Below are 104,593 nucleotides of genomic sequence, written 5' to 3'. Positions count from 1 at the left end.
ACAAAAGGTTTAGGAAGAGAAACAAATCAATCCCTCCCTCTCGCTGTCAGAATTCCCAAATGCAAGGAAGCTCTTTTTGTTGGATTAAAAACAAAATGATTTTGATAAAAAAAAGTATAATGTAAAATTAGCCTTTGCTACTTCTAGAAGCTTGAGGGAGAGCGAGGAGACTGTTTAGTGGGCAGCACCTTGTATTGTGTGGGATGAATTGCATACCTCTGACTGAGATTAAGCCTTGTGACCACTATGAGTATTATATCATTACGCGGCCGCTAGAGACAACGATGTGGGTTCGGCTCAAGACTCCTCCAACTGTTTCCACGTGCTCCAAGTCACATGTGTGGACTGCGGCTGCTAATAATATGTCAGACTGTTTTTTAAGTCCTAAAGATGAAGTACACAGTCACACAATGGCACATGAGGGGTCCTCTCATCCCAGCTCATGAATCCCGCGTCCTCCATAACAAGCACTGAATGACACAGAGAGCATTGTCTTCCTTCTTGGATCCCCTTTTTCTCAGAATTCCCTTTGAATTTGCATGAGGAACCCCCCTTTGCTTTTCAAAGCAACAAAGAGTTCAATCGGACATACAGCAGTCGTTTGGCAGGCCTCTCATCTTCTCAACACAGCCTCCACGTTTGGCTAAATTCACTCAACTCGCTTTAAACCAGGATATAGTAACTCTAAATTGCCTGTTATTTCCCTTTCAGATGCATTCGTCTCTATCCTCAAATAATAAGAACGCATTAGAGGCTTTAACGCAACACAATGAGTCATAAATATTGATTTTTATGGTAAGCAGTAGTCCCATTAGGACGGTGAACTAAAACATGGGTATATTTTAATTGAATATTCAGATGCTCTTTGCACAATTGTGGGCTGCTAGGTTGTAAGGCTCTACCTGACGCTATTTACCGGGCTGTGTTGTGTTTTAAGCAGGTTGATGCCTTTTGATGGCTCCGCCGCAGTGAGTGCTAACGCCAACCCCCCCCACCCCCACTCCCATAGCGAAGCCTTGTTCTCAACCAGTGCCAGCCTCCAATATCTGAGCTCATCCCACCCGCTCCGCAGGATCTAGCGCCAGCGCCGCCGTGCACTGCACTCGAAAGTGGGTGGTATCACGCGGCCTTTCAGCCCGCCGTCTGGGGCTTGGCATGGAGGCTGAGGGACGTGCACACACACAAACACACAGGCCTCTGTGTGACTGAGACCACTACTGCTACTGCTGCCACTGCTGACCCCCCCCCCCCCCCCCTCTCCGGTTCTGTGGATTAATTCCACTGAGTTTCAAAGCCAGCAATGCCCACACACACCTCAGTGGAGCACAGAGACCCTTTCCAGCCCACCAGGCCTCCCACGCGCTAGACTTTGAGTGTGTCTAGGTTTGGTACACCGGATAACTACCATACACCCACCTTATCATCCTCGTCCTCTCACACAAAGTACTTTTCCTCGGACAATTCATCCGAAATAACTCATGGCTGAGTTTTTCTGCGTGCGAAATGGAGATCGCTCAGGAGTTTATAATCCCAAGAAAAGGTGAGTGAGTGAAGAGTTAAATCCGACAAACTGAAACCAACCCTCCTCCCACATCCTGTCTGCAGGTTGATACCAGCTGAGATGGCTTTCACTGCCTGTGTGTACTTTGCTCCTCTTCTGCTGTAATATAACACACTACGAGGGAGGAAATGTGTAATCTGCAGAATGAACACGCGATTGAAGACGTGCAACCCAGAGAGTGACCCGGCCACACAACCACCGAAATCTTTCTTCTATTTCAACAATATGGTCTTCGGAGCGTCCAGAGGCTCCATTTTCAAAAACGTCCCATTTTACTTGACAAGCCTACGACAATGAAACATAAAAATGAGTTAAATATTAACACGTGAAAACGAGCGACGTTGAATTCCTTTCATGTTGCCACATAACATGTGAAGCAAGCGAGCTCTGGGAACATGCCGGCTGTGATGGCAAACCGACTTGTGTGGTGGTGCCAGGGGTGGCAGCTTGTCTGTTTGTGTAGCGTGGTGTGCGTTGCTTCGACCTGCCGGCAGATAGGAGGAGCACCGATTGAGCACAGAGAGAACACCCGGCTTCTCGTCGGAAAATGTCAACGGGTTTGTTTTTCTCTTCCTTCCCGTCTCGTTGCACATGGCGTGATTCTTCATGGAGCGGCAGAGGACGCACCTGAAGTCTCTGCATGGTGTTGGTGGGAGCACTTGGCTGAGGGGGAGGGATACATGTATGATGGATGTGATTTTGCCAAGCTGCACAGATGGAGTAAGAAACTGCTTTTTGTGAGGCGCGGGGGTTTTAAAAGTGCACTTTGCTGGCCGGGAAGCTACATTTGGTCGTCAATCAACCATTTGTCTGTGTTTGCAAGTGCACTGGGTTTACACAGGAAACCTCACACAATTTATCAGTTTATCTGGTCTGAAATACAATAGGGAAGGAAGGACTCCCCAGCATTTGGTGCCCTGCCCATTGTTGATACCCTGGCAGTTACTGTAAATATTTGCATGGGTGAAATGAGGGAACACGGTGTACTTCCTGTTACAAGAATAATTCTAAAGCACGTGGCACACTATCTGAGTTATGTTACCCCACCCATTTATAAAGTATTCTGCTGTAACTCTGCTCTAATGTTTATTGCACTTTCGGTCATATACAGGGAACCTTCCGGAAGGGGTCTGATACAAATATGGCATTAAATAGACGAACACCGGAGCTAACAAAATCAGCCTACCAACACCTCTGAAGTTCACCGATTCATATTTTGCATCTTATTTATATCATTTGTAGGAAATGTTTGAATTACTTCTCTCTCCTTGCACTAAAAGGCTGACTCGGCATTAACCATTATCCCAAAAGTTAAGCAAACCTTACTGTGTCTCTTCAACAGAAAAGGAAATGAGTACAAAAATTTTAGATGCTTATTTTATGAATTTATTTCCAAATGTAAACTTCACTATATCATGCATACAAGTTATGACAACATACATTATTCAACAATCTGTTATTTTTCATATTTGCATAGGACATGGTCACAATATATTGTCTAACATGTAGAAAATAATGCCATAAAAAGGTACAGCAGAGCAGCTAAGACCAGCACATTAGATGTGTGTAGAATCCGAGGAACTGTACAACTGTAATACTTGAATGTAGTGATTTTGGTTTGCTGAGAGAGAAAACATACATGACACCTGAAGGTTAGAGTGAGGTCATAAGTAAATGTACTGGCCATAGCTGAGTCGAGAGTTATTTACAGATTAGATTATACCGATGCTAAAAGGGGAAGCAGCACCATGGAGTCACTACAACAGGCAACTGATGGTGATGGGCAGAGGACAAACACACAGAGGTATCAAGAGAGCAACATTACACCGAGGACCTACGCCGAGGACAAACAGGTACAGGACACCGTAACCAGAAGGCCGGCGGGTGGCTCTCTCTTTGCAATTAAAGGGAGGTCATTCACAGCGCTGTGTGCTGCATAACCTGGAACCGACTAATCCTTTAAGGGCAACAACATCCGAAGCTTGAGCAGGAGACGTTTCTGTCAGCATGGGCGTCGACAGTAAAGAACAGATGATGCACAGTGTCAGTTTGGGCAGACAAGCAAGACCACATGCTCAGTGAAGGGTACAAGCAGATGTGGTTTACTGCTCAGCACGTTTCTACTCTACGTTTCTAGCTCAACCAGAATTACCTTTCTCATAAGATTTAACAGGTTCCGTTCATTCAGGTGACTTTTAAAAGTATTTTTTTTTTTAAAGAAAGAAAACAAAGTTTTTGATTTGAGATGTAGAAAAAGGTCCATATCAAGCACAACATCCATAAATCGACACTTACAGCATGTAACGTTGAAATGTCCAAGCCGGGTTGGGTTCAAAGTTACTGCCACATTCATCTTTCCCTTCATAGCCTTTGGTAACAACTTGTAACGGTGGAGCCTCTGATGCGCTGTGAGAACTAAAAGCTCCTTCTTACTGGGAAGAACTGCTCTCTCTCTCTTATCATGGCTTCCTCCTAAAACTTTACTCCCCAAGCCTTGGCGTTTTGTTACAAGGGAGGACAGGACGTGCATCGGTTTGTCCTGGTCTTTTAAATATGACATATTATAATACTTAACTAAAATATTGCATGTATGTTGTTCATTCAAATTGGCTTAGCCTACAGAGCCCACAGAGGAGAAAGGAGAGATTAAACCTGGGAAATGTTTACAATGAGAAACGTACCTTGTGCACAACTCACAATGTGTAAAACCTCAGTCAAGACAGACTTTGATTCATAACCTACAAAAATGCATCGGGTCCACGAAAGCAGCACATTTATAGCAAATGCAATTTTCAATCCTTTGGAATGGTCGGGCGTTCTTCATCACTAAGATTGTTTATGTCAAAAAATACCGGCAACAAGCCATTATTCATTGCTACAATATTGTACAGCAAAAAAAAGACGCAAAAATTAAATAACAAGAACCAAATGAAAACAAAGCTACACAATCAAATTGTTTACATAAAGCCAAAATAATTATTTAACAGAGAGCACTTGCATATCAAATATGCAGAGTTGCTTCTGTAATTCCTGTACATTACATAAGAACATTTCACACTTTTAAAAAACTGTACAAGTTTGTTAAATGTCTCATAGTATCTAGATGTTTTTACCTTTTGAATCTTTATGAAGTTACCATTTTAGTTTTGGCACACAATTGCATAAATCATGCTTGTACACTGACACCAGTGATAAAGATGAGACGATCTGATTCATGTAACTAATATGATTTTAAAAAATAAGATTTATGTTAGTTCTTTACATACTTTGCTGCAACCAATTCACTTTATACATTTACAATAAGGAGAAAAAATATTAACTGGTAAACCTTGTATTTCCATTTTGTTGTTGTTTAAAAAAATTTTTTCTTTGTCAGATGTCAGAATCTGTCATTTTACTGGGATTACAATCATTCAGTTTGATGACAAGATGCTGAAGTAGAGTTTCAAAATAATTTCCAGCCGACATCATCCCTCATGTAGATAATGTTTAAATATATGGAGCTGAGAAGAGGAGAGGTGTTTTAAATATCTGTGTAACATAAAATAATAAGAACACGGTTTTATTATTTCCTGGAAAGATTACATGTGGTATCTATGAGGATGTGCAAGACCCTGACAACATGGGATGATTATATAAAATTTAGCCCAGTGTTTCTTTGTTTTCCAAAAAAACCCTTTAAATTCTTTCTGTCTTCTTTTCTGCCTTTCTTTCTTCATTCAAGTTGGGACAAATAAAACCACCAATTATTTGTGCTACTCTTAAAGCAAACGTAGGCTACATGATGGATGTTTTGAAAAGATATGAAGCTACAACAAAAGTCGAATATTTCAAGAGGTATGATTTTGGAAAAATGTACAAGCATTTTTATATGAGACAAAAAAACAATAATACAAAATGAAGACTACATTGCAAATTCACAATGCTGTGGTCTCTATTCTTATGGAAACACCTTTAAAATAATCTAAATAAGAAAAAAAAGAATCACTCTATCTGAAATTTGTTGAACATAAAAGTCAGGAAATTCATCAACCCAAACAGTGCTTTCATTTTCTGACTTGGAGGAACTTTTGGATAACAGGCTAACTGGAATAACCCGTATCCCGACATCAAGAGTATAACATGTTTCTGATAAAAAGGGGTTGAACCCCTTTTACAGGGATAAATGTATTATTTTTAACAAAATATTGGGTCTTTAAACAGCTCGGGAAAAAAAGATTCAACCTTATGCTGTATATACAAAAGAGATGCTGAAATTACCTGAAGACAATGGAAACCAAAATAAATCTGACCATACACCCTTCTAAATAATTATTTGACAACAAAAGCAAGTACAGTAAAAATGGACATGTACAAAACTGTGTTCAATGGCCTTTTGTGTTGAATTATTCAAGTAGATTTTGTACAGTGAGAATAAAAGTTATGAGACACTCGTGCCTGCGGAGGCCTGTATGTCACTGCGTCAGTCTGGATGGATGGATAGACTGGGATGTTTACACTGTCACAGTCGGCTTGTTTTCAGATGGTAGGAGCTTCCTGCCTGCTGCAAGTCCACTGACACCAAAGGGTCAAAGGTGTTTAAAGGGGCGTTTCACTGAAAAGAGCGCCAGAGTGCCCGGTGCTTACCAAGGCACATGTCAGGACTGTAGTAGGCGTTCCTGTGTTTCCAATGTGGTCACACACCGACCAGCAGTGAGCACCAAGCCCCTGGGAACACTGGGAACACTGGTGGGGGGAGCCTGGCAGAATTGTCTGTGCAGCGACTGTTACAACAGCGTCCACAAACTGTCCCATATCTGCTTTGTGGATGTCAACCCTGAGGTAAATGTACAGATTATGGATTAAGAAAGTGATTCATGAAACCTGCTTGACGGTGAGATACTCAGAGTATTTTTTTTTTTTTTGCAAGAGAAAGTTACACTAAAAACCATGTCAGAAATTGACTATAACAAAGAAAAGAAAATTCATCGATAGATACCACAAAAGCTGCTCAACAGCCAGTTGAAGAGTTTGTTTGTGAAAATCAAAGGTTTTCTTTCCAGAAATGGTGAACGTAAAACCCTCTCAGTGCTGATTTTACAAATAGCTGCTGATCAGTGGCATTCAAAGTGTCATCTCACAACCTGGAAACTATTTGAACATTACAGGGTTTTTTTCTTTCATTTTAAAACGAGGTGTTTTGAGGAAACTACTGCATTTGATCCAAATAAGGGATGTTTTCTTTCTGGAGGATGTGACAGAGCTTATTCTTCTTCTGCTGTGGAGAACGAAGGACAAGGCCAGCCATTCATGCACTTACACCTGCCAGATCGCCTCAAAAACCCTCTGTGATTCCAAGGCCCAGTTGTTAACATGCATATAGTGTGAAGCACTGGATTGCAGGGCAGAAGTTCCTGTTCGAATGAAGCCGGCACATGCCATTCATGAGGACAACAGTCTGGAGGGGTCCGACGGGGACAAACACACGGATGCAACCATTTCCGGCCATAATGCCGAAGCATTCAAAGAAAATGTTTGCATAACACAGACGGGCCGGGCTGCAGCCGTTTTGATAGTGGTTCCCACTTTCATGGAAGGTTCACTGCGCCTTTTGCCTGACTTATTGAGGCGTGTACGTCTAGAAACACAACTCCTCTTTCTCACGGGACATCTGAGATCACAGGGAGGACGACGTGAGGCCGGGGAGCACTGCACTTTGCTGATATGTTGGTTTTGGTTCAAATGTTTTTACAACAGTTTAAAAGCCCCCTTGTTACAAGTTTCAAAGCAGCTGTTTTAGAGCTGTGGTTCATCGCTGAATTTGGAGCAACGTTTTCCTTGGCATTGTGAAATTGGACTCCCCAGCACTAGAGGATTTCCCCCTGTGCATAGGAGGGAGTTTGGTACGTCGCACTCACACTGCTACCGTTGTTCAGGTAGTAATGTTGATCATACACTTCTCCTCGTACTCTTTTACTACAAGTTGTAAGAAACCCGCTAATTAAAGCCATGTTTCACTCATGGCATCTACAGTTGGAGGGAGGGAGGAGGAGGAGATGGGGGTCTCTGCAGTCTCTGCAACTGGGTGTCTTCTCCTCTGTGATAAACTTTGCCTCTCTCTGGCAGGGCAGGTAGAGCCAGATGGGCGGGGGGTGGAAAAACGTATGGACGCTCTCTGTGAATAGTTTCTTGAGGGATACAGCCGTTACCTCAAGGGAGGCAACAAAAGAGCCACTAGGAGGGAAGCAAGCACGCCGTCTGGTTCTACCTTTGATACAACCAACCACCAGCTCAATAAAGGGCAGCTTACAAGACTGAATAGAAAGCTTTCATTCACTCTTGTCTTTGGTCCTTTTCCCAATGTGCTTTAGACAGGATGAACGTTGATTTATCTAAAGTCGCCTTTGCGTCTATTTTGATATAGACGTTAGAGAAAGCACAAACAGCTGCTTTACAACTGTCTCTATTTAGAGGCTGTAAAGTTTGTTAAACTGAGTAAAACTGTGAACGCAATACAACCCGGATCCTCTCAGCATGCAGATTTACACAGTACGCACTGTTTAATTAAATACATATTCAACCCAGTGTCATGGCAACAACGTTGCAATGGAGGAACAGATGTATTTTTGTTTACTGAGGTGTAGGTTTGGGGATCGTCTTGTTAACACACAGCAATTGCATTACGTATGAACCCTCCAGAGCACGAGGACATACGTTCTGTGCACGATTGACTGAAATAGGGCTAGTTTTCTCGACAAAAAAAAAAAAAAACAGAGTGCAAAATTGTGTTGAGTGTAAGGCTGCTATATATGTACTGTATGTTTTCTCTTTACCGTGTTCATTCTTTCAAGCTAACAAGGCCATCCCTGAGCAGGGCGTAAAATTCAACCCCTGTTGAAATTAAGCGTAAAGTGATGAGTATATTGTGCAGTCGATGTGAGTACTGTGAAGTACTGTGGTATTACAGAAATGTCTTCAATCCTGAGGTGTGTGTGTACCCCTTCTCCAAACGAAAACCCCCATCTCGATATGCCTTGTCTCTGTTTTTTTTTCTTCTAAACCTTGTTCAGCTGACTGAGAACATACATTGGACAACTAGCCATGATCAGAAGCTAAAAAAATACAGACATATGGTACAGACTGTAAATATCGCCATCTGGGAAAGGCATTACCTTCTTTTAGGATCACACGAGTAATTGCACTACAATAAGCAGTTATGTACAGTATGGTACACCACAGCAAGCGCAGGAATAGCAAAGGGTGGTTGCCGACAACTGTGCAACACAAGTGTTAGGACAAAAAACGCAGGCCTCGTGGGTCAGAGGCAGAAAGTGCGACTGGGTATCAGTTTAAGGCGAGTTGGCGGGGCTGATGGCGGGGCTGAGGGCGGGGCTGAGGGTGGGGCTGGAGGCGTCCGAGCGGCTGTAGTCGCTGAGGGAGCTGGGGCGCGTGATGCTTCCGCCGTGGGGCCTCTTCAGCATGCCGGGCTGGAAATCTGAGTGGCGGCGCGCGTGCTTCATGAGGTGGTCGCTGCGCATGAAGCGCTTGTCGCAAAGCGGGCAGCCGAACTTCTTCTCCCCCGTGTGGGTGCGGTAGTGGCGGGCCAGCTCGTCCGACCGGGCGAACTTCTTACTGCAGTCGGGCCAAGTACATGGGAAAGGCCGTTCTCCTGTAACACACACATGGAAAGGGGAGACTTCAGTGTTGAATCACACAAGAAGGTAGCAACATGGAAATATGAACAACAACCCTAATTTGGTTTTATCATTTAGTCTGCTTCTTTAACTACAACACACTTCTGTCACATCCCATGCAGTCATCGTTTTGTTGGGATGTTTAAGTGATTCCTTCTACGCTTTGAAATGGAAAAGTAACAGTGACATTGGTGTAACAAAAGTGACATTGTAACGTCACAATAAATAAAAGTTGACACAACGTCCACTTGCTAGGTAATTATGTTGAATTAACTATGAGTCCCGGCAAGCTGACCTCAACAAAGTACTGTGATGAAGGAGAGAAAAGTTGGAATGAAACAGCCAAAACGGAAACTGAAAATCTAAAAATCAACTATTCCTGGAGGAATGGTACGCAAGAATGTAAAGTAGGAGTGATTTGAAGTAGATGGGCCAGAACATGTGTACAATACGCCAAGAACAAAATATTGATAGTGTAAGTGAGCGTAACATGGAACAAAGGAATCTCTGTGATGCACCCTGGTGCTCACCATGATCCAAAATGCTCCCCAAAGTGAAAGCAGTCTGTCAATCAATCAAACCTTTATTTTAAAACAAGAAAATACACAATCATTACGAATTCTTTACACGTTAACAAGTCAAGAAGAACGTTGTTGCTTTCTGTGCAGAGTAGACTGAGTCATTAAAGGATATTGGTAACAAGGTCAGTAAAGCAAAGGCTAATAATAAAACCACCCGAGAGATTAAAAGAAGGCTGTACTGAGACATGAAACTTCAAATCAACAAAAAAATGGAATTGTGCTGTAGGAGCTGACGCAGTATAATTATCTAAGCTCCAGATGCTAATCACCCTCACGATGGTAACCCAGCCCATTTTTAAACGTGCAACTATCTGTGACTCGACACATGGGAAATTACACCCTTCCCCGCTCAATCAGGCAGTAAAAGTGGGCTTTGATACAAATCTACTTAAAGCCAGATGGTACTATATATCTTGTGGTTTTCTTCCATGCTGAAACAGTATGCATGGAGCATGAACGCAGCCTCTGGACCAACTGGCCAACATGAATAATACTGTATTCCATTTAGTTCCATTTCAGTGAGTTTCTGCCTGACAATAGCAACATCCAGCATTCTAATTTTACCGGCGTGACCTTGCAGTACTATATTGAAGGGTGGCGCTTTTAATGTTATGGCACTTTCCTGAGAATAAGGATAGTCAATCATCGAGTGCACGCCCATGCCGGGGATTTGAGGTATGAAAAAGAAAAGACTCTGAGAAGCGTGCATGTTTATAAGAGGCACGACAAGTACAAAAGACCACGCCTGCAAAACACTTCTTTTGTTCTGTGGTTTCCTTCATCGCGACAATGGAAACAGTGCTGCTCTGCATCAAACAGTCACAGTACCTGATGCCTGTGAGTCTCAAAAACAAGAACTCGGCGTACAACTTGTCCCTCTCCACCCCACCGCACTCCAACCCCCACCACACACACTGCATGGTTACAAAACAGACAGAGCAGGTCCAGACAAAACAGTCTGTGCTCCTGCCGCTGACGCCTCAGTGCCAGACAAACTGCGCTGGCCCCGCCCACTACACATTGTGCGGGCTAAATGTATGTAAACTCTGTAACTGACATAAAGACATTTGCATACACACACATTGCACGCAGCCCTGCCCCCTTTTCCCCCCTCGACAGCCACGATGTTCTCTATCTGCTTCACACGCCAACACACAAAGAACAAATCCATCTAAGCAGCACGAGTTATAACTCATAACAACAAAGGAGGCGGTAGTTGTTTGATCCTGTTTTCAATTCCTGGAGTGAACCCTAAAGTAAAGGATGCAATTTATGTTTTAAGACACTAATCTTATTAAAGGGCCTCATGATAGTTGGATTTCATACCTTATTAGCGCTGCAAAATGAGTTATTGGCTAAAAGTGGAGCTAAGCTCTGCGGGCTGCTCAAGGCTCAATAACCAGTGTAACGGATCCAACTACATTAATATTTAACCAGACACCAGAGAGCTAGGCTGAGATATCCAGCCCAACTGCCCTGATACAGTAACGCAGTCATAGTGAAAGCATCAGGTATCAAAGAGAAACTCACCGAGACGCATCAAATTATTTAGAGCTCAGTGACTTCTTAGAAAATGCAGAATTAACTGACACAGTGACCTTTTTACCTCCCACCAATTTGTGGCATTTAGGTCACTAATATGAATATGTATCAAAAATCATGCTGCTTTAATGTCAACCTTGTCAAAGATTCACTGACAAAACATGTAATGACCCCAAAAAATAGTGTTTTTTTAATTCTATGACAGCAGTAAAAACAATGTTAACAATGAGGAGGTTTAGGAATAATAGTAGAGTAGAGTAGAAATGATCATGGGGGTTATTACCCTCAGTGGTAGAAGGATGTATCTCTCTAAGGTATTTTAATACATTGCAGATCTTCTCTGTTGAAAGACAAAGATGAACTGCTCCCCCTACCCTGCTCGTGTTCCCATCATGTATTGTCACAGTAGGACACAGTGGCGACCGTGATGCCAGGCTTGGTCGGTTATGTCGTCTCTGGCAGCGTCCACATCCAGGTAGTTTTTTGTTTTTCTCCGAATACGTCAGTTGCAGGGAGCGAGGGGTGGGGAGGTAATGAAGGAAGTCGTTCCCTAACGAACACAGTGTCCCAGTTACCCATAAAGTCAGTTACATCATGCACCCAAACTGTATCTCTACTAAGCACTAGTGTCCCCTCTCCAACGCGATGCGCTTATGTCACAGGTACTCTTATATAACAAGCGTACCTGTGGCATAAGCAGCACCCTGTGACTGCTCTCTCCAAGGCCACTGGCTCAGTAAATAAACATCTCATTCATCTCTGCTCCTCTCTCATCCTTCATGTCATTCATACCTTACATTTTTTTTGTCTCCTTGGTTTCTGCACAAACGGTTTGGAGAAATGAAATCCGAGGTTTGTAAGGGATGCTTTCTGCAGAAGGGAGATCAAATCTCTCTTTGACGTGAGCAGGAACTCTACTCGGTCACCTGCTCCAACAAGAGCAACCGGCATTTCAAACCAGAGCAGATAACATTCCTGTTTTGTCCACAGGCACGGGCCAAACTCACACAGAGTACAGGGGAAACTTCATGTGAGCCTGCCATACGAGAGCTAGAGTCAATAAGGTGAGGAGGGGAACAAATACAGTTCTTGTGGGTACATACGAGATCACCTTGAAGTTGACTTCATGGTGAGAACCAGAGAAGGAAATATCTCTTACAGAGGGCCAAGCTTAACCGGTAGAGACGTTTGCAAGGACACCGCTGGAGCAGGGAAAGTAAAACTGGAGACTGACTTTAGATCACAACTTGTTAGAGTTGGAGTTACCCCAGTTCAGCGCCAGCCACAGTCAGCTTGGCAGCATGAGGTAGAGCTCCGCATATGGTTGCATAGCAGACTATATGACCTGTAAGCAACCAGAAGCCAGCACCATTCACGGGATTCTGAGTAATACTAACATGAGGGCATCCCTCATCAGCATAAACCATGATGTACATTATGGCTTTTTGCAGCTCATCTTTTCGCAGTTCATGCAGTAACGTATGCAGGCTTTGCTTGTGCTAAACTAACGACAAGCTTTCCAAAGTCGTGTGGTCCGTGGAGATGAAAAACACTGCAGGATTAATAGAGGATCCTGAGTTGGTTCAGGTGCTCGTGATAGAGAAGGTAAAACTTGATCTATTATCACCCTTTGTCTTCATTGAGGGACCTTGCTTTCCCTTGAATAGCGTGCTGCCCTTTGTGTTTCCGTGGCTATAAGACCGTGAACAATAACTGACGTTACCTACCTCCCAGCAAGAAAAGGCACTCCCGTAATGCATTTCAATCAGACAGGCTGAGCGTACTAAACGTAACTCACTCCTCTCGGTCTGCACTGCACAGGACTATTGACATTTGCCCGGAGACGCGCAGCTGGGTCGGGCGTGACCGTCTGATTCTTGCGCACACTTAAGCATCACTTCATCCCCTTAAGTCTTTATGGGAAAGGTCGGGGTACCCCGACTATATCGACAAGCTCATCACGTTTGCCTCAATTAGCGGTAGTGGTCCCGCTCTTCCAGCCTTGAGTGCGTGCTAAAACAACCTGCAACCTTGACGTGTAACAGGTAGTCACCTTGTCCTTTAAACCCTGGTTAATCAAGGACGCGCAGCAGCCATTAATGGCTGTTTACAGTTGGAGGAGAGATGCCCTATCATCCGTGACTCTCGGTTCAAGCTCATTCCACTGATGGTGTCTGACACCATAGCTCAAACGTGATAGATAGACATCAACCAGCATCAAACAAAGAGCCATCGCCCCGGTAGATCGCAAGAGGCCTCACCACACTGCGAAAGGACGAGATAGCAGGTAGAGCTGGCGCCAGCTATCCGATGTTATATGCATTAAGTGGGAGAGATATTTCCATGTCTAACAGAAAAAAATGATTATGCCCTCCTTCCCCCACAGAATACTCCTCATCTCGTGCAAAGGGCTACACCTTTTTGTCATGGTGTGCCATAGTCCTATTAATCCCGCAGAGAAAGGGGACACACCTCACGTACCATTGGGAGCATAACATGCCCAACTGGAGACAAAACACTCCCTCCGACATTAGCTCCACAGCCACTCGTGTCTCATTCCAGATGAGCGGAGCACAGTGGTTACAGTCAGAGACTAGCGCTCAGATGGGACTCTGTGAGTGCCGGGTTGACAGGGTGTTCTCTGCCGCAGAGGTCCCAGCCTTTCCAACGTTAATCAGATTAGCTGCAAATGCAGCTGAATAAATGACCTACATCAATGGAGGGCATTGACAGTGAATAACCGGGTATCTTACCCCACCCCCACCCTGCCACACTGTATACTCTCCATCTTTGTGCTGCGGATCCCTGCCTTGCATGTGAGATGCGGTCGGGGAACAGGACACGTGAAAAAATCCACAGTGTTCCACAGGTCTGTATCCCTCTTATCCTGCCACTGGTAATCGACACCTCGCTGCAAGCCGTGGCTCAGCCTCACAACACAAAAGCCTTCTGCACCTATTTCGCTATGCAGCATGGGAAATAGACAGAGCAGTTGGTATGGAACTTCTGCAAAGCTGACGTAAGAATACATGAGCCTTGTGGGCCACTGAAAGCGACAACGCCGGCTAACTGCTTGGTAGAGGCCTATTAGTATTAGGATTAACCCCCATGCACGCTTCACTGTTAAATCTGTTATATTAGATTTACATTCCAACATTACTGAGGAACTGTCCTACTGTGAGCGTTATGAGCCTTTATAGGAAAGCATATGGAAAGCATGTGCACCAGCACAAGCCTCAGAGATGTCTTCATGGAGCAGGAACGCTGCAGTAAAAGATTAAAGCAGGCAAGATGGGGGCTCCAGTTTGGTTTATTTACATCCCAAGGATAAAGTAGATTTAACTAATACCTTTTTGGCATTGGTAACATACTGTACTGCTAAACGTTGCCTTCATGGGCCAACCAGACTTAATTCACATGGAACACTTCTTATCTTACTGCAGAAACAAATTAATAAGAAAACTACATGGATGCAGAAGCAGCTCGGTGGGAATGTTATTATACTAAATTGAAAAATGAGCTAAATGTTCATTTCAGCACTCTAACACGACGACAATGTTGACATGATGGTTTTTAGCAGGTAAAACTTGCCAGAGTTAGTAGAAGTTGTTAGACTGGTATCATTTACTAATTAGCGCTAATCAAAAAGATGATTAAGCTTAATTGGAGCAGTGTGGGTTTTTGCAAGTATTTGGTAATAACCCAAAGTACTGGAACAAATTCTAATTTTTACCTCAACCAAAAATGTCATACCTCAACCTCATAATGGAATAAAATACTCGGGGATCACGAAAGTCCTTAGGATTCCTCATGAAGGAACTATATGGGTCTATACCCAGTTTTGGAAAGAATGGCCAGTAAAAACTGTCTTGCTAGCAGGTGATGAGAAAATCTCCAAAGTCGGTGAGGTTCATCCTCTGTGGACCATGAATGTCTGTACAAAAAGCATTGCACTTCATTAAATAGATGTTAAGATACATACGCCTAGACCCCAGTGGTGGATAAAACTGCTAAGTCATCAGAATGTGGATAAATGGAAACAGTGAGCATATCCTGATGGAGGGGTCGTCGTTTTATCACACATCAGGAGAAATCGTGCTCGAGTGGGTGGGATGGTGGAAATCCTGCCGTGTGGCAGGTAGACAGACTGACCTCTTGTGCCTCAGTAGACTCTGCACCCATTGCCAAGGTCAAGCAAGAGCAGGAAAACCCCATCTCCGCCCTACTACCTCATCAGTGCCACCAGCCACACAGGAACACTGTGCGCTCTGTGTAGCAGTGCAGCCAAATATAAAACATCTGGCAGAGATGCAGTATATATAATCAGAGAGACCCGCTTCTTTTTTTTTCGTGTGGAATTTTGGATAATTTCACGTTTTGAAAAAAGTGTGATTAACCACAGTTATTTGGCTGAAAATAAAGTGCATGGATGAATAACTGGGTCTACATGGCAGTGGAACCGGGCTGCCAGGTGGTGCCGCTTATTTTCTTTCAGGACAGAGGAGGGATTTACAGAGATCTCGTAGTATTATAGGTACCCCCCAGCTGAACACAAAAGAGGTCCAGACAAAATGGCAAACCAACTGTAAAATATGTCATTAAGGCTCTTTGTCTCTGTGAGATATTGTACCCTTTTCGTCCCGGTGATTCAAATAGATTTCAAATAGGTCCCGGACACTGACAAGATGGGCTTTTGTCAGGCCCAGCTGTGGGGGGAGGGGGGGGGGGCTTGTAATGAGTGTGTCAGGGGCCATCGCTCCTTTGGAGACCAGGGCAGAGTAATGAGGCTTCACACAGAACGCCATGTACTTGGTGACCACAGAACAACTCTTGAAAAAGTGGGTCTTTGTCGTTAGGAGTCGGTTGCGCTTCTTATGACAAAAAGTTGCCAAAGAATGATTGAGAAGAATCCAGTTCGTGCTGAGAAATGTCTTCAGGAACATTAAATGTAATTGTGTCTGTGTTAAATTGGCCCTTCATTTTTTTCAATTTAAAACCGAGATGATCTGCATTTAATGACGTCATTATGCATCCTGGAAGATAAGTGTCCACCCCACCCTCCCACACTAGGAGACCAGACAAAAGCTGTCTGGTAGCCTTAGAGGCCCAAACTGTGGACATTCCATGTCATCAACTCAATGCAGTATAATGAGCGGTTTAAATTCAGCGTGTTCCCTCATGTCTGCTGAATCCTCTTACACTGTGAGGGAACTTTAATGAAAATTGTTGACAACAAGGTCTGTGGGCTGAACAGTATGATCATTCCTAAAGAACACATTGCTGTTGAGTTTATTTTTAAGCACTTTTATATTGGAGCAGCAGGGAAATTAAGTTACAACTATCTTCCTGGCTAATGTAATTGAGGAGCGCTGACCCTTAGTTCACAAATGATTATATGCAATAGACTGATTCTGGATCAGGAAACAAACATCTTCCTTCATAGCATCATTATGAAATGGAAAAGGATACTTCTAATATAGCTTGAAAAAAAAGATAGGTATTAGAACCACAATATAAGTTACACTGCAAGTGAGTAAAGTCTTTAATTAGATGGATTTTCTGATGTGCTGTAGACGTTGCATAAGAAATACAATAGCTCATGTTTTGGCTCCTCTTGCACTCAACACACACACACAAAAGGCTTTGAGCGCTAAAGAAGTTGGGTGAGGACGCCTTATCCCTGGCTCTTTGTTTGGAGTCAATAACAGTGTTTCCCCCCCTCAATTAGATAGCTGTGTTTGTCCGGCACTGACTGGGCTGCAATCCATTCTCTCCTGACTCTGCTAGTCGGGCTTAAAGGAAGCTCCCTGCGAGAGTCTGGCTGTGCGAAAGCACTGCGAGATTGGCTAAGGAAGGCCGGGTGAACTCAGATGACCACGTCCTCGGACTGGCCAATCAAATGAGCAGAAGGAGCCATTATTGTCAGATTTTATGGAAGACAAACCAATCCCGATGCCAGGCGTCAGAGCACATCCAAGCGGAAAGGAAGGCGAAAAGGAAAGGCTTTAATAGGCAAAGGGACATGGGCTGGGCTTATAGGGGGGGGGGGGGGGGGGCTGCTCTAAAAACACGTGGTGGAGGCTGAAAGGGAGCACACTGAGCACCGGAGGCTGGCTCTCTGTGGGTGCTGCTGCAAGTTTGGCTGAGATGAGGAAGCTAAACTGAGATGACTCACATTCTCTCGCCACCCAATAAAATGAGCAAAAACCGTATCTGAAAATGATACACAGACCCGTCATGAAGCAGAAGCATCGTGAGGGTTTCAACACTGACTATACACCACTGTACGATGTGGTGATACTGTTATTAATACGAATTAATGACATTGGACTAATCTACAAAAACAATCACCATATAACAGACGTGTCTTAGGATATTCTAATACAAAGGCAGACAAGGAGAGAGGAACAGGCAATGAGGCAAGAAGGATCCCATGTAAGGAGGGGTCACTGATTTCTAACATGGAGACAAACTAGAGGTGGATTTGTGCACAAAAAAGAGGGTCAATATCAAGAAGCTCTCAGAATATTGTAATGATTTGCTATTATTGCACATATTGCTTCAGAATAAAACGTATATAAAAGAGTCAAACGTGGGTGTTCTTCACACGAGGGATGTGTTTTTTTTGGGGGGGGGGCTGACAGGCGTGTGTGCGTGTGTGAGGGAGGAGAACGGGGCAGAGTGGTGGGAGGGCGAGCAGCAGAGGGAAGGAGAGGCTCCTCAGTCGAGGCTCAGCTAGCTGAGTCTGTTGCTGGCCAGATCAGCTGGCAGCCTGTCTGGCGGGGGTGTGGCGCATCACAACAAAGGGCGTTTGGGGCAGACGGGCGACTGCACCGCTCTCGTCAACCCCCTCTCTTTCTCTCTCTCAACCCCCCCCGTCCCCCATCTCTGTAGCCCATCCGTCGGAATGCAAAGCGCAAATATGGAGGTACGCTCGCTCCTTCAGCAAAGTCCTGCGCAGCGCAGCGCCGACGGGCAGCGCCCCGCTCTGCGGGGGGGGGGGGGGCGGGGGGCACGCTGCACCCGCTGGATCGCTGTCGAAAACTTTTTCTCGCCTGCATGCTTGTGCACACTTGGCGTGTTCTGTGGCCGGTTTTTTTCTTTTCTTTATTGTTGTATCTTTGTAGTTGGCTTTAATGAATGCGCGCGGAAGAAAAACGGGAAACCTGATCCGCGTCATTTAGAGGAGCGTTTGCACTGCAGGCTCGGTTTGTACATAGTGTCCAACGCGGGAGGGAGGGAGGGGGAGGTAGTGTGTGTGTGGGGGGGTTGTAAGAGGAAAGCGGTGACAAAGCTCAGGGACTTGAGTGGGAGTGGCACTGTTTTGACTACCTCCCTCTGCCGAAATTAAAAGACATTACGCAAAGTTCACACAACTTAAAGAGACACAATGCGAAATCACATCTCGTATCATTGGCTCAATGATCCATTCTCACGTGGATCATTGAGCCGAGGGAGCTACAATAAGTCAATAGGCAAATAATTGCATTCAGTGGAACTGACCTGTGTGGGTCCTTAGATGAGCTTTGAGGTGGGATGATTTGCCATAAACTTTTTCGCAACCTGAATAGTGGCATTTGTGCTTTTTCTGAGGCGAGTCTTCCTCAATCCGACCTCGCGATCGTTTGCCTCTTTGTTTGAGCGAAGGCTCGGAGATGGTGGAAGGTGTGGCAGAGATTCCATCATCTGTGAGGTTCGCCATGCTCTCATCCTTTATTTTTGCCTGCTCGGCAACATTGTTGGGAGTCTGCTGGTTAAAATCCGCCAGAATCCGCGCCACCACAAACAGAGAGGAGTTGTCTCTCACCAAAGGCTCTTTAATGTCCTCTCCGATCCGAGAGGAGGACGCGGCTTCTGGTCTTATCTCTCTATTCCCTTTAGGAGCGTGAACAATTGCACGGCTGGACATCGAAACAAGGCACTCTGCTGCAAAGTGATCCATTTTGTCTTTGAAACAGCCCCCTCTGCTTCTTAGTGACATTCAAAAAAAACAAAAAACGAAAGAAAACTTGTTCCGTGGTTCCCCTTTGTGTGCCGCTGGTGGCGTTGCGTGGAGGAGAGAGCTGACTTTATGATCGCACCCGGCTTTCCAACGGTGCCGACATCCTGTAGAGAGACACGTCACGGGCAAAAAAAAAACGCAGACAAGCCCCCCCTTAGGAGGAAACAACAACAACAACAAAAACACAGAAACCCCCCCAGAAGTCTTTGTCTAGTAGTGCAACGACGGTGGTGACAGGACCTCGGCAAACTTGGATGCGTTCACTCCCATCGCGCCTCCCAACGCTGCCCGGCAGAGTGATCGTGTCTCCGGAGCGCGCCGCTCCTGCGCGTTGTACCCACGCTGGGGGCGTGTCGAGCGGCACCGCTCAGCCAGCACCGTCAGCACCGGCCGCTCCTTCATTGGGCGCCGCGCGTCCCCAAGTGCACCGGGCAGAGCGCACGGGTTACTTGGAAGTTTTTTCACCAAGGGTGCGGCCCCGTGCATTCAGAGGACGAATGTCACGGGCGACGCACGTCGATGCACTGCGGAGACCTTTTAGGAAGAGGATCGTGTCCCCACCCTGTCCACGCGTGCACGCAGATATTTTGTAATGTGTGAATGCAACTAATACACTCTGCCCATTAAGAACCCTTTTTTAGAACCTACTATAAGTTAAAAAACAAATAAAGATCTAAAGGTCTTATTGGACAGAAAAGTCAGTGAGGAAGTATTACGCATTTGCTCTTTATGATCTTATAATCTTTGTAATCTGTGTGGAGGTGAAGCTCAATATAATGAATTGCATGTTTCAAGTCACAAATGAGGAAATCATGAAGAAAAGCACACAAGTCACTAACAAGCTTTCCTCTGAGGCAAGTCAGTAGATATTTTTGCAGCGAGATGTCCCTTATAGTTTAAATTATATTGTGTTACCTTTTTTGCGTGCTGAGGCAACTGGCCAACGAGTCAATGCACAAACAAAAAGCTTGAATGCTTCCAATTGACAAAGTATTGGTTCAGCCTGCTGAAGTTTCGTACAAGCAAAATAACCCTACCTCACAGCCACTCAAAGACTGTTATTTGAAGTAGTGTGTGTGTGTTTAAAACGCAACTCAAAGTCCTTCCATGCATGTTAATTAAAGCCATACCTTTCACTGTATTGCAGTCTTGCCCAAATGCGTTTTGTAATACTCGACTATTTTGAATGTATAAATGCATGTAGGACAGAAATTTGGAAGATGGCAGCTTCAATTCACCTCAAAACCTTCCTCCGAGCAACAATGTGGTGTCTGCCAACACGGGCCGTGTCTTCTTCAATGGATCCTCCGGCCAGAGACAAGTGAACCATTGTGGGGAGGAAATAGTCAAAGCTGCATGATATGCTGGTTTTGTCATTACTAGACAATTATTCATTTCAAGGTGCGAGTCTTACAGCTGCTCCGTGTAGACACATCATCAGACAGCTGGATTCAAAGCCATCCAATGTGTTGTCTTCACTGTTCTCTCAACTTTGAGGTTTCACAAGACAGAAGCGAGCCTGGTTTGTATAGTAGCAAGTAACCAGCTACAAAGTCCTCGTGGAAAACAAGCCAGCGGATTCTATTGATTAGTAGCTCAGGACACGCTTGAATGTCACTGTTAACCCCATGCAACTAAATTGACCGCACTGTTTCCGGGAAATAAACAGCACCCATGTTATGTATTATCTCAGAACAGGAACACAACAAGTTACATGTTACAAATGTACACAATGTTTCTTGTGATCTGCACTACATTTAGTCTCTTTCTTTGTTTCATTCAGCTTGAAGGCAAATTAACAAAAAAAAAGCAACTTTCATGAAGAATAAAAATAAACATGCACTGTGCCGATACATGATCAGATCTGCTTTCCTGCAGCAGCTGATGTTCGGCTGTGAGAATGAATGCACACTTTCAGCACTGTGCACAAAAGCCCACGCTAGAAAGTTCCCAGTGTTCAGTGTGAGCAAGGCGACATTCAGAAGGCCATCTGGCTGTATTATTTTACATATTCTTTCACTACAAAAACGTGGTGTTCTTGTATTTCATGGGGTGCTTTGGCGATCTTTTCTAACAAGAGCCCGACAAGAGGGCACGGTTCCTCTTTCACAGGGTTGTTTCCCAGAGTGTTTGTCCACTCCCACTGCACGTCAAGCACAAGGAGGCAGAAACAGACTGGAAGGAAATCAAATCTAAAACTCTAAGAAGCTGTAGAAGGGATATTTTAAAAAAAAGAAGAAGAAGAAAATCTCACTCAGAAAGGAACTGTGAAATATCTCCCTATGTGGCTGCAGCAGCAATGTGATGATTCAAGAGACCTTTTGTATGTTCCCAAATCCCGGCACCAACCCCCAGTGCACAGTGTCCAAACAGCAAACCGTCTGACCCTGGCACGACGTACTCAGGCAGGAACGGCGCTGTGATTGGCTTCCTCGCTTCTGTTTGTAATTGGAGAGATCCTCTTTAAGCACAGGACAGTCTGACCACTGTTGCAATCTGGTGGTGCTGCCGTGTCGAGACCCGGCTCCTAAGGCAGAGAGAGAGAGACAAACAAACAGAGAACCATAAAAGCATGAAACACCATGAGTGGATTTAAATTGTTGGAAGAGTGTTCTCTTCCCCTGGGGAAGGTGGTGATGGTCAGTGGAGGGCACTGACCTCTGGCTTATGACCCAAGGTTGATCCTCACATTTCGCTAAAACATTGAGTCAGAACAGTTTATCGCTGCCGTTTACTCCCAGGATCATACTTACTTTTATAATCAAAACAGAAACTTTGTTTGAGTTCTTTTTTTTTAGTTCAAAAGTAAAAAAGAGAGACCCATTTAGTACATTCAACAAGACTTGACCTGCTTTTTTGAAGTGGTGCTTTGAGCTAAACGCTAACATCAGCATGCTAATATCTTCACAGGGAGGAAGCTAACATGCTGCTGACGACCTGTAACGTTTACCCCGTCTATCATCTTGGTTTAGCATGTTAACATCTGCCATCGGCCTTTTTTCATGGATAGTGTTTATTAATTTAAATATGTTGTTTTTAGCCATTTCTTTTCACGTCTTTGTCACTTGTGTCAATTGATTTTACCTGTTTAAATAAAGGTACAAAAAAAAAAACATGTCCTGAATTGAACTCGACACAAAGTACATTTGAGTTTGATAAATGATTAGTCTTTCAAGGTCAAATTAGATTGGAGATTAGTGTTATTTGAGGTGTCGGTAGGGTGATTTACTGTGACCCACCTTTGGTCGTTGCTACGACTAAAAATGTAGCCGCTGTTTAAAAAACACTCATTTTAAAGAGATGCTAGCATCTGGTGAGCCTTTGTTTAAGCAAAATGGTGCTTTGAGCTAAATGTTAACATGGTCCTGAAAGCAAGTTAGAAGTTTACTACAGTCATCCATTTAGTTTAACATTAGTCTAACATTTGCCAAACTAAGAATAGTCCGACAGCTAAGTTGGAAAGGAGAAGGTTTTGCACGCCATTCCCCGTACACTTTGGTCACATTTAAGTGACAATGGCTGTAGATTTTAATTTCATTTATTACTTTTATTGTGGCTGAAAGAAATGCATCAGCACTAATGGAGCCAGCATTTATTGACTTCCTTCTGGGATTCCTTCAATCTAGTGCTGACATAGCAAGGGCACTCTGACTTCCCCTGAAACGAAAACAAACATACCCCTATCATGATAGTAGAAGGTATAAACCTCCTTGGGGTGTTTTACTGCAAATATAATGTGTCTTAACTGTTTTTTAATTTGAGAACAACATTGATTGAACTTGTGATTTAATGTACTGTATACATTTATTCACTAATCAGACCAAAGGTAAGTTGTGTAAGTGGTACGAACTGAACCAAAATAAAAGGTTCCATAGCGTACTTATATAACAATGGCGTAGCTTACTCATCCTCAGTGACACAACAGTTTGGCGCCATGACTAACAATGACAAAGTAGGCTGTAATTTCACCTGTATGGAAAAAAAGAGGATTAGTCAGAGAGAAGACGTTGTACAGGTGTTAAAAAAACAAACATGCAAGTCATTAGTGGACACTACACTGTGCACTGACTTTCTTTAATAATGTGGCTGGCATGTGCTGGTGTTTCAATAGGCCACGGGTTAAATATTGTTCTTTCTGTCTTTGCTTTGACCGAAAAGAACAGCACGTATGAATGTAGTAATCACATGAGGTCCAATGAGTCAGTCAGGCGTAGCTCAGACGGGTAAACAAGTCCAAACTACCTGTTATTGTAACAAAGTGTGATCTGGCTGCTGTCTAGCAGGATATACTTGCTGCAGTGGTATTGGGTCCTTATCATCAACACTGCGTGCGAGTGGAAGCCAAATAATTTCCTGACACATGTACGGATAAGATCACATGTCTCTGCCCGTTTCATACCATTCTGAGAAATCCTTTGGCTTTATTTTGATCTGGATTCTGAAGAGGTGTTTGGCTTTAAAGTGTTCTGTTTATTATTTGGCGTTAGCCCAAAAAGGACAGCGTGTTCTTTTGTAGGTGTCTGGCAGTCATGATTTTGTAATTCATAACTTCCCCATGGGAATTTGATACCTTAAAGAAGTGATGTTTGCTGATCAGTTTATTGTTGAGTTCATCCACATATGAGTGGAGAGGGAAAAAAACACAATGTATCTCTTGCTGTGAGTTAGATAATAAAGTTGTCAAGAAGCACAACCTGAGCTCATCAATTTGCACGCTATATATTTTGTCTGATTCATCTATACGACAAAAGCATTTAAAAAACTAAAACGTATCCTCTAACAAGGGATTATTTGCAAATGGGATAAATTTCACACGGCCAATAAAGAAAAATGGGCCAAAACTCCCCGTAAAAACCACCTTGTGTTTAACCAATCTAGCGTATTAATTAATGAGCGTGGATTAGCAGGTACACACATCCTCTAACCAGAATGTGTGTGGGAATGAGTGAATGTACATTAAGCATATACTGTAAAGTGCTGTTAGGGGTTGGAAGAACAAGTCCAATTGCTGAATTCAGGTATGTAGACATCAAGAACGAAACACTGTACATTGGGCCAACCAGACTAGCAATTAGTGGGGCAGAGATAGAAAAATGTACCTTGGAGCAAAAGTTCAACAAGAATTATAGAACCCCAAGGCTATTTGTAAAATTAAAAAAGGCTTAGCAGGGAATTGTGTGCAGATTTAAACAGGGTCGCGTTCCTCTTTCAGTGGAGAAAAATGTGACTCCAATAACAAGCTGGAATTAACTGGCGTGTTGAATTAACAAAGATTTTCCTCAAACTTTACATTAGCATGGAAGGCTGGTTTGGGGTTCACACTAATGGAACTGGATCAGGTAATGTTAGTATAACCATCATGGACTGACAAAACACAGTCTAATCTTTTCAATTCAGTTGCCCTGTCGATGGTCAATAATGATCGAGGCCCAGGGTCACTTTTTTTTGTTCTGACCTAGAAATAAAGTCAAAATCGAATGGTAATTATGAGGGGAAAATGATTACAATATTTCTCTCCTCTGTCATTCTACACTATTGGGACGTCGACTAAATAGAAGCTAAATTACTCAAATAATTTCCCGATCATTATTTTGGCGCCAAAATGTTATATGATTAATCACCTTTGGTGTCTCAATTATACTGTATTTTAAAAAATATATGTTGACAGGCTTGAATAAAGAAATGTAACCCACGAAAGCAGTGCAGGAGAGTTTGTTTACACGGTGCCGTGCAGATGACGTTCCTCAGCAACAAGGACTAGAAGGAAGAGGTATGGTAAATTCTGATGGCACAGACGAGCCCTCCGAAGGTGCTCTGTGGGGCACGCCGCAGGAAGTAGGTGGAGGCTGAAAAGGGGGGAAAGCAACGCTGCAATAGTTCACACAAGGGTGAGATGTGTTGTTTAAGCCAGAGTTCAATTTGTTCGTCATCCTCCCTCTGCCTCCAGGCTGTCCATGTTCAGCCATATAACAGAGGCCGCCTTTTTCGCCAGTATGTTAATCCTGCCCGCCTCCTCCGTCTCGGTGCTGCCTCCCCTGCACACAACCACAGAATGGACTGCTGCCCCAAACTCATTGAAGGAACGCATTGAATTGCTGCATTATTTGAAAGCATCAGAGCCCTCTCAAGACTGCGACTCCACCCTGTGACGTGAAAGTGACGACTGGCATGCTTGCAGAGTTGAATATGTGATCGCATGCTGAAAATAAACGTCACTCACTTGACCCTATGGGCCGACACTGGGGCCATGTCTATGTGCTGCCATCATTGTTCCTACACATCACAGCGTGGTGTCTTTGTCCGCTCAACACAATAAAGCTCAAAAGAGCAGAGCGAAGCGGACGCGGCTTTGTTGCGCCCATTTGCTGGTCAGTCCTGGCCCTATTCAGGCTGCATTGATCGGCGGAGTGGCTGGGGAGGGATGTGCCTCGCAGGCGAGGGGACCTGATTCTGAAACACACCATTCAGCGGAGTGGCGAGTCCGCAGGCGCTGCATTAACTCGCCATGCTGATGCTATAGAGATGGGGGTCTCTTTTCTATGGCCATTCAACAGGGGCACTTATATGGCGTGTTATCCACAAGGGATGGAGCGCCTTCATGCTCGAGTCTAAAGGCAAGACTGCACCGGGTCACATGGAAAACACATTGATACATATATTAAATGATGCTAAACAGATTTGTGTGAGACATTGTTTTGTCAATAAAATATCAAGAAATAGTGTGAGATGCTTTTTATGAGCCACAGCCAATGTCTCAAAATATTTTATTTTATTTCAATCCAAAAAATATATATTCAATGTAAAACACTATAAAACAGAGAAACAGCAAGTGACACGTAGAAATGACTAAAACGATGAATTGATTATAGTCATTGACAATTAATTGTTTGGGATCAATAAAACATGCCATTGGCCATATAGATACAAATCCAATTTTCAATCTGACCTCCTTTGCACCATGAATGTTTGCATCCGTACTCAATCAACGTTTTCAAGAAAGGGGTTTCCATGGCTTGTGCATTTCCTGTAGATATTTAGTCTAATCCTAACTATTCCCTTGTTTTCTTTGACTTGGTAACAATCGATTCAACTTTGGCTTTTGAGTCCTCTGTAATTTGGACGGAGCAGTCTGGATAATCGGCCCGTCTGCGGTTCAGAGCGAGTTCAAAAAGAAAAAACAGCCAGGTTGGGTTTCAAAACACACAAATTCTGGTACACATGCATCACGTGGCTGTTTTTCACCGCCTGGACACCAGCGCGCTCTCGTGTCAGCGGGTTCACACGTGGGCGCGGCTCCGCGCGGACCGACCCCCAGCTCGGTGCCTGCGCGAGGCTGACCCCGGGGATGAGCCCGACGCGACCGGGGGGATTGGAGAGTGTGTGTGTGTGTGTGTGTTGGGGGGTGTTGAATTGAAATGCAAGAAGTTGTAGCGCCAACCCCTCATTAAAACGTGTCCGCGTGCGAGCGTCGTCACGTCGCGTCCCCACGTTTCCGGAAGGCAGCGCGCGCGGTGTTTATCCTCGAATGACCCCAACGCTGAAGCGAGAACATCCCGTACTCTTGAGATATTAATAGCTTCCCTTGCGTCACCAAAGTGTGGTGCGCCGCTTTGCTAGACACGCAATGAAGCCACAAAGTCAGTGGCAGGCAACACATTTTCCTTCAGAGTAAACGTGGTTATAAAACCGCTCGTCATCGTTCTCCCTCGGCTGTCTGCGGCTCCTCCGAAAACAATCTGCGATTACCGCTCGCGAGGGTTGCGCACCTTGTTATTGAGGAGCCGAGTCTGTCTGTTTAGTGTCACACCGAAGAGCGACTCGTTGCATTGAAAACGGAATATGGGTCAGTGTACCAGGTATAATAAAAAAACACATAGATGCAGCGTGAAAGGTGTAAAGCACAAACGTCTGCAGACGAACAACCACACGCAGTTTGGCGCCGTAATGGGAGCTGTTTTTTTTTTGTGGACGAGCTGAAAAGCATAAGCGCACAATGCACAATAAGCCATATGCTAACTCAGTCCCCTTCCCCCTATCCTGGAGCCCTGTAAGACCGGAGCTACTGAGCTTGGCCTGCACAGCTCCAGAGGGAGGGAGGGAGGGGAGTTTCTGTTGCTATGTTCCCGGGGAGTATCCCGTGTGGAGGATCTATGGGCTGGCCCATTTGGAGGGCTGACATGGCAGTGCCTTATGTAGGTCAGCAACGCTCGCCCCTAAAGCACGCTGAGGGGAAAGCATCCTCACACAAGGCCCATACTGTGCCGTGAGTCTTTACATTTGACTGGTGACCAGAGACCTGATGTCGCAACCGCTCTGTGTTATTTCATCGTCTCCATGCAACGTGCTAACTGCTCCACAAACAAGTGAGCCCGGCCTGTTGTGTCATCTGCTGTTTCCAAGGCCAAGAAAAAAAGGAAGATTCAACTGTGTTCTGCAACTCGATATAACAGTTCTTGCTGTAAAACAGTTCAGTTCAGTTCAGTTTGAGTAGCTACCTTAAGTCTATTTAATGGAAGTTTATTCTATTATGAAGTTTTTAGTGCTTCATAACCATCGAGGTGCATGCTTCGCTGCAGGGAGTTTCTGTATTACATCAGCTATACCCCACTTCCTGTGAGTGTCAGGCAATTGTTTGTGGGAAATTATTTAATTTGAGCAGACAACAAAGCCTCAGCAGAAACACAGAGCAAAAGTATCATGTGTATACTTGGCAAGTGAGCAGCTTGTACATGCAGCTCAGGAAGGAGCTTTTATTCAGAACTCAGAATGAAGGTCTTGAATAACACTTGGAACATGTGCTTGAACGATGTCCGAGTTTGGTAAAGTTAATGATTAGTGCAATGACTTTCTGTAATTCAATAATTATTGGCCGTGTTCTGGATTTGACATCCTCAAATGTCACACATTCATAGGTCTGGCTGCAACACAGCTGATGAGGTTTTTCTCGACAATACGTCTCTCGAATGAAGAAGTTTGCTTAGTCTCCCAACACAAAGTTCCAGATCATCTACTGATCTAATTACAGTCACAGGAAAGAGCCCCTAGATAACAATATGATCAGCACTCGCTTGTCATCTTGCTTTGACTTTGGCTTTTATGGTTTCTAACTCACCCTGGACCAATCAATGAGGATACGAGACCCTCACTGACTCTTTGTCTCCTGCTTACATTGATAAGGCAATCTTGTCACCATTGTAGAGCTTTGTCTTCTGACAATGTCATTTGGTAACAGTGGATTTGTAACGCCTGTTAATGAATTCCCACGCATGTTACTAATTCTGTCACTGTAAAGGTCGGCTCTGTAAAAGAGAACAATTTCAACTGCTGAAGTGTGTCTGAGCAACGTGATCTGATTTTGATGAAACAATATGGCTTTACACTCAAATATGACATCTTTGTGTTTTGGTGGTTCTGAACATTGGCCGTATAAATATCTCCAATGCGATAGATCCTGCAGTTTCAGTCGGTTGAGAGCATAAGAGAACAGTCGGAGCGCATTGCTTCCTGATGTGTTTCCGTCATGGTATGTGGCTCAGATGAAGTACCCAAAATATTGACTGTTTTTGGCTCACAATGCTCAGTTTGGTTGCTGAGATAATGAAGCAAGCATAGCAATGACTATTGATTTCTTTTTTAAACGGCAGATTCTGACATCTGTTAAGCTGTGGTCGTGGTCCAGCTAGGGGACAACTGCGTGATGTGCCTTCAGTTCCCAGTGCAAAAGTGTTGATCAGCAGTTTTGTGCTTTCTGTCTGCCCAGCTGTCTGCGTCTGTCTACAACATCTCCCGAGTGCTACTGGAGGGCAACTCTCCCTCTGATCAAATCCACCGTCAGTCCCTCAAAACGATTAGGAAAAGCGGTGGGAAATCAGGCCTTTGTGAGTGAATCCCACATGTTGATGGTTGGATGGTGGACGGTCAGCGGATTCCGGTTTATGCAGCTGAGCCCGGGACTCAACAGCCCCTCCTCCACCGAGTAAGATCTGCTCCACTGCTCCCTGGGAAAGGCTTACGTGCCCCCCCCCTCTTCCTCCTCCAACACTGCAAACACAAACGTGTACGTTTATGAAACTGCTCTATTCACTACACTATGACACACTGAGAAATGGAGTGAGTGGTTGGAGTACCTTCCTGAAGGTCAGGAGAGACCCGTTTTACAGCCCCGCTGCAGCGCATGGATTCCCTGTTAACCTTTTTGTGGGCACCAGGTCAACGCTGAAAAGGACTTAAGCGAGCATGTGCTATCTGAGGAGCGAAATAGAGATAAGTACGCTGGCTGGCCGTTCAGCGGCGGCACGCGAGAGGTTCATGGAATGCATTTCTCCCGGGGGACAGGTTTCCAGGAACAGTCTTGCTCTTGTGGTGTGCAACGAGTCAGTCCGAGCTGAAGCGGACAGCCAGGGGGGGGGTGCACAAGACTACTCTGGTGCTCATGAGTGAAGCTGTTTCCACAAGTGGATCTGGTCTGCCACGCCCAATTACCTTAAAATCCATTTTGTGCTGACAGGAGAGTAGAGAGGGGACCACTCCTATACACACATAGACGACAGCAGTGATATCCTCGTAAGTCGGGACCTCGCTCAACACTGCTGCCTATTTACCCGTCACCACATTCTGGCCCCTCCTGAGCTCCAGACATTGTAAACATCCTTTTTCTGAGAGACTCGTGACACAGGGGGCTTCCTCCTTTACCTTGAAAAGACTTTTGTGTGACTTTTACACACATTTCACTTATATTACCTGCTCATTAAAACATGTTTGAAAACCAGAATTTTTGTTTTGACAAGAAGAAGCCATGTCGTTTTTAACGTGAGAAGAGTACATATTTGAATTACGCGTCTGCTCCGCTTGACAGCGTGGATACAGCAGACCGTCAACATATTTCAGTTCCATTTCTATTTAACACACAATGCAGTTTGGCATCAGTAAATTAAGTAAATAGGAAAAAAGTGCTTAAGGAATGGTTTAAAAAAATACTGATTGAGCAATAAAACCATTGGAAAGTAACTGACAATGAAGCTTTATATTTATAAAATAATCCAAACATGAAAAAAATGTAATTATTCTGTTACAATGTTTTATACTACTGTAGGAAGAAGTTCAATGCAGCAAAAATACACAAAAAAATACAAATGTCTCTTTTGTGTTCTTTAAGAGTTAAGGTTACGGCACATCAGGTTTTTGATGTCCGTGACTGTCAATATATATTGTTGGGATTGATTGGGTTGACGGTGGCACATGGAGTAGAGTATGAGGAGCCGTTTAGGACTTAACTACTGAGACACTCTCACGCATCCTAATGAAACTGAGACACTCTTACGTTCGCTATTGAAATGCTCTCGCGCACATTACTTTTACTCTTTTACTCCTACGCGTACTAATGAAACACTTGTGTGCATCTCACTGGTGTGTGTGAGTGAAATCTCATTGGTGTGTATGAGTGAAATCTCATATGAGAGGGTACGCTGAGAAGCTCAAGGTTGGTGGTTCGAACCCTGGCTCCCCCATGTCCCATGTCAAAGTGTCCCTGAGCAATACACCGATTCCCTAATTGCTCCCTGGGCAAAAATGTAAAAACCATGGGTTAAAAATGCAATTTAAGTCTCTTTTCATAAAAGGGTCAGCTAAATTACCTGTATGTATATATATATATACGTGCCCCCCCCCCCAGAGGTTGAAAGACATACAAATCAAGTGTAACGCCTCATACGTGGTTGTTATGTGGGGAGCACAAGGAGCTGTGGAAATGCAAAAAGCAGCAGGAACATGCGCTAACATGACCGTTTCGGCAGTGCATTTGGTCTGTGGAGACAGACGAAGCGTCAACACTCACACATCGGTGGCACGTTGTTGTCCCCCCTGTACACATGTGACTTTTTTAAACACATCTTTGTCCAGCTTCGTGCTAGTCATTATCAGTTGAATGTGTTTGTCCTCTTCTGCAGGGCCGAGGGAACGAACACACCTGGGGAACCGAGCTCTCAGGTGAGGGCGTGGTCTGTTTCCCTAGCAACAAGGAGAAACAGTGGCCGCTCACCGTGTCAGAAACACGCACCTTTTATTGTTTTGTTACTGTACGTCATGGCTGATTACCTTGATAAAAAAAAGTGCACACACAAAAGCGAAAGAAACTAGTTTGTTGTAGGAGGTTTTTTTCCAAGCAAGTGAAACACGTCCTCTTCCTTGAAGAGTGTCTGCTTCTCGAGTTTCACACGTGGAAGTCGTTTCACCCTGCTTTCCAGCTGTTGTTTTTATCCCATCCGGCTTATGTGATGACATTATTCACACAAGACTTTGACAAATTATCATGTTAAACAACCAAAGGTAAATTGAGCTTAATACAGCAGAGCAGAAGCCTGAAATGAAACTGGAAACTAGCATGCCATGATGTTTCCCTCTGTGTCGAGCGTGCAGATTTCTTATCCCGGTTCTAGCTGAGGTTATGACCTTTGAGACAAATTAATTATAGAGTCAAAACACAAACTGACGCCCTGTGACCCCCATGGTCAGAGAGACATTCGTTTATAAGCTCCTTGGCCGTTCAAGAGGTCAGAGCGCCCTCCTGTGGAGCAAACTGGGAATGAATTGTTCCAAGTACTTTTAGATTTGTAGTGTTTGAGGTACAGTATGTAGCTGATATATACTGCTGCTGCTACCAGAATTGTACCTTCACCGTCCCCCCACATAGAGTCAGGCACATGGGCGAGCTATTCCTACAGTACTAACTGGAAAGCTCACACCTCATCTGCCACAGATATGGTCATATCCGGTTGGATCTTTTTTCAATTTGATCTATCTTCAGTTAAACTATGTAATGTCAACAACTTTGGGTTGTGGCAAGATTCTGTAGTTTCCAATACCTCCTATTACAAATCGGCAAAGGGCGCCAAACTTCTTTTCTCTCCAGCATTAATGATGTTACAGATATCCATGACGTGACATACATCGTTCATATAACGCAACACACAGTTGCGCTTATAGTGAAGAGTTTTCATATTCATTGGTCACACGAGACTTGTTGAAAACAATATCAGTTGTTAAAAAACAATATTACGTGTTTTTTCTGCTCCGTTGAGTGCTATTACTCCTCCTAGAGCCGAATAATCTCTAAAGCCTCAGCCGTGGATAAAGCTCATATGTGTCTGCTTACTAGGAGAAATGGTCCTTATCCTCATCCATTCTTAGGAGGAGACAACGTTGAGACACTTGGTTGGGATGGAGTAGGGAAAAAATAATAATTCATGGACAACACTAAGTTTGAAATAAAGAGAAGTGGAAACTGTCCTTCTTTCCTCACTGTTCCAATGTGTTTCTGTGAGCTCCACTTTTTGATTTTATTCATCCACATGAATCCTGCTGTTCAGTTATCCAACACGTGCTGCGACGACAACATGTGTAGAAATGGTTATCTCAAAGTTTAAAAAGATTACAAATGTGTAGTTTTAAATAATTGTTTAATTATTGTTTAGTCAGCCGGTGGCAAAACAAGTCATTGCAGTGTGTGGTGTGCGGCATTTTATTGTCCGAAAGTCAAGTTAAAAAACATCCAAGCAGGCGAAGCGATACATGCTGTGCAACGATGCAATAAAGTGCGCTGTAGAATACGGTCAACAAAAAGTATCGTCTCCCAACTCACCCCCATGTCCATACAACCATCCCTCTGCCTAGGTGCCTACACTCATTCATAAACCACTGCACCCCTGCCCACGTGACTGTGATGCTAATTACATTTCAAAATTTAAAAAAGTACCAACACTCACACGCAGGAAGTGGCAGACTGCCGCTACATCCCAGCCCCTAAATATAACACTGTAGTAATTACAAAAAACACCATAAAACATACATCAAACGAATGCTCATGATTAATATTCCAGTAAGGGTTTGTAGTCATCTTCTTTCACGACGAGTCTAGTCTAGGCCAGAGGTTCAAGCACTTAGCCTGTCAAGGTGATCTTTACCACCACCTTTTGTCGTGTGAGTAGATAAGTCAGTCAAAAGTAATTGTCTCTTCAGACCTCTGCTTCCAGTAGCAAACAGACTTTGGTTATTGGCCTATCTAAACAATTGGTCTTAGTCTTGATGAGTAGCCTTCGTACTAGTCCTTTTCTGTCTGGAAAGGTTTGAATTACCTTTCCCATGACCGAGGAATTACGAGATGCTGTCTCGTCCACAATGAGCACTATATCTCCAATCACGAAGTTGCGTTTCACGCCAGTCCACTTCTGGCGTTCCTGGAGCTGCGTCAAGTACTCCTGGACCCATTGCTTCCAGAACAGATCGGACATGTACTGGACTTGCTTCCAGCGGCGACAAGTGTAGAGGTCGTCCTTCTGAAACTCCCCTGGTGGTAGAGATGGGGATGTTTTCAGCAGCAACAAATGATTGGGGGTCAATGCCTCCAAATCATTAGGATCGGGAGAAGAGTTGGTGAGCGGACAACCATTAATGATGACTCAGAGTTATATATTTCACAGAGAACGGTATGAAATCCGTCCTCATCAAGATTCTGTACCTTAAAGGTAGAATTGAGAACTTTACGTATGGATCTTATCAATCTTTCCCAAACTCCCCCATGATGTGAACCAGTAGGAGGATTAAAGTTCCACTTGATACCTTTCTGTAGAAGAATGTCATTAATCGGAGCATGATTCCAGACTTCAATAGCCTCCCTCAGCTCACTCCAACGAAGTTTGTTCCATTATCCGAGCATATTTGCTGGACTTGGCCGCGCCTTGCTACAAAACGTCGCAGTGCATTGATAAAAGCACTGGTATCCAAACAAGATGCTACTTCAATATGGATCGCTCGTATTGTCAAACAGGTGAACAAGACTCCATATCTCTTCACCATGCTCCTTCAGCTCTTGACTTCGAAAGGGCCGAAGAAGTCCACTCCTACCCTGGTGAATGGAGCTTTTTCTGGGCAGACTGTCAACAGGCAGATCTGCCATCTGTTGGCACCCTGGAGCGGCTTGCAACCTACGACAGACCACGCACTTGGACAGGAGACAGGAGTCTCCTTATAGCTGTAGTAGCACCTGGAATCCAATACCTCTGACGTAATCTTGACAACACATAATTGCGTCCGCCATGGCCCACCTCTTCATGAATATGTTTGAGAAGAATGTTGGAGATGTGGGAATCTTTGGCTAAGATGATGGGATGCCTACTTCCTTAGGGCATAGCTGCCCTACTTAGTCTTCCAACAACTCTCAAAATGCATCCTCAAACACTGGCGAAAGCTTGTAAATGAAGCTGTTCTTCCCAACACTCGTGTCAGTCTGCAGTCTGATACGCTCATCAGAAAACCACCTTCTCTGGCAAAACTCGATAATTTCAAATTCTGCCTTCGTTAGTTCTTCCACTGTGAGCAAACCGCTACAGGCCTGGGCTTTGATCACCTCCGCTTTATGCTCTGAGGAAAGGTGCTGTTGCTTACTCAAGTTCAGCTGCCTCCTTTTCTGGCTGAGGGACAAGAGCAGATTCTTAAACCTGAGGATCCAAGCCACGGTCCTTTTCAGATGAGTCCAAGAGGAGAAGTGATTCACTAAGCGAGTGGTGGCGTCCACCTCTGACCCTTGCATGGCATTCACTGTAACGCTAACCTTGACCTCTGGATCATCTGGATTCGCAGGCCAGTCCTGTTCAGGGTGTAGCAGATACTCTGGTCCTGACGGCCAGGTCTTATTCTTGAGGAACGCAGCTACCTTCAACCCTCTGGAGGCCACATCTGGATTGCTCGTGGTGCTTACATACCTCCATTGCGATGCCTGATACGCTTTAAGGATTTCTGAAACTGCTATCTGCCCAAAACAATGATGGCTGAAGCCTCATATTTAATTTGCTTTTCCAAACGTGTCCATACGGCTTGCCATGGTATCAGCCGTAAGCTCCATACGAGGTATCGAAACTGACTTCAATGGAGCTACCCTGGATTTTCCCATGACAAAGGCGCTATGCACCAGGGACTGTGCATTTTACAAGAGCAGGTCACAACACCATAACCTTCACTTGCATCTGTAAAGTGATGCAATTGTGCTGTGATGACTTCTCCAAAGTCTAATGGTTTTAGGCACCTAAGAATCTGGAAGTCTTCCAAATGACTGAGCTCCGCTAACCATTGTGTCCATTCCTGTGCAGCAGAGGGTGGTATAGGCTCATCCCAACCAAGTTCTTTTCTACACAGCTGTTGCAGGATGATCTTGGCAGTGAGGACGACGGGACTCAAAATTCCCAAAGGATCATAAATTGAACTTCTGACAAGAAGGGGCATCCTCTCTGTCATAGGTTTTTGTTGCACCATGATCTTAAACTTAAAAAAGGTGTCTGACTGAAGGCAGAATTGTACCCCTAATACCCTTTCCACGGGAAGTGTGTCCTGCTCCAAGTCCAAGTCCTTCATATCTTTTGCCCTTTGATCTTCTGGTATTGCTGTGATCATGGCACGTCGATTACTCGTCCATTTAGTCAACTTAAAGCCGCCTTTGGAACAGATGGACACCAGATCGTGCTGGAGTGCCACAGCTTCTTTCTCAGTGGCTGTGGCTACGAGGCAATAATCCACATAGAAACAATGTAAAACCTTCTCGATAGCTTCCAGACTGAACTGCCCTTTATTGTCCTCGGCACATTTTCTACCTTTCTTTTCATAAGCTCTTTTATAGCAGGAATTAGTGCTTTGATTTTATCTACGAGCACCTTTTGAAGTTTTTCAATTTGTATTGCCAAAGCCTTTGCAGGTTAGTTTGACTTCTCGTTGTTCCATTGTTTCGGAAACATTATTCACGTCGCGATCATGTGTTTCGCTCATTGGGCCTTCAAGTTCGACAGTTCAAGTTTTCACAGTGCACCAACGAGTCAATAGCGTTCAATTAAATTCACGTTTCCAAACGGGATTCAACATCAGATTCCCCACTGCCAAGCCAAACAGTTTGACAGTCGATGTAGGCGAACGTCACCCGGAAAGACGGCGCATGGACACCCGCAAACCATCAAAACTTTCCAAACGCAGCATGAATGAGGGTGGGGATTTTGCGGGCCTACCGTGGCTGTTCGCGTTGGGATGAATCCTTGGCTCGGTAAGGATCTCTGTCGCGATGTATCTGTAATCCAACTTTCTTCTTCGGATCCCGTAATCCGACGGGAATCCGTGATAAAGACTGCACGTTTGTTGTATGCAACTGATTACTTATTTATTTACTTTTTTGTTGACAAATGTGGTGGCTCATCAATCCTTGTGATTGATAAACTGTAGATCTATGAGAACCATATTACACTTTAACAACACACATCTTGATCTTGAACATGTTGGAAATACCGTAGCTGTAAACTCTGAATCATCTCTTTCCACCTCTCATATTATTCTCTTTAGTTTATGACGTTCTTGAAAGGTTTTATTGTGACAGGTCCGTAGAGGAAGTGCTGTTGGTGCTTTGCTTACTTGATTCCGGTCCTCGTGTCTCAGAGCTCTTGTTCCCCTCCTCTGAACGGCGAGCTCACCACCCTCCTTATTTGGGGGGCGGCAGAGGAAGCAGGAGATCCTTGTGCTGCTGTTCCTGGACCACAATCGCGCACACAGACACACACTTACCAATGGAAATTTTGACCTTCCACCTTTGTGTACGCCGTGACTGAGCGGTCACACTGACAGGATGGAGCTCCACTCTTCCTTTCACTAATGACTGCAGCGTGAGTGTGTGTGTGTGTGTGTGTGTCGGTGTTTGGATGTGAGCGTATGTTAGACCACCTGAAAGGGTATCGGGTTCACTGAGTGTCTCGCTGTCAGGCCTCGATGTGCATCATGGAAGGGGGGATGCGTGTGATGAGGTGAAATGCACCGGTCTGACCCTGTAACTCACAGTCAGTTACAAGCGATACAGCAGCCTCATCAGCTCACACCAGAACAACAAAATTACATTTTGGATTTTAATTTTAATATTCTCAATCAAAGTTCATTTAAATATTTTATTTAAATTGCATTCTAATTTTGATTCTTTTAATTTTAGTTTGTCTTGCATTTTTTTGTTATAGTTTTATATAATGCTGTCGTGAGTTTAATGGCTGACCTGTATTTTGGGGACAGAAAATAATTGTGAAACTGAGGCTGCTGGAGGTTTGGGATTCACACCTCGTCCACAGAGGAGTTGTCCTCAGGATGATCTGAGGAAGTGGAGACGATGTTTTTGTGACAGAGCAAAACTAAAAAACAAGACGAATTACATTATATCACATGTCATTTAGCTGACGCTTTTATCCAAAGCGTCTTACAATAAGTGCATTGAACTATAAGGATACAAACTCAGAAGAGCAAGAAACAGGAAAGTGCAATTTCATCAAATAAGCCTCAATAAGGTCTCAGATGGACACCTAGAGGCAGATGGACACTCTGTAAAACCCTACAAATATAAGGGATAAAGGGAGATAAAGAGAAGACATGCATATCAGATGTGCGGGTGAAAGGGATATTGGCATCTGCTCACCTCCAAATTAGACCTTGATGGTTCAGTCTGTGAAAAATAAAACGCAAAAACAATAAATAATAAAAATGATAACAGCCATATTTGGTTGATTCAAAACCATTATGCGGCTCACCTGATTCTCATTGCCATCATATTCATCCCAAACAGAGTGGACCTGAATTGACACAGAATAGTTCAAGTACATGGCCCTGTATGTCAGGAATTTGCAAGAAGAAACCCAATCGCAGACCAGATGCAGGAACAGTTCAAGGTTTATTTACAAAAGATTTTAACGCAAAAGTCCAAAAGGCAAACACACAAAAGATCCAGGCAAAAACTAGATTTTCCAGAGACAAAGAAGATCATATGTTAGGGACCCAAACACAGGCAGCGCAAAAACATCAAAGCAAGCCAGAGCAGGAATTCAGGACAGAACTCACAATGCTTTTAAAAATGAAAAACCAACAAGAAACACAAGACAGACTGCATTTAAATACCAAAGGGGGAACTAGACAACATGACACGGGTGAACAAAACAAGGGGAATTAACAAGACACAGGAGAAACAAATCAGGCAAACGAACAGGGTGACGATTGGGAACAGGTGAGGGGTGGAGACACGGACAACAAAAAGGGAGCACATGGCAGGAACAAGGAAGTACAAGGACCAGAGACAGGAAGGAAACAACGGCAGACAGGAAGTAACATAAAAGGACAAACAAAGTGAAAGCAAGGGACAAAAACAGAGCAAAGACCTGACACTGTATATAAACAGAGACATCAATATATGTTCTGTGATGCTAAGGAGTGAAAAGCTTGCAATTAATTGTACCTCCTCAATATTGTTGCAGCATGTTTCCGCATGGAGGCTGAGGAGTTGCAATGGCACCTCCTGGTGGCATGTCACACATTTGGCCTTGGGCATGGCGCTGAACTCCATGGCGGAAAAGGGAAGGGGAGATGTGTCCAGCACATGCTGGATAGGCATGATATATAGGCACCCCTTGCCTCCCCAGGATTTCACTAGGCCAGCCCCGGTGTAACCAGACTCGTCAGGTGACACTAACATGAGTCGCCTTTGTCCAGACCCTCCTGTTTGAAATGTTATATTAGTAAGGATAGACGCACTCTACTTCCAAAATAAAGGCGATTTAGGGTGCGAGTGAAAAAGACTATTAACTTAAAGTAGAAAAAAACGCACTCTCAAGCTTGTCTCGTGCTTATTTTGACCAGTTTATTCACAGACGCGTTTCAGCCTAAACCATCGTCAGTGTGTGTGCTTGAGAGTGCGATTTTTTCTACTTTAAGTTATGACATTTTATATTAACCATGTAGATGGCAGTTAATAAGATAATATAGAAAAGCACAGAAAAGATGGAGTTAACTGCTCTTACCCATTGCTTTGTGCAACATCCATGCCCGCTCTAGGTCACGCAACTTCGGGTACACCTCACAGAGAAGATCTATGATCTGTGAATTTAAACCACTCAAATAAGAATACCAAAAGTCCCTAAAATGAAATCCTACAGACATCTTAAACAGTTTGAGACTCTGTCAAAGCCTCAACGACCAGGACCAATCAGAGAAGAGCCCGTCCTCCTTTGGTTCCCGCCCACACACTGCCAAAAGTCATACTTTCGAGCGAGCAGACCAAGTTTTCGCGAGAGAGTATGTCAGTCTCTGCGCTCGCAGTTGTAGAATTTCCTCTCGCGCCTGCTAAAATTGAGTGCGCAGAATAAATGTACGCTTGCGAAAACCTGAAATTCACTCGAATAGACGTTTCCTCGCATGTGTGAGTTTTGTCATTAAACTGACGCCATAGAAAGACCATGTCCTCAATAAGAGTTAAACAGCGTTGCCAAATGCGCAGGGACTTTGTGCTCATGCTTGTGTACAGCACGCCCCTCACTTCCTCTCTTCCTCTCCTGCTCCACACGCTCAACAGGCAGTGCTGAATTCTGACCTGTGCAGCAAAGGAACATTTCTGATGTTATTTTGTGCTGCCATCTAGTGGGCTCTGATTGGATCTCGCACGCAGGAGAGCCGGGGAGAGACAGCGTGAACAGTGGCTACGCAGGAATAAGATCCGACATCCAATAATAAACCGCAAAGAGCGTACCCACTAGACAGCAGAGGGATTATTTGTAGTGGCAAATCTAATTGTTAGTCTACTTTTTCAAAAGGACTATTCAGACCGTACACCCATAAACCTGGTGAAAAAAACAATTGTGGCTCGGTGTGTGTCTGTGTGAGTGAGACAAAGCTTTTCTTTGTGTTTGCGTTATTCCTATATATTTGCACATTACTGGTCAATTGGTTGCTAACGAATTGGTTGTCTGGGGAATATTTTCCCTTGGATCTTCGTTGGTAACCCAGGAGTCTGATGCCCTTGGTTAATTGTGTTTGCCGTGGCCCAGTGCCATCAGATAAACGCTGCCCTTAGGAACTGTTGGTCCACTCCAAATGTTCTCCAAGAGCACGTCAGACAGATTGACTTCAGGATGGGATGTGGTCACTCTGTCAGCCAAAGTGAAGGTATTGCACCATTTGCAATTTTTAGACATAACAATTTTTACTATTTTCAATGTTTTGTCATTAAATAAAATAGTGCATTGCAAAGCGGTGTCGGCTGCGCAGCTGAATAAATAATGCAGTGATATGTAAGAGACACATAGAGGCACATATAGCATTGATGACCCCATGGTGACGCCCTCTGGGGTGTTTCTGGTAATGTGGGGCCAAACTGACCGAATGCAGGTGTTGACATAGTAAAACACATGTCTGACGTTATGTGTTAGGCTAACTGCAATACTTTTGATAGCTCAGTGATCACTGATGATGATGAAAGCCTAATATGTGAGGAATTTGTAAATGGATATAAGGAACTTTAGTCCCCATGATAAAAGTTGTATTTGATGCTTCTCAATTGCATGCCACAACCCAATTACACAATAGTAAGAACTTTCCTGTACCCCTATTTTTATTTGTAGATATTAAAATTCTTGTTCTTAAATATTTCTATAGACTAGACATAGCTATTGCCTCTAATACAAGTGAAGGTGCAGAGGTGGAATACAATCAATTTTTAAGTGCTATACTTTACTTTAGTATTTCAAATTTATACTTCTATTGCTCTGGATTTTACGAAATATTGTAGTTTTACTGTAGTTCACATAACTCCACAGCATAATATCAGCTACTTATACTTGCACCCTAGATTATGAGTAAGTGGCAACATCTTCAGAGGCAGAATTTTGCAGAGCTCCAACTTCATCAACTCCATCTCCCTTATGCTGTGCCGTCAGATATGAACGAGTTGGTTGTAATGGGCCCGATAGACTCTTCCATCAGTGATGAACAGGTGTGAATGACATGTTGTTTGAAGCGCTCGCAGAGGTGGGAAGACAGACAGGCGCTCTTTATCAAAATACTAAATACAAGTCAATGACTGAATTTTGATGCAGAATTATGGATGAAAGCTACCGAGCACATGACAAGAATGCAATATTAAAAATATACATACAAAAAGTAGCCTCACCTATATCATGATTATTTTATGTTATGGTGTTAGTAAATAGTATTGCTATATTTCTGAAAGCAGACTAAAATATATAATCCTTGCCCCTCCACTGGGTAGGGTCTATCCTAATAATATTAGATTCACCATATTCTATTTCCTTCCATTCTATTATCATGTTTCATTCACAGAATCATCAAACATAAGCCATTGGTTATATTGGTTGTAGAGGCGTACAACCAATGGTCGACTTGTTGGCAGCAGGCCGGTGGGCGTTAGGAAGTACGAGGCGTCCGTGAAGGCAGCAGCGGCTCTCACACGTCTCCTCCTCAGCACCGGGAGCAGAGCGCCAGCCTGCAGCGGGTAATCCCCATCTCCACCTTCCACTCGTCCTCGTGCCAACCGGAAGGGGACATGCGTTTGGGAGCGAATGCAAGTTGCGACCTAGAGATTCCTCCTCCGTCAGGAGAAGCTTCGGACCAGGACGCAGATGGATATGATCGCGTGAACAGCTGAATCCACCAATGATAAGCCGACTTTCCATAACGTGACAGCTGCTGTCGCATTTCATCTACTTTTCCAAAAACTACTGAAAGAACGTTCTGCTTGCTGTTTTTTTTGTCTTCTTCTTTTGTTGCCGCCTCGTTATTCCTGCGCCATGGTGACGTATCATCTAATATTAACTGTGATTATCGCGGCTCTTTGGGGGGTCGGCGGAGAGCCGCGAACGCATCGCATCGCTTCACCTGCGACGCGGGAGTTAAATACAACATCGCCGTCAATGGTCGGCGGAGGTGATGGAGCGCTGCCCCATAATGTCACCGACGCCGCCGTGGGCTCCCGGATTTCATCTCTAATGACTCATCTTCCAACTGTGAAAACCATCGTTATTTGCGTCTGCGTGCTGACAGCTGCTCTCATCACGTGCCTGCTCGTCAGAGTAGTCAGGTACGCGTTGGACGGTGCTGTGATCACGCAGTCACGTGTGCAGATCACGGTATTTGTGTCCTGATGTGGATGTGACCTGCGTGAAGCGTGTCTGTTTACTGAATCTAAATATCTCTCCATTCGCCACATGGGGTTTATTCTAAGTTCACTATGTTTCATATTACTGCTGCAATATTCTATTTACAGATCAATTGGTTGCCTTTCCTGGTTAATCAGTAGATATTTTAGTTAATAAAATATCGGAAAATAGTGAAAATGGCCTTCACAAGTTCATTGTAATGCCTTCAAATTGCCTTGCAAAGATATATAACAGGAAAAAAGCATATTCAAATCATGATTTGCACATTTCGCACCAAAGAATGCTCACACACAAATGTTGGCAACACTTTTTCAATTAATGTCAGTGGAATTATTGTTCCACTTTCTAATGTGAGGCTGTAAGATGTCACCACTTTAGTCTTCACAATGTGGGAGAAAAAAAATGAAACCGTTGTTGTTTATTCATTTGGACCAAATGGTGAGATTGTATTTCTGCTGATTTCATGTTTGGCAACTTTTTCTTTCCGTAAGATCCGGCAGACGAATGAGAAAAACCCGCAAATACGACATTATGACGACACCTGCCGAGCGCGTGGAGATGGACCCTCTTAATGAGGACAACGATGACGAGGACGACTCGACCCTCTTCGATGTCAAATACAGGTTTGTTTGTTTTTTGATAGAAAATAGTCAATGTTATCTTCAGATCGGAGAATGCTGAATTTTTTCTCTGTTTCTACTGATCACATGAGAACTACTCAGGCCTCATCTTATTTAGAGCGATGCACACGCGTGAAAGGGAACCTGAGATTCACTCTATTGATGCAATAACTAGTTGGCCCTCTATTGCATTTACTTCGTTGTGGTCATATTATACTTTTAATTTGCTTGAATTAACTTGTCTCACTTTTCCTCCTTCTTATCTCACGTTTGACCTTAGCAGTCATGGAAATTCTTTACCTTGATTTTCCTAATATATTTAATCTTTCAACTCCGTTTTGACTATCAAATGTTGCTGTGTGGCCCCATAGTTGTGTCAAAGTAAGTTCAGTGCCACTACAGCAGGTCCAACTGCTTTTACTAGACATCTATTACTCTCAACATTAATAAGTAATGCGATCCAGTACAAAACTACAGCAGCAGAATACAAATATTAAAGTATGCCTTTAAAATGTGTATCTGTTGCATGAGCTTCTTGAAGGAAGTGGCTGTGTTAAAGAAGCTTTGTAGTCGGTCTGATCGATGTTAGGTTTCACCCTTCCGTCCTCTCCATTGTTCTTTAACACACAACCGTTTCCTCTGAGGAAGATATGCCGTCCTGTTTACCTGACGTTCTCGACATCCAAGTCAGACCGAAATCTGCTGCAGAACATTTCCTCCTCACCGCGGTGGTAGTGGTAACGCATAGAATTCAAAATAACTTTGACTTTCCATTTTGTTCTGCAGGTGAATCCCAGCGTGGACGTCAATATTTGATAACTCCTGTTTTCCACAGAAATTGATTTCCTGTTTTTTGTGTAGTTCAAGTCTCATCGGATCAGATACTCACACTGCCGATGCATGGCTTTAATTTGTGTCGAGCCCCCGTGGATATCATTCTTTGCCGCTTTACTGCTGCTTCCATCGTGTGGAACATATTACCTGCACAATTATTTCTAATAGTAAGATTAGAATGACATTTTTGTCAATTAATTTTCTACACTTGAGCTACAGTATGTCGGGCTGAGTGTATATAGTACAGCACCCGCTTTGAAGCAATGAATAAATAAATAAATAAATATATATATATATATATTTTATATTATTTTATATATATCATTTATTTATTTATTAAACCATCGAATGATAACATGCAACACATATTACGCAGAGAACACTTTATTCAAATGTAAAAATGTACAATTTGAAAAATCTATTGGTATACAGCAATTGATTCTTTTAAAACTAAAATTTCATACCAAATATATTTCTATCTACTAACCACTTTGCTGTGCGTTTATACTGTTGAAGAGGGTTGTGTGCTTTCTGTGGGTACAAACTAAGCGTATATTATTTTTTACTGTCTGTTCTAGATGTTCCTGTTTTTCTGCTACGACGAGTTTTCGGTGTTCAAATTTGGTTTAAATAATTGATTCAGGGTATGTTTGTGAGGTGTTTATGAAATCTAACCATTTGCTATGAATGTGAACGCTGTAATCTCTTGTGATAAAGTGTGCTGAGTCATGTGACATTGTTGCTTAATCAAGCAACGACTGAACAACATCGACAGCAGTATTTAACATGTTCGACGTGCACACCGTGTCTTATTTTTTTTTATAACAATCTGGCATCTCTTGGTGAACAATATGTTGAGTATTAATGGAAGGTCTCCCACAATAATTTCTACCAAAGGCTCACTGAGTCTTAATGTTTAACTAGAAATTGACTGATTCCCCGCCTGAAGAGTTGCTTCAAGTTCTTGTGAAAAATCAAAAGAAAAAAGCCTTGTTTCAAGTGGCAACACTGGTTTTGACTAAAATAGTTTTGGCGTGTGGTTTTGACCTCCGTCTGCACCCAGAATGGAGTTAAAAAGTAAACCGTCTTGCCGAATACAACTGGATCAGGTTTCGGCAGTAAATGGGAGGGAAGGTGTTTAGATGACTTTCATTTTTATTCAAAACCGTTGTTGGATTGAGTGCACCGTGGCTTGGAGCCGCGTCTGATTGACCACAGTAGTATATATGCCCTACTTTTGCTCGTGCTTGTGACCTTTGACCTTGTGCATGCGCAAGTGGGCGTGTACAGGAAGTGGGCGTAACCGGCGCCATTGTGCGGTCATGCCTGGAAATGCGTCATTTTGCGAGTGGAAACTGAAATACGTCATTTTGGGGCGTGATTTGTAGGGGGGCGTGCAGGGTTTTGATTGGAAATTCGCCATTTCAGGGTGTGTTTTATGCGATGGCCGTTAGTTTTGACCGGAAACACGTCACTGTAGGAGGGGTTTCATCATATATATATATATAGATGTGTTATTCGCCTCCACCACCAACGCACTCATTTTGGACTCCTCCTCTGTTGCTGCTGTTGCTGTTGGTTCTGCTACTATTGCCGTGCACTTGGATTCTTTGCAAATTGCAGGCTGCATATCGCATGGAGCAGACCCCAGAGACTGACATAGGTATGTCTACAGAAAATAGACCATGCTATGCAGATGTAGATGCTCCCCCGCGCCGGAAAAAGCGTGAGGGATGTCTTTCTAGAGAGCCTGCTGTAGAGCTAGAGCTGGAGGGTGTTTATGGGTTTATGGGTACGTGTATAATGTTAAATACCATGCCTACTAACCCATTGCATTAGCATATCATTCCACTTTATTTTATTACTTGTGCACTGTTGTCTTGTCTGTCTACTGTCGCGCACTAACCGCCAAGACAAATTCCTTGTATGTTTGACATATTTTGGCTAATAAATGTTTCCTGATTCCTGATGATGGCACGGTCACGATGATTTCTAGAATCAAGGCCCAAGACAAGCTAGTAGGGGGTGTTGGTGAAACAGTTGATGATGAGGCTGTTGTGGGGGGTCGACATGGGTGTATGTCTGTAAAAGACTGGCAGCAGTTTTGATCAATTGTCTGCATAGATCTTGAACAACCAGGCTTTCTAGAATCTCTATACTCTGTTCAGTAGTATAGTACAACAGGGCCTAAAATACACCATCTCACGGCAGATCGGTACAACAGACGCCCTGACGATTTCATTTTTTTAAATGTTTGTGAAGACAGAGAGTATGTGGTAGCTCAAAGAGGCCGCCGAGGATGGAGAGAGCATCCGTACCCTCTTACCGTTGAAGAGTTTAATATATGGTTCCCCCTCGTGTTCTTTGTTCAGTGGTGTGACTGTCCCGCTCTGCAATAAGTGTTTAGTCAGATTGACAAAGCTATCCAGAGAGACAGCGTCAGCAAGGCTTACTGGGCTGTTAGAAAACGCCTTGTTTACGACAATACACCGAGCGGTGTGCAACCTGGTATATCTACTACCATGTGTAGACCGAAAATAATTCACCCCTCAACCATCTAAAATAATGACAGGTGGGTTATGCTAATGTCGTGTATATATTTCTGTCACCGACTCGGAAATCTCAGGGTCCCAGGGGGGCTGGACCCCGCCCACTTCTCCTTCACCTCCATCTCTGATGGTTCACACCCCACCTCAGACTCCGCCTCCCGGACCGACGGCCACACAGGAAGAAGAAGAAAAGAAGTTCTGTGAACCTCACGAGGTGTTTAAGGATACTGCACGGTTCCTAGAATACCTTAGAATCGGGGTGCTACATCTGTTGAACAAGGTCTGGGTTAAATACAATATAGAGATCTGCTACGGCTGTCAAACAAATAATCCCAGTCAGAAAAACCATCCGTGTTTATACCCCTGTGACTGGTTCTACGAACTACACTTTGATCCGCTGATGAAAAGGCTCTGGAATGAGAACTTCATATCCTCCATCCTCCTGTTTATGGATATGAATGACCTTCAAGTCGATGCAGACCGCATCCAGGGGGGTGCGGAAGTACTTCTCGACGGGCTGAAATCTGGAGGCAATGCGGCTGAAAGTATCCAAAAAATGTATGATACACTGATCGGGGAAGATGAACTCAAAATGAACCAACTGAAAAAGCTCGGCATGTTGTGGGGAGAAGTACCACCCGTGCATGAAGCATGGGAGGTACCCAATGATGATGATGATGATGATGCGACAGACATTGATGTGTAAAAACAATCAAAACAAGAAAATGAAATCGAAAATGAAGTGAAGTTCTTGAATGTTTTTTATAACTGAAAATGTAATTTTGTTTTTTCAATGGGGTGAAATACTACTATACTATCAATCTGCTTGTCACATTTTGTACAAGAGAAATAAAATATGTTGTAACGAATGAACTGTCGGTCATTTAAACTTTGGTATTATGATGGAAGGGACTCTACAGAAGATTTATTTAGATCCATCCCATCCGGGAGGGTTAGGCAGTGTGTCTAAACTTCGCTTTCCTCTTAGAGAATGTACCAGTGTGACGCCGTCACTATCTAGTGTTAACGAATACCTACTGGCGCAAGACGTGTACACATTACACGCCAAGGCAGCCGTACGTTTTCCGAGGAATAGGGTTTTGGTCAGTGGCATTGACAAACAGTTTCAGGCTGATCTAGTTGATATGGGCGAATATGCTGAGGAAAATGATGCTGTGTGGTATTTGCTGACGTGTATCGATGTATTTTCCAAATATGCGTGGGTTAGGGTTAGGCTTTTCTAACAAATCTGGCCTCACAGTCACAAAAGCCTTTGAGTGACTGACGCATACCTGTGAAACTTCAAACAGATGAAGGTACAGAGTTTTAGTCACAGTATGAAATTACGCATTTTTCAACATTGAATGAGACCAAGGCCAGCGTGGTGGAGCGCTTTAACAGGACTTTTTAAACCCGCATGTGGAGATATTTAACATCCGTTAATTCACGAAGATATGTGGATGTAGTACAGGAGCTTGTGGAGGCCTATAATAACTCACACCATAGGTCCATAAAGATGTAGCCATCAGCAGTCAATAAAGACAATGAGAAGACGGTCTTCATCCAACTGTACAAGTTGTACCCTCAGAAGACAGTATGCTTTAAATTTAACAATCGTCCAGCCATTATTCACGAACCAGCAAAAACCACCACAAAGGAACTGGAGATACAGTTCTTCTGAATATAGTAACACACACGTGTCTGTTTGTATGCTCGTTTTGCGAGTACTGCTGTATCAGTCATGCCTATGACCTCACACGTGATTGGACGAGGAGTCTAAGGGTCCTCCAATCACATACGAGGTTATTGTTATACGGAAGGACTCGCGAGACCAGCTGAGCTCGCGTATAAACAAGACCGGTGTGCCCATAGACATAATATACATAGACGCCGCATTGGCTTCTGGTCGCGAGAAATACGGCCGCCATCTTGGAGCGGTCGTACTCGTAGTTGCGTAGCAGCAGAAGATACAGGATGCCACAGCACTGTGCTGCTTATTTCTGCGCTAATCGGCGGACCATCGCCAGCAGGACTCGGGGGATAACCTTTCACAAGTAAGATTTAATATTACCGTCCTATTTGTTGTGTTTTGTGAAAACAATATTACCAGAGAGTAGAGAAGGAGCAAGTATCTTACTGTAGTGAAATCGCAGTCAGGCTATGGCTATGTTTACTTCCTCGGCTGTTTTTCACCTGATTATGAACTGAGACTTGATAAGTCATATTCCATAACACTTTCAAACGGACACAATAATGTTATTGTAGAAATACAACCTATGGCTGGTATAACATTGGCCACACAACTTTCTTGTCATGTGGAATTAACGCATCTTAAAGTAGCTTGCTATGTAGTGAACTAGCTGCTGTGTTTGTGATACATTTCACTGTGTAGTAGCTTTTGTGTAGTGAAGCTTTATTCATGGCAGAGTAACTGATGTGAAAGCAACTTGCCCAACACAGTGTATTATTCACATGTAATTCAACAAAAGTAAGATACCTCTCGTATCTCATACCCATCCCACTTACTTAAAATAAAGGCAAAATAGAATTTTGCCAAAATAAAGGCAACAGAACATCTGACCTTAGAATGGTTTGCAAACTAGCTTATTTACAATTTCAGCAACTTTGGTTCATCATCAACAATATTCATCAACATAGGAGTTTTTTTTAAGAAAGGTTATAAGAAATGTGAAGAAAGAAAATAAGCTAACATAAACTTCTTTGTGAAATGTTTTTGTGTACACTCTCCCAAATCTTCCGTTTTTATTTTGAAGGTTTCCAAAGGACAAACATGTGAGGAAGAAGTGGGAAGTAGCTTTGAGGAGAGATGGATTTACAGCAAGTGATTCATCAGTGCTTTGCTGTGAACACTTCAAGCAGAGTGATTTGGATAAGACGGGTCAGATTGTCCGACTCCGGGATGGTGTTATTCCATCAGTCTTCAGCTTCCCGGTTCACCTCCAAAAAGTAGGCTATTCGCATTCATAAATGTACATATTCTATTATCATTACAGGGCAGGGTGAGATACTTATCCCTTTTTAATATATGTATATGTGTGTATGTATGGTAATATGTATTATGCTTCTTCATTTTAGTTGGAAAAAGGCAGGTCTACCTCTACCTCCAGAAGAGCTGATGAATGTCTGTCCGTGGCCTCTCAGGATTCCCAAGAAATGGCAACCTCACACCCACAGCCTAATGATGTGAATACTTCTACTTTAAACATCATATAATAATGTTTTGGACGTATTAGAATCTCACTTGTTTGCTGCCACTCATATTAAACACACTCACAAATAAACCCATACAACACACAATTGAAGACACGTTGAACATGCATTCCTGACACACACACACACACACCACACACACTGTGCTGGCAGTGGCTTTGAGAGGTGATGACTATAAGTAGGAATGTGGGCCATAAACTAGTAGTGCCAAAGTAATGTTTGTGAAATGAAACTTTACTCAAACCATGTTCATCTCTCTTCCAACTAGGATCATGGTTATGCCTTGCCTGCTTCTCCTACCGCTCTTAAGACTAGACTCAATGAAGCCTTGGCAAGAGTGGAAAGTCTGGAGCGAGAAAAGAAGAATGCCATTGCCAGAGAAAAGAGGGCAAAGATCACTGTGAATATAACATTACTGTTAAGTCCACAATGAATATTGAAATACGCCGAACTATGTGCCCTGTGTCATAGCTGCATGTATGACCTTTGCAGCAAAAAACCCCACGTGAGAATCAGTTGGGTATTCAGTGAGGTATGATTAATTGAATGCGCTCACAGCTGATTGCACCTGCAAACAGATTACACTGAGCGAAGCGGAGGACCGTTCCAAGATGGCGGCTGCATTTCTCGTCAGTGCCAATAGGCGGTAGCGGCCAATGCGGCGTCTATGTATATTATGTCTATGGGTGTGCCTGCCTATTCTGTGAGTTGAAAGATGGAAGTCCTAAGACCCAGAAAAAGACCTCGGCGCTACTGTGAACATTGCAACACTGAACTCTGTCATACACAGTATTTTGACCACAGAAAGCGCTATTTCAAAAATGGAGTTTGGGAGAAAAAACCCCAAAGGACTAGGTCAGATAACGCACAGAGCCTGTTGCTATCCAGTCATGAGCCAACCGGCGGGAGTTATGTTCTACCTGGAGTTGGAGAGATTGATGAAGGTGAAATGCAGTCCGAAGACCCAGAAAAAGGAGTGAACAGTTTTGAGGAACCCGTCCTTGACCCTCTAGCAGAACTACGACCAGCCATTATAAAGCAGTTTATAGTTGTTAATGTTGTGTCAAAGGGTACGGCATTTAAACATGTTCTTGCACAAGTTTCCTGGCTTCATCTCCACCCGGGCAGACATTTTTATGGAAACCCAATAGAAGTTTGGGGCTTGCAGGGAACAGACACGTCATACCCAGCATCATTTCTGCCAGTTGAGCGCATTGCTAGAAGATGTGTGGTTAATACATCCTCTGTGCATTTAAGACCAAAGAAAAGGTCACTGTAGTCCTGCCACTATGCACTGTAGTTGAGCTCTAGGAGACTGATCTCTGCAGACCCCTCATGCTGATTCAAATGTTGTTTGCATGGAATGCTCATTTTACCTTGATTAAAACTCATTTTTTAAAGAAGTTATTTTGTGTATCTTTTTTACATAACATTTGCCATTGCTAATGGCGTACACTGTAATCTAGCATATTTTAATTAAATAAATCTATTAAAGCTAAAATGTAAGAGTCTATAATTAGGCTACTGAGCCTGATCTATTTGTACCACAGATTTTCTTACCTTTTAAAAAAATGTCACCTGGGCTAAAACTCCCTCTGCGACCCTGATTTGCATTTGTATAGCTCACCGCATTTTTTCATTTACATGTCAAAGCCTCCCCTAGAATTAGGAGGAGGGGGGTCATGGGGGGACAACTGGCAAGGGAGGCCCACGTCAATTTCTGACAATTTACGGCAGCTTTCGGCGTTGCCCGCAAATTGCAGCGAACAGCCGTAAACCTGAAATTCCACGACAATCTACAGTGCCGCATACTAACGAAAATCCCCCTTTTCATGCAGGGCATATATACTACTGACTACCGTTTTTGATACAATGATCTCATCAGTCTGCCGGCTTTTTCTTGCGCCATCATTCAGACTTAATGACCACTGTTTGTTTCAGTATTGTGTCATGTTTCATTTTGGTTTTTCACTGTATATGCAGAAAAGTGCAGATCCTTTGTTGTGCCTCTGCTTTTGTGTGTCACCCATGTGCAGCTATGCTTTTCCATTGTGGAAACATCTTTTATTTCATCTTTACTTGTGACGAGTGAAATAGTGGAAAACCCCTGCTCGTCTACAGAGGCTGATTCTAGACTTTTATTACAACATAATCATTTGCTGCAGACATTTCCTGTTGTAAAATACTTGGTAGCTATTTGAAGACTGTAGCTAATTTCCCTAAACCCACATCTAAACCCCCCAAACGTTTTGGAAGTTTATTTCCAGAAAACCCTGTCGCTGTTTATTTTTAAAACAGCTGTGTGTATCCACGGTTTCCTCGGTTTGCATTTCGTTAAACACTGAAAAAAACCCGCCTCCTTTAAAGTTTTAAATCGTTTTAAAGTTTTGAGGTGTAATTTGTTTTCCAATATGAATTTCTGTGTCTTCTTATTCAGAAATGTACATTCACACGTTTTACTGTTTCCGTTTTTGCCGAGTTCAGAGCAGCTGTCACAAATAAACCTTTCATTGCCTCAGCTTGCTCACGTCCAAACTTTCATGTCTATTCTTAACTTTATTTTACTTTACCAGAAGACTGTCGCATCTTGTCAAAACAACATGAACATATCACATGGCTGGAAGCGCATGACACGCTGCCTCTTCATCCAAAGAGCTCTTGGAATAATTCAAATTATTGAAAGAAGCATTTTGTAGCAGAGACATTTTCAAAAAGCAAATATCAAGAAAACTTCTACAAAACCTAAAAACTAAACTGGACTTTGAGACATTAAAGACACAATATGAACTTCTAACTGATGTATTACTTTGACAGATCAGCCTGGTACAGCCTTTCAATAGACCAATATTTTGTGTCTGGTATTACTAGGTATCTCTGATGTAAGAGAGACATTAAGACAGCCATGTGACTTTCTCCATCGGTCTCATCCTGTTAATAATAACTTGAATAAACCTAGTTTTATTTCTGGGATTGTGAATAGTACAATGGTTTAATGTATTGATTATTATCATTACTATTACAGGCACAAAATACTTCAATCAAAATCCACAAATATCTATCAACCTACATTGGCTGAAATACTAACCAACTCTCTACACAAGTATAAGTCATACGTCATTATAAATGGATAAAGGCATTTCTACTGCTCTCAGTGTTATTGCACTGAAACTGCTGCTAACTTCAACTCTAAATTCATTTAAAGCACATCATTATGAGGTTCATTTCTTACAGCTTTAGTCACCAATACATTCATTTAGAAAACAAACAACGAAGTTCTTCTTACTACCAAAACGTGGCTACAACCTGACCTCAGTCTAGTACAGTGGTGCAGAAGAAGAGCAGGTATTCTTTGAGAAAAGTTCACATTGTGAGTTTACATCTGCCCAACTGTGTGCAAACATTCCTGTGTGAACAGCTGGTGCACTCCCTCTTTATGCTCACAGGAGCGCAATGCGATTCAACGTGCTCTCATGGTAACTCTAACCTTATCGCTTGGCAGCTCTGGTTGACTTGACCTTTGGAATTTTTTTGCTTATGAATAACCTGTTTTACACCGGGGACTTTATAAGAATCTACAAAAGCGTAAAATGTTCTCTGACAGAGGAAACTTTTGTTATCACAAGTGGAACGTCATCTCAAACAAATAGTTTGACCGACGATTATTCTCCCTGATTATTACGTGCTTCCATTTTGTGGCCCAATAAGTGTCTCACAGGAGCCAATGATTGAGCTGCTCCTTGTGATGTTGGCATGCTGGGTAAATAACACACCTGTAATACAGCCCTGTTCATTGATGAGTCCTTGATTAACGGCATCTAAAAATGTGTCCTGACTCCTTCATTTATGACTGGAAACATGTTATAAAGTCAGTGAAATGCATGGACTTTTAGAGCGGAGCATCTCTGTGTAAACCAGTAAAAAAAAAAAGGCTGCCACGGAGAAATCTAATTAAAAAAAGTTAAACCACACCAGTTAAACAAGTCACTAAAAGAGCTTGAAATAGAAAAAAGTCAATTTGCTTTTCCAGTTGCTGAAAATAAGTTAATTCAAGTTTCATAAAAGTACGGTTACGAGAAAACGGTTTGTGTGAAGTGTTTTTCTCCTTCTGGGTCTCCTCTCTCAGCCACAGGTGCCAGTGTGGAGCCGCAGCGCCCCCTGTCTGTGCAACGCGCTCAGCGTCCTGAACTCCAGGGGCATGGTGTGAGGACTGGAGCTGGACGTGTACTCGTACTTCAGAGCGTCGTAGTAGTGGTACTTGACCGGTCTTCCCTGCGGGTCGTGCCGGAAGGGCCAGAAGCCGTAGAGATGGATTTCTTCGCAGAAGCGGGTGGCCATCGTGTACATGAGGAGCCCGGTGGTCGGACGTTTTATGTGGACATTGTTGGTTAACCAATACCTGTAGACAAAGACATGTTGCGTGTGATTGGATGCATCCAATTAATCGATAATGTCACCTAGAATGACAGCAAAGGGAGGAATGTGCTCCACTAAGCTCGGCACATTTAAGTCCCTTTTCGTTAGAAGGAGAAGAAGAAGAAGAAGAAGAAGAAGAAGAAGAAGAAGAAGAAGAAGAAGAAGAAGAAGAAGAAGAAGAAGAAGAAGAATGCTACAAAAATATCCATTTAAACATTCTGGTTCTAGCTTCTGAAATTGTTTGCTTTTTACACAAAAAAGGAATGTCTGTGGGCTTTGTACTGTTCATTGGGAAACATTTTGGGCTCTAGAAAATGGCATCATCTGTGTGAAAGTGCAAGAACCAACAATGATTGATCAAGAGACGTGCGCACACTTACTGCATAGATTTAAGTGTGCAGATATCTCTTCTGGAGACAGACAATGAAAATAATCCTTCCTTGCACAAAACAGTAACACATTTCCTGGCCCAAAAACCCTGAGACTCGTGCAGCCATCTGCACAGTAAACAAATAACATTCACGTGTCTTGGATCTGGACAAAGTATAATAGATGTTTCTCTACAAACTGGCGCGGTTCTGCACAATTGCATCCCCCGACAGTGAAATGCCGGATGACTCCCTCGGGAGCAGCTCCAGGGACAGGTGGTCAGACGTTACCTCGCCGCACCTTCATTTTCCTTTCCAGTCACTCGTCTATTTCTCCTGCCTGGAGGCTACTGCTGCCTCCTCAGGCTGTGCTCTCCGCGGTTCGGTGTGGAAGGTCACATTGAGATGCAGAGGTTGTACTATTCAAAGTAGTTTGTGTGACATGAAGGGCAGAAACTCTGCAGTGAAATGGTCTGATGGAGTGAATTATGAGCAGATGCTTTAACTCTGGGGCACACACACGAGCTTTGAAGCTCAGTCTTACTGAGAAAACGACAAGGTCAGGGGGAGGATTCAACTGACACCGCATTAAAAAAAGGACAAAAGCGTTGGAATTATTTACGAAAAGATTTCTCTTGTAAAACACTAAGCAAACTGACTAAAAACGATGGCCCGGTTCGACCCCTCTGCAATTAGTTGTGTTAGTTGTGGCGTACACTGACCAGCGGTTGTTGGTCTTTTCCATTAAAGCAGGAAAGAAGCAGAGCACAGTGTGCTTGTGATGAGGGGCAAGGACAGCAGAACAAATTGCTCAGAGCGGTTTTGTGGCAGCCTGAAGGCAGTGGATGCTGTATTTTAAAGATGTGCAAAAAAAACAAACTAAAATGATCCAGTTCTAAAATATGTCAAAAAAGGGTTATCAAAATAGCATTGTCCTTTATACCACAGCTCAACAGGTTATAGATTATTAATCAATATCTACATATCCAAGCAACGGAATTGGATAAAAAGAAGTGAGCGGTACTTTGTGATATTTTACCACTATTTGCAGAGAGTTAAAGGAGAAAATCCATACCGCGAAGAAAACCCTCAGCACTTTTTGTCGACTTCAGCTGGTTGCTTGGTAACCTCACCGCGACGACACGACTACGAGAACGCACTGCACCGGGCTTTTGTTTAACAAGAAATTGCCAAGTAACGAGGTTGCCAAAAGTCTGTCTTACTCTGTTTTGTGCCACAATTGTGCAAATGCTAGTTTAGCGTTTCCACACTAAGCTCACTTCCTCACTCCTGCTTCCTACTTAAAAACACAAACGAGATTAGTTTTATCGACCATCCAATCCGACTCTTTACAAGAAACCCAATAAGTGAACATCCCCAAATGCTCACCAGTTATTTAAGGGCCATCAATAAATCATAAAACCCTGACATGTCTACCTGAACTTCACTTCCTAATGACTCCAGGTGCACAATGAAAGAAGACTCAGGACATCAGCTGTAATGTTCTGCTTAGGAACAGCCACCAGGGCTGCAGATTAGAGCCAGCCAACCACCCCCCATTATAATGCCCCTTAACCAGGAGGAGCCCGATCAACCTCTCACCCTCTGACGGCGTGGAGAAGGCGCAGCGAGGGGACGGCGGTGCGCACGTCCACAGTGTGCGACAGGATGAGACGGAGGGCCCACTCCACGCGCTCCTCTCCCCCCTTGGCCATGAAGGCCGGGATCCACAGCACGCTGCCGCTGAGGCTTTGCAGGCGCTGCAGGAACCGATCCCGCCACTCGTCGCTGACCAGGTCCTGGAATGCTCGCTGCACCACCGACGGGTTCATGGTCACCAAGTTGGTCCGCCGCCCCACGTCCAGAGAGTAGTCCTCCACTGGTGCCAGGTTGCACCTGAGAGAAAGCAACACAACAAAGACGATTTCAAAGTCAGCAAATGGGAAATTGTTTCCTGTGTGTCTGGTTTCTGTCTTAGATTTGAGCATCTCTGCCACACACGTTTACAAAGACACGTTTTCTAAATGAACAAAACCATTTCTGAGCAACCAACCCAGCTTCAAAAACCCGCTTGGTATATGAATAGGAACGTTTTTTGGGAGGGGACAGGTCTGTAGCATGTTAGCTAACACTGCCAATTCAGTTCAGAGTCACGGAGTGACAAAGGTTTGACATCACACACTTAGCCGGCGCTCAAAAGCATGTTCGTAAATGTGAAAAGGATTCATATGCTCTGTCGCCAGACTCACAGCGTGAGCCTCAAGGAAAAGCCAAGAATCTTCACTTTAATCATATATCTCCTTAAAGTGAGCCATTCGATATACCAGTTTCGACAGATCTTTCATTTCGTGAGGTGATTACAGTGACTGCTACTCTGTAATGGAGAGAGATATAGATATCTATCTATCTATCTATCTATATATCTTTTCAAAAGTCTTGATCCTCCGGTAGCGCTTACATTACTGAGCCACTTATATTTAAGTTTTGCCCTTAAGTCTACGCTCCATCTGTTTATGTCCTCTAGCTAGTGAAGACTTTTTGCCTTTCAGAATTTTCTAGTGAAACCGCAGAAATACAAGTGAAATTCAACAGAAAAGCAGCATGGCGTTTTGTTTACTGCTGTTAAACTCGACCTCCAAGTAAATACCAGAAAACGACGGTTAGACGGCAATTACCTTCACAATAAAGCAACTCTATTCTCTACGGTGTGGGAGGGAAACAAAGCACCAGTGCCTGTTTTTTAATATCTTAACATAATCCAAATTAAAACTTGGTCACTGTCCAGTGCGCACCTATGAGCACGCAAAACATCAACAACAATTAATTTCATTAAGTTTCATCCAACAATTCCAAATCAGAAATAGACTCATGACTTCCAATAAATTGCTCCAGTATGCCAAATTGTTCCATTACATCATAACAACTCAGCTGGAAATGATCTTGAACCCAAAATACCGTCTCCCTAATCTGTGGAAACCCCCCATGGGGCAAAGGACTATATTTAGCAGAGGCATTATCTCTGCATGGGATACGTGCATGTCAAGAGAAAATTCCTTAGCTTCTCAAAATGTCTCGTTCCCTCTTGTCTGCCTTCAGCCGACTATTAGCGGCGCCCGGCGTTATTATCCCGATGCTGTGGTCTAGAAATCATGACCCGTCCTCATCAGCATCGCAGCACAAGGTTCGCTCAATTTCAGGGAAAGTGACACAAAAAAGGATTGAGTGCAACCACAGACGGATTTCTTTTCCTCCAATAACAAGTGAATAATGATGAATAAGGCACTCAGCGACTCCTTAAACACAAGACAGACCCCGCTGATGGCTTCTAAACACAATAAACGAGAGCGGGACCCCTGGAAGCACTGGCTTTTCTCTAAAAAGGCACAATGTGTTTCAGCTGGATGCAGAGGCCTTTCAAAATGTCAATACGATGTATAATCATATATTTAATTGCTCTCAGTCCGGCTGCTCATTTCTAACTTTCAATCACTAAAAGGCAGTTTTTTTCAAAAGTGCATGTAATATATTTCCAGCTGTGTGAGCAACTCTAAACCAGAGTTAAACGGAGAAAGTGATTATCATTCCAATGTGAATTATACTCAGTAGAGTGAGAAAAACCTAAAACTACGGCTAAAGTGCTCATTAATTTCAACGGTGCAATTAGACTCACGTGTTTTGATTTGGAAGCTTTCCAAACCTGTAATCACTGATTTCACATTTCTGAGAAGAAAGAAAAGAATACCTGATAACAAAGTCGTGAGAGTCGATGTCGGGTCCACAGCTGCTGTTCAGCAGAATCCCAGAGTTTCCCACAATGGCGCAGCGCCTGTGATGTTGGTTCTTCATGGGAGATGCAGTCGGCAAAAGACGATATAGATTTTCTGAGACGTTAGTGGTGCTGTGGGGGTCAAACACGTAGTGGATGATAGCTCCTGGTTTCAGCGTGCCCTTCAGAATAGAGATGTCCCTCTCCGGGTCGAGAAACCTCAGAATGTTCTTTCTGCGAACGGAGAAAAACGCACAGTACATGTGAAAGACTCTGCCGAGTGGCGCGTGAGACGAGACAGCGGCGCAGAGCGGGAGGTTTGCCTGATGAGGTTGGAGAGGGTCTTGTTGAAGGTCCAGTTGTTTGGCGGGAGCCCGGCAGTGTTATTGTAGCTGGAACTTGGATGATTTAAGCCTTTGCTCAATCTTGTCAAAGCCGTCGGATCCACGCGCGCTGCAGCCTTTCTGAATGACAACAGATTGTTGACACGTCATTGTTGATATTTACTCCTACTTCAAATCTGAATTATTCATCCACCGCTTTCTACAGACATAATTGACATGGCACAAACACAATCAGGTTGATCTCATTTACTATTTCATCCAGCGAAATGCTTTTGTTATCACATGATACCACCGCATTGATGGGTATTTATAGCAGCTGCTTTCTCCCTGTAAAAAGTAATGAGACGCTCACTGTGAATGACTCACTGTGAAGGCTGAAAAGTGCCCAATGACAACATATAAAAATGAAATATAAAGACCAGTAAGCTCTGCACTGGTGCTCTACAGCTGCATGAGTGTGGAGAGAATTGGATTACAGACCTGTGCGGTTTAGGGATGAGCCGATGTAACTTCATCTTCTTTGAATGTCCATTATTTCTACAAGGGGAAAAAAAAGTGGTTTGTATTGAATTATGAATCACACACACTGCAGCACAGAGGCTTGGTTGAAAATGGACTGATAATTAGAGTCCTTCCTGTAATCATGTACTGCAACAATAATGCACCCACTGTCTCCAATCCCAGATGCACTGTGCTTCCGTCTTTTCAGGGAAAAAAAATAAAAGGTGGGATAGCATCCATCAAGGTGTTCTTAAAGCAATGCACCGGGGGCCCATTTTCTGATGTAATGGGGAGAAATGGGGCCTTAATGGAGCCCCATTATACTGAAAGGAGCAATCCTACCGAAGGGAGCAATCTTTCAGAAGGGCGTATACACCATGCAACCAACACGCGTTCACAGTAAACATACTACATCTGCCAGTTATTTAAATGACGACCCTGTGGCAAAACAAGGACGAGCTGTCAGTGGAAAACTGAAAAGTGCTAATCTGACGGGGCGCTTCTCACTCGTTTTACAATCCTGGTGCCTTTAAATAAATTTTAATCGGGTTAAAGCTACATTTATGCAGAAGTTGAATTCGTTCTGGTTTTTCTCCCACCGGGAATCACAAACCAATATGACCCCCATACAATGTGAGCCACGGCCGAGTGATTGCATTCAAAGCAAAATGTTCCTGCTGAAAGGCAAATGTGATTATCCGAGTGTCAGGGATGTGGGGAGAAGACAGGACTCAAATGCAGAGTTGAGTAACAAAAGAAGACTTTAATACTCATAACGGCAAAACGCAAAAGGCCAACGGGCAAAAACACACAGGAACCAGGGGAAAACCAGCAGGCAGGAACTACGACCATCCTCGACGATGGACAATGACGCAACAAGTGACGCAAGAGACACACGGCTTAAATACACTAGGGAGGTGCAGGTGATTGGACACAGGTGGAAACGATTAGACGATCACAGGGGATGACAGGACAAGGCAGGAAGTGAAGTTACCCGGGGACACGAGTGGCAGAAAACTACAAAATAAGACAGGAACTGAACCACACCGTGACAGAAAGCTGCACAGAGAAATAGAACAAACCACTTAAAGCAGCGGTGATAATGAGGAGAGGCAGAGAGGGTTTGTTGCACCTTCAAGGTCTGCACGGCTGTTTTTTTTTATACATTTGCAACAATTCATTTTAGTCCTCAGTTAAGGATGAATTAATGCAGGTCAGACACAAGCGGGGCACGAGAGCGACTTGGAGGATGTCTGCTGCAGAGCTCAACATTTCAAGGAGTGGAAATGAAAAAGAAGAAAGCTTCGTTTGTTTCCAATCTGTTGCCCCCCCCAACCTGTCTGTTTCTAACACACACACACACACACACACACACACACACACACACACACACAGACACAAAGTCTTCTCCTATTCTGAAAATGTATCCCGTCCAGCATGCAGGCTGCTGCAGGACAAATAGCCTGATCCCTGGAGACCCGGACAGGCTGCTGCTGCCGGAACAGCTGCTACTGCTGCTGCACCCAAGTGTTACAAACAGAAAGCAAGCGCACGTTGTGTGCGTCCAACTTGCATCCACCTCTTTTATTTCTTGTTTTGCCCCCGGTGCCACTTCAAAGATCCGATCCTAATAGGAAACAACCTGCCGGACAAGAATACAATGCACACATGCACACACGCGCGCACGCGTATGCGTTGGGTCCTACTTACGGTGTTTCTTTCTCCACTTCTGCCATATCATCAATGATCAAAACCACAGCCAGCAGCGTTACAAAGCCGAACAACAACGTGCGGAATACAAGCGACATGGTTGAGTGCTGGGGAGGGAGAGAGGGAGGGAGAGAGAGAGGGAGGGAGGGAAGGAGAGAGGGTGGGTGGGTGGGGGGTGCAGCCTGGAGTCCCTCCTTTCTGCAAACACTCTGCGTTACATTAGTCTCCTCGTGTTCCCCACGTATTAATCCAAGATGCGCTCAGCCATTGTTCTTATCGCCGGAGTCGGACGGTCCTCAGCGAGCTGCGCCCCCTCCCTCCCTCCTCCTCCCCCCCCAATCCACCCACCTCCACTTCTGGAGGAGGAGGGTTTTTCAGTGTCGGTTTCCCGGCGGGGCGATGCTGCTGCTGCTGCTGCCGTCTCCAGCGTTACACCCCCCGCCCCGCCCCCCCTCCCTCTCTTATTCCCCAGTCAAACTTGAAACTTGAAAGCGTGCCGGCCACGGGAGCAGCGATATGGAGACCCCCCCCCCCCTCCTCCTCCCCCCTCGCCCCCCTGCACGGTTTAAAGGCGCAGCGGCAACCAGCTCTTCCCCCTCCAGGTGTAGTCGGCTCACCGAAGGGGGGGTGGGGGGGTCAGACAGGTGCACCGGGCAGGTTGGCAGCGAGGAGGACAATGGTTGTCTAATGTGGGATTATAATAGAGGTCGAAGCCTGAGAGAAGCTCACGTGGCCCCATTTAGACAAGCGCCCAATCTAATGGGGACATCTTTTAATAGCTCTGGTCACCAGCGGAGGGTTGAGCTATTTTTATTTGACTTAAAACTACGAATGCTTTGTCCAAGGTTAAACTAGTTAGTCCCAATTTGGATTTTGGCCGCTTTCACACCCTTGAAATAAAGCACTTGACGCCCGTTGTCACCAGCAGTTCCACCAAAGACTGGTTTCCTTTCTGGAATTTTCATGCGGTTTATGGAAAGGACTGTTCAAGAACTAACAATGTCAAATCATTCAAAGATTTTTATTGTCAATTACACACGCCCTGTGTATTGAAATTCTTGTGCTTGCCTTTTCTGGAAAGCCGACCAATTTTAAAATTAAAATAAAAACACAATATTTACATAAATGTACATGAAATAAAAATAAAAATGAGGTAAGGATAAGGCAGAAATGAGGTAAGGGGATCATCTCAAAACAGCATCAACTAAAGGGAAGGAAATAGGAATATGCGCTGCACAGCTTCTTCTTTCCAATCCAATCAATCACTAATGACCCTTTAGATTTGTCTTGTGACCCGATGGAGAGGGTCTGACCTCTCGATTGGGAACCACTGGACCAAATATAAAGTTGTTAAAGCCAGCTCCACCTCTAACGGCTGCAACACTTTGGGCTTTAAATGAAGGCCTTTAAAGGAAGTATTTTTTTCGTTGTTGTTATTTGGAATAAAAATACGCTGTTGCCGGTTTGTGGTGCATTTAACAGAATAAATTCATGTTGGACACCACTCAGGGAATTTCATTTATTGTTTTCTGCAACAAAGTGCAGCTGCAGATTCTGGAAAAAAAAGAATCAGAACATACATCTTTGTATTACCGTCACTACCACCAGCTCTGCTGCGTCTGCACTTTTTGTTGTTTATATATTTCCTAAAGCCTTTGTTTATCCTAAAAAGCTAGCAGGGCATATTTTCTTGCAGTTTCATGCTAAAAGTTTGCTGCACCTCGGCACGTAAATGTTAAAGGTGGAGTTCCAATATATTTCCCCTAAAAACAATAATGTACATTCACAAATTGCTGCTCGATTAACCAGTGATTAAGAATAGAGTATAAAAATGTGACTTTAATTATCCATAAGTTACAAACATGTGGGCACAATGGTCATTTTAATCATTTCAGCTTCACTACACTGAAAGCCGTCAGTAACTGTGTGAGAACGCTGGGCCACATTTGAAAGGCTATTGTGCTCATGTCTTAGATAACAAATAAATGCCGTATTTCAGAGTATAACTTATTTAAAGCACATTGGACGTTTGTTCATCATCAGCTTCATCCTGCAGGACTTTCTCTCCGTCCTGCTCATCCTCATACAACGATCATCTCCTCCCTTGCACATAAGACTTCATAGTCTGAGTGTTGAAAATAACACTCACATTTTCAGCTCAATCATATTATAGTTGAGCACATGGCTAGTGTGGATTTAATAGCAAATGAAGCATTAATCAGTTACAGCAAATGAAAGGGTTAGGTCGGGCTTTCTCAAATGAAGTGCATATATTATCTACACAATTCTATTTTGTAGACATGGATGAAGGGCTAATTTACATAGAGTGAAAAGTGCAGCTGCACGGAGCCTCGACATCATGCGCATAATGACATGACTCATGTTCATAGTGCTGATTCACATACAGTATTCTGCGTTTACGTCGCCTTCACTAAAGTGCTGTGATGAGAATCTCCCATTTGCATTGACGTTCTGCAGTTTGGGATGTTGTTGAAAAATAAGCATCTAAACGTCAGCAGAATGAACTCAGCCACTCACTCACTCCACTAATTTAACATTCACTGAAACAAAAACATTACACCCCTCAACAGTATGAAAAGGACAGGAGTCAAACTTCAACAGGGACGATTCATTGCTTTGTTTTTTCCTGCATTAGTTGTTGTGCAACAGTTCAATTAGGCCAATTGATGCCGCTAGATTAAAAGAGAAAACTCTTCCCTCCTGCAGCAGCTTCTATTTAGGTTGCTTGCTTTTTGTGCCCCTTTTGACTTTCAACAAGGACGCGTGTCCCAGAGTCTCGTAGTTGTGTGTCTTTGATGTGACGAGCGTGAGGAGTGAGTAAGCACCAGAGAGCGACGTTGAGGGAGATGCTGCTGACACTGTACCTCTTGTCATACACCAGATTTGTAAAAATCTTTCTGCCTATTATTAAACCTTTCAACCACAGCAACACACTACGCTCTCTTGTCTTTTAAAGTGTGTTATATTTGGATTCAGAAGATGTAAGAAATTATTAATACGACACATTCTGACAGGAGACTTTTTCTGTCCTCGGTACACAAGCCAAACACTGACATCACATAAAGTTGTGATTTACTATTCATTTTTTACATGGTATTAATAAAGTATTCTATCCCAGTGAGATATTTCATACAGTAAAACTATTGCGATTCAATCCATTTCAGCTGACTGTTTTGATCATTTGGAAATAAGCAGTAATAATAGATAAGAGATCATTGGAAAAAAAAACGGGCCTTGATGAGTATTTTCCCACTAAAACGGAAAGCTTAGATTTGTCTCAGATGTTTATCTGCAGAGGGGCTTCAGCCTTAACCAATTTAGAAAATTTCAAGCACAAGCTTCTCTGATCAGTCTTCAACTTCAAAGCACATGAAACGTGCACCGCGTGAAAGCAAAAAACACAATAAGCCAAACTACCGCTGAGCCTCGTGTCAGCCTCTATCTAATTGGCTACACGCAGGTGTGCAGCTACCCTGTTGAAGGATTCAGGGTGACCTTTTAAAACATTTTAGGAATATGGTTGTTGGCTTCAAAGAAATGTCACCTCATTTCACGGCCAACATGTTGCAGTCAAAGCTCCAACTTTCGGTATATGTCAGTTTGGTTGATAAGATATGGGATGAATGTCCCAGCATGATATTAGGTGCACTACCACAAAAGGCCAAAACAACAAATGCTCCCAAAATGATGATTTATTAAGTACAATCCCCCAGATGTCATTATGCCATGTAGCAGCTAAAATAATAATTATAATAATTATATATATATATATATATATATATATATATATATATGTCTACAGTATATAAAACAACCTCTCAATATTCTCACTGGCTCCTTTTTGAATAGCGGCTGAAGGATATAAGATAAACTAGAAGATCTGCTGAATCACAACCTCAAGTCTTCGGTCTGCATTATTTAATCAAAACGTCATTTTAATGAGTGACGTAGTATTATATTGAGAATCTGTGATGAGTCATGAATAAATGTCATGCGCTTTCTTCTTTGAATATTTGATACAAAACACTGTCCTTCTATGCGAGATAGTAGATGAAAGTGGAATATTCATCGTAAAACACATTTTTTGCTCAGCTCATAGATTGTTTCATTAATCCTGTTTTGTTTCTACCATGTCCATTTCCCGTATTGGACTAAATGTTTTTTTTTAATGTTATTTGGTTGTGAATATGTGCTGGTTGTGTGTAAGCACATGACTGAAAACCAAACGATGTTCAAAGCACTTTCAAAAACACTCGTATTAGAATTTTTCTGAAAAATAATTTATTTCCAGAGTAAAATAAATGAAATGTTTCCATACAAAACGTGTAAGAAAAGGGACAATGTCAAAACTTTAAATGTAGAGGGATCAGAGAAAGGGTTGTACAGTGTGTAAAGTCGTGTTGATGAGACAAAGACTCATAAATTCAGTGTGTTCTTTGTTGTTCACTGTGTTTGACCGCGCACACAAAACCCCCACTCTTATATTTCTGTATTATTTATCCATAATTAGGGCTGCACAATTTTGAAAAATGAACCCAAATGCGGTTTGACCGATATTGAATTTGGAATATTAGTGGAAGTGATTTTTTTTACATCATCATTCTCATTTTTGCTGAAAAGAAATGTGTTACGATGGCGTAATGTTTCGGGGGGCTCTGTACCAAACCAATGAAATATTTTTTTGAGACAGATTTAGTTCGTACAAATATTGTGCAAAAGGCAATTTGGAAATTGCAACCAGTCATACTGGTATTTCAATAAACCGTTGTGCAGCCCTATTCCAGACATTACGGGACTAGGTTTTATTTGGTTTGCACCAATATTGCAACATACTATTTATGTTACATGAATTGTCCCAAATCTACTATGACATCAGACACACATCTCAGACAATTAGATTATATTAAATTCATACTATATCTAATAAATCATTCTGGGCTTAATACAACTAATATATTACTCCCCATATCTTTTACTTGAATGTCCAATATACATAGAAATACCACTCTTGATTTTCTAGTCTGCTTCTCCACTAGGTGCAAAAGATACAAGAAAATATGATTAACATTCTTATTTGAATAATCCCTTATTAAGACATGTTAGGCTGGATAAACTCTGCGGATGTAAAAACGTATATGGAAAGAAAACAGCTATAACGGCTATAATGAAAAACAAATCCGCGGTCTGACACAAAACTAGTAATAAACATTGATGTGTCAGATGTGAATTGCACATATGCATCTATGAGACAAGACTTCACGGTCTAGTCTAAACAGTATCAAAAACAGTGGCTGGTCCAGCAGGAGAAGCAGAAACTGAACAGTGCATGATTACATGAAAACACCACCTTGTTTAAAAGGTACTAGAGTTGATTTTGGACAGTTAAAGCATGTAGTAGGCCACTATACAGTTTCTGTTCTCTTTACATAAGAAACTTTCCTGCATTGAATTCAAATGCATTAACTCAACTATTAGTTTGTAAACACGTGGCAACTTTTAAATATGAATAGCTGAAGAAGTTTCTTCTTTTCTTTCTCACGTTTGAGAGCATGACAGACAGAACACACAGTGCACTGGCTGAAAGGAAACTGCCACTGTTCACACAGAACACTGGAATGGTGACAGACCTAAAGCAATATGGCAACTAGTTGTAACGGCCTCGTGTCCACGCACTACTAATCGGCTAGGACTGAGCCGGACAAGTGCTTTAGTCTTTCCTCTGCCACCGGGGCAGACGCAGGAATTCCCCGGCGGCACTGGACGACACCTCGCTGACGCGTAAACGACTACGACGGGCCCCCGGAGCGCTTACCGAAGACGTGGAGGCGCAACGCCACCTGCGACGGGCCACCATCAAAAACAACTCATTTTTATCCTTTGGAGGAAATTAAAAAATATATATATTCTTTTGAGGGAATACGAAAGTCCACGTTGTCTAGAACTATAAAACGGACTCCATGTTTTCACACACCTCGTGGTTCTCCAGGTTGTATATAAACTTTGTCCGGTCGACCAGCTTGGGGCCGTCCGTCAGCGAGGGGTAAAACTCGGTCGCCGTCATGTAGCCCTCGTTACTTTTGATGTACTTTTTGTAATTCCTGCGTAAACAATACCACGTGGTGGCGTAGAGGAGGAAGGCCACGCCCTTGAGCATGATGGCGAGGCTCACGTACAGATGCCTGTAGGCCACGTTGTTGTACAGCAGGCAGGCGCCCCGATCGCCGCAGTCTGAACTCCAGAACAGGCAAGTAGAGTCGATCCCGGCACCAAATACCAGAGGAGGGGGGATGAATCCTGTCAAACAGAAACACTCGCTGAGCACATGGACTTGTGACAAAAAAATAATAATTCATAAGATGAGAAAGACTACTTAGCAATTTGAGGGTCAACTTCAAATAACTGGGTGGCCTCTTTTTCGTCTGTTATCTAGATTTTTCCTTTTTAGTGTTTATATTTCTTTTCTTTTGGGAAATTATTTTTATATTTGGATGTTAAAATTGGTTCCAATCTCATAAATGTTTGGTAAACAGCTTAGCACAAAAAATATATTATATAATTTAATATCCCCTTTTTTTAATTACTATATAAACATGTTACACTTCCCAAACACAAAGATAATTAAACATAATATATAATTTGTGCTCTATAAAAGTAGACCCACGGTACTTTTAGATAACTAGATTTAGTCCTTAATTATATTATAATACAGGCCCCGATCGACCTGAGATGCTTTGCCTGTTTTATCCCCCACACAGACAAATCAGATCAGCCAAATTGCATTAGAGTTGATGACACAAGAAAAACAAAATGCATATTCAGGTCAATTTAGTCGAGTATTGATTGGAATGACGCGATTGCTCCCCAGATTATCTGAGTGAGTGAGTTCCGTGAAACCTACACACGCTCAACGACCACTTCGGCAAATGGACCAAGTCTTGAGTATTGAGAGACATGCTACAACATACTATCTGAAATGTGTTATCTGGTAAAATGTCTTACCGAGGAGCCGCAGCAAAAGAAACAACACTCCAAGTGCATACGATTTCAGCTCGGGGCTCACAGTCCTGCACGGCAGGCAGATGGAGTACATCAACAGTTGTGTTGTTATTAGATCCGATGCACGAACACACATGTCCACAAACAACGCACTCGCCCACGCGTGTATATCCGACGTACCTGATTAGGATGATGACAGACGGCGTCTGGGCCATGGCTCCGACCAGGCTGCAGGCACAGATCACGCACAGGAAGATGAGGAAAGACTCCTGGCAGCCGGGCATCGGACATTTGCCCGGAACGGCTGTGGCGAGCTCGCTTTTCGAGGATACACATGCGCATCCTGTCAGGTTCTGTGAGGAGAAGAAGAAGAGGCTTCATGAAAAAAACATTTGAAGAAATGACATTACAAAAAACAGTAGAATTCAGTTATCTGCACTCTATACATGGACTGCAACATAAAAAGATCTCTTGCTTGTGATTCAAATATAAAAGACACCAATCTGACGTCGATGTGATGGCTGATGACTACGACCCTCCTTCAGGTGAGCTTTACCATCAAAGCCCATTTTAAGTTTTGCCTCAAATGTAATTCATTTGCTGTCATTTTTCCCCGCCGTACACTCATTGTCAATGACAATTGTCAATTGTCAATGACAATGAGTGTCAATAATCGCTACCTCAAGGCTTAAAGGGTAAAGACCTGGAGGATGTTCGACGTGGTCCGAGAGCTGCTCGTCTGGGTGCAGCCGGCCAAGCAGGCAGACAGGTAGGTGACGCCGTTGGAGCCGCACACGGGGCTGATGGAGGAGGTGAAGCAGTTGCACTTACTGATGCATGGAGCATCTGGTTTCTCGCCCACTCGCAGCGTCCTGAACAGAGACACAGAGAGAAACCTGAGCTTTCCTCTCAAAATGTAAGTTCAAGTTATATCTGTATGTGGCACAAACACAATTGAGGAAGCACTTTTAAAAAAAACATTTTCAACTTTTAACATCTCCATGGAAACTGCAGGGCGGAAGCAGGCTGGGTTCAGGCTACTAAATTAAAATAAACACCTAAAGACAAGAAAGTGTTTCACCAAACCACAGCCATCCGAAGGTAACTGTGTGGCTGCGTATCAGAGCTTAACACTTGGAAGAAACCAAAGTGTGCCCGTAGCACAAAGACCAAACCAGTTGATTGTGTTTTTAATTTTAAAAAGATACCGTGGATTAATTTAGATCTAATCTACGTGACATAAATGGATAAAAAAAGAGGCTCGGTGCAAATTAAGTTAATAACAGCCTTGTCTGTTGCATATTATTTTAGCTCCATCATGAGACATGGACTGACTCAGTGAGCGCTGTCACGTCCACGGAGGAACACAAGGCCACAAATTATAATTAGACCAGGAAATTACATAAAGTAAACCAAGCCCAATGTGCTGCAATGATGGTCAGTGATAAGAATTTATATTGACACATTTGGAGCACATTCAATGGAGTCCCCTAACCTTTGCAGTGTTACTTTTCGCTGCTATAATGTGGTTTACTGCTAAGGTGGTTAAGTATCGCTTTCACAACCTGCATGTGAGTCGCTACAAAACCCGCTCTGTGATGAAACTTGAATCTTGGCTATTGCACTGTAGGTGATGCAACATGGTGACCTGTGGGAGGAGGAGCTGCTCCATATGTGGACATGAAGGGTTTAGTGTTAGGATGATGAAAACACTGCACTTCTCGGTTCGTCCCTATGCACTAATGGAAACAGAGTTGTAAATGTATATATTATATTTCTGCTAGTCATCTGTCCGGCTTTTCTCGCTTACTCGTTGCCGTACGTGACCGTCACCCCTGCGACGGGGCCGGTGTCGCAGCCCAGGAACAGGAAGGAGACGTAGCAGGCCGTGGAGATCAGGTTGACCAGCATGGCCATGCGGATGGCTCCCAGCGCCGACAAGTTCAGCTTCTTCACCAGCAGACCGCCCATGAAGATCCCCAGACATGCACATGGAATGGCTGTCATGCCTTGAGAAAGAAAGATAAAGGTGATTTTCATCATGCCGACACGGCGTCCACTGCACGTGTGTGCGCTCATGGCCGTTTGCTCTGGGCACAGACCTAGCAGCTGGTTTGCGGAGGATGTGGTGAGGTTGAACTGCTGCTCGAGGTATTTCCCCAGAAAGGCGGCGAAGCCGGCCACGACGGCGATCTCCATGCAGGCCGCCAGGACGATGCAGGTGAACACCGGGTTCGACAGGAGGTGCTTGGTCACGTTTGGGATCACTGGAATAAATGATCATCATTAGTAAGCTAGCATGTCGGGTAGCAGCACAAAGCATCCTCTTGTTGCCTTTAAGTCTGATTTGACACTTTTAATCAAAATATGATTCAATTATTTTTAGCAATACAACATCAGAATACGTGTCGTGTATTTTAAAGAGGCATTTCCTTGCAGGGCGGCTCTTGCAAACTCACCCCTGAGTTGCTGACAGCAGGTGGGGCTGTTGGCAGGCTCGTGGTTGTGTGCAACCCCATTGCTGGCCTTCTGGGTCTCGTAGTCGGCAGTGGCGGAGGGAGGGAGCATGACCTGCTCGCTCTCAGGCCCCTCCTCCCTCTCGCCGGTCGGCAGTGACTGAGGGAAACCAAACATGAAGAGAGCCGAGCAAAAGAGTAAGGCACCGCACAGCAGGAAGCCGGCCCACCAGGCGCCGATCCATCGCGGGTCTTCTGGAGTGAGGCCCAGCCGGTCTGCGGAGAGAGAGAGAGAGGCACGGCAGGGGGTCCATGAATCGCTCACACAGAGGAGCACGCCGAGGCAGCGCAACGGCGGAGGAGTATTGAGCTCACCGGTGTCAATGAAGAGAGCATCCACGTAGAACTTGGTACACAGGGAGCCAAGGATAAAACCACAGGCCGGCCCGAACACCAGAGTAGAAAAGAGGATCCCTGCGGGGAAACAAACAAAAACATCTTGTTTTATCAAGCGGTGCTAAATTCTTTCAGATTGACAAAAATAGGTCCAAAAGCGCTAGTTTATTAAAACCACAGCCAATATGTTGTACTGTAGGACACCAGCCAAAATCAATATTATCTCTTTGTAATGCTATAAAACACCTCTGATAGACCAAAAACGGGACCCTTTGTGTAAAAAACAAAACAAAAACGTGACATACATGATATTTGACTTCACCCTCTAAGCATCAGGAGTGCTTGCGGAGCCACTGGGACGTTTAGCGTCCCGCTCGGGGACACGTTGACATGTGGAGATTGAAAGTACGTCCCGCTCTGGTGAAGTCTCAAGTCAATGTCCCCATAACGGAAGGTTTCAATAAGATTTGAGTGGTTAAACCCAGAGAGAATTTGACATTTTAGCTTTGTTTCAACTCTACGTTGATGTGGCATTTTCGGTGTGAAGCGAGAAGGCAGACAGGGAAACGTCTTGGCTGTCATGAAAGATCATATCAGCGACAGTTAAAACCCCAAGACAAGGGAAGCGGCGGCAAGCAGTGACCGTACACGTTGTGATCACATGTGATCACGGCGCTCCGCCTCCCCACCCTCGGAGGGTGGTGCGCAGCACAGACAGACACAAGCGCACGCTGCGAGGACGACAAGCAACAACAGAATCCAGCTGTGGGCAGCCGGAGATAAAATGCGGAGCTGGATCTTGAATGCTCATTAGGGCGATGTCAGCGGAGGGGGGGGGGGGGGGGGGGTGGAGGTGGTCACTGGCGCTGTGACTCATAACGAAAACTCAAATGCTCAATTTGGGAGAGTCGGTCTCGCTGACTGCATTTCCTGTGACGTGTTGGGTGTTATCAGTCAGCATATGAAAAAACAGACCTCGTTCGAAGTTTGAGACTTATAAACGCTGAACCGCTACAGATAAGTATCAAAAATGAAATAAAATGCTCTCTGCTTCTCCACTTCCTCCCCCTGGGCCTGCAGCATTAAAACCAAAAAGGGGCTTTTTACTATTGGCCCCAGCGTGTCTGCGATCAGCACACGGCCTCCCGTAAGAAGTCGTTTGAATGCCAGCAGCAGCCACGTAATGACCAAGCGCGGAAACTGTGACTAAGCTCTGCAGGACCGTGCTGGTGCTGAGAGCCCATGCACGGCCCGCTTCCCGCCTTGACCACCCACTTAGCAAGTGTCAAGTGGGAGTTTTATTCTCCACGTAGAGGAAATGGCTCACAGATTTTTTAGGTGCGGCTCCCTAACTATAAGAGTTTAGAGTAAAACGAAAGAAAAAGTGATTCATGTTGGTGTTAGAAACCGCTTTTCTTTGTTGTCTCGAATAGTCAGCGGAAACATCGGTGCGGTGAAGCCAGCGCGGAAAATAACCAAGATACACACATGTGTCCCCTTACAGCCTTGGAACCAAAATGTAAAGCAATTAAGCTCAAACAACAAGGTGTTTAAGTACGTTTTATAGAGACAGAGAGAAGGATTCACACCCACCGACAAACAGAGGAGCTATTGTGGCGCACGAGGAAGTGTTCACGAGTCAGTGATCATTACAGCACTGCTTCCCATAGCAACGACATCACAAACGCTTTTGCCACAGGAAACCTCAAACAGGATGTTCAGTGAAATCACCTCGCAGGAGACACACAGCGGCTCAGGTAGCTCGCGAACTGCTGCGTGCATTCATTTTCCACAGGGAGATCTGTGCAAAGCACCGGGCCGGGTCTCCTTGATGATAACCTTGTGGCACAGCGCGAGCCTGGTGGCGTGTGGCGGCGCTCACTGATCTATGAAGGGCCGTGCCTTCTCATCAACCCGCTGCTTCTGCACAAGAAACAGTGGTGATCTTCAAATGAGAGATGTTCTTAAGGTCAAAAACCAGCAGAGGAAGAGCACGCAGCAGGCAGAGGCCCCCACATTGGGTTTAGCCGGCATTAACTGCACTCCTGTAGTCGGAACATAAACAAAAAATAAAGTCAAACATTAGTTTGCTAGTTTTTTTTCAATGTTTTCTCTACCAAACAGAGACAAATCTACAGAATGTGAGGCGTTCCGGATGACAACGTTTCTTTTTAACTCTTCAAGAGAACTGGTACATGCTTAGTAGCACGGACCATCTGTTGAATTCTCCTCTTTGGCTTGAAGGGATAGGCCAACCTTTTTGGAAGTTGTTTTAAAAATAAGAATAAGCATAATCCCCCCCCCCCCCCCCCCCATGATGTCGTAACGTGGCTTCAGGTAAAATCTTCTGCATAGAGGTTATGTTGTTACACTACCTGCCATCCACCTCAGTGCTGCAGTTATAATTTCTCTCATTTAAAATAACCAACGTTTGCTCCCGGGTCGCCGATAAAAAGACAAGCGTGTGGCTGTAAAAGGCTGTAAAGGGATGCGTTTCATATTTGTCAGCACAAGATTAAGCTGAAAAAGGTTAAGCACATTAAATCTCCATGAAGGACCATACGCAACCACAGCCGTGGGTACTCTTTGTAACGCAACCACTTTTCTTAAATATCACAAAATCCATTATCCCTTCCAGCTGTTACAAGATGAGTACAAAAGGAAACTAAGTTGTTTCCCGTCAGTATCCCGTGAGTTATACTCTCAGGGGAGCGTGTCAGATGTAATTCCATAACAAAGCTACTATCTATTGTTTTTGTTTCCCTCGTGTTTGTTTAGAGACCAAAAGAGAAAGCGGGGAAAGATACTTTCCATGGCGCTCGTCCCTTTCCGGATATTACTTGACCCATAGAAACATCCCACACACAACGAACTAGATTTGAATAGTTGTCTTAAGGTAAATGTTGAATTTACCCACGCAGTCCCTTTATAGAACACAGAGGGAAGCTGCACACTGAACGTCACTTCACATCAAGCGCTTGTGGTGCAGCAAAAGAGGAAGGTCCTTGACGTCACGCATTGCGTCTTCACAGAAATATGATGAATGGTAAATGGACTTGTGAAGCTCTTTAACACTTCATACCGTCATTCAACCATTCATGCACATTCCCACCGTTCTGCTTCTTGCACAAGGACACATTGACATGGACCAGCGGAGCCACCGATCCCCCAATTCAAGGTCGACCTGGGCGAGTTTACGAGGTGGATTCATCTCATTTAAAAAAAAAAAAATGTTTCTCTAGAAAAAAAGAAATTTGTGTCCTGTATTTTTTGGTCGTTTTTTTGTTAAATATGTGCCACTCTATCGTCTGGTCTTCTGTAGTGGCTCGGCCAAAACACTATGCAAAGATTGAGGCATAATGAAGGAGACGATGACTGGGGGGGGCCTGGGCACTCGCTCCAGAGACGAACAGGTGAAACCCGATTGGATGATGCCGCTCCACACAGACACGGGGTTCTCAACAAAGATAATTGGCATTTAACAGATCCACGCCCCAAAGTCACAGTTCTGCAGGCCTCCAGAGCCGGGTTGACATTGTAATTGAACTCAGCGTGAGGCTAGGAAGAAAAGCTCATGGTAATCGAAATGTCAGATGCATTCAGTGTATTTCATGCTCTCACTGTACAAAGGCAATCCCCCCCCCCGACCCATTAATCCTCCCCAAGATGGCCAAGCTAATAAGAGCAGAGGGACGAGGCGACGTTGGAGGCCAATCAGCTTGTGCCACATTCACGAGGACCCAGAATAAAACTGACTTTGTGTCAGAAGGTCAATAGAAGTCTAAAGCGGAAACAAGAGCGCCACAAGATTTAAAGAGCTTTCAAACAAAAAGTCCCCGTCGTGCTCGTCGAGGGAACATCGGGCGACAACATCCTCCGGGTAGGAGAGTGAAGACATTTCTAAGATTGAAGAGACTATTTCCTGCATGTCCACTGCAGTAAGGGGGCATCACTCCCGCTGACAGCAACACAAAGGACGCGGGACCCACCTCACCTCAAGCACCACACCCAACAAGTACCACTTCCTGCTCACGCGCTTCCTCTCCTCTCATCGACTGCACGGAAACAGAAACTACTCTCTGTTCTGGCCCGCGTTTCAGATAACTTCATCCTTTATTTGTCCCACAGCGGAGACATTTTACAGTAAAGGAGATAGTTTAACAGCAAACAGCGTCAGTAATGTAGAAAATAAGAAATCAATAAAATTAATAAATTAACAAAAACTGAAAACTGACTAAATGCTTTTCTTCAATTGACTTCATATAAAAAAATATAATATGTGTATTGATTTTGCAGTGTTTTATATATATATATATATATATATATATATATTGCTCAACAAGTTAAATAAAGATAGTCATTTTTACATTATACAGGCTTCATATTAGTGGTTTAAATGCCATTTGGTCGGTTTCATATTTAAAAAAATAGGGTTTAAACAATTGAAATGAAGTTTTCTTATTGATGGAGTTAGCTTGCATGCAGTTCTTATCATACATCCTTGGTTGTTAGTCACTGTTACCGCCTGTTCTCTGTTTCTTAAGAAGCGGAATGCTTATTCAGTGTGCTATGCCGCCACTTTAGACTGACTACGAGCAAGGCAGTAAATATGCACAATGACAAAACGTCCAGGATTTATCATTTCCACAAGCCGTCGTAAACGTATCAGTTTTAAAAACAGTAAAAAAATACACATGTGAGATGTTTTATGAGCTGACCTGAATGTGACAAACTTTGTTCAGAGATATTTCCTACCTAGTTGGTCTGTGGGGCTTATTCGAAATAGGTCAACAGTTGTTAGGTGTCAAACAACACTTTTTTAAAAACATTTTACCAAGCTTGTGCCTCATTTCCCATCACTCACAACCCACTGCGGTTTCTCACCAGGATTTCATTGGAAAGTGCATTAAGATATCAAGTAAGAAGCTTTACACACATGACACAACAATCAGTGGCTCTGAAATGACTGCCCAATCTATTCGCTAATAACACAGCGACACTCTGCTAAACAACTAATAGTCAAATATGTTTCAAGAAAAAGAAACGATGAGGAACTGGTTTTGCAGTCTCATTTTGAACCATCTTATTTTTTTCTCAAAGTCATTCGTCGTCAAGCGCTCTTCAGGGACTTAACAAATTCTTATCTTACATTTCTCAAACAATATCTCACTAAAGCGCCATTTCCTCTTCCTCTGACTTTGGACAATACTACTAACACCATAATCAACCTGCAGACTGTTGCACGGTGACTCCCGGATGCTGTCAACCTGCAAACAACAGCAATAACAATATTGCAGAGAGCAAAGGAGCAAATGTAAATGATTAAAACTAGATTTTATATTCAACATGATTGACTTTGAATTCTGTACACGTCAATTTGTGTCAGGTAATCTTTTATGTAAACACATGCCTGCAGGGTAGCTAATAAATAAGTAAAGGTCATGCAGTCCTTTTTGCTAGAGTCCACTTAGATGAGGTATAGATAATAATGGCTATTCAGAGATCTGTAAGTTAGTACCAACAGCATTAAACACCAGCTCCCCCCCCAGGAAGTGAGGCCTCGGCCCACCTGAGGGGCTTTTAGTATCAACGCCACATTATTAATTAATTAAAATTAAATTAAATGACTATAATGACCCTGTTTATTGAAAAAAATGTCCTAAATCTTTCAGTAATAGTTTCTCTATTGAATTAATGATCAATTTACTGTACAAAAAAAAGAAGCAACTCGAGGTTGCTGGTTGGTCAGTTGTACCGTATCGTAACCCTGTTGACCCCACACAGCAATGACCTAAATAACAAGCCAACGCTTAAAATAGGCTCTCAACTCCATTCAAACGCCATTACATCAGGATCATCCTGCTTTAACTTCCGCTGACGTCAAACCCTCTCAAATTCAACGGAATGACTTCAACGGCTTTTGGAGTCAAAGTGGCGTCTTCTCGTCTGGTCCTCTCCCCACTTTCCCCGGAGCAGACCAGGTTTCCAATGATGCCAAAGCTTTTTAAAAACTGTCAGCATTTTGACGATAAGGGTGAAGCCATGAGGCTGAGCTCATCTAAGCCCCCGACAGGTGACGGCCTGAGATGGGTGTGTGTGTGTGTGGGAGGGGGGGGGCTAATAGACTACTATAAAACAGATGGTTCCTAAGTAGCAGGACACTCAAGTAACTTTCACCAAGAATCAGGACTATATTACTAGTTTGGATTGACCTGTAATTCAAGACAAAACCAAATTGTAATCATATTTTAATGAGAATGTGATTGTTACATTCTTAAAAACATACTAGATTTCTGAACCTTCGTGGATAAAAAAAAACACTTAAGGTCTAACAAGTTCAAGTTCAATAGAAGCTAAAATGTTTTGATCGATCAGCGAACAGCAGCTATTTACTGAGGGACTAATTGCTTCAGTCATTTTTGAAGCAACCCTTTTCCGTTTCCAGCTTCTCAGATATTTGTTGTTTTTCTACATTTCATATCATTGTAAATTGAGTATGTGTGTTTTAGGGGGGGGTTTAATAGCAAAGCCCTAATATAAATAAATTGTGTTGTTTTTCAATCTGAAAAAAATCCACATCCGGCCTTCTTCTGTTATATAAAACAGACTGGGGCCATCATATCAAACTTGAGGAAAATAACAAACTCTACGTGTGTGATAATATCCTGTGTGACTAACAATACAATACTTTACGGTAGGACTTGGATGTTGAAAATGAAAGCAAAGAAAAGTCCACTAACAGACACAAGGGAAAATGAAACAATTGGGAATTATTCTTTAAAAAGCGATCATCTGTTGCGTTCTGTCTGCATCACTGTCTGAACTCAACTTCGTCAGCTGTTATATTTCATGAAGACTTCCACACCTCTGATGTTACTGGGCGACTGTAGTAACCAGGCGGATGAACTGGTAATCTGTTTGACAGGAGCGTCGAGGAGATGTTAATGAGGCGCCGGCTGTTCGCGCCCACACAGCCCTGAGAAGAGCTCCAAGGTGTTTAGACTATTTCACATGTCACGGCAAGAAAAGCACAGGTGTTAAAACAAAAAATGAATAATTCCATTAAGCTGCTTGAATGAACTGGTCTCGCTGTCAGCATGCAGTGAGGCGTGTAACATCGTAAAAAACAAACCATTTTGGTTGAAAGCGGTGACGCATTGTTTCTTACTCTGCTTATCCAGAGCAACGACGTAGCCAACGGCGACGTCAAAAACACGTCGCTTGAATGTGCTCGGGCCGCCTGTAATCGGGCTCTTCTTCAACCCTGCAGATCAGCGGCATTAGTCTGCTTCAACCTGACGTGTACCCACTTAATCTGTGAGTCCCGCTGACCTCGTGTCGTCACTCTGCCAACTATTCCAGGAAGCGATCAAAAGCCCTCATTAACCTAAATGGCATTAGTTCTTGTTCGCTCTAACTGAAAGTCCGTTTGTTTCGCTTCCCCACGTCTGACAGATTTGACTCCTTAATTGATGAAATGATCTTCGCGGTCGGCACACGCCGTTGAAACGTTCCGCTTTCTCCCCCAGCGGGCTTCAAATACTACAGCGGTGTGTGCTTTTGACTGCTGTTACAGTAATAATGCTGCTCTTCCTGTGCCATAAGGTCACATGGACAGACTGGGCGTGTTTTCAGACAGGGCGGCGGCGGTGGCGGCGCAACGCTGGAAGACTTTCTGTGAACACCGGAGTCAGCGGAGAGAAGGACGGATGGACAGAGGGGGGGGGGGGGGGGGGGAGTTAATGTAACAGAGCGAAGGCTTGTCTCTCTGTTTGTAATCCCGGCTTCAGATGTTTGCTACCCACAGTCTCCATTGTTGGGCAGTAGGGTGGTAAGATGAAGGCATAGAGGAGAAAGGGCAAAAGACCAGCGCGCTCGTGTGTGTGTGTGTGTGTGTATGTGTGTGTGTGCGTGCACGTCTCTCCGATTGAGAGTCGCAGCTGCTGTGTTGAAGTCGAGCACCGTGGAGAGGTTTGGGACTCTCTTTGACAGCAGCTGGTAACAGCGTCTTCAGCAGGTGGCTTGGCCTCATTATCAGGATAGAGATGCCAACATCCCGTTGCCCCCCCCCCACACACACACACACACACACACACTTTCCTCCGAGGGGTGAGTTTTATTTGTTCGTTTAATGCCAGCTGGCATTTGCCAAGCCTCAAGCTGTCTGGAGGCCAAGACAAAATGAATGTACATCCGAGAATACGCCGAAATCATTGTTACATTAATACATGTCATTTAGCTGACGAGTTCGAACTGCCAACCCTGCGGTTCCCGGTGCACCTTCTCTACTCCCATCGCCCCCCACATCATCAATGAGAGTTAAATGTTTGCTATGTCCGAATTGATTCAGCGAAGCCGTTTCCAGAATCCATTCAAGGGCATAAATATAACCGTCTCAAGCCGGCGTAAAAAACGCTTTTTTTATTTTCATTGACTGAATCAAACGGTTAAATATAATTACCGCCCACATATTGATCAGAGTCCATTTAATTAGGCACCGTTATCCCTCAGTCCTCGCCATCACTGATACGGGGATTAAGTGAAAGACATGCTTCGGAGTAATCCTCGCAGCCCGGAGAGCAACCACTCACACACCGCTCCATCAACGCGGCTTGAGATTTGTGTTGAAGGCAGGCGCAGCAGGAATTTGTACTTCCTGAGCAAAGTCCTTGTCCAGTTAAAACTCCTCATTTTTCACACCAATTGTGTGTCTCACAACTTGTGAGTCACGAGCCGAGATGGAAGTATAGTGCATGCAACGGCATGTACTTTGTAAGGGCATTTGCAACACGTACTAAAATAACAAATAAAAAGTTATGCCATGGGGAACACAGCTCCTGTGTGGTGTGAAGATCGCAGAGCACGGCGTCAGCTGCATCCTTCACAGCAGGACCGAGCATCTCAATCTAATAGTAAAGGAAAAAAAAACCCAACAACACTGCAGCCTAACAACCGAGCGTTTCTGTGGCAACGACTGGCTGATGCTACTGTGTTTATTATCTGCCTGCGCACACCTCTTATCTCCCCCCCCATGGGTGACCAAAAAAAAAATCCCCTTTTTAATCAGCAGTAACAGAACCTGACCCAGATTGCCTCGAGACAGAAGCATGGTGTCATGGTGAGGTTTACTGAAACCACAGGGATTCACCACGGAAGGGGATGGGGGGTGCCACATGCATACTAGCCACTGCATGGGTCACATTGCAGGCGGCTGGGCCTCGTCTCCACCGCTGGGCCCGGGTGAGACGGCCCGACGGTTTCATATCACTCATCCAACACTGATCCGTCTCCTGCAGATGTCTGACCTATTTACTGGCCTCCAAACGGACGCGTTCTCAGTTCTGTCATAGTCCAGCTGAGGGATGAAAGGTTTATCGGGCCGCAGTTGGCCCATCATCAGGGGGAATCTTTTCAGGGTTTCCAGATGTGCCATTAAGAGGCGGGTTTGCTAAAGAGACCTCGGACTGAAAGCTGTGTGTTGGACAAGTTTAACTATTCTAAGACAAAAAAAAATCATCATCCCGACCGGCAAGCTGATACTTCTGTGTTCTACTACTGTATATATGGTCCTTGGAACAATCGAAATGGTTCACAAAGGTTAAGCTGCTTTCCTCTATGTTTTTCCGTGTAAGCCGTCGAAATCAAAACAAAAAGGGATTTTGTGAAACCTTTGGATGCTTATCTGGTCTGATCCGACCGGCCAGACGTCCAACAGACAGCACCGCACAGACTGTGGTAAAACATACAATGGCATATTTACAGTCACTGCAAGTCCATCCTACAAAAACACCAGATTGACTGGGGGAGGTGATTGGCTTCTGACGAGCAGCCTGATGACCGAGTCTCCGTGAGGCTCCTATACAGTCTGGCAGGCGGAGATGTGGGCGTGGAACGATCAACCGAGGCACACCCCCTCGGAGGGAGATCATAAAATTATAAACAGCAGACAAAATTGTCGCTGATGTTGTGTGTGCCTCATAAAACAGGCAGGGTTGAGAGGATTCGATTTAAAGAAGGACAGCAGATTGAAGTCAAATAACCGTTCCTCCCGGGATTTAATCAAACCTTAACTTGGGGCCGCCACTCATCAATCACGACGACTTTCCATTTACCAAAACGGGAGCAATGTGATCAGCTGAACTCAGCCCGGCTCCGTTATCACTTCTGTGAATGACACTGTAAATGATAGTATTTGGGGATAGGTACCGATTAGATTGGAGGCTACAGCAGCATGTTGTTAAGTTGGATATAAGATAAGCTCCTTTGGACCAACCCGAGGTAACCGAGCTGGCCGCGGCGCGCTGGCCTGCAGCCGGTTATAGTAAACGTTTGTGGTTCATTCAGCTCGAAGCACAGCAGACTGTGGAGCTTCCTGTCACGCGGTGGTGGAGAGACGAGCTCACACGGTTCATTCGAAGCATGCAGAGGAGCAGCGGCTGGCTGATGAACGATTACTGCGACGCCATTTATCATCTTGAGATAAAACAAACTCATGTCGCCGGGCAAAGTGAGCATGCAGCTTATGGCAGGAACGGAAAAACCCATTTAGAATCTAATCCTTCAAGATGACATTAACATGCAGTTTAAGTAGCTTATACACACACTGCAGAAACCGCTTGGAGTCGGAGCATTTTAGCAGGAATGTTGACAAGTCTCTCGAGGGTCCCTCGGAGACTATTGTCCCCGCTACGACTTCCATTGGTTTTCCAAAGAAACCCGAAGCGATTTATCTCCGTTGAGCCGAAGTGAACAGAGTTTTGCAATATACCATTAGAATATTTGCTGGAATATACAAAAAAATAAATGCACAGAGTTAAGGCTTAAAAATAGCATACAAACTATTATTTGATGGCAAAATACGGATCTGTAAATGCATTTATTATTGCTTTTTCTTTTTTTTTTCCAGGTACAGAGGTTATCTTGTCTCAGACCACAAACGGAATAAGAGGCCTTTGTGTTTCCCCGCAGCTAGTCAGTCTCTCCTAGTTTGGTAGTTCGGCTGAGAAAAATAGAGGCAGAGTGAGAGAAAGAGAGAGAATACGACGGCACTTCATACGCTGCTGCAAACTGCTTAAGTTGTTTGACGTTAGTCAATTGAGGCAACTCAAATCAAAAGAAATGATCCCATTTTGAACCTGTATTTTTTCCGTGAATGGGGGACATGGAGGAGTCAAAGGCAGATTCCAAAAACACAAATACTTAAGCAACAGGTAGAATACCAAAGAATGCCTAAAGGCAAACAACAACAGGGCGACAAACACCTCACCGACGCACTATGAACCTATGATGAGACAAGGGACACACATGGTTTAAATACACTGGGAAGGTGCAGGTGATTGGACACAGGAAGAAAACCGTCAGGGACACGGCGGACAATCACACTCACAGGGGAAAACACACCAGTGAAGTTAACCCAGGGACACGAGAGGCAGGAAACTACAAAATAAAACAGGACACTGACCCACTAACCGTGACAACCACGGTGTGTACGTACGGACTTCCCTAGCAGTGACCATGTGGTGAGCACATGACATGCAACTAAAAGCACAACCTCGACTTATTGAGCTGCAGCGGAATGACGGAAGAATTTCTCCCTACTTGTCGTACGCCTCCACCAACAAGGTGGAAAAAAAACACATTATTTTATCCTACTTTCATCAGACATTTTTGTTGAATTATAAAAGGTGCACACCATTAGCACTTTTTAATCTAATCATGCATTAATTACATAACAAGAAATGTCTACAGGTGGAAATTTCCAGCTTTTGAATAAAAGGCTTGACACTGATGAAATAATTAATACCATACTTTCAGTCCTCCCATATATATGTACTTCACCAGGCACTATATACTGTGCATTACATTTCCATTTCATTACATTTTCATGACAAATTCCCAGGCTGTTTAAAAGCTTCTGAAACCAGAAGAGACAGAAGGGTGGAGTCTCTAAACCCTTCTCTGTGTCCTGCACAGAATATTTATGCTGGGGTCCTGTGGGAAGAGCCAGAATTAGCCGTGGGTAGTGAAAGGTCAAAGAGCAGTGGGAATAGAGATCCTGTTGACTCAACCTGCCCGATCGTATGCATTTCCTTCGGGCTACGGACGAGTGCCTACGTCTAGACCTCGGGGGAAGCCAACCCAAACAAGACCATGCCGTAAGAATACACGGTGTTAATGTTTGACTCTGCTTGGTGATGGCATTCAAACACCAAAGTACTTCCTTTTAAAGAACAACATCTCCCACGTAGCATGTACAATCTCCTAAAAGCCATCGCAGATAGAGACTCTGCTCAAAAGCTCTGAGAGCACGGCCTACTTTGCCTTTTACAGCTGTTTAAACAGCCGTGGGCCGGGCCCGCCGCCGTGTACACAGTGAGAGCAGGCGGTCGGAGCCTCTGAAGGAGTTTGTTTTTCACAAGGGCTATGTGGTATGTCTGTGCAGCCCGGCCCACTCAGACCCACCTCACGGCCGCCTGGTTGGCATTCCTGCCTCACTCTGTAATTATGGCTCTTCTCTGGGCCAATCGGCTGCTCTTCCCGCGAGGCAATGATCTTCAGAGGGCGGGGTCTGCCTCTGTCAAAGGCCCACACTTTCCACCTGGCCATTTGGCTCAGCCTCTAATTTCAACAATAACACATCACCAGGCAAAAATGTGCACTAAGAACAGCAGCGGGCAACAGTTGCTGAGTATCGAGAATAGTATTTTCAATTCATTCGTTCTTCACTTTGAACTTATTTCTTATCAGATAATTAAAGGGGAATCGAAGGATTGAATAATACTTTGCTTTCGACTCGCTCTCCCAGTGAGTGTGTGAAAAGGTTTCAACACTAGAAGCTGTGCAAGAGTCTACGCGACAAAAAACACAAAGATTTACACACTGAGCCCGGAGCAACTTCTTCTTTACATGCTCACACACATCTGTCTGCAGCTGTTATGAGACACACGTCAGGTTAAAGTTTCTGCTCTCAAATTCCAAAGACGTTATCCTCGGATTTTTTTCTTTGAATCTTTCCGAAAAAATTCCCCTTGAAACCGGTCTGTGAGTCAAAATAACACAACTAAGATGATGGGCATATTCACTTTCATGTTTGTAAAATCTCCCATTTCCAGGAGAATTTAATAAGACTGAAGCTGAAGTCTACAGAACTTCTGCAAAAGCTAACAGGAAGTAAGCAAACATTTAGCCAAGACAAAGACGCAATGTTCCACAGCTGCTGTAACAATGTGAACTTGTTGACGTAAACCGATGAATTTCAAAATACATTATCAGTATGGGAGAGGAAATCTCACAGAATTTCACACAATCTACTCCATTCATGCAGCGGGGGGCACATGACATGCCTGCAGCAGGAGGATTAGGACGATCAGCTGAGCCCAACTCAATACCACATTGTTTCTCACTGCTCACCGCTTGTTTTTCCTCCAACTCTCCTTGCAGCTTATCAGAGGACAGAACCAAATCTCGCCTCCCTCACGCCACCAAACTCCAAATCACTCGCAGTCCACTTCCCACTGTAAACGGCTTACAAGCCAAGCCGTAACAGTGGTGGCACTTTCTCAGCTTACTTGTTGTTCCAAATAACGTGAAAAGGAGCCGTTTGTTGTAAACGGCTCATGTTTGGGACAAACAAACACAACCAGTGGCAATTAAGAAAATCAGCTTTGGACTTGAGACTAGGGCGGACACTGGCGCCTTTGTCCGAAGGTCACATCTGTACTTGAGCGACAAAAGGCCGCCGCGCGGCGCGCCGCCATGTGTCAGAGGAAGGGCGAGTGGCTGCCAGCCTGAACTCCTCCTCCTGCGCTCATTGTCTCTGCTCCACGCCGATAACAAACAGCGCGGGCGCTACGCACACGCGTCTCATCCACTCCATCAAAGGCTGATGTGGGCAGTCTGGACAACAAAACAAGGAAACCTACTATTGCACGGATTTGTGCCTGTGGCGTCGCCGTTGACCTGAAAGGTTCGCCGTGCGGTAACAGTAGCGTGTGAAAGTTACTTTCAACTGCTGCACCGTGATGAGCTACTGTTCGCTTTGCTGCCAAAAGGTAGATGAGATGGTTGATACACTGTCACACCTTCAGAGTTGTATTGATGGTTTCTCGGTGAGACGGCTGATGAGACACATTTCCCAAAATAGGTTGCATGTGTTGCGTTTCTTCTTGGAGAATATATGTACTGCACATGTACCGTTAACATATTTCACTGGGGGTTGTTCCTGTGTAACATCTGACGAGGAAAAACTGCAGAGGTGAAAATCCTCTGTGGCTTAATGAGCCGAGCATGAAAGCTTCCTTCTGCATACTGAAATGGAAAAATGTACATCTCACAGCATATATATATATCCCCTAAACAGCCATTGTGTGTTCAGAACTTTGCACAGAAAGCACTTTGAATGCACCTTTAAACCTCTAAGAAGCCACATCAGCAGCATGTTTCCTTTGAGACGGGATTGAGCAAAGCAGAGACATTTTCACCCCTATTGGGCCACTGAAACGGCTGTAATGCGCCAAGATTTGCTCACCTGGCACTCACATGACCAGGCCTGTTGTTGGGGGGGGGAAAAAGGCATATGGCGTGCAGCAGAAGAGCACACACAAACGCTGTGTTGACTCAAACTGGGCAAACATTGCACCTGATGGACAAACACATTCATGGCGTCCTTCCGCTGTGCCAGTCTTAGTTGCCTTGGGAAATCGGGTGTAGATTTAATTCTAGATTTAATTCAGTGTGATAATCATCTGTTTCATTGAACACTGCTTTGCTTGAACAGCAATTTAATCAATCAATCCGTCAGCGGACGGCCACCGTTTGGCTACTTCGATACTCACCTTTTTTTGTAACAGATTAGGAACGATCTGGCTTTTTAGGAATGTGGCTCACCTATATAGAGTGATGAGTCTTTCTTCTTCACGTGATCGTCGATGTAGGACACCCCCAGAGGTTGCACAGGTGTGGCTCCAACCCCCAGCAGGACCTGGGCTCCGATCAGCAGCAGGTACATCATGTTGGTGTTGGTCCTGTTGTTGCACAGCGCGTCCTCAGCCAGCTGGGCGTCGATGCTGCTGGTGTTGGAGCAAACGTCCCGACCCACTTCGGTCCTCCGCGTTTTCACTATCTCATACTGATTGGTCAGAAACTCCGGCAGAGCTGAGAGAAGGGCGCCGAGCGCCATGACGATTCCCCCGCAGCCGATCAGACGGGGGCGGTGCGCTTTGGCCCCGAAGTAGCTGACAAACAGGATCAGAGCGAGGTTCCCGATCTCAAAGCTGCTGGCTATCACTCCTACGTCGGCACTTTGCAGGTTGAACCGCCGCTCCAGGGTCGTCAGCACACTCACCTGAAAACAACAGGACGCGGCGTCAGAGAAAACCAAAACAAGGACGTGAAAATCTGCTGTCACCAACAGAAAAACTCATTGTTTATCCGTCGGTGTAGAGTATGATAAGCATTGAAACTCTTTGACTCTATTCCCACCTGGCACCAACATGCAATCAAGTCTCGATGTCCCATTTGGATTAAGAAATGAGACCGGAACGCAATCCGATCAGCCAGTTTTGAGCTGATCGGTTCTCAGACCGGCTGTGTGTGCAAAGGCCTGCAGATCAGATGTCCCTATCCAGACACAGTGCACGTGCTATTAATAAGGAGGAAAATGTGGCCGATATTCTCAGAAAGCGTGTGTTCGTCATGAATTCCTAACTGCGGCTTTTCATCGGAATATCCTAAATAACGAGCCAAGTTCAGATGTTCCACACAGCGGCACCTCCCTGGAAACGGGCCATTGGTCCTGATTATCTGGGCACGGCAACGTTGCCACAGCCAAGTGCAAGAGCCCACCGGCAACTCTTAGAAGAGAACCCTTAGAACACAGATCTCTACCAGGTGTGTCTGCAGCAACCCCGGCTGTTTCGTGGGATTTGAAGACGTAGCCAAAACAAAATCAAACGGACGAAGCTTTTGGCTGGAGTACCAGCCATAACTCGGCGCGCAAATTATCACCGCGCACCTCGTTGCTGAGCACACGATCCTCCCAGCGCATGAAATGAGTGTGCGAGTGAAAACATTAACTTAAAGTTTGTGATGATTCAGTGAAGTGAAAGCGGGGCTGTGTGATGTGGGAAAAGTCTCTGTGTGCCATGTGAACCACGTCGTCACATTTAAACAGTTATGATGCTATTTTCAGCTTTGTCCCAAACTGCCCTTGAAAGGGCATCACAATTTTCCATTTCCCCCCCACTGGCTGCGTGAAAGAGTTCTGACTGAACTCAGTCCAACAAAAAAAAGGATCCTGCCAACACAAACATCCCCTTCTAAAAAAACAAAAAAACTGTGGTTTTGTTGTTGGAAAATATTTCCCAACAAACGCTGAATTATGTTAATCACCACAGTTGAAGTGGATTAGATCAGAGTATGTTTAATAAACAAAGAAAATGACCTTTAAGGTCACGTGTTAAATATCATCAGTAACAGACGTCCTTCTGTTGGAAAAATTGAGATTTTGTTTACTCGATGCTGATATGTGTCATCCACCTCCGGCGTTGTATCTGTTTTTTTCATTATGACCTGATGATTCCGTTTTTTTTCTTTTTTTCGCACTTCTCTTTACGATCTCTTTTCTCACAATCTCTTTAGAGTTTCAATTGATTTTATTCTACGATACTAAAATCTAAAGAGTGAAGACCTTTACTTTTCAGAGCCCTCCTGTGAAAATATGACCAGTTTCTATAAACGCTAACGGACCCTTTGAAATGCTATTTAATGCACAACAGGCGCCAACGTGAGGAGGTGTTGTTGCAGATGAAATAATGGCCGGACAGCCTGTCCAGCCTGTAATTGCAGTAGAACAAAGCGGCGTCTCCTCTGACTGCTCGAGAAGCAGAAACGACAGCAGGTCGTTCTTGCAGCTGCCGTGGACACAGCTGAGAACCACAAGCTGAGCCGTGACGTCCACCTGGGGGTCGTTTTACTCGCTGAGCGCAAACAAAGTGGACAGGCAACAGTTACGCTCGTCTTGGCTGGGATCTGTGGATTCAGCTCCCGCAAACGAGGCCCTGACAACCAGCCTGTTCGTCCCAACACGGACGGAGACGCTCTGGCAACGTTACACCGGAGCGATCCAAGCACGTCCAGCAGCGGAGCAGTGGAAACACTCCGGGTGAGCGAAGGCCTCGTCTTCTGCTTCAACATGTTTATGTCTTTCCTCGTTGCTCACGCTTTTCCACTCTGCCTTAAACAGGCAGCCTTTCCAGGAGGAAAAGTCCAAGACAAAACTACACAGGGAGAATCGAGTGGATCGGACCGGTCTGTGGTGACCGCTACATTTTCTCCAGATAACTCAAACTGGGGAAATGTTTAATCTGTTGCATGGCAACAGAACAAAACACCGTCATGTTGTGGAACACCCCAACCCACCAAGCAGACGGCGAGCCTCGACCGAACACGAGGAATAGCAGACTTTTCCCAGGCTGTTCTGAAAGGGTTTTGGCAAAAAAAAAAGCGACTTAACGGCAAAATTGACTTCATCTCGTTAAGGGTTAGAATCAATGTAGGATCGACGCGAGGACGCTGAAAGGGCTGAAACAGCCGTTTTCAACTGACGACTCAGTATTTAAAATAATTTGCATTCAGTTCCATGAGGTGAAACACTGGAGGGTAGATAAAGGTACCAGTCTCCAGAGTTGTTTAATTAGCTTCGGAAATGAGCTACATCGGCAGTGCCGTGTGGATACATTTCTAAATCCTCTTCTATCCTTTGTTTTTAGTGGCGTTTACACATTTTACTTCTTTGAGTTCACGTACAGTTAAGCAGATTTTGTGTGAACGGCCTGTTTATTGATCCTCAACACCAAAATAAATATATTCTTCATCACAGACCACTGAGCAATTTGGATTTTTAGAAGTATACCACATTCCCAACAGCAGGAGACACGAGGTGTTGTGTTACTGGCCTGAAGGCTGAGACAGCAATGCTAAATTACCACCCTGATTTTGATTAGTGTTTTTATACTCATAGCATAGCTATTAACGCTGATATTTAGCTGTTGTGGAGAACGACAGTAAGCTCAGTGGTTTCGGTTCAGGTTAACGCAGTTCAGAGCGTTAGTTGCACTTAGCAGCTTGAGCTCCGCCGTGTCAGACCTGGTTCTGATCATGGGGGTGTTAAATAAACCTCCACGTAGATCTGTCCCTGTAGCTTTGTTTTTGTCTAAAATGGACTTGGAGGAATGTAAATTGTGTAAAAGCCTATGTTGGTTCTGCTGGAGATTACTTTTATTATTGACGTATGTATCAGGTCAGAAATCCGTGAATTGGTGAAATGTTTTTACCTTTTGGAACAATGTCGGAGCAAAATAAACAAATACCAAAATGGCTACAAATTAGTTTTCTGATACATTCTTTTGAACTACAGCTTTATGACTACAACATCAATCAATCAATGTATTGGCTGTATATAAAGAAGGCTCGTGTTCTACCTTCTGCAATTCGGAGTCCATCTGAGCTGAAACGATGATCGAATGATCAAAAAGTCGATTGACAAGGAAATATTCTGCGACTATTTGGATAATTGAGATATAATTTCAGTCATTCTTCAAGTAAAAGTAGGGTAAACAATTACCTTCAGACTTATGTTTGGACTAGAAAACAAACAATGTTGCTTTCCACATTTATAGACATTATAAGATTTTTTTTTAATAGAATCCATAGACGTAAATTCAATTCAACGTCTCTTACACATAGATGGTGTAATAGAGCTGAGGGACTTTCTGAAGAAAACTGACACTTCCTTGTGTACTTCTGAGTTGGTCTGTGCATTCACTTGCAGTCAGGCTCTATGAATCAGGACGCCCAGCATGCTGCTAAGTGTCTTGTACAGCGAGCGGCTCACAGAAAGCAAAGGGGGCCATGATATCGGAGTTCGGGCCGTTCCCTGCCAGCACGCACTCTTAAGTCCCATCATCCAATCAGAGATGCCCCATGTAGGTCGACGCCTGTTCACCAGATTGCCACCAAACCAGTTACCCAATGTCCTACTTACAGCTTGTAAACGAAACTCCATCTCAATAAGGTCTGTTGGATGAAAGGCAGTAACAATATAAACCAATAGAAACCTCATCTGGTTTATTGTTCAAACAGTTTTGCAAAAGAGAACAAAAGCCTCTCCTGTAATAAACAACAAAGAGGAAGTCCTCTTTAGGCAATCATGCTAACTGATTTGGAGTTGCTGTCGCTGTTCGGAGCTGCGGGATGCTTGATGCTCAGCAGGTCCACTCACAGAGAAGATAAGATGTTCCATTCCAAATACGGCAAATGCATCCAGGGTTTAATCTATTAATTGGGAGCAACCCAAGCTTATTTTCTCTGAGAATAAACAGGTCAAAACTAAATGTTTGACGTTTGTTAACTGAGAACGCCGAGCTAGCTGGGGCGCTTATAGGAATATTTGGGAGCCTTGTACCAAAAAAACATATGAAGAAGTTGAGATCTTGTTTTGTTTTTACTGCATCCGCAAAACAAAACTACACATTTGGAGATATTATGAGAAGGAGGGACGCATACCACCCGGATTAGGTGGGATTCCTTTTTTTTTAAAAAGGGAGTAAAATAAAACCGAAACTAAAAAGGAAGTCAAAGTACTGGGACGGATCCCTCGACCTCGAATGACATTTTGGGTAGAATCATGCAATGATTGCCACATACAGTATAGAACATAAATCAGACATCACGGCACCAGCGCAGCTAGTTTGTACAACTAGTACACTCGAGACACAGTTGGGATACGTTTGTAAATGTACTTTGCAGCAAAGCAGATGTGTCTAAAAGGTGATTGTAAAGCAGAAAAGAGCACAAAGCACAAAGCCTGGACCCGGACACCGAACGTGTGTCTATATCGCCCCACGGCAGCCGGGTCTCGGCGATGCCACAGGGTCCACTCACCAGGTACGCTCCCACGGTGCCCTGCGCCAACATGAGGGCGCATTCCGAGATCAGGAATATCTTGATGTTCGAGAAGCACGAGGAGTTTTTGCGCGGGCCGTCTCCTTCCAGCGTGTCCACGCCGCTCCGGCCCGCGTCCCGCTGCTTCTTCACCTGCATCTTCGCCCTTACTTTTTTTTTTTTTTTTACCGCACGCGGTTCCGCAACATCAACACACACACACAAAAAAAAACCCGAGGCGCACAGGTGAGTGATCGCAGGAAAAAGAGACTCAACCCGGCGCGTTTCGCTTTCTCGAGCCGAACACTACGTTCGCGGGGCTCCTCGTCGCTACTTTTGTCTTCACGCACGTTGTCGAGCACCGACACACACGCGTCCGTACTGCGGTGCCGGCAGCCTGCGCCTAAACATCGCCTCCTCGTCGACGCGCAGGACCACGGGAAGGTGAGAGTGAACTCCCCGGAGGTGTTGGCAAAGGCAAAAGTGAAGCACGCGCGGCCGAATCGCTGTCACATCGCATGTTTCCCCCCTCAGGTGCAAGAGAGAGAGAGAGAGGGAGAGAGAGAGAGAGAGAGAGAGAGAGAGAGAGAGAAGGTCCCGGTTCAAGTCTTCTCTTCTGACTCCCCGCCACTCCGGACCGTCGTGGTCCTTGGCGCACAATGAGTGCGCTTCATGTCCGCGTTCCTCCTCCTCCCTCCCTCTCCCTCTCCCTCTCTCTCTCTCTCTCTCTCTCTCTCTCTCTCTCTCTCTCTCTCTCTCTCTCTCTCTCTCTCTCTCCCTCCTCTGGCAGCGCACGCACGGCCCTGCAGGCGCCTCGTGGCAGCATCACACGTCTCCTCCACGCGCTTTGGACTTGGACAATCAGCGCACAGTAGTCCCGCGCGGTACCGTCTGTGCGCGTGCGCGCGCGTGTGTTTAGTTTACTTAATGCTACTTGCTGATGCATCGTTGGTTCCGCATTAAATGTGCAAGGATTTTAGGATTAATAGTAAATATTTGTGTTATATATTATCACTGTGAGAATTTGTTGCATTAACCCGACCTGCTGGATGGTTTGACACACACACACACACACACACACACACACACACACACACACACACACACACACACACACACACACACACAACGAAGCGGAAAGCTCTCATTAAATGTTTGGGGGAAAAAACAACATGTTTTCCATCTGGATAGGCCCGCAGTGACATTTCTGCTCTTGTTTCCTTGAAAACACACTGGCTGCTACATCCAGTGCCTCTCCATGCGGTCACACATAAACCAACCTGTATCTGCAGCTCCTCACACGATGCTGTTCGCTCCGTGTTCGTGGTTGACTAGACGTGAATCCATTTCTTGAAACTTTACAAGATGGATTTCCATTATTTGTGATCCGGCGGTTGAAATTGCAATTGCGATGTGAGTGTTCTATGTTTCTGCATTTTATTTCTCATCCCATAAGATCTTTCTAAATGTGATACCTGAGTATCTAAAATTAAGAGACCAAACAATCAAAGATTGACTGACTAATAGAATCATCACTGCAGCTCTTATCCTTTACCAGGAGACGTTTATTATGGGATTATCATGTTGTCAGCGTGTCTGCATGAGGTATTTCACTGGTTATGATGTAACGTAGCCACATAATGTGATGATGGTGTTGATGATGACGGGGTGGAACGTCTCAGGATGGTAAACACATCTTGTGTAAAGGCTGCGAGGGGTTTTCTGCAGCTGTTTGCTCTGTCTTGAAAACAGCAGCATGAGGAAATGTAAAGGTCAAGGAGATGAGCTGGTAATTGATGAACTGTAACAAATCTGCTTGGAACTAAACTGGATATTTTAAAACAACAATTTAACATGTCAGATGAAGATTATGAGAGATGTATTAGATGTTTCAGATTCATTCTTTTTAACTGATTGATTAATAACTTAGTCAATCAGCAGAATATTAAGTGCAAATTGTTAGTACTTTGCAAGTAAGCAAAAAAGCAGAATACAGTTTCCGACCCTTATCTTTTATTTCTATCAACAAAGAACATATATTATATCTATATTGCGATCATGTGGTAGTTATTCAACATAATTGCATAACATAGATTTTGTCCTTTCATAGTAAACCAGAGGACCTTAAACGGTCTCCCGCTAGAACAACCAATAAAAAGGAGAAATGTTCACCGCGTGATTTAACAGTCCACTGTGATTCAGGGACGCCCTCTCATTCCGGGCTTTTGGCATCTGTCCAAACGTGTCCAAAGCAAAATGGTCATCAATCACAGACGCTCTCTCCCTCTCGACCGGCACACACTCCCACACAGAAATCCTCCCTATGCTTTTTGCAGGCAGCTTACGTTCAGGCAGCGAAACGCTGACCGTCTGGCTGACGGTTTTTAAAATCCCTCTCAGCGCTGACGTGCTGAAGTAAGTAAACATTGGAAGTCTTGCGAGAAATGTAAATCTAGTGTGGTCTGAGCCACATGTCACTTTCAAATTGTTTAAAGAACCGAGAATTTAAGATTGCTTTAAATTCCATGTAACCTGCAACAGGAGAGTGGACGCTGAAGGCGGTAATGCTTGGGCGCTAAAGGCACATGCGCGGGTTGTTTTTAGTGGCTCTGCCCGATCAGAACTGTAGCCAAGTCGTGGCTGGTTGGCCGGCTGCTGTGGAAGAACAAACGCACAGCTGCAGATGTTGCCACGTCAAGTTTGAATTTGTGGTTGAGGTTTCAGTTGTAGAGACTGACACCCAAACTGCTCATGACAGCTGCAGGTAACAAAAAGACGAGGAGAGAAAAGGCCCTGGTCCTTTTATTGGAGGTGGAACCCCGTCTGTGACAAAAAGGTGTAGCCAACCGAGAAAAACGACAGTACTGTTTGTATCTTTAGCATACTAGATAGATAGAAGGTCCTTCAGCGGGGCCTCTAGCATCAGCAGGCCCGACACGCACAGACACACATCTGGCTCTGCCGCTGCCTTCAACCTGCTGTGGAGACGCTCGGGCGCGGCGTGGAGAAGCTCAGTGCCCGGCAGCTGCGTCTGTCTGTTCTTCTTCCTGCTGGGATCAGAGCTTTTTTTTCCTCGCTGGAGGGCTGTAGCGCTGGGCCCGCCGGAGGGAGAGGAGACACGGGAGAAACAGAAGCAGTCTATCGGTGGTACTCTGAAACATCGGTTAAAGTCCCTTATGGTAGCTGAATACTTTATACAGTGCTATTGTTGCAATAAGTTAGAAGTCTGAGGTAAAATAATAGTAGAACAGAGAACACATTGCAGAAATGTGTGTGTGTGTGTGTGTATGTGTGCGTGAGTGATTGCAGCACTGTTGACATACAGTAAACGTGCACTGACATTAGTCAGGTAGCAACAGGCAGTGGGCCAGGAATGCATGAATGGAAAACCCTGCAGACTATTGTTCTGCACTTCTGTAAAAAACGGCTATTTACAGGATTTCACTGTGAAAAAGAAGCCCAGCGTGTCTGCTGGGAGAAAGTGGGAAATGGGAGAAGTCAAAGGCATAACTGGGAGTACGAACAATGCTGCGGTGTGGCGAGTTTTCCTGTTTAAAATTTTGAAGAAAGCAGGCCTGCACTACCTGTTATTTCACACGACCAAATAAACATCAAGTCAGCTGCAAATTTTCCCAGAATTTTGTTTGATAAAAAGCATTTTAACCAGTTCTAAAGTATATGTATATTTGCCGTTGAATCATAACAGAAATGACTTCATTGAAAAGCACAACACAAAGGAATTTCGTTGGTCTTATTTGAGTGTGTTTACGTGTTAAGGCCTTCAATGTAAAGTATTTGCATAATTACATTTTTATCACAGTCAGTGTTGGGAATGCAGAGACCTTTTTTTTGTGTTATTAATTCCCTTATGAACTAGAAATACACTTTCTTTTCTTATCACAGATCCAGTGTGTAAAAGAGCCATAAACCATTACCTTCACAAAAGGAACACTGTCTCTTATCTTTCATTCTTCACCGCACTTTTGGTCCCACACAGGGTTCCACCTCCAGTCAAAGGCGCAGGACAGTCTGTCTTTGTCTGTTAGTCACAGCTGTCAAGAGTAGTTTCTGCCTCAACAACCGAAGCCTGGAACACAAATTCAAACTTGACATTGAATGAGAACATCCTCAGCTCTTTCTTTATTCAAATAACTGAGCACATTGCAATTTGAAGTTTTTGTATTTTTTGTATTTTTCCCCCCAAAAAATCCGCATCCGTCGCTAAATCTCTGCATCCATCCAAAACATCTTCAGCCTTTCTCCTGAGCGGCGGTTGCTATGGAAATGGAGGATGCGGGCAGCCGGGACAGCGCAGAGGGACTTTCAGTGGGACAGTCGTGAGTTTATCAACAGCTTTAATTGGAAATGCTATTGCTTTAGCTTCTCAAATAAAATAGGTCACAGAATTCGTCCATGACTGAAGTCAGTCTGTATTTGTACAAAATGATGACATCTTTCCCAGAATAAAGAACACATTTTCCTATGAAAATGCTTTGTGTCACGAAGGTCGTGCTTTGACGAGGCCATGCATTTGTTACAGAAGCGTGATAAGCAGATAAATGCTGTCGGCTAAACTCAACTAACGTCATCCAATGCCAATATTAAGTATCCCCATCAATCCCTTCACTATCAGCAATTATTAACCTGAAGACAAGGTCCAACTTATCCACACACAAAAAGAACCCTGTTATACAGATATCTCATTGCCAAGCAGCCTCGGACTGAAGCTAGTTCTTCAGGAATGGCACTGCATGTTCAAACAGCGAGAGCGTCCTCTTTAGCTCTGAGCCCAAAGCGGTCTCTGTCAGGCAGATGCCGAGCCGGTCTGGCCCTGTGCGCTGCATCATTCAGACGTGCAGCGCTGCTGAGCTGGAATTTCCCCTGGAGGGAGTGGCCTCTACAGAGAAAGGCATTTACTTAAAACTCACGCAGATACCGCTGTTGGGACTTCACCGTGTTGGGGAAACCAAGAGAGAGGCCCACATGGAAAAAGAAAACGCCTGGTACATGAAACGGCCCATCTGGCGTCAGAAGTATCACCTGAGTGTGTGATTTGGTTGGAGCCACAACACCGGTGCAGACCGTCACACTGCGCCTTTCCATTGATGCAGGGGGGAACAACTCTGGTACCCGAAAACCAACCGGGTGACAGTCCTAAACTCAGTGGATGACTGTCGACGAACACCTGCATCCTGAACGAAAGATGGATCATCTGGAGAAAAGAAAGTAGACATTTACTGTTTTTCACCACAGCCACTCAAGAACCAGTTTGCTGTTTAACCCGCCAACAGAGTGCGTTATTCTCCTCCGTCATCGGTTGAATAACTACGCTGATGAAAGACGACCAGCCAAGAGGTCACTGTTTATTCGGTAACCATGAGTATTAATTTGAATGTGAGCATTTAAGTGTTTATTTTCCGGACCACTGAGACCAGTTCACTGCTGTGAATATTTAATTCTTACTGCAGTGTGTAATAACGTTACCCCACAGCTCTAGCATTTGTTGGATCAGCCGCATTGAGTGAAGTGAGGCGAGTGAGTGAAACGAAGAGAGCAATTATTTGTGATTTATTTGTGCGTATGTGTTGTAACACAACACATACGTTTTTTATGGTCAGTACCGGATTAAAACCTTTACTGTTTACTACTGTAAATGTGAAATAGTACAACTTTAGAGATCAATATCAATATAATGAACACAACACTGCCCCTGCATGATTCCCCACAGTACAAAGAATAATATGGTGGAAATCTCCCTTCCAATAGGGAGAGTAATGAAGTTTTTAGACTCTTTTCGAGTAAGTGGCTACTAATATTTCGTACAAACATCTAGTTGCTTGAAGTCACTTGCAGTGACCAGAATTGAAATAACACCTCAAAGTCAATGTTCTCCTCTGATATAAGTGTAGATCTTAAGGGGCACATAAATACTGCATGGACCAAAGGACAGTGAAATGGCATTTCAATGGGGAGCTACTAAAATGTCAGGCGGGCCCTTTTTTTTTTTTATTGTGTCCTGTCTAAAAATAGTGCTACTGTCTGTTCTAGATGTTCAACCATTTCATGCCGCTGCTCTGCTGTCTATTTTTACTCCAATATCAACAGAAAGGGCATGTTGTGGTTTTAAAATAGAATACCGTCTGCGGCTAAATCAGGATTTTTATCTGCTATTCACCTAAATCCCGTGATAATAAAACCACATTGGAGTCGCAGAAAAGTCCCCCCGGCCGGCCTGCCAAGCTGGTATTCTCAGAAGCACAGCTTTGTTGACACCGGCCCGACCTGCTTCATGGGAGCGACACAAGAATGTGTTCATGTGTTCGTAGGGAGGAGAAATACAAAGCTGCTAGAACCAAAGAGTCCGATGGCATTCAAACAAAAGAGTGAGCGACAAAGAAGCACCGAGGGCCGGCTGAGCATGGGAGTGCACAGAAAAAAAGTTTAGAGTTACAAGTGGGGTGAGATGGAAAACAACGGCAGGACAGAATAGACGCCTCGAGGAACCGTCGAAAGGACATTTCAGTTGGGATTTGACTGGATTGTTTTTTTTTCCACATCAGGCATATTTGTCTGTCAAAACAATATTTGCAAACAGGAACAACTTGCTCCCAAAGCGAAAAAAAAGAACCCACAGACTTGAGCCACCATGAGGTCATGAAGTGACTGCAGTGGGACTGTTGACAAATGTTTGAGCCTTCATGACCTTTTCAGACAACGTTTTTTAGCTTTGTTACTACGTGATCCAGAAATATACAAATGTCCCCTGAAAACACGGTGAAGTTTTTTGTCAGGGAACAATCCCATGTTTGCTATACAAATGTGCGGTGTCACAAGGCCGAGGGCAAACAGATCCAGCCCCAGCGCTCAGAGGAAGTTAAATGCGTATCATAACATTATTGTACACTGCAGAATAGCTTAAGCGGCACATGTCTCTGGATCATTTTATTACCACACCGAATTACCACCGTTGAGCCTGAACTCTTTTTGCAGGCAACACTTGCACAGTCAACGTGTTTCTTTTAATTTCATTGTGGTTTTCATGTATTCACTAAACAAATCAGAAACATTTGCCAGATATGTTGGACATGTTCACACGAGAAAATTGTCACCGTGGTGAATAACAAAGTAGAATAATGTAACAATTAAATTAACAATGGAATATAAAATTATCTAAAATAAGAACTGAAATACAAAATGAGGAAGAGGAAGTCAGCGGGGCAGTTGGGCTCTGCTGATGAGCCCGACGGGAAGAAGCGGTTTGTGGTGCACAAGGTCTTGTTTCTGATGGACCTCAGCCTCCTGCCAGATGGATCCCAAACAATGGCCCTTCAAGAGCGTAGGGTTGAGGGCGAAAAGCTTTTAGTGCGAGAAGTATACGTTTTGTCATGTGACTTCTTACCACAGGCCTATAATCCCTTTAATTAAAGCCTTCTTTCTGTGGTTCAGCTTCAACTGGCAAGTGCGGAGGAAAATACACATGAATTAAACGTTGCTATTCTGCACTTAAGGGGAAGTTTAAGCAAAGCTTTGTTTAAAATGAGTGGAGTCATTTTAAATAGAGCAGTAACCAGAAGCAGTAACCGGCACATACTGTACCTCCGCATTGGGGATGTATTTTTTGAAAAGAACAAAACAACCCTTGGTAACAGCAAAGCAGACTCCCATCCCTTCACTTCACTGATCTTGATTGAGGGAAAGATTTTATTTGCTGACATTTTGATGGTCAACGTTTGACATGTTGAAGAGCTGACTAATTGGACTCCACATCCAAAAGGCTCACTGTCACTGGGGGCTGTCCAGTTAAGATGATTTCATGCATCTAAAGAGATAATTCACTTCCACATTTTGCTCAGCACAGCAAAAGATATTCATGTGACTTTCCTGGAGCCAGTGGCACCGCTAGTATCGGCGCAGCGGCAGCTTCAGAAATGTGATACAACATACAGGCCAAACAGACCAAAACGAGAACTGTGCACGGACCCTCCATCCGGAGCAACATTATAATTGATAAGCTGATAAGCTGTAAACCAATGTTAGAACACTGTTGAGCTTATGGGGATTTCAGACCATAACGCAGGTTATTTTCTACGAACAACCCCGTACGCATTACAGAGGACCGTTTTCCATTGAAATCGAAAAGAAAAGTTGAGTTGAGTCATAAAATTAATGTTCAAACATTTTAGTTCTTCCCAACTTCTAACAGCCTTATGTGATTGACCATCATGCTTTTAGGTGAAATGACGTTAAAGATATAGTGAATGTTTTGCTAAACAGCTTGCATTGTTTTCTCTGTGATTATATCTCTCAAAAAGTGGTTTAGGTGTAGAAAACATTGAGCAGCACTCTCGCCCTGGGGCCCAAAGTGAGAGGAAACATGGGGGAGATGGCGAGGACATTATGTGCAATTCTGAAGCACCTCCAGAGACCATTACAAACCACTTACCGTGTTTACACCATGAAATATTCAGACAGCACTTTTCACAGTAAGCACACAACTCCTCAAATGTAACAAAACTAGAAAGCAACATGTAAACAAACGGCCACTTGACAAACTCAGCCGCAGTGGGACAGCTGCCTGTGGAATACATTTTTTAAATGTATTTTATTAAGGCTTTTGGCAAATTAGTGTCATTACTGTATGTTCATGCTATTAAATCTCATCTTTAATATGATGATATCTGCTCGGAAGAAAAACTCAAATGTGTTACATTTTCAATCAGAAACACATTGTTGATGCTTTTACGTTCTTTATTACCCGGAGCTCTATGTATTGTTTTGGAGAGGCCTCTTTTCTCGTCTTCTGCTGCCAGTGCTGGCATGAGGAGAGGAAGAATTATTCCAGTCTCTGTATACTGAGGATAGTGTGCCCTGGTCTTTTTCCTCATCCTGTAATTCTGACAGTAAGAGCCTGAAAGCTTCCTTCCTGTCTGGGAAATGACACGCTAATGGCCTGCTCGTCCCTCTTCTCTAGTCCGGCATTGCAGCTGTCTAATGAGAGCATTACTGTTTAAGTAGCTGCTGATGACGGATGCCTTGAGTTTTATCAGCTGCAAGCGACTGATTAACTCTGAAGAAATTATCCTTTTTCTTTGGACTGAAATCGCAAATCGGCGTTTGTCTGCAGATTACCAAGTATAGATTTCTGTTTTGCGTCCTTTAGTGATGCCGATATCCTCACTCCAAATCACATTATGTGCACCTATTAAAAGATGTTTTTAGGCTCGCAGACAGCGTCTTTCTGTGTGTTGGACGCTCTGTCCAGCACTTTGGTCCAGACTGAAAATCTCTCAAATAGTTTCTTATTTCCATGACATTTTTACAGACATTCATAGTTTGCAGAAGATGAATCCAACAGACGTTTGAGCCACTATTGTGCCTCAGTGCAACATCACAAAATTGCTAGCATGGCCGGAGACCTGGTCTTTAACATCACCGATTTATTGGCCCCCTTGTGATGTAGAAGCGCTGTAGTAGTGAACACATGAACACATGTAGCTCCCCTCATCACAAACCATTTAAAAGGTCATTCAGCTTCTTTTGGGGGTTTTATGGCTTGCAGTTGAATGGTTTGGCAAGCAGCCCTTTTTAGCAATACCTCTCTGAGAGACTCACAGGACAGTTCTTGCTTAGCAGCAGACAGAAACAGTTAACAACTGGTGAACATAGGGGAGCGTTTAGCAGTTTAAGATCCAAATATTTCCCTTAACGGTTGTGGGAGACCAAAGAAGAACCAAAAAGAGGTTAAACTTTCATCGCATGACTACAAACACAACGTCAAACCTTTTACACATTTGAGAAGTTTCAAGAGCTGCTCTGCTACAGACAAAATAACACACCTGTAAGTCGAGCAGAGACAACTATAAACACTTTAACACCACATTGGGCTTCATGTGTGTGTCTGACATAAACGTGTCCATTGGCTGCAAACATATCTCTGTGTAATGACAAGTGAATGCAATGATGCATGGAGTACACACACACACACACACACACACACACATATATATATATATATCCACACATGCCGTGATATTCCAACCAGAATAATACAGGTAAGAACTCTTCAGCTCTGAAAAATATATTTTACCAGCAACTTAGAGTATAACACCCTTAGATGTAATGCTTTAATTGCACATCTCTGGCAGCCTCAGTTCAGTTGAGTTTTATCCTTTTCCTTTTAGAGTGGCACATTTCAAACAGAATTGCAAATGAATTGTAAATTTAAATACGGCCTGACAGACGTCTTTAATGAAAGGAGGATAGTTTTTTCCTTTATTGCACTCCTCAAACAGGGAAACATACAGTGAGAGCAAGATAAATCCCTCAGAGGATTTATTTGCATAAGCGCACACAGCCAAAGCAGCTTCCTGGGAAACACCTTCTGATAAAAAAAAGACCTTGTTGGTAGTACATTAGTACTGTAGCGCTGGGTTTTGCAGAGGTTTGTGTCTTTGCTCCTCTAATAAATAGTAAAAATGTGCATTTCAATGTATTAATAAATATGTTTGATGGTAACGGTAACACCTACAGTAATACCAGAGTCCTTTGAAATGATTAAACCCCCATATTTCTTACACATTGAAGTCACTGAAGGATGTAGATGAATTATGGAACATGACCAATTCGCTTAATTAAATCCTTAAAATTCTACTTTTTAAACTCTTGTTTGATGTTGCATGATTCACTTCATGTCGATGATTGCATTATGCAAATAGTTTGACAGTTTGAGGAAGTTTAAGTTTAGTTTGCTGACACAAAAGTGTGAGTGCCGTCATCACATCACAGACACATTAACTGTGAATAAATGAATGAACAATTTTCTTCCTCTTGCTGAGGGAAATATAATACAACCAGTGAAAAATAGTTTTCTCTAAAGCTAAAACTCTTGTGTTTTATTGTAGACACAAAAGGTTTACAGATACAAAAAAACTGAATAAAAATCCCTCTGCTTTGGTCACAGGTCTATCTCACCACTCAGCAGCTGCACAGTATGAATTTTCATGAATGTGGCACCTTCGGTGGCCAGCGAACTTAATGTGCTTCTGATTCCTGTGATGAATCTTACACACGTCACGATGCTAAAAGGTCAAAGCACTACAAAACATTGGAACTTCATCATACATGACATTCACACTCACAGCCACGTCCTTTTCCACACTTTTGGGGTTATGTATATTACAGTATGTTTTTGTGAAAATTATATTATGATTCACAGTTAACGCACCAATAAACGGGAGTACAGGGCAATTACTTAAAATATATGTTTAGACATTTCTAACATGCTAAATAATTAGTGATCACGTTATTTTATGACACAATGAACGTTGCATTGTTTGCAGTAGTAAAAAAACTCTGAGGGTAAAGCTCAAGCTGTTCCACAACTTAAGAGATATGAAAAGATATGAATGGTTTCTGTGATCTGGTTTTTCCTGCTGAAGCTGAAATAAGTGACAATACAGCAATAACAAAAATGGAGATAAATAAAATAAAAATGAGTAAAGTTGCATCTTAAAGGGTAGTTTACACAGAATATTATAACTAGGCACAATTTGTACTACTGGCACATTAGAAGCCAGGTTACTGGGGAAAATCTGATTAAAAAAGGAAAGTGTAGCCCACAGCAGAGCAAGTCAAGCTGGAAAGGATAAGGGCCAATCTCTCTCTCTATCCGTCACACACACACACACACACACACACACACACACACACACACACACACACACACACACACACACACACACACACACACACACACACACACACACACACACACACACACACACACACACACACACACAGTATCTGCTCAGCCAATCAGTGTTTAGACGGCTTACTGGTCTTTCCTGAAGCGAAATCTGTTTGTGGGACACAACTATTGAATTCTAGCTCCCTCTTGCGGCTGTTATTGAAACTTTGACTTCAAAATAAGCAACAACTAATTCTATTGTGATACACATGAGGTATTTTAATTGAATAAGCATAGTAAAACGTTCGACTGAATTTTTACAGCCTCTTACTGAAAAACTTGTGTTATATCATCAGTTGTGGTGGAAGCGTTGCTTATTAAACCAGATATACGAAGGTGTAGAAATACGTATTTACAAGTAAAAGCCCCACAATAAAAATGTTACCTTAAAGAAAAAATATATATATACATAAGCAAAATGTGGCATGAAAAAAGCCGTGAATGTGATATTAAGTCTTGGCCATGACTGCTGCATATCGGGTAGCTAATTGAGGTGCAGCTATTTGATATACTAATGTCCTGAAGCCAGCCACGTTCATGTGTCCTTCTATTTTTTTCTTTCTTCTTCCGTTCACCTGCAGCGAGTTTATGCGCGTGCGCGTCACCACGTGACAGTAATAATTGCTGCATTGTTTTCTGCCCCCGCCCACCTGTGAGTCCTATAAGACAGGCTCCCGCAGCCCCGACGCGGCACGCTGCCGTCCCGCGGAAAATGGACGCGAACATTGTCGTTATGGGGACAGAAAGCGTCGGGAAGTCAGGTAAAAAGAACACGCCTGTAGCGGATGAATCGTTCTCCGTCTTCCCGATTCTGACATTTGTCAATTACTGTTGTTTTTGCAGCGATCACGGTGCGTCTTTTGACTCGGAGATTCATCGGCGAGTATGGAGATATTGGTACGTCTGTTTTTACTGACATCGATGCAACGTCGTATTCTACCTACTATAACTTTGCACTAACTGAACTTTCGTCTTGCAGAATCCATCTACAGTCACAGTTTAGGGAGGGAGTTAACCCTCAATATTTGGGATTCTCCTTATTCTGAGGTGAAGAAAGATTTTATTTCTTAATGATTGAAGAGAATAAAGTAGCCTAAAATGCAATAACCCTAAAGTGTTTGGGTTCATTTATATTTTTATTTACTCTGATTTTGCAGGATTTGTCCGTGGAGACCTCGCTCTTTGAGAAGAAGGTCCAATGGGCAGACGGCTATGTTCTTGTCTACAGCATCTGCGACCGGGCCAGTTTCAACTCCGTCAGCAGGCTCATTGAGACCATCAAGTCCACCAAAGACTACGTGGGCGCAGACAAGGGGCCCATCGCCATCGTGGGTAACAAGAGGGACCTGCACCACAGGCGGACAGTGCTCAGCGAGGAGGGCCGCCTGCTGGCTCGCAACACGGACTGCCACTTCTACGAAGTGTCTGCAGCCGAGGACTACCACAGCGTGCGCACGGTGTTCCACGGGCTGGTGGACAGGATGAAGGACGCCAAGCTGACCTCAAAGAGACCTCTGGGGTTCAGGGGCATAGTGAGGACCATGTCGGCGGTGTTTACCAGGAGGCGGACGGACTCCTTTTAGTGAGGCCACGACAGAAGAGGTGGGAGATTTTGTGCAAATCTTCAAAAGAGCGGTTACACGTTGTGTTGGACTGGATGGATTACGATCTGTGAGAAATAGCCGGGTTACTGGGCCAAAGGTAACAAGGAGGTCTCCTGAGGTGGAGATACTTCAGATGTTGCCGCCGTTTTGAACACTTGACTTAAAAGTGGGTTTAACTGCACTTCAAGTGACAGGAGACTCATGAAATAACTCCTTCGTTAGACAGATACCTGATGTATGAGATAATTAAGTTTGAATGGAAATAATATCCACAAAAAGTGCCCTTTTATTCATAATGGCCGAAGACTGTAAAAGGAAGCTCAGAACTGGAATGTTTGTACCACTGGAAAATGACTGAAAAGTTCCCTTTGCAATCGGGTAATTCTTGTATTAAAACATTTGTGTTACGGTCTAAGCGCTTTAGAGCATCACCCCAAAGCGTTCTCTACATTTAAGAGCGCTCATATTTTGACTTTATTTATGATTCAAAAATTGAAATGTAGTTTCTCTTTTGTAAATAAAGCATAAAATGTGATTTGTGTTCCGGTGAAATGTTCTTTTGCAATAACATGATTACTAATTGAGGCAAGGTCCTCAAAGTGGGACTTCGGATCAATATAGCTGTGTTTTTGTAGGAGTGAAGTTCTGCTCAAGGGCACTAGAGCATAATGAATGCTGGTTTCTTCACTTATCGTATGATCCCACAGCACATTTCTGTGTTTGTTTTGACACCGCTAC

The 104,593-nt window shown here is 43.8% G+C and overlaps 6 protein-coding genes and 2 long non-coding RNA genes across 14 annotated transcripts; 4 read left to right on the top strand and 4 right to left on the bottom strand.

Annotated features, from left to right (window-relative positions):
• Positions 1-2,924: 2,924 nt before the first annotated feature.
• klf13 (Kruppel like factor 13) lies at positions 2,925-19,908 on the bottom strand. Its single transcript, XM_040161620.2, has 2 exons — positions 18,861-19,908; positions 2,925-9,209 (listed from the first exon to the last, which is right to left on the bottom strand). Exons 1-2 carry the CDS (start codon positions 19,336-19,338, stop codon positions 8,890-8,892), a joined length of 798 nt encoding a protein of 265 aa, XP_040017554.1. The 5' UTR covers positions 19,339-19,908; the 3' UTR covers positions 2,925-8,889.
• A 12,888-nt stretch (positions 19,909-32,796) lies between these two features.
• On the bottom strand, positions 32,797-39,747 carry LOC120808754 (uncharacterized). Of its 4 annotated transcripts, none has more exons than XR_013451157.1 (6): positions 39,210-39,747; positions 38,648-38,907; positions 37,950-37,991; positions 37,838-37,864; positions 36,402-37,517; positions 32,797-33,700 (listed from the first exon to the last, which is right to left on the bottom strand). It is a non-coding gene; the product is annotated as an uncharacterized LOC120808754 (long non-coding RNA). The 4 variants fall into 4 exon arrangements; XR_013451158.1 differs by having other exon boundaries at positions 32,797-36,517; positions 36,799-37,517; positions 39,210-39,746; XR_013451159.1 differs by having other exon boundaries at positions 32,797-36,913; positions 37,105-37,517; positions 39,210-39,746.
• A 1,873-nt stretch (positions 39,748-41,620) lies between these two features.
• fam174b (family with sequence similarity 174 member B) lies at positions 41,621-47,231 on the top strand. 2 transcript variants are annotated; one of them, XM_040163398.2, is made up of 3 exons: positions 41,621-42,280; positions 42,851-42,982; positions 46,440-47,231. In XM_040163398.2, the coding sequence occupies exons 1-3, from the start codon at positions 41,991-41,993 to the stop codon at positions 46,564-46,566; spliced, it is 549 nt and encodes a 182-aa protein (XP_040019332.1). In that variant the 5' UTR covers positions 41,621-41,990; the 3' UTR covers positions 46,567-47,231. The 2 variants fall into 2 exon arrangements, with proteins under 2 accessions (XP_040019332.1, XP_040019334.1); XM_040163400.2 differs by lacking the exon at positions 46,440-47,231 and adding an exon at positions 43,766-45,782 and having other exon boundaries at positions 41,644-42,280.
• A 996-nt stretch (positions 47,232-48,227) lies between these two features.
• LOC120809792 (THAP domain-containing protein 6) lies at positions 48,228-50,996 on the top strand. The gene is made up of 4 exons (XM_040163870.2): positions 48,228-48,416; positions 49,137-49,329; positions 49,459-49,566; positions 49,862-50,996. The coding sequence occupies exons 1-4, from the start codon at positions 48,337-48,339 to the stop codon at positions 50,024-50,026; spliced, it is 546 nt and encodes a 181-aa protein (XP_040019804.1). The 5' UTR covers positions 48,228-48,336; the 3' UTR covers positions 50,027-50,996.
• A 1,133-nt stretch (positions 50,997-52,129) lies between these two features.
• st8sia2 (ST8 alpha-N-acetyl-neuraminide alpha-2,8-sialyltransferase 2) lies at positions 52,130-61,175 on the bottom strand. 3 transcript variants are annotated; one of them, XM_040161562.2, is made up of 6 exons: positions 60,696-61,175; positions 58,965-59,021; positions 58,464-58,604; positions 58,117-58,374; positions 55,977-56,270; positions 52,130-53,989 (listed from the first exon to the last, which is right to left on the bottom strand). In XM_040161562.2, exons 1-6 carry the CDS (start codon positions 60,791-60,793, stop codon positions 53,713-53,715), a joined length of 1,125 nt encoding a protein of 374 aa, XP_040017496.2. In that variant the 5' UTR covers positions 60,794-61,175; the 3' UTR covers positions 52,130-53,712.
• A 3,805-nt stretch (positions 61,176-64,980) lies between these two features.
• On the bottom strand, positions 64,981-91,188 carry slco3a1a (solute carrier organic anion transporter family member 3A1a). The gene is made up of 10 exons (XM_040163057.2): positions 90,506-91,188; positions 85,451-85,907; positions 70,544-70,642; positions 70,172-70,444; positions 69,815-69,979; positions 69,523-69,721; positions 68,416-68,584; positions 67,893-68,065; positions 67,716-67,780; positions 64,981-67,010 (listed from the first exon to the last, which is right to left on the bottom strand). Exons 1-10 carry the CDS (start codon positions 90,662-90,664, stop codon positions 66,658-66,660), a joined length of 2,112 nt encoding a protein of 703 aa, XP_040018991.2. The 5' UTR covers positions 90,665-91,188; the 3' UTR covers positions 64,981-66,657.
• LOC120809339 (uncharacterized) lies at positions 87,353-88,947 on the top strand. The gene is made up of 2 exons (XR_005710081.2): positions 87,353-87,725; positions 87,807-88,947. It is a non-coding gene; the product is annotated as an uncharacterized LOC120809339 (long non-coding RNA).
• Positions 91,189-102,861: 11,673 nt separating the features above from the next.
• Positions 102,862-104,390, top strand: LOC120809755 (Ras-related and estrogen-regulated growth inhibitor-like protein). Its single transcript, XM_040163791.2, has 4 exons — positions 102,862-103,012; positions 103,095-103,148; positions 103,231-103,298; positions 103,409-104,390. The coding sequence occupies exons 1-4, from the start codon at positions 102,964-102,966 to the stop codon at positions 103,832-103,834; spliced, it is 597 nt and encodes a 198-aa protein (XP_040019725.1). The 5' UTR covers positions 102,862-102,963; the 3' UTR covers positions 103,835-104,390.
• The last annotated feature ends 203 nt before the right edge of the window (positions 104,391-104,593 follow it).

The sequence above is a fragment of the Gasterosteus aculeatus genome, chromosome X, assembly GCF_964276395.1.
Source record: "Gasterosteus aculeatus chromosome X, fGasAcu3.hap1.1, whole genome shotgun sequence".
In the NCBI taxonomy this organism is placed as follows: Eukaryota; Metazoa; Chordata; class Actinopteri; order Perciformes; family Gasterosteidae; genus Gasterosteus; species Gasterosteus aculeatus.
This window is presented reverse-complemented; position numbering and strand designations above follow the sequence as displayed.

What these genes read in the sequence shown, in the direction of transcription:
- st8sia2 (XM_040161562.2), bottom strand. Translation starts at nt 60,793, where the DNA reads ATGTCGCTTGTATTCCGCACGTTGTTGTTCGGCTTTGTAACGCTGCTG. An exon ending in CTCATCCCTAAACCGCACAG is followed by an intron (nt 58,605 to 58,964) that starts GTCTGTAATCCA and finishes GTTGTCATTCAG; the next exon opens with AAAGGCTGCAGCGCGCGTGG. An exon ending in ACCCTCTCCAACCTCATCAG is followed by an intron (nt 58,375 to 58,463) that starts GCAAACCTCCCG and finishes CTCCGTTCGCAG; the next exon opens with AAAGAACATTCTGAGGTTTC.
- LOC120809755 (XM_040163791.2), top strand. Translation starts at nt 102,964, where the DNA reads ATGGACGCGAACATTGTCGTTATGGGGACAGAAAGCGTCGGGAAGTCA. An exon ending in AGAAAGCGTCGGGAAGTCAG is followed by an intron (nt 103,013 to 103,094) that starts GTAAAAAGAACA and finishes TTGTTTTTGCAG; the next exon opens with CGATCACGGTGCGTCTTTTG. An exon ending in CGGCGAGTATGGAGATATTG is followed by an intron (nt 103,149 to 103,230) that starts GTACGTCTGTTT and finishes TTCGTCTTGCAG; the next exon opens with AATCCATCTACAGTCACAGT.
- LOC120809792 (XM_040163870.2), top strand. Translation starts at nt 48,337, where the DNA reads ATGCCACAGCACTGTGCTGCTTATTTCTGCGCTAATCGGCGGACCATC. An exon ending in CGGGGGATAACCTTTCACAA is followed by an intron (nt 48,417 to 49,136) that starts GTAAGATTTAAT and finishes TTTATTTTGAAG; the next exon opens with GTTTCCAAAGGACAAACATG. An exon ending in TCCCGGTTCACCTCCAAAAA is followed by an intron (nt 49,330 to 49,458) that starts GTAGGCTATTCG and finishes TCTTCATTTTAG; the next exon opens with TTGGAAAAAGGCAGGTCTAC.
- fam174b (XM_040163398.2), top strand. Translation starts at nt 41,991, where the DNA reads ATGGTGACGTATCATCTAATATTAACTGTGATTATCGCGGCTCTTTGG. An exon ending in CTGCTCGTCAGAGTAGTCAG is followed by an intron (nt 42,281 to 42,850) that starts GTACGCGTTGGA and finishes TCTTTCCGTAAG; the next exon opens with ATCCGGCAGACGAATGAGAA. An exon ending in CTCTTCGATGTCAAATACAG is followed by an intron (nt 42,983 to 46,439) that starts GTTTGTTTGTTT and finishes CGGAAATCTCAG; the next exon opens with GGTCCCAGGGGGGCTGGACC.
- slco3a1a (XM_040163057.2), bottom strand. Translation starts at nt 90,664, where the DNA reads ATGCAGGTGAAGAAGCAGCGGGACGCGGGCCGGAGCGGCGTGGACACG. An exon ending in CTGCTGTCAGCAACTCAGGG is followed by an intron (nt 69,980 to 70,171) that starts GTGAGTTTGCAA and finishes CATTTATTCCAG; the next exon opens with TGATCCCAAACGTGACCAAG. An exon ending in ACGGTCACGTACGGCAACGA is followed by an intron (nt 68,585 to 69,522) that starts GTAAGCGAGAAA and finishes GTCTCTGTTCAG; the next exon opens with GACGCTGCGAGTGGGCGAGA.
- klf13 (XM_040161620.2), bottom strand. Translation starts at nt 19,338, where the DNA reads ATGTCACTAAGAAGCAGAGGGGGCTGTTTCAAAGACAAAATGGATCAC. An exon ending in TCATCTAAGGACCCACACAG is followed by an intron (nt 9,210 to 18,860) that starts GTCAGTTCCACT and finishes TGTGTGTTACAG; the next exon opens with GAGAACGGCCTTTCCCATGT.